Source organism: Indicator indicator, chromosome Z (assembly GCF_027791375.1).
Source record: "Indicator indicator isolate 239-I01 chromosome Z, UM_Iind_1.1, whole genome shotgun sequence".
Taxonomy (NCBI): Eukaryota; Metazoa; Chordata; class Aves; order Piciformes; family Indicatoridae; genus Indicator; species Indicator indicator.
The window spans coordinates 21,960,436-22,104,614 of record NC_072053.1 but is presented as its reverse complement, the minus strand read 5'-3'; the positions used below and the strand labels follow the sequence as shown (position 1 = coordinate 22,104,614).

Here is a 144,179-nt window from a genome sequence, read left to right as displayed (position 1 = left end):
TTCTATGATTCTATGATAAGACTATAGGAACCTGTGGTCCCAGTACCTGAACAATGAAACAACCTCCACTTTACAATTCTGGGTTCATTTATCTTTCCACATTGTTTGTTTCTCCCTCTAAGTCTGACAGGCAGGTATTTTCACAAGATAAATTCCTGTCACTACACGACAAACATGTTTCCCGCTAGCTGGACCGGCTCGGCGCTCCGCCCGCCTGCCGCCCTCCCCTCACGGCGCACACGAGCAGCGATACGAGACAGGGCAGGGCGAGAGTTTTCCGCCAGCGCAGGGTTAGGGCCTGCAGCCGCAGGCAAGCACGCGGACCGGGCCATCTCTTCCCGGGGAAGCGCTCCCCGAGGCCCCGCAGCCGGGGCTAGGCAGCCTTCGGTGAACGTGGTTGCCCTGCGCTGGTGAGAGCATGCTGACAGCTTCTTTGCGAAAGGGATGGTTTCAGTAAGTGTTAAGTAAGTGTTTACCACTGCAAACAGGGTGTGATCGTGTACTCCTCTGCCCCCCGACGGGCAGTCTGTAGGAGCAGCGGTTTCCAGCAGAGGACGTAAGAGCTTTCACAGAATCACAGAAATATTCAGGTTGGAAAAGGCCCTCAGAATCTCCAAGTCCAACTAATAACCCTACTCTACAAAGGTCACCCCTAAACTATATCCACAAGCACCACATCCAAACGACCTTTAAACACATCCAGGTTTGGTGACTAAACTACTTCCCTGGGCAGCCAACTCCAATGCCTGATCACTCACTCTTTCTGTGAAAAACTTCTTCTCAATGTCCAGTCTAAACCTACCCAGTCACAGCTTGAGGCCATTCCCTCTTGTTCTATCACTAATCACCTGTGAGAAGAGACCAACACCAGCCTTGTTAAAACATCCTTTCAGGTAATTGTAGAGAGCAATGAGGTCTCCCCTCAGCCTCCTCTTTTTCAAACTAAACAGCCCCAGCTCCTTCAGTCACTCTTCATAAGATTTATTCTCCACGCCCTTCACCAGCTTTGTTGCCCTCCTCTGCACTCACTCCAGCACCTCCACATCTCTCCTGAATTGAGGTGCCCCAAACTGGACGCAATACTTGAGGTGTGGCCTCACCAGAGCTGAGTACAGGGCACCTCTCTACTCCTGCTGGACACAGCATTTCTGATACAAGCCAAGATGCCATTGGATTTCTTGCCCACCTGGGCACACTGCTTGCTCATTTGGTCCCAAGTGGAAAACTCTTCTCTTTGATTGTCATACTAGGTTTTAAATCTTGAATATTTCTAATTAACATAGTATCTGCTGCAGCACATTGCAAAGCATTATTTGGCACACAAAATTGCATGTATGTGCAAAAACGTTAGCTCTACTTTTAGAAGCTCCTATCCACCACTGAACATTTGGGAATATTTTGATATGGTTTCAAAATTAACCTTCCTCCACAAACTTCCAGATTACACTGAAGATTTGTTGTTATGTTGTCATATGCTGTGCTTTGCAGGTGGGAAAGGAAGTCTGCCAGCAGCTCACCGTAAAGTTTGCTTTCACACTGTGTCCCTGGCTTTAGGCAATTAACTTCTTTATAGAAGGTATATTCACATAAAACTAAAATCTACAGAAAATTAAACTAATCTGATTCTACATATGGCAAATAAAACATTTGATTTTTAATTATTTGATTTATGGCAATGTAGGCACTGAGAGACAAATAATAATAAATTGAGGAGGCTGCTTTACACTGTCAGCTGTAACTTGTGACACAGACAAGTCATCAGACCAGTGAAGAAGTTATTTTCTCTTTGGTATTAATTTCTCCTCTCAAAATAGACAAAATAGCTGGGTTTTGTGCTGGGTTTTGTTTGTTTGTTTTTGTTTTTTCCCCTCCACGTTTCTCTCCTCTTCTATGTTTCGGAGCAACAGTGACTGATGAAAATGTGTAGAAAATACGATACATAGGGAACCTTTATAATATATTTTTTAATAAAACCTTTGTAATGCTTTCCCCATTTTTAATGGGAGAAAAAAACATGGGAAAATGTCGAAAAACAGATCTGAAAATGTCCTCTATGCTCAAAGGGTGAAGGTGCCTCATGCTTGAGATTGAGGCTGTCTCATGCTTGAGATTGCAGAGACAGCCACTGCACATAAATCAAGAATGAAATTTTTTTCCCGTTTCTAATTACTTCACATATTAAAAAGCAGCATGCAGTAAACATCCGGTGTACAGAGCCTATGGTCATGCCACATCCACGTGGATTACCCATCTCATCACAAGGCAAGCGCGGCTCAAAAAAGGAAAACTAAGCAGGCAAACTTCATAAAAACAAAACCAAAAGAAAAGCAGTCATTTCAGTTCACAGACCAAAGCCTTCAGATGTGGTGACGGTGCAGTTACATAGGAAACCAGTTTCCATCTGGACAAGCTCTTCAGGAAAAGGAGGCATTTCACCACGTTTCTTAGCGCAGCGGGGATGCCTCATCAGACAACCGTTCGTTCCCACCACCCTTCTTTCTCCTTAGCCTTGGCCTCTCGGGGATAAGCTGACTGAGGAAGAATCCCCGCAGCAAACCCCGGCGGCGGTCCCGGCCCTTGGCAGCACGCTACTCTAAAGACGCTGCTGCTTCTCGCTCACTCACGCTTCAGAGACATAGAGGCGGCGGGGTGGGCGTCCTTGATGCCCTAGTGCCCACCACGCTGCCCCAGAATCGCTAGAAGCGTGACCCACCGGCTAGGCTGAGGATCAGCTGCTCTCACTCGCCCTCTAGTACTTAAGCTCCCTCACCGGAGGCACCGCGTTCGACTCTGACACCGCAGAGGCCACCTTAGAGTAAAAGCCTCACTCCTCACTTCGCCTTCAGCCGCCGCGCTCTTCCTGCCGGCGGCGCAGCGACAGGGCGTAGGGAGGGGAGGGGAAGGGAAGGGAGGGGAGGGGAAGGGAAGGGAAGGGAAGGGAAGGGAAGGGAAGGGAAGGGAGGGGAGGGGAGGGGAAGGGAGGGGAGGGGAGGGGAAGGGAGGGGAAGGGAAGAAAAGGGAAAGGAGGGGAGGGGACGGGGTGCGTTGCCGGCGGCGCAGCGACAGGGCGGAGGGCAGGGAGAAGAAGGGAAGAGAGGGGAGGGGAACAGAAGAGAAGAGAGGGGAGGAGAAGAGGAGCGAGAGAAGAAGAGGGAGGGAAGGGACGGGACAGGGTGCGTTGCCGGCGGCTTCGCGGACTTCTCCTCGCGAGAACGGGCGAGGTTTCCGGTGTTGTGACTGCGGGGCCGTAAACATGGCGGTGAGTCTCCGTGCCCGCTCGTTGAGGCACCTCCGCATCCGAGGTAAGGGAGCTCGGGCAGGACGCGGCGGCAGGCTGGCCCCTCGCCGGCTCTCGCGCTACACCGATGCCCAGCCACCTGCTCTGTTCCTTACCGCCCTTTCTCTTCCTCCATCTTCTTCTTCCCCGTCAGGCTAACGCGCTTCTCTTTCCCCGTTCCTGCAGGTCGGAACGACAGCGGCGAGGAGAACGTCCCCCTCGATCTCAGCCGAGGTATGGCCCAGGTGCTGACGGGCCGGAGTCGCCGCCTGCTTCTTTCTGCGTGCCCGCGGCGGGGCGGGTGGGGGGTGGGGTGAAGCTCCCGGCGACGAGCGGCCTTGTGCTCCGGAACGGCTGCAGGGGCTCGGTGGGCGGTGAGAGGAAGGCGAAGAAGGAGCGGTGTGCCGGTGCCCGCCGGCGATGGGCTGCCCGGCGTTCCTGTAGTGAGCTCCGCTACCCGTAGGTGGAAGCCGCTCCTCAGCCCCCCGCCGACTGCGGGGTAGTACCGGGGCCGCAGGGCTGACGTCCCCAGGTCACAGTCGAGGGGAGCCACTGCGTGTAGGCAGAGACTCCTCAGGCGCTTTTGGGGTTGTCTCGGCGGAGGTCGTTGTTTGTAGATGGGACTGTTTACAGCGACGGTCCCTCAGTGGGGCTGCCCGCGCCGCGCCTTTCGGCCTCTGCCGGGGTCCCTCCCTGGCCATCGCTCCGCTGCGGAGTCGGGCCGTGTGTCTCTTGAGAGGGTTTCGGCGGTGGAGGCAGGTCCTGCCTTCCGTCTCTGTCGTACATTCATTCCTGTACTACGCCGACCGGCCGCGGTGCTTGCCGTGAGCGTCTTGCTATGAGACCAGAAGGCACTTACCTCCCGTTTTGTTGTTAAATTGCTGCAAACGTGCTCCACGGCTCTGAGGTGCACGGCTCTCGGGGTGCGTGGGGGATGGATAGAATGAAGGAAGCAACAATAACGTCTGTTACACACTAATTTTGTTTCGGACAAACACGAACTCATTACCTACCCAAATACATAGTTCATCTTGTCTTTCTGAGTACTAAGGTAAGGGAAAGCTCTCCCAAAGAGTCAAAAACTAAGTGGCACACTAGAACCACTGGGGCAGAAGATCTTAGTGTGGAGGAGGGAATAAAGTTGATGTTTGTAGTAGAATACCCTGCTTCAGGAGATCCAGGACTGCTGCTATCCTGAATAGGTGCGTATTATGAAGAAGCATGCAGGGAAGTGACAGAATCCATTAGGTGTAAGTGGACTGTGAAATGTAAGGAGGTCCCAATTCTAGCATCAGTAACTTTTTTAGTTTAGTAAGAGGTTGTATCAACAATTCCACATTTGATCATTTTTCCCCCAGTATGGTCTGTGTTTAGAGGTGGTTTTCTGTTGAGCAGTTTTACCATGGGCTGAAAGTTATCTTTGTGTATGAGCAGCATATTTGCAAGTATCTTTTAGTTCCTGGGAAAAGTGCAAAGGGTGGGGTGTTTTGTTGTTTGTTGTTTGGGTTTTGTTTGGTTTTTTTTTTCAATTTAGAGAAACAGGCTCTTATGTCTCTTCCCATGGGCATGGTTGCTCTACTGTCTTTAAAATTAAAACAAGTGCACAAAATGTAGGACAGAGGCCTTAAGAGTTCATAAACATGGTAGTTATTACTGTAAGCAATGTTAACAGCTTATGAAATTTATAGAATCAGGATTTTAGTTAATAGGTTTAGTAACTTCTGTATGTTGTGTAGCATACTGAATGACACAATTTAAATGCTGGAACTGTAATTCTTAGAAATAATCTACTTGAAATGTTGTACTTGAAATTTGATAGGCAGCTATCATTAGGATACTGTTTTTTGCTGTGAGATGTTTTCAGCCACCTAGTGATTTTATGAGACCTTTAGTAGTAGCAGTATAACTATTTCACAGTTATTGTAAAAGAAGCAGTTGGGTAAGATGCAACAAAAGTTTGGTTGTGATGAAAGAAAGGTGTTTTGCACTGTGACTGTGTAGCTATCAATTAATTGTTGTGGTGGTTGCAGTTAAATAAGCTGCTTTAAATTTAGTTGTGAACCTCTTACCAAAAAGTGGTGGCGTGGGGTTTTTTTTTGTCAGAGAAACTACAGCTGCTGATCAGTTACCATATAGCAAACCATGGTAGGTATTAACTTTTTTTTTTCTCAGCAAGACATTAAGATAGATGATAACTTGATTTACACACTCAACAGAATGAATGTGTTTTTTCCAGCTAGTACAATAGTTATATAAGCAATTAGCTTAAATGTTTTTAAATTGTTATCCTAACTCCGTACTAATAATACCCACTGTAAGCAGACAAATTTTCCACCAGGCTCTCATTTTCAGTAATAAAATAATAGTGATTTTTAATTTTCTTTTTAATAATAACTGATTTTTTGTTTGTTTACTTCTTCAGATAACTGAACTTTGTTGATTACTGTAAAATAACAGATCTGGGCAAAGCGGAGAACAGTGCCTCAGCCATATGCGTCTATTTATGGTAGCATCTATGTTACAGACACCTGAAATTAGATTGGTGTTGCCTTGTTTTAAAGGAGTTACTATTAGTGATGGCTTGATATGATTTAGCATACAAGTTAGACCTTCACTAGTCCATACACTCTTTCCATGCAAGATGCCACTGCTGTTACTAAGTATTTCAGAACTAATACTAGTGGGGGGAGGGTGCTAGTGCTGCTTTGGGTCCTGCTTATTCCTGGCTTTTCATACAGTAAGGCTCCTTGAGTGCTTTGTTTCTTGTATAACTGATCTACCCCTCTTTTTCATTTGCTGCTGTTGCCCGTGTTTGCCTGGAACACACCATACTGCTCTCTTTATATATTTTTACCATGGGTGGTTATTTTTTGGAGCTACTTGGTGCACTACCTTTTTTAAAATCACATACGATAATGTTCATGGAAAGTATTTCGTATGATGGCACATTGTATATTTGTGCATAAACTCCCTATGTCCAAGAGAATTGGAGTTACAGACCAGATTAGTGTCCTTAATAGGAATTCTTGTGGTAATTCTGGTCATGTGGCTATATAAACAACGGATACAAGTATTATATGCTTCTTAGCATGGTCCATCTTTTTTTCTAACTGTTTTGCAGGTATTCTGAGCTTTTATACATCCCAAAGTTCAGGGCACTGTAAAAGGCTTGTGTAATCCATGCTTTGTTTGCTGCTAACTTCTTTGCTTGCCTCTAACTGAGTTGCTTTACACTTTTGGATGACCACCACTTCTTCATTTGCTGCGGTTTCAACTGTTGCCTTTGGGTTTTGAAGGTCTAAGCAGCTCAGAACATGCCTAGTTGTGGGCCATGCCTCACACTGCTTTCTCTTTAGTCAAGTTCTTAAATGTCCTTCAAGGAGTCCCTGTTTTGTTGGATTCCTGTGGTTCTGAGCCTGCAGTAGCTATGAGGAACTTTTCAGAGCTTGCTGAAGCTTCAGAGATGCAAAGGTGCTAACTTCTGATAGTCAAATGCTATTCACATCTGTATGTCTTCATTTCTTCCCATTTGCAGATAACAGTCTTTGCTTTTTGATAACTGTACTGTGTAAATAAAATGTACTAACCTCCAACATCAGTACTTTCATTGGTTGTTAATAAATTTACATTATGAGGTACTTTGATTTAGCAGTTTTTCTTCTACAGCCAGTTCTATTTTGTAAATGTTGAGTCTTCTAGCTCACAACACAAGACAGATAAGAATAACATAGCTGAGAAAACTGTTTGTTTGTTTTTTTCTTCCATAAGGGCTAATTTCACAAAATTAACTAGTGTTATCAGAAGGAAAAACCCCTCCCTTTCATTTTTTGCATCCATTGTCCATCATTTTCTTCTATCACATAGGTAAAAAAAGATACAGAAGTTCCATTTGACTTTGTGTGATGTGAATTGTGTTACTTCTTATAATTCTGCATGGCTTTAAACCATGTTGTGTTTGATTCCATATGCCCACATCACAAATCTTAATGCACTGCATGCAGGACAGACATCTCAGGATACTCTTTGCAGTTTAGAGCCCACGAAAATGTTGCGTGTTTTTAATGGTTATTTGCAGGATAGTCAAAGAAGGTTGGATGACTTTTGTTTCCAAATTCAGTTTGAGATTTGAAGACCACACCATTTTCCAGCTTCCCTCATCAGTATGGAAAAAGTAGAGAGGGACAGTGCACACCTACCTGGTATTAAAAGCACAAGCAGTGAGAGGGGAAAAACACCTGTTAAATAGTGATAGCAGCAAGGCAGTAGGGAACCAGTGCAGGGCCAGCGTGTACATTTTTTGCTACTTAGAAGCAGTTCTTCCACTCTAATGGGAAGACTGTTGCAGAAAGCCCTTAAGGTTGTCTTGGCGTAATTTTGCAATACCACTTCTGTCTTGAAAACACAGAGCAGTTGGGCTCCACCACAGTATAGAAACATTATTTTAAAACTATGCAAATAAAATGCGTGGGCACCTTTCAGCCTTGCTTTGCAGTGCGTGATCAGTGTGATGGGTAACTACAGAAGGACATTTGTGTTAGAAGAGATCACCCAAAGCAATAGCTGTTTTTTTTGCTCCTGTGTTTGTGAATCTGTAACAGAATTTGTAAAAGGAGCAAGAAGGAAATTAGTAATATTTTTCAGGTCTTCCGATACATAAAAGGGTAAGTTGAAAAACAGCTGGAGAGAGATCTTGTCTTGAGAAGTTTTTTACCTGAGTTGTTACTGTATGTTGGGGTTTTATATAAGGAGAAGAAAGGGGAAGCGTTCAGTGATGGTAATGTGTTAACATTTAAAAAAAGTTAGGGGTGGTGAGTCCAAAATTAAATACTTAGCTTTCCTTTCTACACTTGAGCTTTAGTTGACTGTTTTGAAATTGCTTAAGTGCACTAGTCTGGCTAACTTGATAACACTTGTGTACCTTTGGCTTAGGTTTTTTAAGGTATTAGTGCTTTTACAACATAAAGACTTCTCAGAAATACTAAAATGGTGTGTGCTTTACTGTGTTTTCACTTTTCGTTTCTTGAAAACAGGAACAACCATTTTAATGGAAGGGAAATACTAAGGCAAGTTTAAAACTTTGACTTGCTTACATAGTCTTAGAGTATCTGTAGGAGTACCTGTAGACACTGTGTCTTTCAAGATCTGAGTTCCTATCTGCCTTCAAAGTTGTGTGTGCAGCATCTCTAAATTTGTTTTTGTGGGTGAGTTCCGTTATGTTTGTGCTGCTGTAGTTCAGATTGGTAAACAAATACCTGCACTTTTCTGTAGTGCAGAGAGTAAGATGACTGCTCTAACATCTGGTTGTTTCTGTTTTTATTTGGCAAAGGAGAGTGTTCTACAATTTAGATCAGTATAAATAACTTAGGTGTTTAAGTAGTGCTACGCTTCCACATTATAGTATTTTGACTTTCCCCCTTCCCCACCCTGAGCATTTGTTGAAGTACCAAAATCTCTACTTCCTGCCACCTTCTTCATATGAATGTTTTAGTCTTTGTCATAAATGTTCTTCAGTCTTTTTCCTTTCCCCTAGATCCATCTTACCTCCCTTTGAGATTAATGCAGCTCTTAGTTTTGGGATTTTTTTTTAACATTTTTTTTTTAACTTTTTTTTTTTTCAGAGCATATCCAGTGTAGATACTATGTAAAGAAACACACCCCTCATCATAATTACAGTAATAAGGAAGCTATGTCAACAGTAACCTTCCCAGAAAGAAATGCATCATTTATTTGTCCAATCTCATGACCTTCATGCATACTTTACCAATTACCTTGCAATCTTGAAAGTGTTCCCCTGATAATACTAGACACACTCAACATCAGGTATTATTTCCTCTCTAAAGTTGGAAGAAATTAAATAGTTACATTGCAAACCTGCTGTTTTCTAACCCTTTATATCCATACAAACCCAAAATCTATAGAAAATAACTGTGCTTAAGAGGGTTACAGGATGGCTTGAGAATTGATGTTGAAATGATGGCTTACTAGTTTGGCAAAAAAGTACTGAAAAATCAGATAAAGTTTTTATCTTTCATGCCAATTTGTACTCCTGCCTTAGAGATTTTTTGTTTTGTTTTAAATAATGACACGAGTCATCAATCTTAAAACCAGCCAGCTTCTTACAACTAAGACATAAATGTGTAACTTGAGGCTTTGATAACTACACAAGATGTAAAAAGAGATTTGTTTCTCATTGGAAGTTTCTAACCATGTGCAGGTAATCAGGTGAATTTGCATGCTGAGCAGCACTCCTCTGATGAGCTCTGATATGGGCAAGAAGGTGCCATAAGACTGCTATACAGATGCTGGCTGATACTTGACTAATTGGTTTAACTGGAGCACCCATAACTTTTAGAATACAATGTATTTTGCTTTATTCTAGTTTTAAAATATGTAGTACTTGTATATTCACATATATGATGGAAACGTTTGTGTTTTTCATTTGCCAGTCATCTGTTGTGTGATGGAATGTTTTGGTAGAATGCAACAGAAAGAAACATAGGAGGTAGCAAAACTTCAGAGCATGATTAATGAAGAGTGTATTCATCAAATCCTTGTATCTTGTGAAGAGAAGGTATGCTGGTAAAGATACATAAAGGAGAAAGTGAAAAAATGGTGTAAAAAATCCAACACGAAACTAAGGTATAAAAAAAAAAAACAGCCCCCAAAGAACAATAAACTACTTAGAGTTGTAGTTTATTAGTTACGTGACATAATTTTTTCTCTTTGCACTTAACTGAAAGCTCTGTAGGACTCTTGTTCTTGCCATCATTTCTGAATTTACTGATTTTTGGTTTTCACTATCTAGCCTTCTCTAAGCTTGTTTTAGTGCAAGTGCTACTTAGTGCTGTGGTTTTGGCGACATCTGACCATTGATTGATGTCTGCTTCTGGTACATTTCAGAAAGCTACTTCTAAGTTTATAATTTATTTATTTTGTAGAAATACGCTTAATTGCCTGAAATATAAAATGAATTCCCTTCCAGTTGGAGAAGTGGGTCATTAACAAAATTTCATGCTGTTTATCAGTGATACTTCAGATAACCTTGTAAGTCTAACACTGAAAAGATGACAAAATGGAAAAGATGTTCTAGGACAGTTAGCCATATTTGAAATTCCTGCCCTCAGCTTGTTTGCATATTTTTCATTTTAACCATCTTTCAATCCCATTTATAGAAATTTTGTTCATTGTAAAGTGAACTATGGCTGTTAAGACTATCTGTACAGGCTACTGTTAGGAGATACCTTTGCATAGAGGAAAGATATTTAAAGTTAAACAATAAGGCCCAGATTTTAGGACAAAATTATTATAATTGTGAAAGAGTAACAAAGAATCATTTATTTAATCTCTTCATGTAAATAGGTATGGTGAACAATACAGGGATTTTGGCTTTTTTCAGCTACGTAAAAGATTGGTTTCCTACTTGGTGCACACAGACTGAATAAATGTTTTTTAAAAAATAAATATAAAGGACTATCAAGAACAGCTGTTGCATGGAAATTACGCTTTTGTTTAAGAAATGATTAAATCTGTAAGTATTTGTTATTGTTACCCTCTGAGCATCAGTAAAGTCAAAAAAATCAGCTTTTATCAACCTCCTGTCTGGAGAATTTAGAACGTGTTCTTTTTTATGCAAACCATATGTGATTCTCATGGGTAGACTTACTGTGGTGGTGGTTTGTTTGTTTGTTTTTCTTTCATGAAATGCACAAAGAGGAAATGGAAAAAACTTTTTGTTTCATAAATGTGGTACCTCCAGCTCAGTTTTTTAGGTTAGCCTGATGCTTCACTGAAATGGATGATTTTTTTTTTTTCCCAAGTTGAAATTGGGTGTTTTCTGTATTTTAGGAATGATGCTTATATCTTCTTATGAAATTTATAACTGTGATGCTTCCTGTCCCTTCTCTGAAAATGACCTTTTCAGGAGAAAATGTTCTGAACGGTCACAGCTGTTGCATGAGACGTGTCCCATGAACAACTGATGTTGCCGAGCATGATCAATGTGCACAGTATTTTGAAGTCTTCTGGTTATGGCACTTTGAGGGAGGTAGTTACCACACTGCATATTTGCCACAGTCTAAAGGTTTCCTTGCTGCAGCTAGTGCCATTGGGGCTTTACTTCTAGTTTCTAGTTGTGTACCTCTATTAACATTTGAGAAACTGCTTTGCTCTTTCCATGTTTGTTAATTGTCCTTTGTTTCCATTGGTGAATACTGAGATCCTACATCTGCTAATACTACTATTTTTTTTTCTTCTTACTGTGTTACATAGGGTGTCATGTATCTGTGGGGATAGTGGCTAAACCCTGATAACTGGAATTTATCAGTAAAGGCCGTTTAACTGGACAGCTTTTATGATTTGGGGTTTTGAAATAATTAAAACTGAGAAAAAAGCAGAATGTCAGCTGGGTGGGAAAATATTCTTAAATACAGTAATTTCTCCCTTTCACAAATTTTCTTCTAATGTTAGTGGTATTATTATTATTGGTCTGACACAAGTGAGTTAATGTGTATAGAAATGATCAGGACATGTTTGAGTAGTTCTGAAAGATTTGTTTGATATGTGCACCAACTGGTAGTTGCATGATATGAAATGATCACAGTATAGCCTCATGAAAGCAACTAAAAATCATGCCTGTCTTGAATTTTCTAGTTCTGGAATTGGTGACAGAAAAGAAGAAAATGGGTCGGAGGAATGGAAGATATTTTTCTAAACCATTACAGGACACTCATTCATCATTCAAATTCAGAGCTGATATTCTGCAAAGTAGTAATTTGGTTTGTATACCAACATAACCAGTGTTGTGAATCTGGCAAAGGCTTATCCTCCAGCTTTTTACCTGCTTTTGAGCATAAGAACCAGCTCTACTGGGACACAGTGGCCTTGTGCCCTGTCTTTGACAATAGCTGATGACTGATGGTGAGGAGTAGAGCAACAGGGCAAACAAACGTGTAGTCATGTGGCTATGGAGCTTTCCCCACCCTCCAACATTTTGTGCCTCTCTGTTCTTTTGGTGTTTTCCTCCAATTTCCCCCCTCCCTTTTTTTTTTTTTCTCGTCAGCATTTTAATGCCTGAAAACTTTAGAGCAAGTTCTTCTCCAGTTTACTTGTGTATTCTGGAAGAACTCAAGTTTTTGTTTTACTATGAAGTGGTAGTGAGAGAAACTTTCATTAGGAGACTGTAATCTCATCTTGTTTTTAGTCATCATAGTGTGCACTAATTATAGTTGGGTGTCTCTTACTGTAGAATGATGACATTGTTTTTCATGAGGGAAGGGGGAATAACTATGTAATACAAAAAACTGTATATACCAGGAATTATTACTAAGATTCTTGGCATTAACATTGTATTTTCTAGAGAATTGAGGACATAACTGTAAATTTTAAGTGGAGGGCCATGTTCTCTATGAATAGGCAAGTTATTTGCAGAACAATGGTTTTTTAAACCTTCTCTGGTGCTTTTATGTAGTCCTAATTTTAATATCATTTTAATAATTAATCTTTGAGTAATGCCGTTCAGGACGGTGTGTACTGGTATAAAACATATAAGGAATAGCTAGTTTATCAAAAGCTATGTGTAATATTCAAATCAGCATTGTAGCTATCTTTTGGAATGGTCTGTCAGTTTTCTTTCTGTGTTCAGAGTTTAAAGGTGTTTTCTTTAACAATCCAGTATTTATGTAGCAAATCTTCAGCTTTGTTTTGTGCTTCTGCTTAAGTAGTAATGATGTAGCTTTAGATGGTAGCAAAGCTGTTAATATATCAACTGTAAAACCTATTTTTCAGGAGTTCTACTGCTAAAACAATTCTGTCTTTAAATTTGGTGTACAAGGTCACAGGAGGAATAATTAACATAATTCCAAGGGTGAAGACACAGGGATAGCTTTTCTACACACAATCTCAGTGTCTTGGTTAGAAATAACATGGAACAGTAATTGAGAAAGTGGTTCATTTTTTAACTGCTGTCACTTATTCAAGCTGTCTACAGCACCAGAATTTCCTATCACCCTTATCTGTACTTAGAATAATTTAAAAACTATTCCTTCAATTTACTGTATTTTATGCACATCTGCAAAAGAGAAGTCTATAAAGTCACAGTAGACATTTAAACTTTCCTGTTTACTTGCAGAAGGATTTATATGCAAGTCTAGACATACAGAGCTAAGTATGAAGGATTAGAGTCCTGAGTGTAATCCTCCTAGACAACTTTCTTTTGATCTGAGGTTCTAGTGATTCCTGGATTCTATCTTGGATATGCAGTCTCTTGCACTGCTTTCTAGTTAATTAAGGTAGTTTTTGAATGTGAAGGTTACTTTCTGATGTAGGAAGAACAGTTCTTTGCTTTATTTACTGGTGTATTTGGTTTGACCAAGCTGGAGTTAATTCTCCTCACAGAATCTTTCTAAGTGCTGTGTTTTCCAGCAGTAGTTGGTAACATAGCAGTGTTTTGGCTACTGCTGAATAAGTATCCAGGCTGTGTCTTTTCAATGTTTCCCTGCCCCAAGAGTATGCTGAGGGGTGGTCAAGATCTTGGGAGGGGACACGGCTGAGCCAGCTGACCCAGACTGGCCAGAGAGGTATTCCTTGCCATATGATGTCAGCTTGGACATAAGAATGAAGTAAAAGAAGGAAGTGGGGGGGATTTGGTCCATGGCATCTATCCTCCCAAGTAACCACCAAGCTTAGAGAGCCCTGCTTCCCGAGACCGACCGTCGTCCTGCTGATGGGAAGTAGAGACTAACATCTCTCTCTGCTTTTCGCTTCCGTGCAGTCTATTGCTTTTGCTTGTTATTGTTATTAAAATTGGTTCTATCTTATTATATGCTTTTGTTATATTTTTCCCCCCTCTCCCCCTGTCCATTTAAGAGGGGGAGTGATAGAGCAGCTTTGGGAATCTGGCCTCCAGGCCAGAGCCAAACCACCACAACTGGCTGCCATGAAATAGCGGAGGTGTGCTTTTTCCATATTACTGAGCAACTTTCATCTATTCACAACTTTCTTAAGCAACAAGAGTGAAAATGATTTGAGTTCTTAGCTTCTTTGTTCTTTCTGTTTTCATGAACACGCGTTACTGGAACTTGCATTCAAAGCACTTTATCTATGGTTCACCTATGGAAACTATAGGAATCAAACTAAACCCTAGGTATGTTCTGCAGAAGTCACTGGGTATGCTCACTTATACTTTTCAAGGTAATGCTCTCAATTGTTAAGCTTTGTTACACATTGTCAGGCTTTTAAAAACTAAATAATGAAAACTATTTGGCAAAACTTACACATCACGCTAATACCAAAATACCAAAGTATTTTGCACCTTAACCAGTTCAAGTATGACAGTTAAAATTTTATCAGAGATCAAAGAAGATTTCTGTTTGGCTTAGTATTCAGTCTGTTTTTCAACATAATACCACCTTAACTTGATACTCCAAACTATTATTTCTAAGTTTTTACTTTATAAATTAAGACACACCTTCAGTCTAATTACAGTGTTGTTGAAAATCATAGGCTGCAAATTGTGAGCCTTTTTTTTTAATCTGGCAAAGTGGAGTTGATGTGTCAAATAACTCGGGAGTGATCTGTTAGGGAGTTTGCTTTTTTATGTAGCTTTCTTTTCTTCCATTGTTTTGGTTGGTTTTCCCCCTCTGCATTTTGCACAGTTTTAATGAGTTGTAAATTAAGAATGATTCATATTATGAGAGATTACATAATTGTCCTGATTTTTCTTTTTGTCCCAGCTAGAATTAAAGGTGTTGATAGGAGGGGAAAAAAAAGTCTTTTAGCAGACTGATGACCTGTCCTTTGGGCTTAAATGGACACCTTTAATTTATTTCTAGTGTTCTGTTGCTTTTAATAACTGATAACTCATTATTTCTGTGGAAACGGAGAACTGTGCATTAATGTTTCTAGTTGGTGTGTATGTCACTCAACTTCCTTCATTTTGGCAGCATGTATTTTAACAAGCCTCTAAGAACAGCTTTGTCATAAACAGTTCCATAGCACTTAGACTTAAAAAAAAAATTACAAAATGTAGAGATATATGTATAGTAGTTCCCCAGGATCATCCATTTATATTGTGATTCCTTCATTAAAAGGAAGGTAACTCTTGTATTCTTAGTCAGTGATGAAGGGCTTAACTGCAGTGAGATACATCTTTAAGAGAAGCCTTTAGGTGTATCACTTTTGTGACACTGATTCTAGTAGGTGTGATAGCAGCTGTTAGTTCAATCTCTATCTCGAGTTTACTTACTATACAGACATTGGTTTCTTTGTACAGCTGCTTTTCCAGTATCTTCTAAGTGATGCGTATAAAATACACATTCTTCAGTTTAACTCATTCTGCCTGACTTCAGAGTTACTGAATAATTTGTGTGCTAAAGCCTGCCATTCCTTTTGTTTGCTTTTTATCCATGCATGCATAACAGACTAGTGGACTGGCATGAATGTGATCCAACAATGCTGCTAAATCTGTCAGGGGAAAGGACCTGCCACTTCTGAGCTGGTCAGTTTCATCCCTGCATTAGATAGAGCACTAGATATTTTGTGTAGCTGGAGCTCTGTGGTGTTCTTTCTCTCTGGAGAATGGGCTCTGTCAGAATGCATCAAGATTCACACTGGGGAAAAACAATGTTGCAATCGAAAGGGTGACAAAATGAGTCAAGCCCTGAAAAAGGTCATGAGGGTTTAAAAACAACACAACTTTGAAGATTCTTAATACATATGCACCTAGAAAGTAAGATATAGAGGATTAGTGAATTTGTAAGGGTAGAGAATTGAAATGCCAATTTCACTCTGTTAAAAAGATTATCATTATGTGCTGGGTATTACTCAGTGCAGCTGTGAGTGAGACACAGTGTTTGGTGTAACAGAAGTACACAGAACAAAGATAACCTGCTACTTCCAAGTGCTTGTTATCCAGAAAAGAGCCAGACATACAGAATGGTCAGCAGGTTAAGTTGTCGTAGAACACAAGTGTTCTTGTCTTGACGTTTTTGTATGCATTAACAAGTTTCTAGATGAGATTTAAGGCAAAGTCACTTCATGTGTGTTAATCAGGACAACTTGACAAGTGTAAAAGTGCAGGTAAAGAAACCCCAGAATTCTGATTTTTTTTTTTTTTTTTTTTTTTTTTCCTAATGCCTCTTTTCTGGAGAGCATCCATACTGCTTCTACCAATATACCTGTGAATGGCTCAGTGTCAAAACCACTTCTGTGAAGATTTTTGTAAGATTTTAGTATTCAATTCAACCCAGTATCCCAGCAGGAAACTAGCACAGCCAAAAATGTTAGTATTCTGCCAACTTATGTAGCAGATTATTTCAAACTGAAGTTGATGGGTGCCAGAGTAGTGTAAAGGATAGGGTATGTCATACAGTGAGACGGAGTGGAAGGAAGGAAAGTAAGAGAAGGGGTTGTTCGTCTTTGGGCAGAAAAGAAACAGTAATATGAGCTCAGCCATTTTGCACAACTCCACCTTCAGAAGCACTAGGGGACTTGAGCATCTCCCCTGTGAAGAGAGACTGAGATCCCTGGGGCTGTTTAGTCTTGAGAAGAGAAGACTGAGAGGGGATCTGATCAATGTCTATAAATATGTAAGGGGTGGGTGACAGGAGGAGGGTCCAGGCTCTTTTTGGTGGTACACAGTGATAGGACAAGGAACAACGGGTTCAAACTAGAACATAGAATATTTCACCTCAACATGAGGAGAAACTTCTTTACAATGAGGGTGACAGAGCACTGGAACAGGCTCCCCAGGGGGGGTTGTGGCGTCTCCTTCTCTAGAGACTTTCAAAACCCACCTGGATGCGTTCCTGTGCAGACTCTCCTAGGTGATCCTGCTTTGGCAGGGGGGTTGGACCTGATGTTCTCTTAAGGTCCCTTCCAACCTCTAAGATACTGTGATACTGTGAAAGCATCATGGGAAAGAATGTGGAGATACTTCTTGTTGTTACGGACTGGTTCAAGATCATAGAATCAGTCAGGGATGGAAGGGACCACAAGGATCATCTAGTTCCAACCCCCCTGCCATGGACAGGGATACCTCACACTACATCAGGCTGGCCAGAGCCTCATCCAGCCTGGCCTTAAACACCTTCAGGGTCGGGGCCTTAACCACCTCCCTGGACAACCCATTCCAGGCTCTCACCACTCTCATGGGGAAGAACTTCTTCCTCACGTCTAGCCTGAATCTCCCCACTTCCAGCTTTCTTCCATTCCCCCTAGTCCTGTCACTACCTGATAGCCTAAAAAGTCCCTCCCCAGCTTTCTTGTAGGCTCCCTTCAGATACTGGAAGGCCACAATAAGGTCACCTTAGAGCCTTCTCTTCTCCAGACTGAACAGCCTCAACTGTTTCAGTCTGTCCTCACAGGAGAGGTGCTCCAACCCTCTGATCATCCTGGTGGCCCTTCTCTGGACACGTTCCAGCATGTCCATATCCCTCTTGTAATAGGGGCTCCAGAACTGGACAGAGTACTCCCGGGGGGCAGGGGGGGAGGTCTCACCAGAGCTGAGTAGAGGGGGAGAATCGCCTCCCTTGACCTGCTGGCCACACTTCTCTTGATGCCGCTCAGGATCTGGTTGGCTTTCTGGGCTGCAAGTGCACATTGACAGCTCATGTTGAGCTTCTTGTCCACTAGCACCCCCAAGTCCCTTTTTTCAGGGCTGCTTTCTAGCCAGTCACTGCCCAGCCTGTATTTGTGCTTGGGATTGCCTCAACCCAGATTCAGGACCCTGCACTTGGTCTTGTTGAACCTCATGAGGTTGGCTTGTGCCCACCTCTCCAGCCTGTCAAGGTCACAGAATCATTTGTTGGAAAAGACCCTTACAATCAAGTTCAGTTGTAAACTTAACGGTACCAAGTCTGCCACTAAACCATTTCTATGAGCACCAAATCTGTCTTTTAAATACCTCCACAGGCCCTTAAAAAAACAACTACCTTCAAAAAAAAAAAAAGACGCAAAACCAACCAAAAAAACCCCAAACCCAACAACACAGACCACTACCCCAAACAAAAAAAAAAAAACAACACACAAAACTAATGTTAAGGCCCTGATATTTCTTCTTTGTGCCATATTTTTCCATTTCTGCATTAATCCACGTTCTTCAGTGCGGTTGCATGAGATTTTTGTACAGGAAGATAAGCAGAGCTTGTTCTGATCTTTGATTATGGGTGAGCAACATGGTTTATTTGGTAGAATCCAGAATGTATTTAATCTATTTCAAACCCATTGTAATGTAAGAAACAGATTAACCAGACTTCACGTTTGTGAAGTTACGTTACATTGTTTAAATTCTTTTACATCTGCCACATGTGAAGTTCTGTTAGGCCTATCTACTTTTCCTATTGGCTTTATTTTTAATAAAAATTGTTCATGCTTGAGTACCTAAGTGAATTTTCTGCCTCCTTCTAATATGTGATGTATTTCCAGAAGAGTAAATATAGGAGGGCCAATCTTTCCTTCAAGTTAATACATCTCTAGGTAACCTTTTTTTTTTAAGATCTTTTTTGCAAGAAGGTTTTTCTGAAGTCTAAAATGAGACTTGAACTTTTGACACAGCTTGACCAAAAAGACTTCTGTAATCTTAGTTCCTTCAGAGGTAGTATGCTATTAGAGAGTATTTATTTCTTCACTATATTTTTTTTTCTACAACATTAGTGTTGCTACTGTATTGAAGTGTAAGCCAGCTAACTTGGTGTATTCATATTATCAGTAATTTTCTCAGAGCTGCAAATCTTATACTGAAGTCTCAACTTTGATTCAAAGTATTTACCTGCTGTTGAAGCTTCTGAGAAATACCTGCCTGCTCTGCCAAGCACTAGAAAGATGGTTTTCCTCAAACTTTTCTGTTCTGTTTTTTAAGCAGAAAGAGGACAGTCTGAGGAACAGTTTCTGTAACTGCAGTTTTTTCATACATATGTAAAGTAAAATGGTTTAGTGCTCATTTTAATTATGCAGTATCATTACAAAGATCTGTCATTGATACCAAATTGTTACTATAAGAGGTAGTGATATCATGTTCTGGTTTCTTCACATCCAAATCAGTTGCCTTTCTGCATAACATACTGTGCTGGTTTGGGGCCAGACAGATCGTCTCTTGCCCCAAAAGGGACAAAAGAATGAGACTCACACAAACAGATTGGAGAGTGATGGAAAGTTTAAATGGAAAAGCGATTGGTGATGCTACAGAGAACTACAAAGCGTAGTGGCAAAGAGTATCCCAAAGCGTACAGAACCCCTCACAGAATCCCCAAAGGCTTCCCAATCCTTCCCTTCTTCCCACCTGAGGGTAAACCCAAAACCCCCAGGGCTCTTTCTTCCCCCTCCCGCTGCTAGGCAAGTCTCAGGCTGGCCAGGTCTGAGACTGCCCCCCGCCTCCATTCTCCTCCTGGCATTAGGCCTAGACAGGCCTAAGAGGCCTTGAGGATACTCCCCCGGCATTACCCGATAAGAGAGGACATCTCCCATGGGAGCAGAGAGGGAAGAAAGAGGAAGAGAATGACTCTGCAGATGGCCTTATAGGGCGCAGGATTTATGGGTAGAAATACGCCGTTTCCTGTGTCCACCCCTATTGGGTGGGCACCCAGGACACCAGAGGTGTATCTCATGCAGCAGTGGCAGGGGCACCCAGCCTAAACTGCCACACATACCTTTCTCACTTCTGAGTTTGCCTACTCTTCCCTAGCAGAATACAAATTTTCATTGCCAGTGACATACAAGAGGCTTCTTGCACTTGTCTCATGGTTTTTCCTGTCCATATAGCATGTGTAGTTATAGGATTTCCTTGAGTATGTAGCCATCTGCACTTGCAAAACTAAAGCTTAAAAGCATATTTCTAGTCATTTTGTAAAGTTATTGTTGCTGCTTGTTCCCCAGAGAATTCAGGAAGAACATTCTGGGGAGCTCTGAGGCTGCTCACCTGGGGTCTTTCTTGTGGCGTAATGGAGTATGCTACAGTTGCAAAAGTGGTGTGAGCCAGAGAGATTCTCTAAGGCAGGCCAAAGTATAGAAATCAGCTTGACTGTATTTGCAGAGAAATCAAATAATGAGAAAGTTACTTTTCTCTCCCGTTGTATTCTTGAAATTAGAGGCTATGATGTAAACTATTTGTAGTGCCATAACTCAGCCGAAGTATTTCTGTGATTCTATGAACTATCCCAACCTGCTTGTCTTCAGTGCTTCTCTTGTTTCCATCAAAGAGATGCATGCATGTGTTCCAATTTAATTTTAAAATTGTTGGATGTTTGGTTTCACTGTGCATTCTGTACTCTAATGCAGGCTAGCTCTGTATTTGTGGCTGTGTATCCAACATTTGACTTACTACTGTGACTTAAATTTGTGAAAAAGGGTATTTCACATCAAGCTGGTGATGATTAAGGTTGATGCTCATATTTAAGGATCCTGTTTCGTCTTCCGAAACTCTCGATAATCCTTTAACTGAAGAATCACAATTGTGTGGTGTGGCAGTACAATGTCTGTACATGTGCCAAAGCACATTATAAGCAGTGCAGTCAATACAATTGATTCACCTTACCCTTGAGCTGTCATCTTGCAGCTGGTCAGGTTAGTTGTTTTTTACTTCACTGGCTGATAGATGACATCTCCCTTGGCTACAGTGGATTTATGTGTTTACACACCTTAAATTTAGGTGCCTTCCTCTAGGTGTCTTAAATACTGCCTTGTATTTCTGATTGTAGTATGAATACAGAGTCTTTCCAAAATACGTTCTGGGTATATCCTGATGAGATTGCTAGTTATATCTTCTTTTTCAAATCTATTACTTTTTTTTCAACTACAGAACGTTATAAAAACCATCTTTATTTGTTAGAGGGGTGATGAAGAAGGTACTTTTTTTACCTCTCTGTTGATGTTGATTTCCTTCGTATAACGCAAAATATACCTATCCCTTCAGCATGAACAGAGAAGTAAAAGACTGTGTAAAAGCCACAAATTTATTTGGAAGTTGTTCATACTGCAACAGGAAGCAAGTTTCTTCTCCTGAAGTTAGTATGGGGTACCTTTCTCTTTGTAGCTTTCTGGATGTCTGGTGTTTTGATTTTTTTTTATCCCTTCTCCCCCCGCCCGGGGAAGATTTTCTTTCACATGATAATTTTTTTTTAATTCATTTTTTATTATGGTAATGTACCACTTTCTGAGAGTTCACATCTCCACCATAGCTTTCCTATTTAATTTCTTATAAACTAAAGTGCTGTTCATACTATCGTAGAGCCTATCACACAGATTGCAGGAGACTTCTACAGTCAAGTGTTTTCCTTTGAAAACTGTCTTGCCGCAGTACTACTATGTGCAGAGTTTATTGCAGTTTCTGTCACAGTATTCTTGTGTGCAGCTCTTTGTGCCAATCCCAGCTCTGTGCTGCTTGTCCTACTCTGCCTCAGCTCTCAACCTACTGTTCCAGAGGTGGAACAGTGTTGCCTCTTCTTGCTGTTTCATAGTCCTTTTCCATTTTCTAGCAGACTGTAGGATCATCAGTTCATGTGTGAATCCTGATTTGTGGGGTTTGGGGTTGGTTTTTTTATTGGAATGGTGGCTATTTAGGAAGAAATGAGAACACATTACTAGTCTCCCTGTTTACCTTGTAGTTCACTTCTTGTGTCACTGGAAAGTCCTAGCTCTCTAGAAAATTTACAATGGTTGTGGGCAGAGAACAATATGGAGAGTAGAAGAGTCGTGTCTTTCTCAAATCCCAACAACCCTTTGTCTGGAGGGAAAAATGTTTCATAGCGTGGTGGTAACACGTTATCTTTTTATTACTATCTTTAAATTTACTTCTAGTTTTTAACTAGCAAGGGGATTAAGGATAAAGTTGTTCATTTATGAGATGTTAGGACTCAAGTTTCAGACGCTGAATTGATTTCATTGTCAATTGCAAATCTAAGATAATAATTAATATTTGTTTTAAAAGAGGACTCTTTTTTTTTTTTTTTTTTTCCCTCTGTGGGCTAGAGAACTTGGATATGCCTGGTTCTAGGCATAAATCAAACTGATCCTTCTTGAGGTGAAAATTACCTACATCCCTAATTAAGATGGGGAAAGTACCTGTTATATTTAGGAAAATGCATGTTGAATGCACGTTTAGGTTTTTTATTTCTCTTTAACTGTATCTGTTAATAAACTTTTCTTTTGCAGAACCCTGTGATAATATGAGAGAGATCCTCCAAAATGTTGCCAAATTACAAGGTGTTTCAAATATGAGGAAACTAGGTCACTTGAATAATTTCACTAAGGTAAGAGCTTAACTGGTGTCGTGCACTCAAAATGTTTCCTATGTACTTCATCAGACAGAGGCTGATTGATTCATGAAACAGATTAATATCTTGGAACTCGAAATCTGCATTGTATGGGAGAGGAAAAGAGCTGATAAGGACAAGCAAATACATGAATACAGATTTATGTTGAAGTTTGTTTCTGTGTCCTGCTGACTGAATGTTTATAATATTTCAGTGTTTAGAATCCTGAAATACCTCCCATTTAATCACTTAAGTTGCACAAGTAGAGCTGAAGATTGGTTCCTTCTCCACAGAATTGAATCAAAAATTTGAATGTAAACTGACAAAGTATGGTGAGGGGGAGGACTGTATCAGTATGATGTGCAGTGGTTTGGAAGCTAATAGAATAGGAACCTTCAACTTTCACTGTAGTTTTCACAATGGAAACTATTAAAGAGGCGATTTCTGGAAATTATCTGTATTACTGGGGTTTTTTTGAGAGAGAATATGGCAGATACTTGCTTTAAGGTGTAATGGATACATTGGGAAGTGTCATTGTGAGCTGATAGGAGATGAAAATTAAAACTTATTGCAGGATGAGAGTGTAGGCCTAAGCAAGAGGCAATGAAAGGCCTTAGAAGGACGGCAAGTGCCTTTTATTTTTCTTTTCTTTTTGTAGATGGGGAGCAGAGAGGACTGATGAGAGGTGGACAGGGAATTAGGAAAAGGGTTTGTTTTATAGTGTACTGAGTGGTTGTGTTTGGACCACTGTTCCGTTTGTCAAAGCAAGGGAAAACTGCATTGCAGTCAGTTAGCTACAAAGCAGTGGAGCTTCAGTGTAACTATTGCTGGAGTGGATGGATGAAACTCACAAGGAGCTGGTAAGTTACCTTTGACAGAGTACCACAGATAGGGCAGCATGTCTGAGGATGAAATCCAAGTTCTGTGACAGAGGATGAATCCTGAAATCTGCAGTAACTAAGAAACAAGGTAGCAGAGAAGAATTTTGTGGGTAAACTAAGTTTTAAATTATTGTTGTCATAAATGAACTGCTAACAAATCACTGAGTAAGATAACCGGGAGACTACTTGATAGTTTTAAGATAATCTCAAGTGAAAGAAACTATGCTCAAGGGCAGGTTTTGAGGACCAATTGATATTAGAAGGATGAACATACATAATAATCTTTGAAGTAGGCATGCCTCTTGGCTGTTGAAAGCACTCCTTGTAAGACTGAACAGCACTCCAGTGGTAGTGTGTAAGATTCAGTTAGCAGGAGGGCGAGTAATGAGAACAAAAACACAATGGCAAATTTATCTTCTAGTACATTAATACCAAATCTCTAAATCATCTGTTTACTGAGTCAGTTTAGAGTATGTGTAGGTTCATAGTATTCACTGAGAAATTGAATTTAGTTATACCAAAATATTTCCTTTGAGTCATTGCTTTATTGTGTCTCTGTCCGTCAGACATCCACCATTGACAAAATGTTGCTGTTCTTACTGAGATTCCAAACTGTGTTGCAAGAAAGCCCTTTATTCTGCTTAGAAGCCGCCAAAGCTTAGCTGTGGGATGTTCTGTGTTAATCTGGAAAATTCTTAATGTGAGTGCTTCCAAATTCTGTAGTTGCCTTAAAGAGCTGGATTAGGTTTGCAATTGAATTGCAGCATTGGCAGACATAGAATTGTTTCTCATCTTGTGCTCATCATCTAATAAGTGAAGCTGCAGTTTGTGGGCAAAAACATGTGTGAAGTGCTGCCTAATCTGTATTAGACAAAAAAAATGTTGTTCCTTTCAAACCGCCTCGCATCATTATTTAAGCTGACCTGAATCTTGTTTGAGGATTTCACTCTAGTAAATAGTGACACTTTCAGTTGTCACAGCAGTTCACTGTGCCTTTGACTTTAGTAAACTGAACAGGATTACCCATCTTTCATTTATAAGGCCAGCACATAAGGCAAGCATCTTGAAGTTTCCCAGCTTCTGCTGAGTAATACCAAAGAATCATTTTTACTGTTGTGGGGTTTTCCCCACCCCCATGAGTTGTGGTAAGTGATAAATTACTGAGAACCAGAAGGACCTGTACAATTGCATTTACCTAATGGTAAATACCTTTTGAATTTGAAGTATTTATTTGGACTCCTTTATTATAGAAGGTATACTGCCCTGTTAACTTCTGAGAGATCCTTTATACCTTTTTAAATCTAAAATTGTATTTAAATAATGAACAGGAAGAAAAGCCACAAATGTTGTTATAGGGATTTCTATTTTACATTCAAAAAACAGGTGCTTCTTTAAGAACACCAGAAAACCCCTTAATTTGCTTCAGCTTAAACTTGGCAATTGAATAGCGTCAGTCATATGGGAAAATATATTTTCAGTGTTCTCAAAATTAATTCTGTCATTATGTAACGAAACTCTTCTACTGTATATATCTTACAGCTTGTCACTGTTGCTGAATTTCACTAGGATATGAATTGAGTTCGAGGCTATAGAGGCTTTCACAGATTCCATCTGTCTGATTCATAGTCAGTTGTTTTAGAGTCTCAGCTGTTATTTGCAAAACCCAAGTATGTTGTACTGTGAATGTAGCATTGACTGACTGTGACATTCATCCAAGCAGCTAAACCACTACAGACTTAACTCAAAATCTTATGATGAACTATGTAGTACATAGGAACAGAACATATTCTTAAGTACATTCACCTGTGGAAAAAACCTGGGAAGCTAATGAGTCTAAATCCCGGGTCTGCAATTTCAGTAAAGACTTCTCTTAAGACTAGGATCTATTAAATAGTCTGCTTTATAAATACTACCAGTAGTGGTTCAAACTGTATTTCCTTCATTATAATCCACATAGTAGTTGTGGATGCATAGCCTAGTATTGTACCTAGTAAGTGCTGTGAATATCTGGTAAAAATGAATTTGAATGGTCTCAATGTGCAGTCAGCTTGTGTACACTGTTGACCTGTGGGTTTGTTGTTTTGACCTACTGTTTCCAAGACATGTTGATGCGTTACTCATATTTCTATGACTCATCCAAGTAGCATGAAAAACTCATAGCTGACAGTAAACATGTAAAAAAACCTTCACTGTAAGTTTGTCACTGTCTGCCCTAGTGTAAGCACCATTTTGTCCTAATATTAAAAAACCTGTGCTATTCCCATTCATTATTATATTAAAAATTTTTAGAGTGTACTTACTGACAGTTTTAGCAAGCAGAGTATACTCTGTGTGCTTGTGTGTGTATGTATATATATCTCGATAAAATACATAAAATGTGTATATAGAAAAATACACGTCTTTATGTGTTTCATATATATGTGCATAGTGTGTGTGTGTGTGTATATATATATGCATATATTTGCATAATTTCAGGCATATTATATGATAGTCTATCATCATTTTAGTGAAATAGGGCAGCATATAGCCAAAAGCATCTTTTTGTATTTTGGTACTCCTTGTCAGCAAACTTATACTACAATGATATGCATGTTAATTGCTAAATGCTACAGTCAAACATATGACTTGGCTTTGTCTGCAATTCACTGCATTTGGGTCAGAATCATTGACCTGCTTAATGTTGTTTGAAGTTGGAATGAAAAGAAAGTGGCAAAGTTTTCCCTATGTCTTAAGACCAGATGCTTAAAATTGAGCAAATAACTAAAGCATTGAGACCAGCTGAACAGCAGCTCCCATGACTTCTTTTATCGTTTTAAAGTTACCACTCTAGTATTACTTCCACGTTTTTTTTTTCTAGACTAAAGAAACCCAGTGGCTCAGTCTTCATGGGTGTATTTTCTAGATGCCTTGTACATTTTCCTGCTGCATTTCTCAGTTTGCCTCCTCTTAAAATGTGGTGCTCAAAAGTTTTTTGAGAGCAGCCTGTGAAATGGGGTGGAGAAAATTGTCTTTTTATCACAAACACACAAACATAATGTAGTTCTATTAGTATTTCTAAAGGTGGAACTTTTTTTTTTTTCTCCATTCTTGACATCACATTAACTCACAAAGTTTTATAGTTTGAGGTAACTTAGAAATCTTGCTTTCCTTTTGAAATTTTTGTATTTGATGTTCTGAATGTTTTCTGGACGTCTTGACTCCTTTCAGGTTTTGTGTCTCTGAAGAATATGTTGCACTGTTCTTTTTAATGAATTAAATTCTGTCACCGAGTGCGGGCACTCCTTTCAGTCACAAACATTTTGAATTCTAAGCTTGCTGTCCCAGCTTTTGAATTATTTTCTAGCTGGAAATTGTGTAAGCATGCTTCCATATGTAAATAATAAAGAGAACTAGTATATAAGTAATGTAGACCTATTGGAATGAGAGTAAACCAGCAGCTGAAGTAGCTAATCTTATACTCAGGTTTTTAACCAATTTTGGTGGCACATTATTTGAGAGAAATATTTAAATGTACACCCAATCACTGTCAAACACTTCTTGATAATGGTTATAATCAAATTCAGAAATCTGTATGCACACATTGGTTAAAGCTGGTAAAGGTTTTAACTCTTGTCAAGTTACATCACTCTGTTTGAATTTCAGGATAACAAGGTTAAGTTTCTTTATATATCGATGAGGATGTGCACAGTGAGAGTACCTAGATGAAAATAGCTTGTAATAACAAGCTGATAGTTGCATTATGTGCAATTGTTAAGAATGGGTACTGACAACTAGAGTAGAGGTGGTCCAGTAAACCAGATGCTGTAACAATTTCCCAAATTAGGTGGGTTTTTGGAACACACCATCTACTTTCATTTCATCTTGGGACCACGCAAGATACAAATCAATGGTGTGATGATAGGAGACTTGCTTCAGAAGTGGACTAGTTCACTCCATAGGCAGGTTTTTTTTCCTACATCAGAGCTGTAATTCTGTGATATTTTTTAAGTAGGAAAAAGGACAGGGTAATTTGATATGTTAATTAGGGTTTCTCATTTGCATCTGGAGCAAAATGATAGGAAGAGGTTTAGAAGGATAAGTGATTAGTCAAAGCAACTATTGATGTACTTGTCTGAAACTGAAAAATAAACTGTTATTATTCACTATCTTCTCATGCTGTTTTGCTTACACTCTGCCAGCCAATTTTTACAGTTCACAAGATATCAATAGAAATGCTAAAGCAGCAGTGGTGGCCTTAGGCAGCCCAACAACATGGCATAAAAATAGACTAATGCTAGGAAGTGATGTACTGTCATAACCAGTTAATGCACCGATTGTCTTGGTTTATTATCACTAAAATTTGAAAGGTGGGGTGAAAAGAGGTTATATAATAACTTCCCTTATATTTTATGATTATCTTTGGTTATAGGCTTTGTTAAGAAAAATGCAAAATCCAAAATATTTTGGTTAACTTTAGATTATTTGAATCCAAATGTGGAGCTGATACAGACCAGTTTAGTAATCTGTCTCATTAACAACTTTTGGATTTCAGCATTATCATTATACGTTTTTCTCACAATATGAAAAATAGTTTCTTTACATGTAGTGTGGTCCTTGGGAGAATTTGTACTTGTTGAACATGAATATAAGTATTGAATTTAAACTGTCATGCTAATAAAATGGGTTTGCTTAAAAACAGAGTTTCTGTGCAATGTTATGGTTTTAGTTTAAAAATTTATTGTTAGCAGTGAATACATACAATGAACATGGCACAGGATTTGATATCTTTAAGTACTTTCAGAGCCAGGAGTCTTCACTAGTTAGCACAAACTTCCTGACTCCTTCACTAAGAAGCAGCTGTTAATAGCATGCTGGCTGTTTCAGAAAGAGAGGACAAAGTGCAAAGCTGTTGCAATCAGTATTAGTCACTTGAGTTTTTGGATGTGCTTGGAAAAATACTTTGGGATCTGGACATGATAATAAAGAATTTTATAATTTTAGCTAGGGGTAGTAAATGCGATCACTAGGAATTTCTTTGCAACTCTTGTGAAGGAGAACAGCATCAAGTCTTACAGAAGAGACTTTTCATTTCCTCAAGAGGCTAAAATACTGACATACGCTAGATTGCTGGTTTTGGATGTAAAAACTTAATTTAGTAGTCTCCAGCCTTGTGTTCAAAATTATAGGTATTGTTGAAATATTCAGAACTTGCAGCAGTTTATAGATGTCTTTTTGCATGCGTAAATTAAACCTTTGTGCTGGTTTTTCAGCAGTACACGATCTGTAGAATTGTTAACGCTGGAAAAGACCTCCGACATCAAGTCTACTGTTGACCTGACATTGCCAAGTCCAAATCGACAGCAGGCCATACCAAATGTCAGTTATGGGACACTTACCATTGCCAGCATTTTCTGATTTACTTTGTTTTTTTTCATATGCCTGTGCTGTTCAAGCATCACTGTCAGTGTGTACTTCTGAGCTCTCGCCCAAGCCCTTCTCTTGAGTGCAGATGTGGTTTGATGTCAGTCTTTTTCATATCTCCTGGTTACCAGTTGCCAAACTAGCAATCTGGAGTTGAAAAACTGAACAGTACGCATGTGGCCTCTCTAGTATGAAAGGCCACAGATTTGTCTGGTGTATTTAGGAAGAGAATACTGACAGCAGAAATTCTCGGGCAAGTTGGAAGTTGAGACACCTTCCGTTGCCATGAATTAAATTATGCAGGTTTCTTTGAAAGCATTACCAGAAGGCTACAGTTTTAATAGTAGTTTTCAAAGAGTTATCAATAATAGATGTTTTCTTTTATTTTCAGCTTCTTTGTAACACTGGCCATGCTGAAGAAAAGCTAGGTTTTACGTATGAAAGTATCATAATATGGTAAGTAGTAAGGAGCACTAGGATAATACAAGGGTACTTTAATTGTTTTAGATGCAATTAAATAAGCTTTGTTTGTAATTTTGAGCTATTTCTCAGATTTAAGAATACCTCTAAATAGTTTAGTACTTTGAGGAAGCACTTTTAGTAAAAATGTGCACCCACAGAATTTATAGAGTATACGCTTGATTTGGAATCACGATTTAAAGATAAACATTTAATATTAATTTGGTGTGCATATATATGTCTTTGTAGCATTGCTTTCCCTGCTACTGAACTTTCAAGTGGATTTTTTTTTTCTATCTTGTTGCTGTTTCTGTCAGTCGAGAACTTCTTGTTTCCAGAACTTCTGTGTTACTACACAGACTGGTGAATTTTTGCTCAGGCTCAGCACTAGTGGCAGAAGCAGCTATGATTTAGTACTTTATATATATGGTTTTGTGCTCTTTCAGTTTAATTATCTGGCTTCTTAGGAAAGCAAGCTTTAAAAACCATTTTAAGTAAATGGTTGGGAATGTGATTTCTTGTGGAAAACCTGTAAGTTGTTTTCTGAAATAGAACTTGTTGGCCTTGCTAGAACTAAAAAAAAACATTAAAAAAGGTGTATTTTTTGTGAATATGTATTGTGCTATAAGCTCTAATGAGTTACCTTCTGATTTATATAATCTATTGTAGCACTTTATGATAAGAGTATAATTTCAAAATTCTCGAAGTACAACTTCAAGGTTCTTTACCAAATATTTTAAAATACAAGTCTTAAAGTGCTACAGAAATACTAGTGTTTGTGGAAAGACTTGGTAATCCAAACTCAATCATGGATATTCATGAGGAAGAGATGAAACTGTTCTCAGCTTATGTATGAAGAAAAATAGCCCCCTCCTTAGGAAAACTCAAAAAATGGCTTCTAACAAAAGTAAAGACATACCAGTGACATGACCTTGGTTAATGTTGTTGGTTCTGTCTAATCATCCCTTTGTGAATACATGAGAAGCAAATCTTTATAATGTGTGCATATATAGGTTATTCTGCAGTAGTGGTGTTTCTCAAACCCACAGTTTAATACTCATAATCATTCTGATTGGTGGTTCTTGGAAATGTTTACAAGATATATTGTTTTAATGAAATACAGACTTCTTAAGCAAACAAAATTTGATAGTTTCTGCCACAGAAGCCCATGGAGCGTATCAAAATAAATGTCTTGATCTGATGGCTATTTAGAATTATGTTGTAGCAGTTTTTAAGTCTTTGTCTTGATACACATTAAGTCACGCTTCACAACCTTCCTCGAGTTTTCTTTTACCATCTTGTTAACTATGCATACAGCTACTTTTTAAGTTCTCTTAAAATTTCTCTTATCATAGTGATATTAACAACATTGTTCTCTGAATTTTGGTCCCCTTGCAAGTCAAGAATTGTATACTAAGTACTGCCTGTAGAAGGAGATTGTGAACCTGGCTTAAAATCGTGACAAAAAATTACCGGGTTACAAATCTTCCATTTACCTCTGCTCTTTTCAGATTTTGACTTGTGAAGCTACTTTTCCTCACTCTATGATCTCTATATACCCCTTAATACAATCATGAGTGGTAGAATATAGTTTGTATAAACACTTCTGGGTGCTTCACATGGTGGCTAATTTTATTCTAAGGTAATTTTGTTTTAAACTAATAAACAGTCCTCTGGATGCCCTTAGGAATTCTTTTTGCATAGACCTCTCTGTCACTTCTTCTGCATGTCTGCCATTACTGTTAATAATACAGTGCTAGTAATATATGCAGGTAATTCATTTTAGTGTTCTTCTCAAACACTGAGTTGTAAATCTTGGTGGGCTGCTGACAATACTTACTGATAGGTTTCCTCCAGTTCTTCTATCGCTTTCACTTCTTTGTCTAACTATTTTTTTATAATGAAGAAGACATTAAGATAGAAATCTTTGTGCAGATCTGTCTAATTTTTTTTCTTTATTTCGTCTTTTCTTTTTGGATTGTCCATCAAATCTGATTTAATTTTTTCAGATTTTGTCCTTGTACATCTGAGAAGCCAGAACATCTAGAAACAGACACAGGTTTTCCTGCGTTTTTCTTAATTTTTCCTACATTTTCTTGATTTTCTTTGTAAGGTCAGGTTTTTCTCAGGTTTTTTTAACGTAGTCGTTGACTAGTGAGGGTTTTTGTTTAAATTTTGTTTTTAATGGAGAGAGTTTTTTTGTTCAACCTTGTATATGTCATTGCTTTCACTGGACCTTTATTGATTTTTATGCCCCTTATTTTAGATCTGTATCTTTTTATTTATCTATGTAATTTCTCACTATTTAAAGATTGTGTGCATCCATTTTGATACCTTCTTCTTTTGAGCAATGAATCTCGTGATAGTGTTGTCCTTCGTAGTGGTTTCACTGGTGCCAGTTCTTGATGTCTAGTCATAAGAATATCTTCCTCTTCTGAGTTGTAGAGCAAGTTTTCAATTCATTGATTGCCTTTGAGAAACTACCTATACAAACATTACTTTGTTCTGCCATTCAAGAAACATTTTGCTCTAAAATTGAAAAGTAATGTACTTTACATGATGAAGGGAAAATTCAAATTCAGTACTTGGCTGACCTAATTAGAAATGTCATGGACAGCAGCAGCATCATTTGCATGAATGAAGGAATCTCTGCTGAAGTGTCTTAAACTGGCACATTCAAAATTATTGTAAACTATGAGGTAAAAGTCCAACTAGAACAATGCCATTGAGTAAAACTGAGTCTTATGTGCTCATCTCCCAGACTTCCATTTCTGTAAAGCTGCATGTCCTGGTTTGGGGCCAGACAGATCATCTCTTGCCCCGAAAGGGACAAAAGAATGACACACACAAACGGATTGGAGAGTGATGGAAAGTTTAAATGGAAAAGCGATTGGTGAAACTACAGAAAACTACAAAGCATAGTAGCAAAGAACATCCTAAAGCATACAGAGTCCCTTACATAATTCCCAGAGGCTTCCCAATCCTCCCTTTTCCCACCTGAGGGTATACCCAAACCCTCAGGGCTCTTTCTTCCCCCTCCCACTGCTAGGCAAGTCTCAGGCTGGCCAGATCTGAGACTGCCCCCCCCCCCCCTCCCCCCCCCTCCATTCTCCTCCTGGCATTAGGCCTAGACAGGCCCAAGAGGCCTGAGATACTCCCCCATCATTACCCGATAAGAGAGAGCATCTCCCATGGGGGCAGAAAGGGAAGAAAAAGAAAGATAATGGCTTTGCAGATGGATTTATAGGGTGCAGGATTTATGGGTAGAAATACGCCGTTTCCTGTGTCCACCCCTATTAGGTGGGCACCCAGGACACCAGAGGTGTATCTCATGTGGCAGTGGCAGGGGGCACCCAGCCCCACGTTGGGAGCCAAAAATAAAAATGTGTGTCAGTGTGAGCTGAAATTCCCCCCCCACTGACAATAACCAGGCTAGCTCAGTCTGGAAGCAAATGAAAGCTGTATTTACAAAGCAGAATCTACAATCTACGATGAAATGCAATGAATATGTACAAATATACAAAATTCACAACATTTACAAATAATCAACAGAAAGCACAACCACTTTCCCTTTGCTTCCCCCCAAGGGGGACCCTCCCCAAAGGGGCCTCCCTCTCCCAGGAGCTTCCCCCCCAGATCCCCCTTGGACAGAAAGCAGAGTTAGTTAAGCAGAAAGTTGTTAACTTAGCTGCCAAGGTCAGTGTGTGTTATCTTCAGCCAGAAGAGAAGAAGAAGAAAACAGCAGCCAGACAGCCCAGCAACTGCCCCGACTGCAGAACGCAGAATGTGCAGAGTGCCTACTTTGTTTTGGGTAATAGTTCTTAAACATTTCTATCTATCCAGTGGAAGTGTTTAGAACAATCAGTATTTTGCTTTCTTACACCCAGTAGTGACTTATTTACACTCACTTTCTCTGTTCTGAACTTTGCAAGGAAAAATTGAAAAGACAGTTTCAAACCATCACACTGCAAAACTATAAACAAGCATGACTCACAACCTGAAGGATGCTTGTTTTCTGCTCAACACAGTTGCAGACTTACTTGTCTGCTTCTCTTGAATTCCTTTGGAAATAAACCTGTTTTTTATGGAATCATAGAATAGTTTGAGTTGGAAGGGACGTTGCCATGGACTGGGACTCCTACTAGACCAGGTTGCTCAAACGCTCATCCAGCCTGGTCTTAAAAACTTCCAGGCATGAGGCATTGACAACTTTGGGCGCAACCTATTCCAGTGTCACACCACCCTTATAGTAAAGAACTTCTCTCTTCTCTTCTATTACAACTTTTTTAATGGAGTCATAGAATTCTTTTGGTTGGAAAATACCTCTTTAAGATCATTGAACCCAGCTGTCAACCTAACACCACTATAGCCATTAAACTGTCCTGAAGTTCCATGTCAACACTTTTTAATATCATTAGGGATGATGACTCCATCTCCTTGGGCAGCCTGTTCCAATGCCTGACCATGTTTTCAGCAAAGAAATTTTTCCTGATATCCAAGCTAAATCTCCCCTGGCACAACTTGAACCTATTTCCTATTTCCATAACCTATCAGTTGACACCAGGGAGAAGAGGCCAACACCAACCTTACTACAACCTCCTTTTGGGTAGTAGAGAGAACTAAGGACTCCTCTCAGCCTCTTTTTCTCCAGACTAAACAATCCCAGTTTCTGCAGCTGTTCCTCATAAGACTTCTTCTGCAGACTCTTCACAAGCTTCAGGGTCCTTCTCTGGAGATGCTCCAGGAACTCAATGTCCTTCTTATAGTGAAGGGCCCAAAACTGAACAGAATACTTGAGGTGTAGCTTCACCAGTGCTGAGTACAGGGGCAGGATCACTCTCCTATTCCTGCTGGTCACATTATTCCTGATACAGGCTAGGATGACATTGGCTCCTGGCCACCTGAGCACACTGCTGGCTCATGTTCAGCCAGCTGTCAACCAGCACTGCCAGGTCCTTTCCTGGGCAGCTTTCCAGTCCCTCTGGCCCAAGCATGGCTGGGGTTGTTGTGACCCAAGTGCAGGACCTGGCATATGGCATTGTTAAACCTCCTACAGTTGACTTTAGCCCATCAATCCAGCCTGCCTGGATTGCTCTGCAGAGCCTGCCTTTGAGCAGATGAACACTCACCCAGTTTGTTGTGGTCTGCAAAGTCAGTGTGCACTTAATCCCCTTGACCAGATCATTGATAAAGATATTAATGAGAACTGGCCCCGAAACTCAGCCTTGGGGAACACCACTTGTGACTGACTGCCAATTTGATTTAACTTCATTCACCACCACCACTCTTTGGGCCCAGCCATGCAAACAGCTTTTTACGAAGTGAAATATCCACTCATCCAAGCCATGTGTAGCCAGTTTCTCCAGGAGCATGCTCTGGGAGACAATATTAAAGGCCTTACTAAAGTCCAAGTAAACTACATCCACAGCCTTTCCTGTATCCAGTAAGTGGGTCTCTTTGTTGTAGAAGCAAATCGGGTCCATCATGTGGGACTTGCCCTTTGTGAACCCATGCTGACTAGGCCTGATGACCTGGCTGCCCTACACATGCTGCATTATGACACTCAAGGTGATCTGATCCATGACTTTCCCTGGCATCAAGGTCAGACTGACAGGTCTGCAAGTTCCCTGGGTCATATTTGCCAATCTCCAGTCAGCTGTGACATCCTCAGCTAGCCAGGGCTGCTGGTAAATGATGGAAAGTAGGTGGGTGAGCACTTCTGCCAGCTGCCTCAGTACCCCGGGGTGTATGCCATCCGGCTCCACAGACTTATGTATGTTGTAAGTCATGCAGGAGGTCACTAACCATTTCCTATTGGATTATAGGGGCTTTATTCTGCTCCCCATCTCTTATCTTCCCACTCAGAGAAGGAACTGGTCTTTTTACTAAAGACTGAGGCAGGGACAGTATTGACCACCTCAGCCTTTTTCTCATCCCTCATCACTGTGTTTCTCCATGCATCCAAGACAGAGATTCTCCTTAGTCATCCTTCTGTTGCTAATGTATCCATAGAAGCATTTCTTGTTCTCTTTGACAGCTGAAGGTAAATTAATTTCCATTTGGGCTTTCAGCCCTTCTAATTTTCTCCCTTCATAGTCTCGTGACAACTTTGTAGTCGTTTTTGAGTGGCCTGCTTCTTCTTTTGAAGACCATAAACTCTCCTTTTCTCCCTAAGCTGCAACCAGAACTCTACAACTCTTCTTTCAGCATATAGAGACAGCCTGTTTCTGTGCCTCTAAGACTTTCCTCTTGAACTCCTTGGCCCTTCAGGACTGCCTCCCAGGGCACTCTGTTGACTAGTCTCTGAAACAGGCCAAAGTCTGCCCTCTGGAAGACCAAGGTGGCAGTGCTGCTGATCCCCTTCTTTACTTCAACAACTGACAGCTCATATTACTTCATGATTGCTGTGCTCAAGATGGCCTCCAACCATTACATTCCCCACAAGTCTTTCTCTGCTCACAAAGAGCAGGTCCAGCAGGACGCCTTTTGTTGTTGGCTTCATCACCAGCTGTGTCAAGAAGTCATCCTTCACACAATCTAGGAACCTCTGGGACTGTTCCCTCTCTGCTGTATTGTATTTCCAGCATACATGAGAGAAGTGAAAGTCCCCACTGAGAAAAAGGGCTAACAATCATAAGATTTCTCCCAGATGGCTAAAGAATATTGTACCTTTTTCTTCATCCTGGTTGGGTGTTCTATAACAGAATCCTGCCATAACATCTGCCTTGCTGGCCTTCCTTCTGATTCTTACCTGTAAATGCTCAACCCTATTGTCATCATCATTTACCTCAATACAATCAAAACACTCCCTGACACACAGGGCCACCTCAAGACCTCTCGTGCCTTGCCTATCCATTCTGAAGAGTTTGTAGCTATTGATTGTCCAGTCATGTGAGACATCCCACCCTGTTTCTGTGATGACCACGATATCACAGTTTTCCTGATAACACAAAAGCTTCCAGCACCTGCTGTTTGTTTGCCATGCTGTATGCATCTAGTATAGATGCACTTCAGTTGGTCTAAAGCGCTTGTCACCTTTATGTAGGGAGAAATCCCCATTCCTACATGGCAGTTCTTAGGCGTTCATTTAGTTGCTAATTCATCAGTAACCATAGCATTACTTCATTTTGGAGAGAGAATTTTTCTTAACCTTGCAGTACTGAGAATCTGTTTCTTACTTGCTTCTAGCTTATCTTAAAGTAAATAAATAAATTCAGTCAGTGACACTCTTTTTACAGGAACAATCATGTTTGATATTACAGCAAAGATGTCCTTTCTGAAGTAATTCCCTACTTGGTACAGAAAGTAGTAACTGGTTCATCTTTATTTGCATGTAATATGGGAGTTTTTCTACTTTGTTTCAATATCACCTGGAAGCAGATTCCTGTTACAGGGACTTTCACATAAGCTAATTAATCTCTGGAATGATTCAAAAGATTTTATCCTTGGAATAGCTGACTACCATGCATGAATATCCTAGAATAAGAAACGATCTGTCTGAAAAGAAACATATTTTGATGCTCATAGGATGTTAGGGGTTGGAAGGGTCCTCTGGCGATGAAGTCCAAACCCCCTGCTAGAGCAGGACCATATAATCTAGTGCAGGTCACTCAAGAACGCATCCAAATGGGTCTTGAAAGGAAGAGACTCCGCAACCTCTCTGGGGAGCCTGTTCCAATGTTCCATGACCCTTAGAGTAAAGAAGTTTTTCCTCATGGTCAGATGGAATTTCCTGGGCTGTAGTTTACATCAATTGCCCCTTGTCCTATCACAGGGTGCAAGTGAGAAGAGGCCATCCCTTCCTTCCTGGCACCCAGCCCTCATATATTCATAAACATTTATTAAATCCCCTCTCAGTCTTCTCTGGACTAAAAGAATCAAGAATCACGAATCAAGAAGGTTGGAAGAGACCTCAAGGATCATCGAGTCCAACCTGTCACCCTACACCTCATGCCTATCTAAACCATGGCACCAAGTGCCACGTCCAATCCCCTCCTGAACACCTCCAGGGATGGTGACTCCACCACCTCCCTGGGCAGCACATTCCAATGGCCAACCACTCTCTCTGTGAAGAACTTTCTCCTCACCTCCAGCCTAAACCTCCCCTGGCGCAGCTTGAGACTGTGTCCTCTTGTTCTGGTGCTGGTTGCCTGGGAGAAGAGACCAAACCCCTCCTGGCTACAACCTCCCTTCAGGTAGTTGTGGACAGCAATGAGGTCTCCCCTGAGCCTTCTCTTCTCCAGGCTAAACAGTCCCAGCTTCCTCAGCCTCTCCTCATAGGGCTTGTGCTCAAGGCCTCTCCCCAGCCTCGTTGCCCTTCTCTGGACATGCTCCAGCAATTCAACATCTTTCCTAAACTGAGGGGCCCAGAACTGGACACAGTACTCAAGGTGTGGCCTAACCAGTGCTGTGTACAGGGGTACAATGACCTCCCTGCTCCTGCTGGCCAAACTATGCCTGATGCAGGCCAGGATGCCATTGGTCCTCTTGGCCACCTGGGCACACTGCTGGCTCATGTACAGGCACCTGTCAACCAGTACCCCCAGGTCCCTTTCCACCTGGCTGCTCTCCAGCCACTCTGACCCCAGCCTGTAGCTCTGCATGGGGTTGTTGTGGCCGAAGTGCAGCACCCGGCACCTGGATTTGTTGAATGCCATCCTGTTGGACTCTGCCCATCTGTCCAGCCTGTCAAGGTCCCTCTGCAAAGCCCTTCTACCTTCTAACAGATCAACACCTGCTCCCAGCTTGGTGTCATCTGCAAATTTACTGATGATGGACTCAATCCCCTCATCCAGATCATCAATAAAGATATTGAACAGGATGGGGCCCAGCACTGATCCCTGGGGGACACCACTAGTGACAGGCTGCCAGCTGGCAGTGGCACCATTCACCACCACTCTCTGGGCTCGGCCCTCCAGCCGGTTCCTAACCCAGCGCAGAGTGCTGCTGTCCAAGCCACAGGCTGCCAGCTTGGCCAGGAGTTTGCTGTGGGGGACAGTGTCAAAGGCCTTGCTGAAGTCCAGGTAGACTACATCCACAGCCTTTCCCACGTCCACCAGGCTGGTCACCTGATCATAGAAGGAGATCAGGTTGGTGAGGCAGGACCTGCCCTTCCTAAATCCATGTTGGCTGGGCCTGATTCCTTGGCTATCCTTCAGGTATGCAGTGATTGCCCCCAAGACAATCTGCTCCATGATTTTCCCTGGCACTGAGGTCAGGCTGACAGGCCTGTAGTTCCCAGGTTCTTCTGTGCATCCCTTCTTGTGGATGGGTGTCACATTGGCCAGTCTCCAGTCTTCTGGGACCTCTCCAGTGAGCCAGGACTGGTGGAAAATGATGGAGAGAGGCTTGGCCAGCTCATCTGCCAGCTCTTTCAGCACCCTAGGGTGAATCCCATCAGGTCCCATGGACTTGTGAATATCCAAGTGACTCAACAAGTCTCGAACTAATTCCACATGGATTTCAGGAGTACAACACTGCTCCTTGACCCCATCGACCAGCTCAGGAGGCCAGTTATCCTGAAGTCCTCCTGCCTTACTGTTGAAAATGGAGGCAAAGAAGGTATTTAGAATCTCAACCTTCTCCTCGTCCTTAGTTACAATGTTACCCTCCACGTCCAGTAAAGAGTGGAGGTTCCTCTTGCCCCTCTTTTTAGCATTAATATATTTACAAAAATGCTTTTTGTTGTCTTTCACAGAAGCGGCCAGTTTAATTTCTAACTGTGCTTTTGCCTCTCTAATTTTTCTTCTACATGATCTAACAACATCATTAAACATATCACTAGTTGCCTCCCCCCCTTTCCAAAGGCGATAAACCCTCTTTTTTTCCCTTAAATCCTTCAGGAGCTCCTTGCTCATCCAGGCTGGTCGTCTTTCCCGCCGGCTCGTCTTACGGCATGTGGGAACTGCCAGTTCCTGTGCCTTTAAGAGCTCCTGTTTGAAGTAGGTCCAACCATCCTGGACCCCTTTGTTCTTAAGGGCTGTTACCCAGGGAACTTTCTGAATAAGTTGCCTGAACAACCTGAAGTTTGCCCTCCGAAAGTCCAAAGTGAGGGTTCTGTTACTGCTCCTCCCTATTTCCCTGCATATTGAAAACTCCACTATCTCATGGTCGCTGCACCCTAGACAGCCTCCAACCATCACATCTCCCACCAGCCCTTCTCTATTTGAGAACAGCAGATCAAGCAGAGCCTTGCCCCTGGTAGGTTCACCTAAGAGCTGCATCAGGAAGTTGTCATCCATGCACTCTAGGAACCTTCTGGACTGTCTCCTCTCTGCTGAATTAAGTTCCCAGCAAATGTCTGGTAGGTTAAAGTCCCCCACAAGGACAAGGTCTGATGATCTTGAGACAGCTTCCATCTGCTTATAGAATATCTCATCGGCCTCCTCATCCTGGTTGGGTGGTCTATAACAGACTCCAACCAGGATGTCAGTTTTGTGTGGCCTCCCTCTGATTTTAACCTATAAGCATTCAATCCTTTCATCTGCAACCTCGAGTTCTGAGGCATCAAAAGATTCCCTAATATACAGGGCCACCTCTCCTCCTCTTCTCCCTTGCCTGTCTCTCCTAAAGAGCTTATAACCCCCCAGTGTGGTACTCCAATTGTGAGAATCGTCCCACCATGTTTCTGTAATGGCAACTAAATCATAGTCTTCCTGGTGAACCAAGAGTTCCAGTTCCTCTTGTTTGTTGCCCGTACTGCGTGCATTGGTGTACATGCACTTCAGCTGGGCTGCTGATTTCACCAGTTTGTGTGGTCCTCCCTCCTTTCCAGGGAGACTGGTTTCCACACCCACCCCCTTCAAGGCCCCAGGTCTCTCAGCCTTTCCTCATACAGCAGTGCTCCAGGCCCTTGATCATTCTTGTAGCCCTTCATTGGACTTGCTGTCCCTCTTGAACTGGGTGGCGTAGAACTGGATGCAATATTCTAGGTGCGGTTTTACCAGGGCAGAGAATCTCCTTCCATCTGCTGGACACACTCTTCTTAATGCACCCCAGGATCCCATTGGTGTTCTTGGCCACAAGGACACGTTGCTGTCCCATGGATATCTTGTTGTCCACCAGGACTCCCAGGTCCTTCTACATGAGGCTGCTCTCCAGCAGATCACCTCCCAGCCTGTACTGGTGCAATTTATTATTCCTTCACAGATGCAGGACTGCACTTATCCTTGTTGAGCTTCATTAGATTCCTCTCTGCTCAGCTCTCCAGTGTGTCTGTCCAAGTTTCTCTGAATGGCTTCACAGCCTTCAGGTCTATCAGCCAAGCCTCCCAGTTTCGTTTTGAAATCTATAGAAATGTGTGAAGCTACGTAAGTTGTGATTCATATTCCATGTAAACGTGGCATGGTGCCATAACATCATTGGTGAGTGGAGCATATAATTCCTTAAGATGCAGATTTGTCTCTGAGGTATCAAGACATTGTTTTGAGGACTCATGCTTACGGGTTACCAGTCTAACTAGTAGAGAGAATTTTCTTCTCTGCTAATTTTCTTTGGCTAATATTGTGTTCAGCTCTTCTGTCAAATACCAAGTAATATTCACATCTTTGTTGGATATTTCATGGATGTGCAAACTGTTCTTTGGGGAAAGTAATTTTTTGGTTATTTTAGATTAACTTGGTATTTCAGATTAACGTTGTCAACATCTACTGTGAGGGTGAGAATTTGCCTTCTGTGTTATACAGGTGAATATCTCAAAGACAGTACATAAATGCAGATCATTTTTTCTTATAAAATCAGACTTTTATTTTAAGAGAGTAAGTAGCAGCTGAATTCTTTCTTGATGCTAAATAATTGTTTGTCCCTCTTATTTTCTTCATTTTAGTCTGAGGTTAGCTTTGCTAAATGAAGCAAAAGAGGTGCGTGCAGCAGGATTGCGAGCCCTCCGTTATCTCATTCGAGATTCCAGTATTCTCCAGAAGGTGCTGAAGTTGAAAGTGGATTACTTGATAGCCAGGTATTTTTTCTCTTCCTCCTTCTTGTTGTACAGTCATATATCACTTTCTTTTTCATGGGTAAGAAAAGATGTTTTCGTATGCTCTTACATTCTTATATATGTTTTTATAAGAGGCACGTTTCTTCAATATGAGTAACATCCTTTAAAAACGTAATCTATAGTGTTACTAGAAAGTTGGAACCTGAGTAATTTTTATGTCTTCAGTTGTTTTATGGGAATTGTGATTCTTTCTATTACAGTGCTTTGGAGCCTCTAGTATAAAGTCAGGACTATAAAGTAGGTCATGCCCAAGAATTTGTAATCTAAGTATAACATGACAACAGAAGAATACCAAAGAACAAACTAACAATGAGATAATATCTGTATCATGAGTAGATGTATATATTAGCATTTCTAGTGCTTCCTTTGCTAAAACCTTATTGGATTTAACACACTGATGTAGATGTATGTATTTCTGTTTATAAATACATATGTGCAGTCATTTTTAGTGTTCTATTTAATTTTGTTGGAGCAAACGGATTCTTCTGATCAAAGAACTCAAACCATATTGATTTGAAACATTACAAATACTTTATTTAGCCTCATTTAAAATGACAGATGCTATTAAAGTATTTTTTGAAGCTGTTATACCTTGAGTTTACACATTTGAAAACATTTTAGTGATTTTAATGAAGATAACTGGAAGTGTGGAAACAAACCTGAACCAAAGCTCATTGACCAATAAGTCTTTCAGCAATAGGTTGCAAGGCTGAATTTTTAGTCAGTCATGAAACTGTTTTTCATTTCTTTATTCAACTGCATAAATACTAGTATGAGTTGTTAAGGTGCAAGTTAGTGTTGTTATAAACAAAATGTGTTTTATACCTTCATTTAGGTGCATTGACATACAACAGAGTAATGAAGTAGAGAGAACACAAGCACTTCGATTAGTCAGAAAGGTAAAGTTTAACTCCATATGGTCTTATAAGCTATACAAGTCCATTGTGCTGACTCTTTTTTTCTCCCAACAGCAGATTTTTTCATGTAGTCTCTAATTATTTACCTTAATTTATCATGTTGGAAGAAATTACAGCTGATAATTCAAGAGAGGTGGAACAGTAGTGCTGAGGTTTGTTTTGATTTTAATCTTTTATCACTGAGAATCTTGAGTGGGCTAGAAAACCTGCTAATTTTCCTTTGATAGAGGTCATAGAATCATGGAATTGTTAGGGTTGGAAGGGACCTCAGGAATCATCCAGTTCCAACCCCCCTGCTGTGTGCAGGGATACCTCACACTAGATGAGGTTGCTCAGAGCTGCATCCAGCCTGGCCTTAAAAACATCCAGGGACGGGGCTTCCTCTGCCTCCCTGGGCATCCTCTTCCAGTGTCTCACCACCCTCATGGTGAAGAATTTCTTCCTAACATCCAATGCGAAACTACCCATTTCTGGTTTTGGTCCATTCTCCCTAGTCCTATTGCTATGTGACATCCTAAAAAGTCCCTCAGCTGTTTTATTTTCAAAGTAGAAGTTAGGGTTAGATGCAGTATGAACCATGTTATTTCTTCCTGTTGAAAAACAATCTTTAAAGACCAAAATTATAGTCTCTGTTACTTATTGCATTATAGCTGCTTGTAAGTAGCTTTGCATCACCTGTCTTTAGAATTGCATTTCAATGACTAGAACAGAATAAAAACAAATGCAAAAGTTTGTATTTATTCTGCTAATGGAATGGAGGTATTCTACTGTTTGGAATGGAATATTAAGAGAAATATTTTCTTCTCCTGTCTTAAAAGAAAACAGCGAGGCAGAACAGACATAAAAGGCTGCTTGTGTCCTCACACTAACTACATGTAATTATCACTAGGAAAAAAGTTAGAATTTTGTAGGCCAGATGGTTGCACCTATTCTATTGGTAATTTTTGTTACTTCGTGCCATTTTAAAAGTGAAAGACCAATGTGGGTGGGGAAATGTTTTGTTTTTTTCTTTACAGTGCTATTTTAAACCTTCCTGTTTTATGGGTGACAATATGTATGATAAGTTTCTCAAAACCGTGTCTTAAAAATAAACTTGTTAAAATCTAGTTCCAGTGTATTTGCCATAATGGTTGATCTTTCTTCATTTTAATATCCACTGCAGAGGTGAAACAATCAGGTACCATGCAAGAGGATATGTGGGTGTTACTGATAGTTGCCTTCTGAATACTGTAGCAGCTGCTTCTGTTGATTGTCCTTTTGTGCTCTGCGGCAACTTAAGGATCTTTCTACTAAGCAGAAGATTTTAGTCCTAGCTAATGAAACCATTGAATAGGTATTCAAGAATCTGCTGCAGTATGAATGAATCTTCTAGAAGAGTTTGTAATCTACTCTGTGTCATTAGATAGCATTCTATGTTGATAAAGAAATTCTTGGGGAAAAAATATGAAGAAGGTAACCATAGCTGTCTCTGCAATAGTCATCTTTTTTTAACCTTTCCTATTACAACAAGATAATAGAAAAATACACTGAAGCAGGAAAGGAATATTAAACTGACAAATGAAAAATTTAACAAAGGATACTTTTGAGGATTTGCCAGAAACAACCAAATAATAGAGCATTTTATCTGATTTTATGAAGGAAACAGAATACTGGTGGATGTTTGAGTATATGTAGAGAAATATCAAGAAAACAGGTTTGTTTTCTTTCTTTTTCATCAGATGATCACTGTGAATGCTTCATTGTTCCCCAGTTCTATAACTAATTCTTTGATAGCAGTTGGAAATGATGGCCTGCAAGAAAGAGACAGGATGGTTCGAGCCTGTATAGCCATTATCTGTGAACTAGGTAAGTTAACTGTAATCTAACTAAGAAAAGTTTTGACGTGATGGTCATTACTTTTCTAAGAGATTCTCTTCTGTGGGTTTATATTAAATAGATTATATTCAAATAATTAAGGGTATTTGTTAATAATGAGTTAGATGCTAAATGTTGTTAATGTTGGTTTCATGGATTTTAGTCATAAGTTTGATGTAAAGCAAAATCACTTCAACATAAAATCAGTCTCTCATGTGCAGTACCTGAAGATTCAGGTGCTATTCTTTCAAGACTTGTCAATTTCTGATTTACCTTAAATTTCCCTGCTGCAGTTGGTGTTTCTAAAACTGATGGATTGGAAGTAGGGAGATGCTGACAAATGTATAAGAGTTCCAGGGCCTACAGAACATCTTTTTGGTTTTTTTTTACAGTTGCTAATGTGGTTATCTAGCCTATGGAAGTCAGTATTTGTGTCCATGTAAAGGCTATCTGGACAGTGGTTTATACTAACTTTCTGTACTTGTATGTAGGTGCTGATTTTGAAGCTTTTCCAAAATCAATGATAAAAAAAATTTTGCAATGTTGTTGTTTTAAAAGAAATAAATGATCTGTTGCTGTTTTGTATTCTAGCATACATCCTTTATCCATGTCAGTCCAGTAAAGCACAAAACTTCACACAAGAAATCCAGAAACTACTGAGTAGAAAGTTAACCAGAAATAAATTGGGAAAATGCTGCACAATGATGGACTGACTAGTATTTTTGTTAATGACAAACTATTTCAAAATATCAATTAATTAAAGTTACATTAAAAGCTTCACATATGCCTCAGCATTGCTCAGGAATAAAAAGATCCAAGTATTAAAGGCATGACAAGTTTGTCATACAGACAGCTGTGAAATGTTTATTTCCTGTCACTGACCAGAGTGGTTTGTTTTTCTCTATTTAGCACTTCAGAATCCTGAAGTGGTGGCTCTTCGAGGTGGCTTAAGTACCATCTTGAAAAATGTGATTGATTGTCAGCTAAGCCGAATAAATGAGGCTCTGATAACTACAGTTTTGCACCTCATTAATCATCCAAAGACCCGACAATATGTGCGAGCAGATGTAGAATTAGAGGTGGGTTCAAATTTTACTTGTTTAGTGTCAGAAATTAAACATTGAATTACTAATAAAAATGTTCAATTTTCATACCAGATTTCATCCTCTTATGTTTGTGCAAAATGTTTAAATTGCAACATTTTATGCTATGGGCATGATTATTTATAAAGCAAAAATAACTGACAGATTGGAATGGGACTGAGGAATGGGAAAGACCCATTTAACCATATTCTCATGTGAAAATAATGCATGTCTTTCTTTTGTTCAGCGAATTTTAGCTCCTTACACAGATTTTCACTACAGGCATAATCCAGACACAGCAGAAGGACAACTCAAGTAAGTGGTAGTGCTTCTATTTGTGCAGCACTGTATGTGTTCATGTATACAGCATACCCAAAATAGCAGCCTTTCTAATGCCCATGAAGATGTTACCAAGGAAGCAGAGTCAGGGCCCTTCATGGTAGTGAAGGGTGGGAGGACAAGAAGCTGCAGAGAAATTGAGACAAGAGAGGTTGCAACTTATATTGGGGTTGAGGGTGTTTTCTGTGAGGCCAGTAAGTGTTAGAACGGGCTGTCCAGAGAGGTCCTGCAGCCTTGATTGCTTCTAAGACCCAATTAAATAAAAACTTCTTTGTCACTGACACTGGTCTCAGAGTGAACAGCTTCCTTGTGTGGAAGTTTGGATTAGAGACCTCCTGTTGTTGCTGCCAACTTGAATTATTCTTTTTTATTATCAAATGACATTTAGATGCTGAGGTCTGGGTAATTGAATAAGGTCTGGACAATTGAATAAGGTCTAAACCTTTAGGTCCCTGCTGTAAACCCCACTGTCAGTGGAGGCAGAAGGTGATTCATCTGACCACTTAGGTGTTTACTTTGTGATGTTATCCTCCTTCCCTGGAAACTCCCCTGAAAAAGCAGAAGTAACAAAGCTTAAAAATTCTAATCTGTCTGTATTACACATTGTATATGCACACAAATGCATATGTAAAAAGTTTCTCTTGCTCTGGATTTTGTCTCCTTGTTTAAAACCTCAGTTAACTATTTTTTACTTCATTGTGACACTTGTTATTTTCATGACAGGGAAGACAGAGAAGCACGGTTCCTAGCTAGTAAAATGGGAATAGTGGCAGCATTTCGATCATGGGCAGGTAAGATTTGTTTGTTTGAAGTTGGATGATTGGAAGGGGAATTTGTAGTATAAAATCGTGGTTTGTTTGAACACAAACTGTCTCATTTTATGTGTCTAATTTCTATCAGTACCTTCCTACAATGCTTTGACTAACTCTACTGATAAGATGCAGCTTCTCTCCTTACCTCCCCATATGGAATGTCTTACAAGTTGTACCTTGGGATATGTTACTTGCCTTGGCAGTTTTACATGTTCATCCTATTTTATATTCCTTATTGTCTTGGAGATTAACATCCTAGATATTTCTAGTACTCCAAGGTCCTTAACGCTTAAAAAAGGACATGTTGCTGAACCAGACTTTGGGGTATTCTTAAGTTTTCTTTTGCCTTTTTGGATTTATTGGCTGGTCATACTATTGGCTGTGTTCTTCGACTGTCCTGATTTCCTTAATTTCCAGAGTGGGTTATTCTTCAAAGTTGGTGGTTACTGTGTCATTTATTCTCATGTGATCATGTCCTTATAGATGAAAACAGGGCATGCAGGGATGACTGCATATATCCAAGCAATTCCTGCATTGCTATTTGTATGTGGCCACTATATGCTCTTGGAAAATGCCTCTGAGGTGCACTGTGGAGCATATTTGAATGCTCTTAGTGTGTTCTGTAGCCAGATGTGCATGTCTTGTTTTTGTGACATGGCAGTTTTGAAACGGAGGGCTTAATCTTTAAGTTCATATAAAGCACATGTCATTAAAGTTAAATCTGTATTAGTGAAATTAAATAAATTAGTAGATGATACTTTTCACACTGTAGGAATTTTTAAAGAATAATGGTTTGATTTTACTTATGATATGTAAGGCAGAAAGGTATGCAGCCCTGGATGTTTTTTGTTTATTCACAGTTGCATTTTGGAGAAACTTGTTTGTTTTCTGCATAGCATATTTCTGTTAAATTTCAGTTGATTCTGTGAATTATGAAGAAAAGTAGTCAGGGAAATGAGCAGGGTTCTGTCTTTTCAGTCATAATTTTAGTGAAGAGGCTGCATATAAATTTAGGGTGAAAATCTGGGTAGCTCAGGTGGTAGTCTGTAATACTTAGCTTTCCCTATGAAGATTGAAGTATTAAACTTATTGAGTAATAATGTAGTGTAAAAGGACCAAATTATAAGAGGCTCTGAGATTTTTAAGCAAAGCTAAATTTACTGTGTAGAAGCTTCTGTAGATGAGCACTTGTCGTTTGCGAAAAGATGGTTTAACACCATGCATAGAGAATGTTATTCCAGGTATGTTTGAACTAGCTACTTGGAATACCCTGAGATTCAAACAAACTGAATAACTTGTGAAGATATAGCTTTTGATAGAGAAATTCCTCACAGTTCTGCCAAGCTGATGTAGATTTTTTGGGTTTTAAGTTTCAATTCTTTATTGACAAATTTGTCTTCTCTTTGCCATTTCTTCCATGTAAATGTTGATTTTGTAGACAATTTGAAAATACTGCTCACAGCAGAAAGGGTAAAAGTAGCTATGGATTTTAAAGAGAAAACAAGTTTTGTGGTTAGAAACTTCTAATAAATATCATTGATTGGAAAGTAGATGACATAAAGGAGAAAATGTTTGATTCATAATTTCTGTCATCTGTCCTTGTACTCCAACTGGAAATCAAAATTGTCGATGTGTCTAGTACTTTTTTTTTTTATTCAGTGAGGGAGTATTATTATATTTGTAATGTTTTGTAGGTATTATCAGCCTGTGCAAACCTGGAAATTCTGGGATTCAGTCTCTTATTGGGGTACTCTGTATACCAAATATGGAAATTCGGGTACGTGCTAAATATTTACTACTGATGTAGGAATAATACTGCCTGTTTTAATTAATATATTCTTAACATTAAAATGTTAAAATAATTAAACACAGCCTCCAGTTATGAGATCACTACCCTCGAGTTTATTTGACCACCAAGTTCAAGTCTGTAATACCTTTGTAAAATTCTTGAAAATGTAAGCACCTGTGTCTGAGAGAAGGAAATAAAGAAAAGTACATAAATTAACTTTTACTCTGACAAGGCAAAGCAAGTACACAATAGCTGCAATTATGAGTTTAAAGCATAGCAATCAGTATTGAATCAAAGATAAAAATGTGGGTTTTTTTCCCAATTACCTATTAAACTAAGAAGTTGATGGTGGCAGCATGAACTATTCTAAAAATCTGTAAAGCAATTAACCTGAGCTTCTGTAGAATACATAGTGACAATAAGGCACTATTCTAAAGTAAACAAGCCCCTGCCTTTTTTCTTCTCCAGATAATTTCGGTTTATGAAAATAAGCATATTATTAAATAAACAGTGAAACAAATAAACCTTAACGTTAGCAGTCTGTAAATCTCATTTTCAGTATTAATAATGAACAAAAGGACAATTTTTGTAAATCTATAAAATTCCTGTTGTGTGTTTTGTTTGTTTTGGTTTTTTGTTGGTAGCGAGGTCTGCTTGAAGTTCTCTATGATATATTTCGCCTTCCTCTCCCTGTTACTGCAGAAGAATTTATTGAGGCACTTCTCAGTGTAGGTAAGTATTCTAAGCCAGTTCACAGAAAAATTGTCAGTTAAACTCTTACACTTCACTGTCTCCTCTGTATTGTAAATTACATCAGTATTAACTGTTTTATCGATAAATTAATTTGATTGTTTGAAGTCCTACCTAAAATTCTTTATCAACTGTTAAGCGTTTTAAGGTTGATAAACAATTGACAGAGGAGCATAAGCAGCATTTACAAAAAAGACTGTAAGCATTACTATAAGTTAGACTTCTTTGAAGTCTTAGAAGCATTAGTAATATAGAAATATTGGTTAGTGTTACACAGAATTTACTAAACTGAGTCTTTTCTACTTACCTGCTAGCTGTGCACACTGTACTTCAGCAGACTTGCTTTTGCTAGGGCAAGTATATGCATCATCATATCTCAAGCAGATAGTCTTTCATCTTTAAAATTACTTCTCTGTAAACACAGGAACATCTTCTGCTTTGTCTTGCAGTGCAAGGGTATGAACCCAAAAGGTGCAAGTTTCAGCCTTTAATATTCCAGCAGTTCTCTTCCTCAAAGTCTGGTTATAAATGTTTATTATACAATCTTAATCCATGTTTCTTATTTATAAGCAAATTTAATTTTATTGCTATTTTGTGGCATACGAACGTATATTTTCAAATTTTACGTGTTAGGATATTGTCTGTTTAATGTCTTTATGACATGGAAATGCCATTTTTTTTGTTGATACTTGGATACAGTGTTTATCTTGGCTTTGAACTTAGCTGTGCTTTGTTCAGGAGTGTGGATTAGACTGGCTGTTGGAGATCCCTTCTGGCAAAATTTTCTATTACTTGAAACCTGAAATAAAATCTGTTGGGAAGAATTGTTTGCTTACTGACAATCATAACATAACAGTATGGAATGTAATGTCATAATTGCTGCTGTCTGTATTTTTTTCTAGATCCAAGCAGGTTTCAGGACTGCTGGAGACTTTCTGATGGCTTTGTAGCTGCTGAAGCTAAAACTGTGTTACCCCATCGAGCCAGGTCAAGGTGAGCTTTCAATGAGCTTAGGCTAAACCCTTGTTCTTGTGTTGTTGACAAAACGCTTGTTGTTTTCTTGCAGGCACAGTAAGAAACGAACTTTCTAAACTGTTTCTGTACTTTTCCTCCATAGGCCTGATCTCATGGATAATTACTTGGCTTTAGTGCTTTCAGCTTTTATTACCAATGGACTTCTAGAGGTAAATAATGATTTTGAATAGATGTTGGCTACATTTCTTCTATAAACACTAAACTGTTACACATTAAATGTAATATTCATTTCACTTTTTGAAGGGTCTGGTTGAAGTTATCACAAGCAGTGATGACCATGTGTCTGTCAGAGCAACAATTCTTTTAGGAGAACTTCTGCACATGGTAAGTAACGCTTTCTGCTGAGAGCAGGTAGTAGTATTTCTTTTTGCAGAAAGTTTTCAGTAGAAATTACCACTTTCAATCACATTTCAAATTTTAGATATAATTTCTGCGTTTTTATGCATGACATAAGGCTATCTGATGCTTTGCATATTTTTACATGTTACCACTTTAAAAAAATTCACCAATGGAAACAATGCAGATTAGAAGTCTGAGACTGTCTTAAGTTACTTCCAATTGCATTTCAGATTGATTAGTTAGATCTCCCATTCAAAATGGTATGTGTAATTATTGCTCTGACCATTATGCAAAATACTTTTGTTCTCATGCATTTGAAAGTTATGAAAAATGGTAAATCCTTCAAATCTTGATTGTAAAGAGATGGCTGAAAGTATTGTAATCCTGTTCTAACTAGTCTTGTATTTTTTTAGGCAAATACAATTCTTCCTCATTCTCACAGCCATCACTTGCACTGCTTACCAACGCTAATGAATATGGCAGCATCTTTCGACATCATGAAAGAGAAAAGACTGTAAGAATTCTAAGTTACACTTAAAAGCAAGCATTTGCATTATGTTTTGCTTTTTTATATTTGTGGGTGTGCCTAATAACATAATAAGAATTCCAACTTTTGTTGTAAGAAAGTGATTTTGTAGTAGTATGTTTTATTTGGGACCTTGGTTTTGGTCATCACTCAATCATTTCATACTCTGAAAAAAATAAGCTCTATTATGGCTTAAATCGATACCATTTAGAGAAGTGGCCAAATTTAAAGGTATTTGAAGATAAGTTGAAATAAAAACACTCTCCTACCCTACTAGAATTATTTTTTGTGATAAAGAAAGATAGACTTACTTGGACTTCCTTGTTTTATTTGTTCATCAGATCTTTTTTTCTGCTGCTTTCTAATTAGCTGTTTCTGCCATTGTTAGCTGTCATTTCTGTTACTTCCTGTCTTTTCCTGGAAGACTTATTGCATGCTCTTGCTGAACTCTTCAGATTTAAAGAGCAGGAAACATAGTACTGACATTCCTGCTGCCCTCTTGTAGGGAGGGGGAAAGAAATGACAATACTTACCTAGTTAGAGCTGAAACTTGTAGCTCTCAGCTTTGCTGCAGAAAGTTGGTCTCTTGTGGCACCTCTCAGTACTTATTGAAAAGTTTAAAGTTGATAATCTTGTTTGAAGTGTCATAGATGCCGCTAATTGCACACTAGCAGAAAAAGTATCAGTAAGATTCATTCTTAATTTCTACTACTGAAAAGAGAATTTCTGCTTAATTTTGGTACAGATCAGGCCTATGGATGTATGAAAACCTAAGACCATTGTTTTGGAATTGTTGGTCAGCTCTTTCTTGAGCTATGTTTGTTTACTCAAGATACAGCAGTGTTACTTTCCATTTGGATAACAGTTACTAAATACTGTTTAAAGGTGTATTTTTTTTTTCTACTAGACGAGCAAGTGCTGCACTCAACTGCTTAAAACGTTTTCATGAGATGAAGAAAAGAGGACCTAAACCTTACAGCCTCCATTTAGATCATATTATTCAGAAAGCTATCTCAACACACCAAAAAAGGGATCAATACCGTGTGCAGAAAGACATATTTATTTTAAAGGTATTAACATGTTTTATTTTTCAAAATTGAATGTCATTTTGTGTTATGGAAATTTAGATTCTGCTCCCCAAGCTTAGCTCTGAATTAGATGAGAAAGTAATGTATCTGATTACTTTCTAATATTTTTTTAATGTAGTATATCTTCTGGGTACTTGTGGATACTCTATTGCATTACTACAAATTGAGAAGTAAAATTTAAATTTTTAAAATGCTTTTTATGACTAACTGTGATCTCTTAGATTCTTAATGCTTTATAACAATGCAATTTATTTTCAAATGGAGATTAGTATGGAGGATAGCCTTTTTGATGATTATATAAATGATAACTATATCATGTAAGAAGACTGAAAAAAAAGATGCAAGGAAACCTATTGTAATTTCTCATGTCTGTATTCCAGGATACAGAAGAAGCACTTGGAATGAATCTTCGAGACAGCCAAGTTCTGAATCATAAGGAGAACCTGGACTGGAATTGGAATCTAATAGGGACCATACTGAAGGTAAGCTTAAAAAGGTCAAACAATTTTCTTTGTTTTAATCATTTGGAAAAAAAGTTTCCTTTTTACATGTGAGCTCTGATTTTGTAGTGTTAATTCCATAGTGCATCCCATAATCTGTTTTACCTCAGAAAATCAGAATCTTTTGGGTTTAATCAGTGCTGGTAGTCACTGTATACAAGCCATAAACTATATGTAAAAATACACTACAGTTAAATTCACGAATTTCTTAATAAGCATGTATTAAATGGTATATAACTTTCTTCGTATAGAAATGGACTTCTAGGGAATTAGTTGTAATGAGTTTAAAGCTGCTAGTACTTCAGACTTCACTTCAAACTGCACAGGGATAATGCGTTGTTCAGTTTCATAGCAAATTTTTTTTTAAATATCATATCAGCTGATATTTTAACCTTTTGATTCAATATTCAAAATATTATCAAGAAGCTACTTTTCAAAATGTCACTGTTAATGATTTTGTGAAGTACTAAGGTGTTGGGTCTCTACCTGGAATTCAATTCAAGTTGCTTCCCTTACTTTTTTTAGCATCCTGTCAAACGTGCTGTCTACTTCAGGGATTTATGTCTTTCTGAAAGAGGTTAAATGTTTTCTGGTTTAATTCTAACCACTTCTGTTCCTGCTAAACTGCACACCACCAGCAGAGATGGTGTTACAACAGTGGTCCGTTTTCAGTCCTTGAATGAGCAATAAGCAAGATCCAGATTCCAGTGTTTGGACTTCTCTATCTCATACAGCTACTCACCTGTAGTAAGCTGTCTAAGCTGTGAAAAGAGCAGCAAAAGTAGTCAGGATGGAAGAATTGTGACTTTGTGTTGACAATATAGCTTCATACTTTATTTGGCTCTGTTGCTCATACAGTCAGTTTTACAAATCATGTACATTATAATAGTATACCTATTGGTAATGAAGAATTCTGTTGCTTAGGTAGAAGAATGTTTCATGTACCTGTTTTCATCCCTTTCAAGATACTTAGTAGTAACAATAAAAATAAATCTAAAACCATAGAAATAACAGATGGCTCTAAAAACAGAGGAAAATAAAATAAGAAAAAAGAATAGGTCCAGAAGAGAACATTAGGTCTTCATATGATCATTCTTAGAACATCATCTGAAGTATCAACAGTATTTAACTGATCTCTAACAAAACCATAATTGTTAAAACAAATTTGATTAACAGTGAAAGCAACAACAAAATTACTTCCCTGTTATACATATCAATTTTTTTATTTGCAGAGACAAATTGAGCAAAATTGGGTTTTGTAATTAGCTGTACATAGATTGCTGTTTTCATTATAATTGTTGCCTTGTACACAGAGCCTGTTCTCTAGAAGAAAAATCAAACAGTTCTTGGACCAAGAAGTGTGGGCTTTTCAACAAAAGGGTATTTTATAGGTAACATTAGATGGAAGAAAGCTTACATTTCTTCTTATTAGGTAACTATAACAGAAATGAATCAATATTGGTGACTAATCGAGGACTGATGTACAAGCTTCATATAATGCCATATTTGCTGTTTTTTCCAGTGGCCAAATGTAAATCTAAGGAACTACAAAGATGAACAATTGCACAGGTATGTAAAAAATTATATAGACTTACTTTGAAGAAAAATCTGGAAAAAGTGGGTTTTCATATTGCAATATAAACTACTTCTTGGGTATGTCACATTTCTAAAACTTTAACCTATTTCTGCTTCTGAAAAGCAGAAAAGTGAAAGTTTAGATAATTAAGATGCAATGTTTGCATTAAGCAGGTCTTTAAGCTTTAGCAGTTTCTTTTCCATGCACAGATACTTTATAATTGGTCCTGTGTTTGGAGTTGGGGATAGTGGCTTACTCTTACTTTCTTAACTAATGGTGCAGTGTTTCAACTAAGTTTTCTTAATGCTTGACATACCTACCCTCAAATTTTCTGTGTTATTTTAAGGCACAAAGGCATGTTTATTTTTTAATGTAAGAACTTAAGAAGGGGGCAAGCTCTTTGCTGACAGTTTATTCATGCAATGCAAAACTCAAGCTATAATGATTATGATTTCAAAAAGTGAGAGGGCATTTGCAATCACTGTATTCTGCTGCAACAATGCTTAAGTAAGGTGAATGAAAATACTGTTGCTGAATAAACACAACCTTTTCCTGGCAGAACACGAAAATGTTTTGTTTTTTATAGTAGAGTCAACTTACAGCTGAAGAAAACTCTTGTCACAGAACCTTTTTTAGCAATTTGTAAGTCTAGATAATATAATCTTTGAAACTCACCGCAGGGTATATTACATCAGTGTAAATTATAAGCATGACAATGAGAAGAAAGCTATGGCTTCCAAGAGCATAGAGATTTTAATTTCCTTTGCTTATTTTAAGTCATGACATATGAAACCCTTTATAACTCACAGTACAGCTGCATCCCTCAAATTGTGTCTGGATAGACTCTTTACTGCTGTCTTCTACTCTTTGAATAAGTTTTGAAAATTCATTCCCAACAAGCTAAAGTAGTGACAACATACCTTTTCTACCACCATCATTTTGTATGGTGAGACTGTCATTGCCATACTGAAAAACAGCAAAATCTTTTTTTACTTTGCATAGGTTTGTAAGGAGGTTGCTGTATTTTTACAAGCCTAGCAGTAAACTGTATGCCAACCTGGATCTGGACTATGCCAAGGCTAAGCAGCTGACTGTGGTGGGTTGTCAGTTTACTGAATTTCTTCTTGAATCAGAAGAGGTAAGTAATTTTTGGCTACAAGACTGGAGGGAGAATGAGTTGTAGTCCTGTTTGCCACTTACCAAACAACCTTTTAGTAAAGACTTTAGGAGATGGGGGAGTAGATCTGGGGAGTTAAACCTGAAATGATCAGTTTAATTAAGAAATACAACTTGAAATCTTGAGCTGTAAATGAGACATTGAAGAACATGACTGTTCAAGTAGAAGTTTTATTAGAAGTTTTATTAATTGCACCTTAGGGCTTGAGGATTTTTTTAATTTTTGCTATGTATATCCTTCCTTTCTCTGCCTTCTTTATTCTGGTATGCTAACTACTTTCATGCCTAAGGCCAGAAGAAAATGTGATTGAACAATCCTTTTCTTGGAAAGAATAGAACTGGTCTTGAGATGTCTCCAAGCTAAACTCCTTTTATTTGCTTTGAACCTTTTTTCTTTAGTCCAAGTTGCTAGCCAGGCAGTATTTCAGTATTTTGTCTGTATTGTGCATGTATATTTTAAGAAATGTAAAATGATGGATTTCAGTAGAGAATCTCAATTCTGTTACTAGTAAATGCTATTACCCTTTGTTTTGTTAGGATGGGCAAGGTTACCTGGAGGAATTGGTTAAAGATATTGTACATTGGCTCAATTCTTCATCAGGAATGAAACCTGAACGTAGTCTTCAAAATAATGGATTACTAAATACCCTTAGCCAGCACTACTTCCTGTTTTTTGGTACTCTCTCTTGTCACCCTCACGGAGTGAAAATGCTTGAAAAATGTAACGTGTTTCAGTGGTGAGTGTTCTTATTCTGAGTTGTGTTCACAGGTGTAATAGCTATGAAAACAGTAAGTTGCAGGAGGACCACTGTAAAGCTGAAACCTTTGAAGTTCTTTTGTTTTCCTTATGAGTCAAGACCCCCAGTTCTGAGGGTTTTACAGGTTGCTTTTTAAGAAGGGATGGTTTAGTCTGTCATTACTGAGTGGACAGGGGTGCTTATGTCACGTGATAGCAGCTATCTGACAGAAATCAGTATCAGGAAGCACGATACTTCCTGAAAAGATTCAAATAAATACTACCTAAACAAAAACCAAACAAAAAAAACCACACAAGCCATCAAAAACTGGCAGATAATATACTGTGGAAATGTAGTGATGCATCTGTACCTAAAACTCACTCCAGCATATTTGAGTGAAGCTGTGAGGTTCAACATTTTGCTCAGGTACGAATGAACTTACTTCCTTTGGGAGAAAATTGGCTAGTGGCTATTCCCAGTTTCTTTTAAATGCAGTAAAATACAAGCAAAAATTCAGATGTTTCAATATATGTCTTTAAATAAGGTTGTCTTGATTATCAGAGTACAGGTTGTTTACTGGCTTCAGAAAACTTGTTTTACAAGAAAATTTAGAAGGTTTAATAGGACTAACTAATGGTAAGCTTTGTATACAGAATGTTACACAGTGAAGAGTTGTCCACAGAGCTTTACAAACAACAGTTTTTGTCATAATCACTTCATGGATACTTGAAAAATTACTACAAAGCAATTACAAAAAAACGGGGTAGGATTTTTCACTTTGCAGCTTAGTGCATTTTGTCCTCTTTTGACTGTAACAGTTGTACCAGTTTAAAGTAGATTTGTTTCATATGAGAACTGACTTTGTATTCTGCATTTGTAGAAATGAAAGTCTAAATTCAGAGTATGTAAGTTTAAATTATTAATTGAACAAATATATGAATTGGAGTTGGGTTCAAACACTAATTTTTTTTTTCTTCCCTCACCTTCCTTGCCAGTCTTCTTAATCTTTGTTCTTTGAAGAACCAGGATCACTTGCTAAAACTGACTGTTTCTAGTTTGGATTACAGCAGAGATGGGTTAGCAAGAGTTATCCTTTCTAAAATCCTGACAGCAGCCACTGATGTGAGTTTAATTTAACTGAACTTTACATTGTTATTTGTCACTGGACGTTTGTTTTGTTATTCAAGGTGTATGAGTATTTTTAAGCTATTATATATCCAGAAAGGTTTCTGGTTTTGTATTCAGAGAAATGAAGCTCCTAGTTATGTCTCTTTTAAACTTGCTGAGAACTTCACACCATGTATTGTACTGATATTCTTGAAATTAAGTCACTCAGATAGAGGTTTCTGTCTTGTATGAAGGGGGCTAAAGTGTTTAAATGCATAAACCAAGTGTGCTGTTATTGTCTAGGTCAGTGGATATCCCAAATAAATCATGAAGGCATCTAACCCTCCCACCCCCCAAAGAAAACAATATTTCTCACAGTAACAGATTAATCCTCCAGTGCTATCACAGTGAGACTGGTTTTATAATGAGTGAGGTTACTGTAGTAGAACTGAGTAGAACATCTGTAGCTCCTGGAACAAGGTGATGGTGGTTCAGAAACAGGCATTGCAGTTTGTACTTTTGAATCAAAGAAAGTGAGTGCAAATAAAACATAGACTTACATAGACTTGGGAGAGGAAGCTCAGACTTCTAAGAAAAGTCAGTCAGGTGTAACAGTAGACAACTGTCAGGAAAATGACAGTAAGCTGAAATCCAGCTAGGAAAAAACTTCAGGGAGAGAATTCCTTTGTGGCCCAGACAAGGCAGAATATATTGTAGAGTGGATACAAGATAAGATAAGGTAGATGATAGCTTTGAATGTCTCTTTGTATTTTTGGAAAAGGAGAGGGGAATAAAGAAATTGAGTCTATTCTTCTGAGACTGTCAAAGATACGATAATTCTTATGGGTACAGAGTGTAGTCTGAAAGTAATGAACGTAGTTGGGTTTGAAGGAATGACTCCTTGAAAGATGAGGATAAGTGATAACTTTGATTTCTTTTCTCCCAAAGTTCTTTCTGTGCCTAATCTGAGCAAAACCCAAATTAATAAGTTATGAGGGCACTTGCTGTTTTCACTAGATTCAATTGTTATTAGACTGCTATGGTCCTGTTAGATAACTGTAGTTAACAGTAATTTAGACTTGTGGAACTTTATTGTGATGTTTTTATTGAAATTTTGTGTCAATGGATACTACTCCCTGCCCATTTCACCTCCTCTTCGTAGTTTATATTTCATAAAAAGAGACACACGTGAGGAAAAAGCACTCTAGTGTATAATTTCTTCTAAATGCATCTAATTTACAATTAGAAGAAAAGTCTAGGCATACTGTCATAATCTCCTAAACAAAGTATATAGTGACACTAACAATTTTGCTATGAATTAGTGTTTGTGATTTAGATTTTGAGAAAGATTTCTTGACTTTTCTAAGATATGAAAATACCTATCTAATGATAGATGTTCCATTAAGACCTACTTTTCTACCTTTTTATGTATTTGGTTGGGTTTTTTAGAGGCAGTGGGGAGAGGAACCAGCAAAACAATGCATTAAGTACCACTGTTTGTAGGCAGATAGCTTGAAGCAGGGTGCAGATACTGTCTGAACATACTGTCATAAACATAAACAAATCCAGATAGCAGCTGGAGAGCTACTGCTGCTTTTAGTGATGGTGATAAAACAATACAATTCCCACCTACTTGTAGGTGGAAATTGAGCATAATGAACAATGAGTGGTAAACACTTCCTGTACTTCAGCTGTGAATAGGATAAATATCACTTTACAGCACCTTAGCAATTGTAGAGCCCCAGGGTAGTCCATTTCAGTTTTGTTGGAGGATGTGAAAAGGATTAGAGATCATGATCTGATTGCCAGCATTGCATTGGCTATTTAATGCCATACCTTGACAGATACTGAAGTAGAACTCTTTCAAGAAAGCTAAGAGGCATTCATACAGGCTCAAAAACTTAAGAAGGCAAACCTAAATAATTTTAAAGTTGTATACCTTTATTGGTAGGTACATTGATAGCTTCTGCCATCTCTGATGTCTTACAGTCACAACCAATATTAGTAGCCTATGACTACTGAGTTCTAATACTTCTGTTTCCCAGTCTCACATTAATGAAGCAACACTATCTAGAGAAACTATGGCAATATCTGGAAATGTTAAGAGGACAGAAATTAAGATAAGTCTTCTCAATTGCCAAGCACTTGACTTATACTACAAATGTGATCTTCTCATAAGTGCATGGTAGCATCAATAGTCCTTAATACCAGTTAGGTGTGCATTGAGGTATAGCAGGTCTCTAACCATAGTGATCTCAATTTCATGCCTGAAGTGTGTTGTGACAAATTCTGATACATAGAGTTCAGCATTGCACTGCTGCAATGTCCCCTGATTTATTTTTTTTAAATATGCTGCAATGCCATGCCAATCCCTTCAATATTTCCTTTAAAAAAGAAAAAATGAGGAATTAACGGTAACAAATGCAAGAATTATAAAAAATTAAATATTGTTTGCAAATGTAAATTAATCTTTTACAGTTAGTATATTGAAAAACAAAACCTACTCCTCAGACCTCCTAAGGAGAACCTGACTTCCTTTGTGAAACGTGGTGAACCCTGAGAGATTGATAAAACCACTTCAGGGTGTTTTGCTTCTTTAAATAGTTGACCTGCATGGCATTCTTGGAATTTACAGGGAGATATTTTGTATATTTTATCTTGTATGTAAAAGAGTAGAATCACAAGTAGAATGAACTGTCTTAGCCTGAAAAAATGGCTGTTTGCTTCATGAAACTGCAGATGATTCTGTACTTTGATAAAATTTTTATTTCCTTAAATTCTTCTGTTTTACTATGTACCTGACCCCATTTATTCATATGATGCAAACTGAACCGATGGGATATTTGAAGACAAGAATTTGCTGAGGACTTCTTGACAAAAAGGCTACATGTTGGCCTACCAAAGAACCCTTTTGCAGTGCTTGTTGTACACAGCGTTGCCAGTTTCATCACTTGAAGAGCATCCTTGTCTTCACCATTTCTGGTGTTTATGTTCCCAATAGAAGATCAAAGTTTTAAAAAGCTAAACCTAAGGATTTTGATTATTCTGTTCATATCCTTAGGGGTATTTTTTTTTTTCAACAACTGCAATTGACAAAGCTGTCTTCCAGAATTTAAAATTGAAATTGTCAAGTGGAAATAGTGTCAAGGGGATAAGATACTTTAAAGTATGGAATTACTGAACTCATAGTATTTACATGGGAAATTCCACTGACTGAGAAATAATTTGGAAGTACCTCTGTTCAGATGCTGGGGAAAGATAGCTTTTTTGTGTGTTTTACCATCCTGGAACAGCAACACTGTCAAAAGCAAAAGAACTTTCATTCATATTTAGCAGTCACTTGAGGAAAAAATTGATACTTGGCACAGTTTATACCACTCACTGCTCTGTCCCATAAGGAGAATGTAGTTTTAAGTACTACCAGAACTGATGTTGCCTTGAACAACTGAATGCCAATATTAAAAATTAATATGCAGTTCTGTTTAAATACAACACAAGTGCTTCTACCTTCCCTTTTCAAGGACTTCTACCTCATAGTATGAGTGGAGTCAGTATAGTAAGCCTCTGGAAGGGTTTGTGTGTATTCATAGTTGTCCTGGCTTCAGTTAGAATAGGCTTAATTTCACACAACAATTTGGGAGGGGCCATACAGGATAGCCAGATGAACCAGCCAATGGGTTATTTGCCAGGATAGTGATGTTATGCCTATTGTATTAAAAGCAGGGCTGGTACAGGCAGGCACAGTTTTTGGCATTCAGCATTTGTGTCAAGTGAGCAGGTTGTGTTTTATATCACTTGCATTATATATTACTTAATGAGTTTTATTCATATTGTTCATTCCCTGTACTGTTGTGTTACACTCTCCTTATCTCAACCTTTGGGGTTTTACATTTTCCTCCCAGGTGTGAGTAGCTGTGTGGGACTCAGCTGCTGGATGGGCTTAAGCCAAAATGATAGTCCAGAAAAAAAATTGTGATTTTGTTTCTATATATTGCCTCTGGGTTCTGTGTTCTGTTTAAAAACAATAAAAATTATATGACTGGATAAAATCACTGAAAAGTTGTTTTGTACAGGAGAAAAACCATCTCTGCCAAGGCTTCTTCCCTTCAGAATTTTTAATTCCCTGAGATGTTTGTTAATGAAATACCATACTTGTTACAAAAGCTGAAGGTTCTCTTTTCACTGGTTTGACTGAGGTTATAGCCTCATACACCTTCTAAAGCTACCCAGAGCTGTAAAGCAGGTTTGTTAGCTGTTTGCAAGTGTCTCTGAAAAAAGTCATGTCTACTGTAGCTGACTTAAGAGAGGAATGTGTTGGGTTGACTGTATACAGTGAGAACATTTACAGAGCAGTATCATTGCAGATCAGTGAAACAGAAGCATGTCTTAACCTACTTCCAGATGTGCTTTGGCCATTCATGCTAAAGCAAATTAATACTGCCTCAGCTGCCTTTCTGCCAGTTTATGGTAGAAATAGCAGAGCAGCCAGCGTGCCCACAAGTGCTGCCATTCATGACCTAAAATTTCATCTTCATAGGTGGCTAAGCAGTGAACTTACCCTACATCTACTGCCATGTGTGCTAAGCTGTATGTATCAGCTCTGTGCTAAAGCTCTGTGTGCTATGTGCTAAACCTGAGCGTAGTGACGTCTGACTCATTTCTTCACTTTTAAAGATCTCAAAGCCATTTAATAGTAAAAGTAAGAATTTTCTGACAGTTTCAGTACGTGGGTTTGTCTGTTATTCATGTATTCATGCATGAAGACTAGAGGGGAATGTCTGCTTCCTCAGATATCCTCTGCACTGTTTTTCATGTCAGTTCGCATGTAAAGTAAAAACCTTCCAGGATTTTGCTTTATCAGCCCAATACTGGGCTTCACCTCTCTCCTCTGAGAAACTCATATAGATGATCTTGCTGCATAAAGGTTGTGACACTCCATGAAGACACTAGGACAGCTGAAAATACATGCAGTGGTTTTGCAGCCCCAGGTCTGAAGTTTGAACATCTTAGTTTGAGTAATTTCTTGTTGTAGAGATCCTTTTCCATACCTTCAATTACTTAAAACTTAAAATTCTGCTGTTCCGTATATCTTTCGAATTGTTCTTTCTGATGATGGTAGGAAAACCAGAACTCTACACAGTGTCCAAGATGTCAGCATGCAGTGGATTTACCTAGTGATAAAGCTGGTGCATTTTGTTCTGTTCACTTAGAATCACAGAACTATGTAAACTGGATAAGACCTTTCAGAGTCCAACATCATCTAACTCTACCCAAGTCTGTTGCTAAGCCATGTCCCTTAGCACCACATACCTATCTTTTAAACACCTCCAAGGATGGTGGTCCAACCACCTACCTGGCAAGCCTATTCTGTTGTTTAATAACCCTTTCACTGAAGGTTCTTCTTATATGCAATCTGAGCCTCCTCTGGTGCAGCTAGTCCTCTAGTCCTGACACTTGTTATTAAGTAGAGACTGAGAGCCACCTTGCTACAACCTCCTTTCAGGTAGTTGTCGAGAGCAATTAGGTTTCTCCTCAGCCTTTTCTACAAACTAAAAACCCCAGTTCCCTCATTGTTTCTCATTTATCTGCAATGAAGTTTATTTGCCATTTTATTGTCTCATGAGAGTCATGAGTTGCTTCTTATCTTTTCCTTCTCCAAACAGAAAACAAAAAATTGTCCTTATTCTGTACTAGCTATCTGGATAGATAATTCACGTTCAGGAAGTACTTCAGGAAGTGAACATTGTTTTTTCTTGTTTTCTGTATCAGTGTAATTGTAGCAGTAACAACAATTTTTTTATAGACAATTTTTAACATTTGAACTAAATGACACTGAATTCTGGTTTCCTATTATTTTGTAATTCTTTAGGCTTAGCATATAGTTAAAGATCAAGGTATCATTTTGATATAATTGCTCTTGTGCTCATGTTTAAATATGATGGAAGTTGTCCGTGCCATGTACAAAGCATACCACTAAAAGGATACAGGGCATCTAAAATAGGTCAGAGCTACAAATCACTGTTCTACGTGCTTTCCTGTTACGTGTGTTATATCATCTCTGCCTCCCCTCCAAAGAAAAGCCCATGGATGTATAGTGAATCAGTAAAATATGCGTGTGATTGTTGAAGGTAAAATAATGAGGCACAGTTTTTTGAAACATTCACATTTCATACTCCTTTCAAGTCCTGCTTGACAAGTACTTCTGGAGGAAAAACAGCAATCTGAAAGATTTTGCTAGCGTTGATGCTATCCAGTTGACCTCTCTCTTGGAAGTACATGTATTTCGCATTCATCTCTACATGGGTCATTTATATTTTAATGTATAGAAAGCTCACTTGGTTATAGATATCACAGCCTTAAAGATGTAGGGACTAAATACCTGAAGAAATATTTGGGCACCTAATTAATTTTTTTCCAGCTATGCTTAGACATGTATAGGTAACACCTTTCCTAGTAAACCTACATTGTCCAGATTCTTCTGTGCTTACATCAGAACCACTGCAAATTCTTGTAGATTGGGACTGTTTATGTCTATTTCGTGTGTATTTCTTTTTTTCTAATAGAATATTACATTAATCGGTTTATGCCATTTACTCAGAAGGCTTTGAACAGCAGTTCAGGAAATGACAGGGTATTTATTTCATTATGCTGTCACTTGATGACATTCATAACAGCAAACTAAGTGTTGGGAAACTGTCTTATTTCGAAAAATAACATTTTTCTATTTAGAAGGCTTTCAGAGGAGTTTTGAAGACCAGATACTTTTGGGGAACAATTTAAAATTTATTAAAATAAATTCCCCAGAGGTTCTAACATTTACTTGTTACAATTTTTTTGCAAAGCACTGCATACATTAAAGTGTGTGCAATTACACTGGCCAGTTACCATGTGTTTTTCTTTATGACTGTGTGTGATGCTGTCACAGTGAATGACTGGTTGATAGGGGTTTTTCAAGAAGACTTGCAGTGACCATATCACTTCTAATCTCAAACTCAGATTTCCCATTTGATAATATAGAAAATAGCTTTCTAAGAGACTGTAGTTTTAATATGTAGGGTGCGCATCACAGCTACATGCTGCAAAATATGGTAGTTGTAATGTATTTTTAAAAATTATAAATCACTCACTACTCTAGTTATTTTTCTTCTATTCAAAAATGTCCTTTCCTGACTTTTTGCAGAGCTGCAGGTTATATGCAACAAAACACTTACGAGTATTACTGAGAGCAAATGTAGAGTTCTTCAGCAACTGGGGGATTGAGTTACTGGTGACCCAGTTACATGACAAAAATAAAACCATTTCTTCCGAGGCACTTGATATTCTAGATGAAGCATGTGAAGACAAGGTGAGCATCGTTTTTGCTTTTCAACCTCTTTTTGGTATGCTGCTCTGTAAGCCATTTCCCACCACTTCCTCCAGTAATGTAGTAAAGGTATGCAGGAAGCTACTGGTGATTTCCTTTCTTGATTGTCATTGATGGACTTCGTAATAGTTTATAGACACCCCCCCACACACGCACCCTCCTTGCTGAAAATACCACGGTATTAATGACATGAAAATGTAGGCTTCTGGATTATGCCTACTTTTAAATGTGAATTCAGACTAGTTCAGCTATTTTGACCATTGTATTTTCATGACGTAATACTTAATGACAGAAAATACCTGAAGTAGATAATGTTAGGATGAGGTTAGTGCTGTTTGATAGTTCCTGTTATGAAAAACTTGCTGCTTCATTGCTAGCAGGTTGTTGTAATTGTCAGGATTATGTAATGCTCATTATACTCCTTATGCATTTTTAATCATTTTAGGCCAATCTTCATGCTCTTATCCAAATGAAACCAGCTCTTTCTCATCTTGGAGACAAGGGTTTACTTCTACTCCTAAGGTAAATGTTGAAGATGCTGTTTGACTTTATACTGAAAAAAATACTTGTTTTCATTCAAACTATGTGATTTAAGTGGAGTACTAATGATCTGATGTTACTTTACAGATTTCTGTCCATCCCAAAGGGGTTTTCGTATCTAAATGAAAGAGGTTATGTAACAAAACAAATGGAAAAGTGGCAAAAGGTAATGCCAAAAGTAGCGTACTTGATATTAGGTGGAATAAGGGTGTGAATATGTAGGTTTAGAAGATTAAAGATATTTGCATATTTATATACATTTATTGCTAAAACAAATACATTTATTGCCTCAGTGACTTAATGATTTTGTTGAAAAAGATTGACAGGGGCTTAGAGTTCCACAGGTCCTGTATACACGAATGCTTTTGATTACACATGCCTTTTGCATACTCTTGATATTTCAGCATCCATTTCAGAATCGTAACGACTTTAAGTAGGTTGTTTTGTAAGATCTTACCTAGAGAAGTGTGTAAAGGCATACTGTTTTTCAAGATAACCTGTTACCTCTGGTTGTTGCTAATTAAAGTTAAATCCATAGCTCATGAAGCTAGAATTAGTTTATGTGTTGCGAGTAGGAACACAAGATCATTAAGAAAAATGCATAATTGTTACAAATAGAATAAAACTCTTTATGCATTTTGTTTTCATAATTGATTACAAGTGCTTAGTCTCATTCCTGTTGGCAATATTTTTATGAACTTACGAACTGTCACTCCTCTAGGAATAGTGAAATATGTGGTGGTCTTTTGAGATTTTTTTCAGGTTAAATCAGATGTGCACTATTTTCCACTTTACTTCTTTAACAAATTCAGTGAAATAATTACGGAAGCTATAGCTGACTCTGCAGACTTACTGTACGTATGAAGTGTAGTAATTTCGGTGAGCCTCACCTTCAGATCATAAAGAAATTCAGACTTCCTCAAGGGGAACTGTATTCCTTCCTTATGAAGTACCGTACTGTGAAAACATGAAACACTAAACATAGTGTCAATCTTTACCTTGTCTTCTTTTAGGAATATAACTTGAAGTATGTTGAACTGATTGAAGAACAACTCAATGAAGCACTTACAACATACCGCAAACCTATTGATGGGGATAACTACGTTCGTCGGAGCAACCAAAGGTAAGATGTGGGCAGTAGTGTCTGGGTATAAACTGGTGGGACTGATTGAGAGAGCCTGGTATGGCATTGCCTGAGGCTTACAGTGCCAGTGGGAATATTGACTCTGCTCCTAGGAGCATCAAGGGTGTATCTGAATTGTTTGTACACCAGTGCATGCAATGAGAGAAAAGAACAGGATGAACTGGAAGTGTTGATCAATTCCCAGAGCTATGATATTATTTGTATTATCAAGACTTGGTGGGATGAGTCGCACAATTGGAGCTCTGGCATAGTGGACTACAAGCTTTTAAAGAAGAGTAGGGAGGTGTTGCATTACCTGTAAGTTAATGGTGGTGTCGTCGAGAGCCTGTGGGTGAAGATTAGGGGGATGGGAGATAAGAGAGGTAATGTAATGGGTGTCAATTACTGATCACTCGGCCAGGATATTAACACTGTTGATTTATTTATTCAGACAATTAAGAGAAATTTCTGGATTTCCCTTGCTCTTATGGAAAATTTCAATTTCCCGCATACCAGCTTGGAATATCATACTAACAAGAAGGTTCTGGAAAGTCTTGAAGTTTGTAGGTGGTAACTTGTTGTGATGAGTAGTCAGCCAATCAGGAAAGATACCCTTTTAGAGTTGCTATTTGTGAACAGAGAAGGGCTTGTGGAAGATGTGATGGTAGGTGGTCAGCCTGGCCACAATGATCTTGAAATGGTTGAGGTTAAAATATTCAATATAAAGCAAAAAAATAGACGTGGAGCTGTTTAGTGATTACCCTGGGAATCTGGGTTTCAAGGCTTAGAAGTCCAGGAATGGTGGTCAGTTTAAGAATCACCTTCTAAGAGCACAGGAACAGGCAATCCCATTATGTTGTAAGTCAAACAAGGAGAGGACCAGCTTGGCTTGACCTTATGGAGGTCAAGAGGAAAAAAAAATTTGTGATCTCTGGAAGCAAGGCATGCTTTGCAGTAAGATTATAGAGGTGTGGTTTGTATATGCAGGGGGAAGACAATGAGGGCCAAAGCTAAGAGTTGAAAACGGCTAGTGTTGTGTAAGATAACAAGGAGGGCTTTAAGTGTGGTAATAGTAAGAGGAGGTCTAAATAAAACATCAAACTGATGCTTGTGGAAGATGGTCACCTACTAGAGAGGAAGAAAAAGCAGAGCCTTTCAATGTTTTTTTTGCCTCAGTCTTTAATAATATTGATAGACATTGGGCTGCCTGGTCCTCTGAGTTGCTGGACAAGAGTGGGAACAGTGACTTTTCAGTTTGTGGATATTGAAATTCTAAGAAACCAGCTGTATCAGCTGTATGCTCACAAGTTCAAGGGGTCTGATGGGATCCATTCCAGAGCAGTGGAAGAGCTGGCAGATGTTATGACAGGACCTCTCTCAGTCATCTACTAGAGGTCTTGGGAGCCTGGGGAGGTCTGGAAGCTAGCCAGTGTTATTGTAGTTTACAAGAAGTGTGTGAGGAAATACCCAGGAAACTACAGACCTGTTAGTTTAACTTCAGTTCCTGGAAAAACTATGGAGAAGGTCATACTGGATAATTTTGAAAGGCATTTAAAGCCATGCAGTCATCAGGCACAGTCAATATGGGTTCACAAAGGGAAAGTCCTGTTTAAATAACTTGATATCCCTTTATGATAATGTTTCTGGGCTGTAGTAAGGCTTTTGATGCTGTCCCCCACAGCATCCTTCAGTGCAAGTTGTCCAGCTGTGGACAGGTTTGCGGTGCACTGGGCAAAGAACTGGTTGAAGGGCAGAGCTCAAAAGCTGGCAGTGAATGAGGCTACTGATGACTAGTCACCAGCAGTTCTCCTCAGGGCTCAATTCCAGGGCTTGTTTTGCTCAATAAATTTGAGTGGTTTAGATGCAGGAGTTCACAGAATCACAGAATCAGTAAGGTTGGAAAAGACCTCAAGGATCATCAAAGTCCAACCTGTCACCCAAGACCTCATGACTACTAAACCATGTCACCAAGTGCCACCTCCAGTCCCCTCTTGAACACCTCCAGGGATGGTGGCTCCACCACCTCCCTGGGCAGCACATTCCAACATATACAACTCTCTCCATGAAGAACTTTCTCCTCACCTCAAGCCTAAACTTCCCCTGGCACAGCTTGAGACTGTGTCCTCTTGTTCTGGTGGAACAAGAATGGTAGTGGTTGGAAGTGACCTCCAGAGATTGAGTCCAACCCCCCCCCTGCAAAGCAGGACCACTTAGGACAGGTCACACAGGAACTCATCCAGTTGGGTTTCAAAGGTCTTCTGAGAAGGAGATTCTACAGCCTCTCTGGGCAGCCTGTTCCAGTGCTCTGTGACCCTCACAGAACAAAAGGTTTTTTTCTCATGTTGACATGGAATTTCCTGTAATTGAGTTCTTGTCCGCTGCCCTTCGTCCTCTCACTGATTATCACTGAAAATGAGACTGGCTCCCTCCTCCAAAAAGCCACCCTTCAGGTATTTGTAGATACGGATAAGGTACCCTCTGAGCCTTCTCCTCTCCGGGCTAAACAGCCCCAGGACTCTGTCTTTCCTCATAAGAAAGGTGCTCCATGCCCTTAATCATCCTTGTAGCCCTCCGCTGAACTCTCTCCAGTAGTTTCCTATCTGTCTTGAACTGCGGAGTCCAGAACTCTACACCATATTCCAGATGTGGTCTGCCTAGGGCTAAGCCTTATGATGATACGAAACTGCTTTGTACTGTTGACTCTTTGGAGAGACAAGAAGCCTTGCAGAGGGATCTGGATAGATTGGAGCACAGGGCAGTGATAAATGGAATATAATTTAACAAGTCCAAATGTGGGATTCTGTACCTAGGGTGGAGTAATACCATGAACAAGTATAGACTGGGAGAGGAGTGGCTGGAGAGCAGCTCTGCAGAAAGGGATCTGGTGGTGCTCCTCAGCAGCAGACTCAGTGTGAATTAACAGTGTGTTCTGTCAGCCAAGGGGGGCAAATAGCATCCTGGGTTGCATAACCAGCCAGTCATATGAGGGGATTACCCACTGTATTCAGCGTTGGTGCAGCCTCACCTTGAATACTGTGTACAGTTGTGGACCCTACAACTTTAAAAGTGTGTGAAGGTCCTTGAATGTGTCCAGAGGAGGGCAGCAAAGTTGACAGAAGGGCTGTAAGGAGTGTTCTGTGAGGAGTGTCGGAGGACTTAGAATGTGTTTGGATAGAAGGAGGCTGTACCTGTGACCTCTTCTCTACAGCTTCCTGAAGAGAGGAAATGGAAAAAGATGGTGATCTCTTCTCCCTGGCATCCAGTGGTAGAGTGTGTGGGGCTGGTTCAAAGCTGGTCCAGGGAAGGTTCAAACTGAGCATTAGGAAGCATTTCTTTTCCTGAGGGAGTAGTCAAAACACTGGAACAGGCTTCCTAGAAAAGTAGTCTAGGCCTGTCAGTGTTAAGAGGCATTTGGACAATGCCCTTGGTAACATCCTTTAACTTTTGATCAGCCCTGAATTGGTCAAGCAGCTGCGTGCTATAGCTGATTGTTGTAGGTCCCTCCCAACCGAAATAGTCTATTTTACTCTTTCCTAAATTCTCTAGAAGAATCCTTCTTTATCTTAAACTCAAGAGTAACTCATTGCATTGCACTGCAGTGTAATTTCAAAAGTAAATGACAGAGTGTCTGAAAGCATCATTTCTCTTTCTGCCAGATTACAGCGACCTCACGTCTACCTGCCAGTTCACCTCTATGGCCAACTGGTGCACCATAAAACAGGCTGTCATTTATTGGAGTCTCAGGTGAGGATAATAAGTACTAATAACTTGAAAAGTTTTAAAGATTACTGCAATCTTTTTAAAGTTATGTTTTAAAAGAGAGAGAATTTGAACAGTCATTTTGAAATAAGTTGCTTATGAAAGTTTGAAATTATATGGAATCAGAAAGTTGTGAAGACAGTCTTTGCCATCTAATCTCATGCAAAATTCCTTCCTCATACTGAAACATCGAAGAAATACCTTGCAACATTTTTCTTAAAATGGCCAGCAAAATCTTTAGAATGGAAAGCAGTTCACTAATAGAAGTAACTTACTGCTTTGTGTGGCTAAACTGTATATTGACAAGACAAAAATGTGAATATGAGGGAATAAAATCTGTTTACTAATACCCTGAAGAGCTAAAAATGCATATCCTAAGCCAGTTCATAGCTGCTTAAATGAATTCACTTTTAATGTGATGATGATGTAATGTGATGATGAAGTATATTTAATTCAGAAGAGAGCTTATATATTGCAGTGTGCTGGTCTGAGTAGGCTGGTTTTTTTATAAAATCTGAATTAACATGATGCTGTCAGTGATAACATTAAGATTTCGTACTTGCGTTAGCATCGCTGTTCATTTATATTTATTATTCTAGAACTACCACTGTTTGTTTTAGGGCGCATACTTCAAATTTATGCTTTACCTTTTGTTAGAGATGCAAGACAATTTGTTTGAGGGCTGCTTTTAATTTTTAATAAAGTCTATTTGTTTTTTTCTTCTGTTTTTCTCCTTTAGAGTATTGTTACAGATCTAAGCTACACTGTTCGTTCACCAGTGCTGGATAAGTGGGAAGGAATTAAGCAGCTGAAAGCAGCCCTCTGGGCCTTGGTTAGTAATAGATTTACAAACTTTTTGCAGATGTTTCAGTTCTGCTGTGATTCTTAATTCTGAAATAGCTCAGCAAAATTTTTTTCAAGTTGGCATTCTGTAACCTAAACAGACTTACAGTTTCACTGAATGTTTTTTGTTCTGAGGTTTTTTTAATAGTCAGTCTTTCAGGTTTTTATTCCTTTTTTACAAATTAGAAAAAGAAATAGCCATCTGTAGTAGCAATGTTAGTATGGAAACAGTAGTTACAAGTTCTTGTTAACTCATTTTTAATGTATTTACTGCAGTGGCCTAAAATTCAGTGTTTCTGAAAGAAGGCTGGCTGCCGCTGTTGATGCTTATGAATATATACATGACACCCTGGTACTTGGAATAGACAAAAACCTAGTATCTGTGCTTATCCAACCTACATTGCTAAATTTACTTTGCCACCTCAATTGTTTGTCTGCTTCTTTCTTGTCTTCGCCAAAGGTTATTTTAGAAAATTTGTCCAAAGTGACTATTACTGGCACTGTTGTAGGTGTGTGATAAAATGCCTGTGTAACAGGAATCTGAAATGAGTAAACCAATATCATACTGCTGACTGTAGTAGACTTGGTAAGACAAGGAGCATACAATAGTTAACTGTGTGCAGTTTTAGGTATTATACATAGTGTGATGAGTAATTTTTTGGTTTTGCCTGACTAGGAATGCCAAGAAGGGTGGTTGAATCTAATTGCTTTGAGAAGATATGCCTTGAAACTGTACTAAAAACAAACAAAATGTTGAAAGCCTTATGCTGATAGTGCTGCAGATCACATACAAATCAAAACTTAACTTGACAAACTTTTATTCCAGGGCAATATTGGATCCTCGAATTGGGGTCTTAACTTACTTCAAGAGGAGAATGTAATTCCTGATATAATGACACTTGCCCAACATTGTGAAGTTCTCTCTGTTAGAGGGTATGTATATTTCATTTATATGTAAAATTTACACATGATAGTTGCCACAGGTTTTCAGGTAGCCTTACCTAATTGACCTGAGTACAATTTTGCTCTGACTTGGAAATCAGTTATTAAAGATCACTTATGATTAAAGTATCAATCTCAGTCCTTTACAGTGGTGGAATTGTATAGGAAGTCTGGAAGAACATGCAGTAAGCAAGTGAAACCTATGAAAAGAGATAGATACTACTTTTCTGCTTTTTTAAAAGATGAAATATTTGGTACTTCTATTTTCTTTGGAATCTCATAGAGCATAAATAAATGATCTTTTGCCTAATAATGCTAAATATTGTTAATGTTTTGGGGTTTCCTTCTGTTTGTGTGGTTGGGGTTTTTTTAATGGCACTTTCCTGCTTTATGTAAAAGTAAAAAGCCACTTGGTAGTTTTGTGCAGTTTATGTTGAATTTATTTGAAACTTCGTTTTCTCAAAAGAAATTAGATGCTCTGGTTTTTGCTCTTTTTCTGTGTATACATCAAATACAGAACCTGTGTCTACGTGCTTGGTCTAATAGCCAAAACTAAACAAGGATGTGACATTTTGAAGCATTACAACTGGGACGCAGTGAGACACAGTCGTAGGCAACCTTGGCCTGTGGTCCCTGATGACATGGAGCAGCTTTGCAATGAACTTTCTTCTATACCCAGCACTCTCAGCTTGAACTCTGAGTCGACCAGTTCTAGGCATAACAGTGAAAGTGAATCTGCTCCTTCAAGTAAGTGACAACAACCACAAAACAAAAAAGAGCAAAACTCCTCCAAACCACCACAAAACTGCATTTTGTTCTTAGCAACCTGTTGTCAGGATGAGGTTCAGGCAAATTATGTGAAGGGGTTTTTGCAAGAAAGAATAGTGCAAGCAAGGAGAGAGTTCTGTACATTCAGAGAGATGCAGACAATTGAGAGGGAAAAGAACAATGTCTTAGGTTTGCATTCAGTGTAGAAGTAAGAAATGTACTAGTTTTTATGGCACAGCAGCTTGCTGGAATACTCAACAGAAGTCTGCATGCTTGAATATAACAATATGTTTACTTGGTTGTCATTCAGAGGAATATTCCAGAATATAAATACATATATTCTGTGTGTACATACACACAGAGAGTATTGCTGTATTTCAGTTCCTGTATATTTTGAGTATCTAATGTGTTTTAATTTTGCTATAGACAATTTAGCATTTAACTCCAGGAATATACTGTATTTATATATTGTTGAGGGAAGGCATTGGTCGTAACCGCAGCAGCTGTGTATTTACACTGCAATAAGATAGTGTGACTTGTGTTTCGAAGCAATGAGACCTTCAGCTCAAGTACTCGAGAAACTTAATTTACACTACTGAGTTCTGTGGAAAAAACGTTAAATTAAAATTGTGGTAAATCAGCAATAGTATCTCACTTTTCCATAGAATTGCTCACTTTCTTAGCACAGTTTATGTGTTTTGAAGAAACATCCATTGTCAGTGACAGAGTTTCATATAATTCCAGGTATGTTCATCATGGAGGATGACCGTTTTGGTAGTGCTTCCACTAGTATGTTTTTCCTAGATATTAATGAAGATGCAGAACAAGTACTCTATGACAGACCTGGACCTTCAAAGGACAAAGACCGTAGTCCCTTTCCTTTCTTTTCTTCTAGCAGACTTGTGAAAAATCGCATTCTAAACTCTCTTACTCTACCTAATAAAAAACACAGAAGCAGCAGTGATCCAAAGGGAGGAAAGCTGACATCATCTGACAGTAAATCAGGCCCTAGGCGAAATCGTACAGTAACAGAACCTTCAGGTAGCATAGATTTTCCTGCTGGGGAAGAGTTCAACCCTGTTTTCAAAGTTCCTAAAATTCAGACTTTAAGATTAGAAACTTCCTTTGTTGGAAGTAAGCACATGGAAGATACTGATAGTACGCCAAGTATTGGAGAGAATGATCTAAAGCTGCCAAAAGGTCTTGGAAATGAAATTCACCGGGAAAACACAAGCAGAGAAAGGCTGATAGGGGATGGTACAACACAAACACATTTCAAAAGTCGTAGCTTAAGTTTTAATACAGACACAACAACAAGTGGCATAAGCTCAATGAGCTCTAGCCCTTCCAGGGAGACTGTAGGTGTGGACACTACAAATGTAGATACTGACTGTGGAAGTTTGAGTACTGTGGTAAGCACAAAGACTGTTAAACCAAGTCACTGTTCAACACCACAGTCTAACCACCTGCCTCTCTCAAAATCCAACTCTGTATCCCTGGTACCACCAGGGTCTTCTCATACACTTCCCCGAAGAGCCCAGTCTCTTAAAGCTCCTTCTCTTGCTACGATAAAAAGTCTCGCTGACTATAACTTCAGCTACACGAGTTCTCGGGATGCCTTTGGCTATGCTACACTAAAACGCTTACAACAGCAGAGGATGCATCCTTCACTGTCACACTCAGAAGCCCTGGCATCTCCAGCAAAGGATGTGCTGTTTACTGACACTATTACCATGAAGTCTGGCAGCCTGGATTCTCGTCTAACTCCAAGCCGGTAAGAGATTATGTGCTCATTTCCTACTTGAAAACTCCAAGAGAAAAGATATATTTGTTATTAAATTGCTATTCTATTTTTTCCAATCTCACCTAAAAGTGACAGTTGTTGCAGGATGATTCATAACTTCACTAAAAGCTGTATCAATATTAGGAGAATAATATATTAAAATGAGAATTCTCAGCTTTCACAGTGCTGTCAGCTTTCAGAGCCATGCTCAGCCCAGCCCCCTTAATACTGTTAGTGACGAAAGAAAATATTTCCTTTGACCACACTTGGCTTCCATTTAAGTTTTTTAATATTTAAATGCGATTACATTCCTAACATTACTGAAGTTGCAGTTGCATAAAATTGCCCATGTCAGAGCTATACATGAGAAGAGAATTTTCTCAATGTCACTGGTGAGTTTTTTAGGATGGAGACTCCTGCCAGTATGCTATATTTATGTTCAAGGTGACATTGAGGCCAGTGATGAGATGCTGGTACCACTGATAGGAGTATCAGTTTGGCTTCTTAGCTACAACAGAACAAAGATTTTACTCATGCATTTATTTTTAGATGGCAGTGTCACCTCTTTATTTTTGAGAAATATTAGATGTTCTGAAGACTAATTGGGTGGTTACATAACATATCTAGTTCATGACATTGACACTGTTCCTGGCAGCAGCTCTCAGTGCTTAACAACTTCCTCTTAAAACATCTACCAATTTTTTCCTTTCAAATCATCTTTTGGCAAGTGCATTGGATTTTCACATTGTTATTGAAGGAGAAAAGACACTTCCTATCTGTCTTATCTAAACATCTTCCCTCAGATGAGAAGAAGGGGAGAAGCTACAGATGACAAGATGAGTCATCTGCTTGCTGCACAGAACAGCAAGCCCCTGAACTGCACACTGCATACCAAGTCGAGTGTATATAGTGCCTCCTTATTACTATACATTTTTGTCCTGGTTACGACCAGCATTAATTTGTTGATACTTTCTCTGGGTTCTACAAAGGTGCCGTAAAAGATCAGTTTTGTTCCTTCTGTTCAATTAAGTTAGAACTCGACTTGAGTGTGTTGATGAGGGAGGATTCAGTAGTTAAGCTGCACTTTCCAGGAAATTAGAAATGCCATTCCCTGCTCTGTCACTGGGTTTTTTTGTGCTAATGCATGAAAAAAGTCAGTATCATTTTACTGGCAGTAGTAATGTATCATTCCTTGTAGCCTTGCTGCAGTGGACATTCATCTTGAGACTGCATGCAATGTAATGCTGACTGTATTCTGGTACTTAGCTGTTCATTGTCTCTTATGTCAGTGGTTAGGCTCAAGGATTTGAGATGAGCTGTTTAATGTTGTGCTGAAATGGCTGGAGTGCTTTTATGTATAGGAAGATTGTTAAAACATTGCCAGTGTAAATCTTGGAGATTGACGGATTTTTTTTTGTTCCAAATATAATCTTAATAGTGATCACAGCTGAGCATTTGCACAATGAACATATGAACAATATGGTCATTTTCTTTCTGAGTATACTACTACTTCCAGCTAAATATTGCTCTTAACTGCTGTTTAAGTACTGAATCAAACAGTCCTTTTTGTCTGCCAAGGCAACATTTCAGTCTTCAGAAAGTGTCTTTGATTCATGCTCCATTCACATGTTCATAGCAGCAACTAGCATCTGTGATTTGATTTTTGTGGTATTTCTAGTTGTTCCTTTCATTCAAAAAGTTTGAAAAGCTTATTTCTTTGCATAAATTATGTTGTGAAACTAGATTTTCCACCTTTCTTTCTAAACTGAAAATGTTAATGTGCATGTCTGAAATACTTACCATGGCGCTTGCCCTATCAGCTCTAGACATATTTCGTTGGAAACATCTTAGTGTTAATGTTAATGATATATCTGTTAGCATTTCCAGGAAGTGGAGGGGCAGATATCTAGGATTAATACTTCTATCTTTAATTTAATGTTGACAGTAGTTCTAGAATGCTTTCTTATGAAGTAACTAATGCAGTTTGTAACTTTTGGGGTTTAGAATCACAGACTCATTTAGATTGGAAAAGACCTTTAAGATCCTAAGTTAAGCTGACACTGCCAGAGCTACCACTAAACCATGTCCTTATGTTCACATCTATACATCTTGTAAATACCTCCGAGGATGAATAACTACACCACTTCCCTGGGCAGCCTGATCCAGTGCTTGACAGCCCTCTTGGTGAAGCAGTGTTCAATCTAAATCTCCCTTGGTGCAACTTGAGCCCATTTTCTCTTACTTGAAGTGTGACTTGATTTTTAAGTCCTCCAGCCTCCTGTCTCATTTTCCCAACCTAATTTTTTCATTGTTCCTTGGGCTTAAGCTTTGTGTTTGCAGGGATGTGCCCGATTAGCTTGGAGTTTGTGACTATCCAGGGAAGGAATGTTCAGTGTATAGGTACATTTCAAAATAAGGCAGTCGGCAGTTTAAAGTCTTGAATCTTTAGTGACCGTGCCTGGGCTGTAAATCTTCAAAGCCATGCAAACTGGAGAAACTACTTGATTTTGCAGCTGGCATCCCCTCACGCAGAAGTTCTATCCTGCGATCTTTCAAATCCCTGTCTCTGGGCTTTTGAAGAAAATATTTTTATGCAAGGGACTGCCAAACTGCAATACTGTGTGAGAAGACTATGAGACAGAAATAAAGCAATGAATGTATAGCTGTAATTGTGACAGAGTAACAAGCTCTGGGTTCTAAAGCAGGAAGATGAGGGTAATCTTTGTGTCAACAGTCATTCTTACTTTTAATGTTTCATAATGAGAGATTTACCAAGATTGTGAGTAGTTACTATTTCAATTACAGGTTCATGAAAGCTTTAAGTTATGCTTCATTAGATAAAGAAGATTTATTGAGTCCTATAAACCAAAACACACTTCAGCGTTCCTCTTCTGTTCGCTCCATGGTTTCTAATGCTACATATGGTAGCTCTGATGATTACATTGGACTTGCTCTACCAGTGGACATCAATGAAATATTTCAGGTATGTATGTGGTAACTTGTGGGGTCATTTCCATCTCATACTGAAAGCTATGCATTTTCATCAGAATGTGGTAGATCTAGAGAAATTAGGAAAACCAGATCTACTTGCAAGGAATGCATTTTGGAGAAGGAAGAGTTTCACTTCTAACTGTGTTTACAGAAAATGTCTGTTTTGAATTATGATGCAAATAATGACACAGGCTGGGTTAGAAGAGCTTTAATCAATTATAGCATAAATATGCTGTCATAATTTTTTTTTATTCAAATCTAGCTTTTATGCTAAAATTAGCATAGTCTGTGAACATTCATTAATATCTCTTTAGCCAGCTAATTGGTGTGGTGATCTATGTGCTCTGTTGGGGGTTGGACTAGATGACTTCAAGGTGCCTTCCAACTCCTATCATTCTGTGAGTCTGTCATTCTCTGATCATATAATTCTGTGATTCTGTGGTCTTCCACAAAGGGTGTGTTTAGCTGCACATACAACTTCATGCTACCATCATTTAAAGGTGAAATATTAGTTTATATATACCATTATATTGTCCTGACCTTATTGATAGATCTATTTAAACCAGATTATTTTTCATGTCTAACTAATTGCCTTCCTCTTTCTACAATCAACTACATCAGGGACTTTAATGTTCTGTTACTGAATTATTCAGAGAACTTGGTCTATGTGAAAGGTAAATCAGTGGGCTTCCTTTTGTTTACTTATTCTTTGCTTTTGAAATCTATATTACTTCCTTGCTAATTTTAAAAAATAAAAGCAAAGGCAAGATTTTCCATCATACCCATTTCTGTTCCCTGTTTATGAAGTGGCTATTTTTTCTTCCTCCTTCACAGTCTTTGTAGCATATTTGTTACCTCATTTCTTCTTTTCTCAACCCTTTTTATAGAGTTAAGATATGTTGACTCTACAGCATCTTACAGGGAACATTTTAGATGGCCCAAGTGTTCTTGCACTCCTCTCCTTCAGTGGTGCAATCATGGACAGGTCACTAACAGCCACTTCTGGATCCCTGATTCCCCTGCAGCTTGTTACCATTACCATTACATTTACTGACTCTTCGTAAGCCTTGTGTAATAAATGCTCATTCACAAATGTACAGGTTTTCTTTAGTACTTGGGAGCCTGTCTTAATTTCTTCCTTTAATTAGATCTTTTATCTGAAGCAAAAAATAGACAACATTTTATTTCCTCATGAAATCTGCTTTCCCTTTGTATATGAGTGTTACCTTGCTGAGTTTAGTTTTTTGTTGAATATTCCAGGTGAAGGAAACTCCTTATTTCCAGAAGAAAACCACACCTCCATTTGATGACCGTGGAGCTAGAGTCTTCGCACCCGATGCAGGAGGTACCTGTTTTGTTCCTCTCTAGAACGTCTCTGTTGTTTATTTGTACATTTCTTTTTCTTTACGGAACGCTTTTAGCTGTTAAGTTTCCAGAGACGTGTTAGAGATACAGGATAACTGGCCATCCATTCATTGTTTCATTTAGCTCAGGATATGTTGGTGTGTTTCAAAGCTTTATCGTGGAAGGTTCTTGACTTGTGAACATCTTGCAGTGTGTGGGGACAAGACCTCTCAGTGCCTCTAGAGTCTGCATTTCAATTCTGTCTCTAAACCGTGGTCCTGCGCTCCCAGTCATCCTGACACCAAATGTTTTTGCAGGCTTTGGCTTACCTGCAAGGAATCCTGGGGGTGTGAAAGATGAGGGCACAGTTCAGGCTCTTAGTGTGGCCAGAACATGCATATTCTGAGAGCTGGGCTCTGGGAGGGGTGGGATGGGGATGTCCTTGCCTTGTAGCATAACCTTGATTGTCTGCATCTTCTGTAAACGTAGGAGAGAAAATTTGTAACTTAAGGTTTGGACACCTTTAGGGTCTTAGTGGCCTTTTTGTGGATTTGCATGTTAAGAAATATTGAGACAATTCCCTGATCTCTTACTCATGCAAGAAGTGAAACCTGATTTTGCCCTTGGTGTGGTTTAAAATGGCTGATGTTGTACTCTGAATAAAACTCTGCCCGGTTTTACTGTGCTACATCTCTGGATTGCCTAGTGGAGGGCACATGATTCCTGTCTACTTCTGTGGTAAAGCACTTCAGTTGGTGTGGAAAGACTAAACAGACACTCTGCCAGAGAAAGAGTAAAGATAAGGAGGGAGGAAGCTCTCTGAAGTGTTACTTGGCTCCAAATATGCAGAATCTTTAGGTACCTGATTCCTATGGGCTTTGAAGGGAACAGTGCACTGTAAAGTGAGTTTACTACAAAGAATTTTTTTTTTGTAGTGGACCCATGTTAGCCTTCCCTCCGAGGACTGGATTTTCCTTCCTTTGTCCTATTCAAATGTAAGCAGTCATAGGCACCATAGTCTGACCCTGAAACATTTCTTTAAACTGCTTGACATCAGGGAGGAGGTGCTTTTTGTTTTCCAAAATGCTTTCATTGCCTTCTATAGTGCCTTTTTGTGACTTGAATTGAACAGTTAAACATGTGACTACCAAAGGCTGGGTCTCTAGGCTCCTAAAGTAGAGCGTGAAGGTTTTCTTCTTGCTGAAAATGCAGTGTTACACTTTGATAGAGGATAACAAAATGTGACTGCCTGAGATGAGCAGTTGCTTCATCATGCATGACAGAACAAATCAATTTTCCTCCCATTGCTTTTCCTCTTGGGAGATTATATACCAAAATTGTGAGTACACTGTACTATGAAGGTTCAGGATTAGATAAATTGTGCACTGAGGTTAGTGGAGTGGGTTGTTTTTTACTCCCCCCTTTCACTAATGACTTGAATAATTTTGTTTTTGAAAGTCTTAGCATACTGAAAATATGTTGTGAGCTTAATTGCTTCACTAAAAGATTTCTTATGTGGTTTCGTTTGTTTGTTTTTTCTCAAGTCATCCATGCACATTTTTTTTTTTTTTTTTTAGTTAGTTAGGCAAGCAAATAAGAAGTGTGGCTGTCTTAATATCTTAATAGGTTTCAGGTGCTTGTTGAGAAGGTTTCACTAAGATACATTTGTTTTGTTCATGGAGAATCTCTTCTGGAAAGCACAAGTCTTGTTTTCTGACATTAAGAGTAAAGGATTATACTGTTAGATTAATTATTAAAATGGTTGGTGTTAACTGGCAAACATCATCCCTCAAGGAGAGGGAAATGACACGTAAGTCATTGGATGTAACGTACTGTATCCAGGTCTGGAGCCCTGAGTATAGGAAGAACATGGACCTGATGGAGTGGGTCCAGAGGAGTGCCACAAAAATAATTGGGGTTGGAGCACCTCTGCTATGATGACAGGATGAGGGAGCTGGGGTGGTTCAGCCTGGAAAAGAGGAGGTTCCAGGGAGACCTAATAGCCACCTTCCAGTACCTGAAAGGGGCCTACAAGAAGGATGGAGAGAGACTGTTTACAAAGGCATGTAGGGACAGGACGAGGGGCAATGGCTTCAAACTAGAGAAGAGCAGATTTAGATTGGATGTTAGGAACAAGTTGTTTACTATCAGGGTAGTGGAACACTGGATCAGGTTGCCCAGGAAGGTGTTTGGGGTCCCATCCCTGGAGATATTCAAAGTGGAGCTTGACAGGGCTCTGGGCAGCCTGATCTAGTTGAGGATGCCCCTGCTTACTGCAGAGGGGGTTGGACTAGATGACCTTTGGAGGTACCTTCCAACCCTGACCCTTCTTTGATTCTATGATTCTATGATCCTGCTCTAATAAACAAAGGAGGGAAGTCTACTGTGGTGGTTTGGCCCTGGCCTGGAGGCCAGATGCCCACCAAAGCCGCTCTATCACTCCCCCTCTTAAATGGACAGGGGGAGAGGGGAGGAAGAAGAAAAAGAAATTGACCAAAGCTAATAATAAGATAGAAGTGAATTTAATAACAGTAATACGCAAAAGCAATAGACCGCGCGGAAGCAAGAGAGAGATGTTAGTCTCTACTTCCCATCAGCAGGACGATGGTCGGTCTCGGGAAGTAGGGCTCTCTAAGCTTGATAGTTGCTTGGGAGGATAGACGCCATGGACCAATCCCCCCACTTCCTTCTTTTACTTCATTCTTATATCTGAGCTGACGTCATATGGCATGGAATACCTCTTTGGCCAGTCCAGGTATGCCAGCTCAGCCATGTCCCCTCCCAAGATCCTGCCCATCCCTCAATGTACTCTTGGGGCAGGGAAACATTGAAAAGACATAGCCTGGGTACTTATTCAACAGTAGCCAAATCATTGCTATTTTGTCAACTGCTGCTGCAAAACACAGCACTGGAGAATTAACTCCAGCTTGGCCAAACCCAATACAATCTCCACCCCTTATTCCATACCATTTGCATCACGCTCAGGTTCTACACAATTCAGTACCTTTCATCATCTCATTTGATTCTCATGCTTAAATCCTTTCTTACTCGTACTCGTGATTCAATCTACATACTTAAACCATCTCAATATTTCACACAAAGAGACCCATATAAAAATATAAAAAAAAAGTTCTTCTGCTCCTCCAGATGTTACTTAGGAGTGTTCAGGATAGGAGAAGCAGGATATTCCACTCTTGGACACCAACACCAGCTTGGTCTCAGCCATTGGGTCGCTCTTGTTCTTTGCAGGCCTTCATCAGTTTGAATCCTTCTCACTTTCTGACTTTCTGCAACATACAACTCACATTACTCACATCTCAAATTACCTTTCCCCCAATGTCATATCTCCTTGAGGCACACACTGGGTTTCCCCATCCTTTCTCATTACCCACCAAGTACATCCAGGCCCCTGAGCAAAGACAATCCCACGAATGGGTTTGCCTTTCCCCATAGGAGGAGCAACCCACACTGCCTTTCCCAGCCACTTTCCCATGTGCACTACAGGGACTTTATCTCCCCCCACAGTGTGCAAGGGTTCTGTTTGGGCAGAGCCAGGACGGTTAACAGATCCTCGGGAATTAACCAGCCAAGTAGCTTCTGCTAAATTTGCCTCCCAGTGCCTCCATGCCCCATTACCCAATGCCTTCAACATAGTCTTTAACAGTCCGTTATATCTTTCAATCTTCCCAGAGGCTTGTGGGTGGTAGGGAATGTGATACACCCATTCAATGCCATGTTTTCTGGCCCAGGAACTGATGGCATTATTCCTGAAATGAGTCCCATTGTCAGATTCAATTCTCTCAGGTGTACCATGTCACCACAGGATTTGCCTTTCAAGGCCTAAGATGGTGTTCCGGGCAGTGGCATGGTTTACAGGATATGTTTCCAGCCAGCCTGTAGTTGCTTCTACCATGGTGAGGATGTAGCGCTTGCCCTGGCGTGTTCGTGGCAGTGGTCCGATATAGTCAATCTGCCAGGCCTCACCGTAGCGAAAACCCAGCCACCGCCCTCTGTTCCAGGGAGACTTAGCTCTGGTGGCTCTCTTGATGGCAGCACAGGTTTCACAGTCATGTGTGACCTGCGTGATGGCTTCCATGGTCAAGTCCACCCCTCGGTCTCGAGCCCATCTGTACGTAGCATCTCTTCCTAGATGTCCCGATGTTTCATGGGCCCATCGAGCTACAAACAGTTCACCTTTACGTTCCCAGGCCAGATCCACTTGGGCTACATTGATTCTGGCAGCCTTGTCTACATGCTCATTGTTTTGATGTTCTTCATTAGCACGGCTCCTAGGTACATGAGCATCAACATGGCGTACCTTCAGAGTCATGTTCTCTATTCGAGTAGCAATATCCTGCCACAATGAGGCACCCCAATTAGGCTTGCCCCTGCGTTGCCAGTTGGTCTTCTTCCACTGTTATAACCATCCCCACAAGGCATTAGCCACCATCCAAGAATCTGTGTAAAGATAAAGTATTGGCCATTTCTCTCTCTCAGCAATCTCTAGAGCCAGTTGGATGGCTTTCACTTCTGCATACTGACTCGATTCACCTTCTCCTTCAGCAGCTTCAACAACTTGTCGTGTAGGACTCCATACAGCAGCCTTCCACTTTCGATGGTTTCCTACCACACGACAGGATCCATCAGTAAACAGAGCGTAAGGCCTTTCATCTTCGGGTAACTCGTTGTATGGTGGTGCCTCCTGGGCACGAGCCACCTCCTCAGGTGATGCTCTGAAGTGTCTGCCTTCTGGCCAGTCCATAATCTCTTCCAGAATTCCTGGGTGGTTGGGTTTCCCTAGTCGAGCTCGCTGCGTAATCAGTGCTACCCACTTACTCCATGTAGCACTAGTCACATGATGCGTAGAAGGGACGTTCCCTCTGAACATCCAGTGCAGCACAGGTAACCTGGGTGCTAAGAGGAGAGGTGCTTCTGCACCCACTACTTCTGAAGCAGCTCGAACTCCTTCATAGGCTGCTAGAATCTCCTTCTCAGTTGGTGTATAGTGGGCTTCTGATCCTCGATATCCTCTACTCCAAAATCCCAATGGCCGACCTCGGGTTTCACCTGCTGTCTTCTGCCAGAGGCTCCAAGTAAGACCATGTTCCCCGGCCGCGGTGTAAAGGATATTTTGCACCGATGGTCCTGTGCGGATGGGCCCAAGTGCCACTGCACGAGCTATCTCTTGCTTGATTTGTTCAAAGGCTTGTTGTTGCTCACTGCCCCATTCAAATTGATTTTTCTTCCGAGTTACTCAATAGAAAGGGCTCACAAGCTGACTATATCCTGGGACATGCATTTTCCAGAACCCCACAAGGCCTAGGAAAGACTGTGTCTCTTTCTTGTTGGATGGTGGAGACATGGTTGCTATCTTGTTGACCACGTCCATAGGTACATGACGGCATCCATCCTGCCATTTTATTCCCAAGAACTGAATTTCTTGTGCAGGTCCTTTGACCTTGCTCTTCTTTATAGCAAATCCAGCCTTCAGAAGTATCTGAATAATTTTTTCTCCCTTTTCAAACACTTCTTTTGCCTTGTCACACCATACAATGATGTCATCAATATATTGTAGATGTTCAGGGGCATCACCCTTTTCCAGTTCAGTGTGGATCAGTCCATGACAAATGGTGGAGCTATGTTTCCACCCCTGGGGCAATCGATTCCAGGTGTATTGTACACCCCTCCGGGTGAAGGCAAATTGGGGCCTGCACTCTGCTGCCAATGGAATTGAGAAGAAGGCATTGGCGATATCGATGGTAGCGTACCATTTGGCTGCCTTCGACTCCAGCTCATACTGGAGCTCTAGCATGTCTGGTACAGCAGCACTCAGTGGTGGCGTCACTTCATTCAGGCCACGATAGTCAACCGTTAATCTCCACCCTCCATCAGACTTCCGCACTGGCCAAATGGGACTGTTGAAAGGTGAATGTGTTTTACTGATCACTCCCTGGATCTCCAGCTGGTGGATCAGTTCATGAATGGGAGCCAGGGAATCTCGGTTTGTGCGATACTGCCTCCGGTGCACTGTTCTGGTAGCAATTGGCACCTGTTGTTCTTCAATCCGAAGCAATCCTACAACAAAAGGATTTTCTGAAAGGCCAGGCAGGGTAGAGAGCTGTCTGATTTTCTCTGTGTTCACTGTGGCCACACCAAAAGCCCATCGATAACCCTTTGGGTCCTTGAAGTACCCCCTCTTGAGGTAATCTATACCAAGAATACAAGGGGCCTCTGGGCCAGTCACAATGGGATGTTTCTCCCACTTGCTCCCTGTTAGACTCACATCAGCTTCTAATACAGACAGCTCCTGGCAGCCTCCCGTCACTCCAGAAATCCAAATGGATTCAGCACCTTTGTGCCTAGATGGCATCAGCGTGCATTGTGCCCCCATGTCTACCAATGCCTTATATTTCTGTGGCTTTGATGTGCCAGGCCATCGAATCCACACAGTCCAATATACTCTGTCATCCCTTTCCTTCTCCTGGCCAAAGGCAGGGACCCTCTACTCTTGGTCTTCATCAGAATATTCAATGTCTGATCCAGGTGGTACGTGGCCAGAGGTCCCCTCATCAGGGTCAAGGGGTGTAACCTCAGTTCTTTTCCTCCTGGAAGATCGTTGATTGCTCTCCTGGCTTTCTACAGCAGATACCTTTGCTGCCTTCTTAGATGATCCCTTTTTAACCACCGTCTTCCCTCTTAGTTCACGAACACGAGTTTCCAGTTTATAAGTGGGTTCACCATCCCACTTCCTCATGTCCTCTCCCTGGTCACGCAGGAAGAACCAGAGTACTCCACGTGGCGTGCGCCTGGGTCTCCCCTTCCCTCCAACTGGGGCAGAAGGGGACTGGTTTCTTGGGGTACACCTAATAGGTGAGGCACTGGCTCGTGGGAATGAGTTGGTGCAGAGGTTATCTTCAAAATTCTGGAGCCAGGCTGACACTACCTCCACAGGCCGTGTGTCCTCATCTAGATAGTACATCAATGCTAGGCTGCTTGAGTACAATGCTGGAGCACCTTGGATCACTTTCCTCCACATGGCCCGCGTGCATGGGACATCCTCTGGGTCTGTGGAGACACTTTGATCATCTAAGTCACCATAGATAACTTCCAGCACCGCTAATTCTCTTAGGTACTGGATGCCTTCATCTGCAGTGTTCCATTTCCCTGGAGAGCTCATAAGGTCCTCCTTGCATGGGTACCTTGCCCTCACACTTAACAAGAGTCGTCTCCAGAGGCTGCATATGCCTGTCTCCTTTGCAATCCCTTTTTCAATACCTCTCTTTCTGGCAATGGGACCCAGTTGTTGGGCCTCTTTCCCTTCTAGCAGTTGACTATCAGCCCCATTGTCCCAGCACCGGAGCAGCCAAGCAGCAATCCGCTCTCCTGGCTGGCGGCTGTAATCCTTGCGCAAGTCTCTCAGCTCTGCCGAGGTTAAGGACCAAGTAGTTTCTGCTTCTTGCTTGATCTCGCTCACTGCCTCTGATCTCCCAGTTGATGGACCAGCCTCTTGAGCATAATCTTCCTCATCCCTTATCAATCGATGAGAGGGACCTGTTGACCTCCTTGTCCACTGTTTCTTTTTCACTACTGGGGCAACCTCTTTGGCTGTCATTTGGGTCCCCATCTCAACCATGATATCCTCAGGTAATGTTTGAGTACCAGCCTCAGCCACAAGTTTTCTTAGAGCACTGAACTGTGGCTCGGTAAGCCCAGGCCAGGCCCCAGTAGAGTGCAAGAAGTTGTTGGTTCTCATTGGGATAGGCAAGGCACCCTTGTATCAGATGGTGAGTCAGCTTAGTGGGATTGCTCAGCTCTTCTGGGGTAAAGTCCCAGGCTATGGGAGGTGATAACCGTCCTAGGAATCTGCCCAAATCCTTCCACACTCCCTGCCACCCAGGGACCGACCACCTCAGGGCACGTTTCAATATATCCCCACCCAAGGGCTGTTTCCTGTCATACCATGATGGAACCAAACTCCACAAAACCTATAACATGCCAGTGGTGTTGATTAGCAGTAGTAGAGAGCTCACATAAGGATGGATCAAAATCTCGGGGGTATACATAATAAAATTCTCTGTATACATTTCAGGTAGGGAGAAAGAAATGATAACCTCTCTAGCATAGCTCCCACAGAACAGTAGCCCTACGAGTAGGAGAAACAAACACATAGCCATTATCTGCCTCGGCATGTTCCCAAACAACCGAAATGTTTCCAAAACAAAGCAAATATTATCAAGAAGCCACGTGACCAGCACAGAAGCTTGTATCTTCAGCAGGCTTATAGAAAAACTGCAGAGTTTACAGCTATATTATATATATATGTATTTTCTTTTTCTTCCTCCCGGGTTTCGGCACCAAAATAGACTGTGGTGGTTTGGCCCTGGCCTGGAGGCCAGATGCCCACCAAAGCCACTCTATCACTCCCCCTCTTAAATGGACAGGGGGAGAGGGGAGGAAGAAAAAAAATTGGCCAAAGCTAATAATAAGATAGAAGCGAATTTAATAACAATGATAGTCAAAAGCAATAGACCGCGCGGAAGCAAGAGAGAGATGTTAGTCTCTACTTCCCATCAGCAGGACGATGGTCGGTCTCGGGAAGCAGGGCTCTCTAAGCTTGATAGTTGCTTGGGAGGATAGATGCCATGGACCAATCCCCCCACTTCCTTCTTTTACTTCATTCTTATATCTGAGCTGACGTCATATGGCATGGAATACTTCTTTGGCCAGTCCAGGTATGCCAGCTCAGCCATGTCCCCTCCCAAGATCCTGCCCATCCCTCAATGTACTCTTGGGGCAGGGAAACATTGAAAAGACATAGCCTGGGTACTTATTCAACAGTAGCCAAAACATTGCTATGTTGTCAACTGCTGCTGCAAAACACAGCACTGGAGAATTAACTCCAGCTTGGCCAAACCCAATACATCTACATATCTTTAATTAGTGAGCCAATGCTTACCAAAGTCTGATAGTGATACTGCATTATCAAACATAAGAAAATTCAAACTAAGATTGAATATGTATGTCACATATTGAACTGTTACATTTTTAATTCCCTTTGGTTACATGTGAATAAAGGTGTTAGTTGTGTATTTCATAAAGTAAGTTTTCATTCTTTATGATGTTGGAGCAAAACTAGAAGTGGGTAGATTCAGTTTAGATGTCAGGAAGAAGTTCTTCACCATGACGGTGGTGAGACACAGGAGCAGGTTGTTCAGGGAGGTGGTAGAAGCCCTGTCCCTCAAGGTATTTAAGGCCAGGCTGGATGTGGCTCTGGGCAACCTGATCTAGTGGAAGGTGTCCCTGCCCATAGCAGGGAGGTGGGGACTAGGTGATCCCTGGGGTCCCTTCCAACCCTGACAATTCTGTGATTCTACGTTTGCCTGATGGTTGATAAGCAGAGGTGATGGGACATGGTTCAGGATAATTGCATGTACTGCCTGGATTATTCTAGCATGCACTTCCTTTTTACTCCAGAGTACTCAGAAGTCTGCAGGGCGTCAATATGTGTCTTTTCAGGAGGACAACTGAAAAAGAGCCATGGAAACTGGTCCTAAAGTATATCTGTTGTCTTGCCTCGTAGTTAACTGCAACTTTATTACAAGCACTTTGGACATCCAAATAAACACACTTTACTGATATCTTTATTTTCTCTTGTGCTGTTAATGTAATTTATAAAGCTAATTTTCCAGAAAATGTTTCTGCAGTTTGATAAGTTTCTGTGTAAACTAACAAACCCTTGTGTTTGTTGGTATTTCCCATCCAGGAAGAGCCTGTCACCTAAAGTGTCTTTGGCTTATTTCTGTGTTGCTTAATCTAGTTTCCTTCTGTTGTTACAGGTACTAAGTTAGGTAGTGTCTTTTTAATTGTGTTTCTGTGTTTAATTGCTGCATGTGTCATTTAAGCATCTGGCATATTGTTGAACAAATCTTGTTATGAAAACCGGTAAGGTGTTAGTGTTACTTGGGTATTAGTAATGTTGATATAGTATTAGGATTTACCACATCATCTTACAGTGTATGTGTACTGTATGTTTGTTTAGAGGTTGAATTCTGTCCTTTGCAGTGTTTTGTTCTGTGGTAAGCTAGGACTGAAACATGTCTGTTTCCCAAATGCTAGTAATTTTGGGAGTTTAGCAACTCATAACTTCCAGTTTCATCACTCTTCCTTGTTTTTTTCATGTCCAATTGCTTATCTACAGGTCTTCCATCAGGTACAGGTGATGTTGTCAAAAGCCCTTTTCAGATGCTCCGACAGCAGATCAGTCTCACAGAAATAATGAATACCAGCCGCTCAGATGCCTCCCAGTTTTTAGAGAATACAGAGGATACCGGGCTACAGGAGCACACAGATGAGAACTGCCTTTACTGTGTCTGCATTCAAATACTGGGTTATCAGCCTAACAACAAAGTGAACTCTTCATATAGTCGTACAGGTTGGTATTATTGGTGGAGAACTATGATGAAACTGAATGCAAATACTACATTTTTGATTGTTTAAAATTGATTCATCTGTAAGGGTTTTTTCTTACTGACTACTGACCTCGAAATCAGTTGTCTCTAAGGTGTGTCTATGGTCATTTCCAGCTTTTTTTTTTATTTCTGTTGGTGTTAGTATGACTACATGTCTGCATATTTTTTTTACATACTTCTGAAGAGCATACTACAATACAAAATTCGAAACCTTGTTTAATACTTAAAATCCATGTCCTGAAAACTAGAACTTGCTCGCAAACTAATGCAAAGTCTGACTTAAAATAAGCAAGTCTGTACCATAAAACAAAATCAAGGAAATCTGAAGAATTTGAATTCTAGATGTAATTTCTTGGTTTAATTAATTTTCCTTCGTATTTTGAGATGTGGGTCAAATTCAGAACTTTTATCCTAAACTTCTCTGCAAGGTTTGCAGTTACTTCCCATTTTGTAATGTCTGTAATCAAAAGATAATCCAGTAATAGCTGTTTAGTAGGATCCTCTCCACAGCAGTTACATGTTCACTAGTATCGCATAACGAGTACTGTTAGCAAGGAGGATGATGTACAAGATGCGATGAGTGGCCTAGAGAGCTGAAGGAATGGCAAATAAATTCCCAACTCGAGTAGCCTTCAAGTAGCTTAAGTGGATTACAAGTGCATCAGAGACTCTTGTCAGGCACACAGCCAAGGGAGGGGAGGCCATGAATACGTGCTACAGGAACAGAAAGTCCAGTTGAACATAGGAGGAATCTTTTTGCAGTGTAATCTGATCTCATTTTTGAGGTGAACCCTTCTTGAAGCAAGGGGTTAAAGTTGAACTAGATAATCTCCAGGAGTCTCTTCAAACATATGTCACTGTGTTTGTGTTAATTGCACTATGAATTAAAAGTCTGTAAATTTTTCATTAATCTCTTCAAATGCTAAAAGCTGTGGATAATGAAAACTCTCAGAAGAATCTTACTTGTCACATCTTTCTCTTGATGTTAGAGCTCTTTCTGCAACATCTGCATGTAAAATAGAGCATAGATACATCAACAAGAGGTCTGCGTGTGATGACAAAGTTTAAGCTTCTGTAAATATCTAAAAGTTTATTTGAACTCTAGTATCTGAAGATCCAAAAAAAAAAAAAGTTATTTGTAGACATTTTGTCCAAAATCCAACATTTAGTTTGTGTGCACAGTACAGTACAAGCACATCAGTGTTTTGCATGTTTGCCATTGTTGAAAAAATAAGAAAAAAATTTGAAGTGAGGAAAACTACAAATAACAAAGATACAAATCTTGTTTATGTCAGATTTTTCAGACATTCCATATACTGACTGGTGTGGACAGACCATACACAATCACTTAGATGCGCATTCCTCCAAATTTTCTGGAATTTCAGGCTGTAGTGATGCTGTATCCCATGGTTCAGCTAGCAGCACCAAGAGCACAGAGCTTGTACTAGGTAAGCTTGAAAGGGTTGTCATTATTAGACTGTAACTCTTAAAGTAGTGTTTAGGTATCGTGGGAAAATACTTCATTTATATATACTGCAATCAATCGATGCTTATTATTTTTAAGAAATAGGAAAATTACTGCATTTCTGTCATGATAAAGACATTTGTGTTTTAGGCTTTACATTTTGAATTACCGCGATTTATTATGAAGTTGCTGGTTGCTATCTTGTCCAGCATCTAACAAAAACAGAGCAGTTAATCACTTGCCTAGTTTGCAGCATGATTTGTTGATAGAGCCAGCACTGCAGTTGAATCTTATATGTTTTACCTTTTATGAAGTTGTGGTTTACCTTTTAAAAATATTTCTAGGTTAAAATTTATGAAAGTAGTGGGTGTTTAAGGTTTAATTTCAGTGGAAATATTTTTCAGTATTTCAGAAGACATACATAAGTGTGTGTGTGTGTATGTGTGTTCATGAAATGTTAAAGCACACTTAAACAGCATGAGATTAGCACAACCAAAGACCATTGTGTTTAAGATCCACACTGTTCGATTTGGTTTTCCAGGAGTAAAATCAATCCCAGATGATACACCAGTGTGCAGAATACTTCTGCGGAAAGAAGTCTTACGTTTAGTAATTAATTTGAGCAGCTCAGTAGGAACTAAGGGTCATGAAACTGGACTCCTAACGTAAGTTCAATACATTTCAGATGTTTTAGCAACATACCACTTTGATATGTTTTTTCAAAAAATTGAAAAGCAGATACAATTGAGTGGCTGAACACAGCATAAAATATAAAACAAGAATTGTTATTTTAATATTTCTCCTCTGTCTTACCTTCTTATTCTTCCCCAAACTTTTTAAAATGAGTAATTCTGTTGCAGTGATGCTCCGTTAAGTACCCAGTATATTATTGCCCTGGGTTGGGCTAGAATGGAAAGTCAGTTTTCTTCACAAGAGGGGCTGCAGGACAGATAGCCAGCTGAAGCAGCCAGTGGGGTATTCCATACCATGCAGCTTCATGCCTGCTATAGAAGTGGTCCCTCAGTGGGCTTTTGGTGCTCGGCAGGAGAAGGTGTTGCATTCTATATTACTCATCTTTAATACATTACTTTCTTTACTATTGCTGTTGTTCACCTGTTCTTTTGTATCAGAGTTCTGCATTTTAATCCAAGTTTCTCCTTCCCATACTGAGAGCAGAGGGTGGAGCAAGCAGTTGTGTGAGCAGCTGTGTGTCTTGGCTGCAGTTGGACTTAAAACCACAACAATCGTGCATTTTCAGAGAAGAAACTACAATTCTCTTTTATTTGTGCCAAGTAATATATCAGATAAGCAGAATAACAAACAAAGTAACTTCTTGAGGAATATAGATCTCCTTTGAGCAAGAATACAACTACTGGAATTAGTTTGTAGGGAAAACAACCAATAATTAAAATAGAAGAATATAAATCCAGGGACTAAATATTGTAATAAAACCTTTTGGTGTCTGAACTGGTATCACCAGAAGCTGAACAACTGAAACAAAATGCAAAAATGCTGAGAAATTCTGAATTGTTTTGTTTTCAGTTTGCTTTTCCATCATTTTTATTACTGTTGTAGCTTGTTAACGATGACAAAACCCAGTTGAAAAATTTCTTACATTGTGATGGCAATCTGTTCCACAGTTAAAACATTTTTGTTTTTTTCTGGTTTTCAGAATTAAGGAGAAGTATCCCCAAGCATTTGATGACATATGCCTTTACTCTGAGGTGTCCTACTTGCTAGCACATTGTACATTTCGACTTCCATCTCGAAGGTTCATTCAGGAGCTCTTTCAAGATGTGCAGTTCTTACAAGTAAGTGGAGAGTTCAGATGCGCTGAATGCACCAAAATGTGCCAGCTGAGTGCAGGTTTCATGTTCTGAATATAAGATGCTTTCAGATGTGTTTTAAAGGAAACTTATTTATGATGTCTCTGTAGTAAAATCTAAAAACATTAACTGTCTCTTTTTTCTTTTAGATGCATGAAGAAGCAGAGGCTATCTTAGCAATGCCAACAAAACAGCCAGTAATTGATGCATCAGCTGAATCCTGACCTCTGTCTTGTGTAGTGCATTACATACAGACTTTATGACATCCTCAGACAACCTCTGACTGACTGGGTAAAAAAGCTTGGAGCATCATCTTTTAGACCGTTCCAGAAATTACTGGTACCTGAAGACTGAACTGAAAACTTTTTTTCTGTCCCAATCTTTTGGGCCATTTGGGGATTAACTAAACATTACCATAGTTTTAATAATTGTAATTACCAGTATATGCAAGAGCCAAGCACTGAACATCTCCACGATTTTCCATTTCATTTTCTACCATAAAGTACAAAAAGACAGGACAACATGCACAGACATCTTTTTTTGATTGACTTCCAATTCTGTTCCAGAGAAGCAGAACAATGCCTTGCTCTTTCAACTCTGGATACTAGGAATCGGAGAGATGAGGATGCATTTCATTGCCAGCAATGGGGAGTCGTGCTGTAATGGCAGATATATGGGGATTAATGTTAGCCTTTCTCTGTTGTTTTTTTTTGTACTGTTTATAACACTACTTGGGGGTTTGTAACTTCAGATAGAAAGAAAAGACTTTGTGAGTCTGAAGTTTCCTTTAAGTTATTTTGATATTGCTATAGTTGTAAGTCATTTATTAGCAGTCTCTTCATTACATTTACATACATGTGTTGTGTCAGAACCAGGTAAGGATTTTCACTACAGTTTGATTTTTAAAATAACCAATCATTTAAACTTAAATTTTGAAATTTGATTGTGTTCCCTGAATGATATGCATGTGTATGCAGTTTCTACACTCATATAGTGCTGTTATAGTACAAATCAACATTTGTACTATACCAACATTTGTTGGTCTTACTCTTAACTGAAATCCTTTAAAAAGCATGATTCATATCAGATAAATGAATAATGTGTGAACTAAACTTGAAGACATTTAATCATTGCTGCTTTTGCGAGAAAACATAATGTGTGTTTTCCTAGTTCCATGGAAACAGCCTTTTATAAATAAATAAATAAACCTTTAAACAAAGGTTTATTTGAACTTTCAATGAATGAGTGATCAAGCATCAGATAGTACTAATAATTGTAGTGAAAAGCCTTAAGTAAAATTTTGGAGCAGCAGTGCTTATAATTAAATGATAAAATGACTGTTAATGACTGAAATAGTTGCCTCTATCATGTTACTAGTGAGGTTTCTAGGTTAATGAGTGCAAGCTTAGAGTAAGAATCCACATCACTTTTATCATGGAGATAAAAATCAGAAACCTTTATACGAAGGTAATATAAATATATGCAAATGTGTATATACAGTAGCATGGCCACCTTTGCTAGAATGCCTGTAACAGAAGGGATTACCCTTTGATTTTGATATAGGTGAATAATTCAGCTGGACTGTACTAAGTAGAACATATTTTTATCCATTCACTTTTACCATTTTTTATAACTGTCAGATTAATACTTAAGTGAAGATAAGTGGAATATATCCTGATGCTCAAAACCCTGTTCATACTAGCTATGCTACTGGAGACTTCAATAAGTAGTCCTGTGAACAGTAAAACACAATTGCTAGTGAAATGTAGTATTTCTTTGTTCTTGTCAGAAATTTATTCTTGCCACATAAGCACAGCTTTGCAGCTATCACTTCACTGAGTTTTTATGTGCACCGGATACCGTCAGATTCTGGTAAAGCAGATTGTAAGTTGCTGCTCGTATGCAAATTCAGTTCCTAAAGTCATCTTTTCATGAGTTCCCACTGAAAGAAGGAGCAAAAAAGAAACCGATTCCACACTTCCATGACACAAATAATGTCTGTGGTGTCAAGGCATGTTTGAAATGCTCTGAAAACATACCACACCAGTAACTATTGGACTTCTCTGGTCATAAGAAACAAATACTTCTGTAAAACCAAAATGTCAATCACAGTAGACCAAATAGTGGTATAAACTCCAAAGGAAATAATGTAGTTTTCCCCAGAATGGGGCTTAGCATATCTTATACCGTAGTTTCAAACACTACCTCAGTTAGGCTAGAATATAAGATTTGTTCTAATAGCTAGATGGGGTTACACCAAACAGCTCCATGTTATTTTTCTGCAGTTAAAGCAAAATAAACAAGTTTTGTCACCTGTATTTAAAATAGCTTTGTTCATTTGTTACCAGTTTAACCCGTAGCACTTAATGCATAAAGCACCATAGGGAGGCCTCTGGTTGTAAAGAGGTAAGCAAAAGCAGTGTCAATTTATGTGTTAAAGAATCTCCCTCCTGAAATGCTTTTATGTTCTGCAGTACTTGCTTCTGTGGGGATCCGTAACAACAGAAACTTGACATGCAAATTACAGCTGCAAATTGTTCCAAAAGACGATGGATTTTATTTTCATTTTTGTTCTGAAAGTGTGTGAGTGTCAGTAGATTTCAGGAGGCAAAGTCTGTACTGTACATAACACAACATTTCTGGAATTAATTTACATACTTACATTAAGCTTACATTACTGTTTCATTTTAATTGGCAAATGAAGGGATACTTTTAGTGAAGGAGTTTCATACTGACGTAGTTATAAACTGTGAATTTCTAATTCTATAGATTTCTTTCTTAAAAATACATCCTTTTCACAGTTCTTATTTGGGGGGTTTACTCCCAGGCAACCAGCACCAGAACAAGAGGACACAGTCTCAAGCTGCGCCAGGGGAGGTTAGGCTGGAGGTGAGGAGAAAGTTCTTCACAGAGAGAGTGGTTGGCCATTGGAATGTGCTGCCCAGGGAGGTGGTGGAGTCACCATCCCTGGAGGTGTTCAGGAGGGGATTGGACGTGGCACTTGGTGACATGGTTTAGATAGTCATGAGGTTTAGGGTGACAGGTTGGACTCGATGATCTTTGAGGTCTCTTCCAGCCTTCTTGATTCTATGATTCTATGTGTCATGATAAAAACAAAACAGTAGTAAATAAAAATAATGCTTCTATTAACCCTAATAAAGAATACTTCTACTAGAAAGGCTTGCAAAGGAAGCTGACAGACCACCCACTTTGTATTTCTTCGATCTGAATGGTAAATGGTAAAGCACAGAGTGTTCGCTTATGCTATATACAAACACGTTTTGGTTGCTGCAGCAAAGCAAACTCTGCGGTGATTCAGTACACCAACACAAAAAAAACAGCTCTGAGGCAAAAGCCTTTAGGGGAAGGAGTGGCTAGCTGTGAAACCAATCCCATTTAGTCTTCTACATTAGCTGACTAATTTTCTTGGTCAGCTTTTGCAGACAGTGAAAAGGAGAGCACTAATTAAAAGGCTTCCTGTTACTTCCCTGAGGGCCTACTTCACTGATCCACTGGAAGAGAATAAAGCTGGGTACTGTGAGTGTCTGTGGTGACAGACACCTTTTCAGCTGTCAAATTCAAAGATGCAGAATGGTCTTGGACATCACTTGGAGCTGGAGATATTCAGCCTTTGAGATCCTTACATTGTATGTTGGGCCCCTGTAATGTTGTGCTTGAAACAGGAGTTTTTCCCTCATCCGACAGCTCTTACTTGACCCTGACATATGTACCCTAAGCATGCTCTCATTGGGTTTTGTTGTGTTGGTTTTTCCCAAGACAGTAGGAAATCGTGAAGTATTTGGTAGTTTAGGGTGCAATGGCTTGTCCCACTGAGGTAAGATGACACTATTAAACATTTTAAAAGACAGCAGTTGAAATGATAAAAAGACGAACAGGATTCTGTTTGGAAATGGACGTAGTGGTCTTGAATGACAGTTGCAGTTTGCAGTGAAAGACTGGTAAAACCTATAGCAGCTTTACTAGGCACCTGAAGAGAAAGGCAGCTATTTGAGAAATACCTATTAATCAAAACTTTGTGATAGATAAAAGACTTGCTGCTGCTTGATTTATGTCCTGGTCTTCATATTTGGCTCTTTGGACTACAGGAAATTGGTGTTACCATGTAAGTGAACATGAGCAGTCACAGTAGAAGGATTCTTTCCAGGCTTCCAAGTGTCTCCAAGGTTTCTGCTTGCTTCCTAGCAGGGCAGCACAGAAGTCCTGTTGCTCAGAGCTTCGCTGGAGCCAGCTGAATGCAGGTCCTGTAGCTTTTAATTTATACTTCTATTATGTGCTTATTAAAGGTATACTAGAGAAGAGTAAAATCTGAAAACTGTAAAAGATCATTGGGAACATGCTACAATTATGTTTGTATTTTGCTAGAAGCCACCCATCTCCCTATTACTGTGTTTAACCCCTGATTCCAGTTGACTGGATAGTTTTGTTTTCAGCAGATGTGTATGTTCAGTAAAGAATGTGGATTTTCCATGGACTATTTTTGTAACATAGATGGACAGCAAATGCCACAGCATGCAGAAATTGCACATTTTGCTTGAGTTGCTTTGTAAAATACACTATTTTATTTGAGAAATAAAATTTATGCCAAAAAGTGTAACATGCCATTTGCCACTCCATAGAGTGTTTTAGCACAAAATGCAGTATCTGGGGGGCAGGGTGGGCAAGGCAGGCATCTTGTAGGTTTAATTGAAAAATTGCTCAAATACTGGGCTGTCAGCATCCCTAAAACTGCATTACGAGATACTATCTAAATCATACGGAGGAGGGAAGAGATAAGGAAAATCTCAAGACTTCTTCCTGTCCCATGCAGTCTTTTTTTCTTTTTTATTTAATAATACGCTGCTACGTATTTGGAGGTTTTAGTGTTTGTAGGTCACCAATCAGACATTGAAATCTTGATTTAGTATACCTGTAACATAGAAAGAAAAAGTATTTATATTTTCCGTAAGAATATTGCATTGAGCTGTGTATAATTTAAACAGAGGCTTGTCCCCAAATGGTATTGCCCACCTTGGGGGTTTTTCTTTTTTTTTTTTTTTCTTTTTTTTTTTTCTTGGTGTGTGTTTTGGGGTGGTTTTTTTTTATTTTGGGTTTTTTTGGTATAATGTGTACAGTTCATGTCAATGGGCATTAAAAGCCTCCTGAACCATAATCTTATCAAAGGGATGCATTGTTAATAAAATGTACTTAAACTTCTTATACTTGTTCTGGTCTTGTATGTACTTCTCAGCACTAGAAAAGGGTTGGAATTTTATTTATATGTGTAAGTTACTAAACTAAGGAGAACAACCTGTAGCTTTCCAAATAAACATTTGCAAAACTATTTTACATTGCTGCTTTATAAAATGGCTTATAAAAATAGAAGGGGACTCCTTAAGAGGTGGTACACAGTATTTTTATTTTTCAACTTTAGCAAACTAATACTGAGAATTAATAATTTTCCATTATGAAATAGTTTTAGAATTTCAGCAGCAGCTGTTAAAAGTTGAATTCCAAACAAAAATACAACAGTTTACAGTCTTGAACTCATTCGTTACTATTAATGCAAGACATAATACAAAATTACACATGCCTCTCCACCCATGCAAATATATTTTTGTAATCTTTAGTTCTAGTTGTAGTGCCTGGACTTTATCCTTTGACAGTCACAAAGGCATTATCCCCCTTTGAATCCCCTGTCTGTGCCATTTTAAGCACAGGTGATTTCATGAAAGGCAATACATGAGGGCTAGCAAGCAGGAAGGTTTATAGATGGAAGTGAACTTATTACTACCTTGCCAAGCAAGCCGATATAGTGTTTACTTGCTTCCAGATAATGAAATTTCATCAGTGCAGGGCCTCTCCAGGAAAGACCAAGAGAGCTGAGGTGGTAACAGGTATACACAACTGGCTCTCTCACCCCCACCCACATCCCTCCCTGGGCTGAATTAGCAGACCCAGCCTCCACTGATAGCAGCTTTTTCAAAAGTAGGAATTTATTTTAGTTACAGCTCTCTGGCACAAGGAAGTGCTGAATTTTAAAATTTAAGATGTTTTGGGAGTTAGCCTGATTTCTGTAGCAGAAATTCCTTAGATGTCTGACTCTTGATTTAGGACACCTTCCAAAAACAGTTTTAAATAAACAGGCCTGTTTTTCAAAATGCACAGATAGAAAGTTTTATTTTCATAGTGGCAAAGCGGCTCCTTTATCTTTCTTGAATTTTTTTCCTAGCAATGGAGTTTTTTAAACTACATAAGTACATACAATGTGAGGAAATGTGTTGGAGAAGGAAATATTCTAAGTTGTAATGGTACTGTGGTAAAACTTTACTAATGATTGTAACTCTGAATGAGTAAGGAAGTAAAAAAAAAAAATTTAGTGTGTATCCATTGAATAGCAATACTCCTCTCTGTTCTCTATACTTTGTCAAACTGCAGTTGATGGCCATGTTTCCTTACTAAAATGAAGGCTCATACTGAAATTTTTTGCTCTTTCCCAAATAAATCTGTATGACCTACACATGGCCACAGCAGAGAGTGCTACTACTGCAGATCTCTAACAGGTAGCCATACAGTCTGTGTTGCCTCGCTTATGCCAGCCTTAAGCCTTCTCCCTCTGCAGTCAATGCTTGTCTTGGCCGAAGTCTGCATAAAGTGGTGTTGGTTTTCCTCTTGCAACACAGCTTATGGACATTTTAGCAATACCTATAAGCAATACTATAAAACCCTGCTGTGGTTCAGTATCAAAACTAATTCCTGCCTGTAGCTGCTTAGTTTTGAGGAAGCTGTGTTTTTAGTTAAACACAAGGCAGATGAGTAACAATATTAACAAATTAGCTGGCGATCAAATTGTGAAAAACAATTCTTATTCCCTTTTGAGGACTGCTTATCTTTTGCTCTTAAGTCGTATTCTTTTATTTGTGAAAGATTTCATAAAGCATTATAACTGCACTAAACCAAATGGTTCCTTGTCCACTAAGGAGGTTAATCTGGTGAGACTTTCTGCTTCATTGTTACAATTTTTTCTGTTCATTGTACAATTTTTTAAATTCAAATGGAAGACCAAATTCACCACTGCTAACTGTAAGGATTCTGAGTGTTACAGAAAAAATGAATTAATAGTAACAAAAGTAAAGTTGGGATCTCTTGCTGACATGCAGCCTGAGTATGACATTCCTCACCAATGGGACACTTACTCCTCTGCATCTGACGCTATTGTGTCTGCTTATCTGGTTGTGTGGAGCTGGCTACACACATTGCAGCAGTTAATGCCAAAATAAGCTAAGTTTGTGTGCCCAAGCAGTGGGACAAGACCACTGTAAATAGCTGTCCTGATGGAAAAACAGTTTGTTTCTACTGGACTGCCCACATTTCCTTAAGAGGGCTTTGGATAGTATTTTAAAAGGCCATTTTTCTAGGCAGAGAAAGCAGAAGGGTGAGGAGCCCCGTTAGAAATAGGAGTGGCTGCCCACAACAGTTATCTGTATTGTAAAAATCTGGTTTCTGTAGTCTCTCCCCTGCCAAGTGTAGTTAGAAGGCAGGTGAAGATTTTGGTACTCAAATCAAATTCACTCCTTGAGGACCACAACTGCTTGCTTAACTTATTCCTCTACTTTCTAAGTTTTTAATCTCTGCAAAATGTGGTAGTTCTTTGCAATCAGGCTCTGAGGAACCGCTGTGACCTAATCTTATCCATAATACAGGCCACAAAACAGCTTGTAAATCTTATATAATGCCCGTAAGTTGTGATGAAACCATATGATGCATCATTGCTGTGCACAAGTCAGTATTTTGAAACTGTCCCTGAAGCAAGAGCTTTGCACTTCTAGAAGAAGTAAGGCAGCTAGGTTTGTGAAAGCCTTCATCAAAAGAAATTGTGGTTTTAGAAATTCTTATTTATATTGTGTAACCAAGCATTGGTTGGATGTGGTGAAGGAAAGCACATCAAAGCCTCCTCCCTAGGCAGTGCACATCTGTGTGTGAAATATATCTTGGACTGGTCTTTCTGCCAGCTGTTTCTCTGGGTGTTGAGACAGCATCTTCGTTTAAAATACCTAAGTAGTGGTGTGGCTGGTACAAAACTTCTGACAGTCCCAACACGCTTTCTTCTAGTGTCTCCAGTATTTGATAGGGACCAGAGTCACCTGCAAGATGAGAAGAATAAGCAAAATTTTCAAACCAGGTACGGGTCTGAGGTGTAGATGTGGATGTAAAATCTCTTTCTTCATTTTCTTTAGGGTAAAGCCAGGAAGAATTGTGGCTATTAATCTTATCTTCTGTTGGTGTTGAAGGCAGCTGGTTCCATAGATTTAATTTCTGGGCTTCAGCCTTATTGTCCATTGTTAGCATGTCAGGAATGCAGTCACTTATTTTCAGTACTTTCTCAGAACCAATCTACAGGAGAATGATTTGAAAAAAAAAAAAAAGAGTAAAGGAAAGGGAGTGATTACTGCAAGTACTTCTGATACCATCTTACAAATGTTTCTGTTTAGGTTTTTCAAATAAAGGAACAGTTTGAAGGAAAACATATACAGAATATTCAGTGGAAACTGTATTTTATGTGGAATTTATCAGAGAATTTATTTCAAGATTGACTTTTAAAATAAGTTCAACAAGACTACACTTGAAGAAGGAACCTTATCCCTCTGCTGTAAAGACTTTGCTAGGTTTTTCACATGGGCAGTTTCTAGCCCCAGCTTTCACTAAAAGCAGAAGGCAGCAGAATGGGCTGTTAGATTGTACTGACTCCTCCCTCTAGTGCTAGTGTTCAGTGAACACCAGCAACAAAAACCTGCAGCAGCCCCACACGTGCCAAAGACATGCACCTATTTTTGCGACCCACTTGAACACAGCGTGGACGCAGCAGTTCCTGGTTTGAAGGGCTTGCAGAAGATGTTGAAGGCCTTCTACCAATCCTTTTCTCCCAGGCAGACCTGGCAGTGCTTAGCAGAACCCTCCACATCTTCCCAAGGACCAGCAAATGCTTCTCTCTGCTGCGCCCTGCTGCAGAGGGATGTGGGGGCTGGAGGATTGGGCAGATACAGGTCAGAGGCTGCAGAGAAGTGCAGTACTGTCTGCTGTAGTGTGTTCAAACAGTGCTGAGTTTTGAATAGTAATACTGGAACAGTGCCTACTGTACCAAAGGGTTTTGTTTGCTCTCCAGTTACACTTTCACTTTTTGCAGTAACAGACTGCAGAATATAAACTGATTGCTGCAGGAGTCACATGAATAGCGAAAAGAGAATTTTGCACTAACTGATGACACTAAGTTATGCTAATTTGTGTATAATGAATGTCATTAATTTTTAAGCGTAGTCAATATGAGAAAAGATATTTTTCTGTAATTTTACTAATGAAAGAATGGAAAAAAATTAAACTACTTGATTATCAGTGATCTTACCTTAAACTCTTTGAATGACAGCACTTTGCTCTTGTTAGGACTAGGTATTATAGGACAGCAGCACTCCTTCATCCTGGAAATAAGACAGCAAAACAAATGACAGGTTTGTTCTCTCATCAGAGCATACTCTATCAGCAGAAGCCATAGGTAGATGTGTACAGAAACAGCAGCAGATGATGAGCATCTCAGAAATGTCACAAGCCAAATACTTAACACATTTGCACAGTTGGACAGCTAAAGGGGAGGAAAATGAATGAGGCCTTATGCCAGTCTGGAAGCAAAAAGCTGCAGCTGTGGTTTGTCAATTATGCTGATTACATTGCTTGTCTACAACATAAGCATGCATTGTAACTTACCACTTCATCTTCCAGCAGCACAAAGCTGCTACTAGTGATGGAACTATCACTAGCAGGGCTAGAAGGTACAGCATGTTTGCTGTGAAAGAAAAGTACTTTAAAAAATTGTTTTCAGCTTTTCACCTGTTAAAGTCAATACAGCCTGAGTTTGTGGACCCAAAATCTCAAGCCCGTGTGGGATACCTGCCAAAAACTCAGCAGTAAAACTGTGTGGTCTGCAGTTGCAAGATAGTTTGCCAGAAAGTACTGGGAATACAGTTACAAGTTTTTGGACCTTGATTATCTTTACCAAAGCTGAATTATTACTGAATTACTTTTCATTTACCGTCATGTTCACACCTTAAGGATAAATTTCCAAAAGTTAAGACAATGATAACCTCACTTTTAACTGGTTTGGTCTTCTCTCAGATCCCCAGAGAAAACAGATTTTTACCACGAGTCATTGACAGAACACCTGTAGTTCCAGTATGGATGGACAGTAGCAAGACAGACACTACGCAAGTGTTCATGCTGTCCAAAGATTTATTCCGACACAAGAATCTCAGTGTTTCCTTCCAATTGGAAGACACAGCCTTGAGCTACATTTTTCATAAACCTTCACCTCTAGGCCCAACACATTTTTCAAAATCAGGCCACTCTGATTTGCATTGTAAGTTTCACAACAAGTGCTGAGTAGTGTTTTCAAGGGAAAAGAACTACAGGCAAGTGATTTCCTGTTCTGCTTTGATGATCAAATCTGCCAAGTGAGCAAACTCCAGTGCTCAAACACATAACCCTTTCTTATTGCCTTATGAAGGAGTAACGTTGCAATGGACTTAAAGAGTAATGAGAATAAAAATCACCATTACAAGTGTAAGACTCCACATAGAAATACTTGTTGGCACACAGATCTGTAGATTTCCCCTAAGCAAAAAACCCCAGTTGAATCCAGATGCAATTCTTCAGTGCATTCCAGTAAACAGGACTCACTAGTCATGCAAATGTGCATATGTTAAGCTATTTCCCAGAAACATATAAAGCTTAAATAAGAGCATAAAGTTATTTCCATTTTAAAATAAAAACAAACTACGAACAAAAAATACTTAGAAGTATCAAAATGCTGTGCTGCTATGGACATTTCTCAGATGGATCCTTTCCCAAGTGCATGTTGCATTGAATTAAATATTTGTTTTCCCTTGAGAAAAGAAGATTATTGTAACCTTTTAAATCACAGCATCCTTCTGACAGATGACCTCTTTTCACAGCCAGTACTCACAGTTTAACGGTGTATCTATGTATATAAAGTTAACAATGGGGGTTTCTCCTCCACCAGTATATGCTTTAACCACTAGCTTGTATTTTGTGTTTGACAATAGGTGTTTCACGGTGTATCTCTTCTCTTCTGGGTTTTCAATTGTGTATTTACATAGCACTGAATCATCTAAAATAAACAGATAAAATCACAGAATGGTTTGGGTTGGAAGGAACCTTTAAAAATCATCTAGTCCAACAACCCTGCCATGGTCAGGAACACTTACTAGATCAGGTTACTCAGCTCCACCCAACCCCACACTGAACACTTCCCAGGACGAGGTAACCACAACTTCTCTGGGCAACTGGTTTCAGCGCCTCCCAACCCTCTGTGTGAAAACATTTCTTCCTTATATATAATCTAAATGTACCCTCTTTTGGTTTAAATTTGTTACCCCTTGTTCTATAAGAACAGGCCCTGATGAAAAAAAAAACAAACCAAAACTCTCTGTTTTATAAGCTTCCTTTAAGTATTGGAAGGTTGCAGCAAGGTCTTCCCAGAATGTTACAAATAACTGAGACCTCCAGACCACTGAAATACTAGAGTATTTGCAACCCACTTTCTTTGTAATCTGCATTTTCTTCTTAGAAGGATGATTCATCCTGACTCATAGCTACTGGGCTGAAAACTCACATCCGTTCTACTGTCCACAGTATTGCCCATCCTCTGGAGACTACCTAATAACTTGCTGTCAAAAGCTGCAACTCTTTAATTTGAATTTCCTTTTGCTAGAGCTTTTTATCAAAATGATCTGGCTTTTAACTTTTTCACCAGGATCTTGTACCCCTTAATCTTAGGTCAAGTTCTTCGAAGACAAATCAAAAGCAAGAAATCTCTCCCTGACAAACTCTTTTGCCTGTTGTGCAACTCCTAGATCCCAGGGAGAAAGGGCCATCTTATTCCTCCTGCTCCCAGTCACAACCCTTGTCTGCTAGCTAGCTCAGACAAACTGGGAAACATCAAATCTTTGATTTAAACATTTTGTAGGCCAACTGGGATTACTTGCAGAATTGTGATAGTTCAATTATTGGTTCAGACACAAGTCTCCTTCGTTTCAAACTAAGGTTTTCATCCTGGCATCAGTCTAATAAGAAGAAAGATCTGATTTAAGACAAGACCAAAGTGACAGAAGAAGCAAGAAAAAAAATACATATAGCCTTAAACATGTTGGAAATTTATAAATTAGTAAAGTCACCTGGAGCAGTTTCACAGAACTGTCAGGGTTGGAAGGGACCTGAAGGATCATCTAGTTCCAACCCCCCCCTGCCATGGGCAAGGACACCCTCCACTAGATCAGTTTGTCCAGAGCCACACCTAGCCTGGCCTTAAAAGCATCCAGGGATGGGGCTTCCACCACCTTCCTGGGCAACCTGTTCCAATGTCTCACCACCCTCATGGTGAAGAACTTCTTCCTAATGTCTAATCTAAATCTTCCCCCATCTAGCTTGGATCCATTCCCCCTAATCCTATCACTACCTGGCACCCTAAAAGGTCCCTCACCAGCTGTCTTGTTCAAATACTGGAAGGCCACAAGAAGGTCTCCTCAGAGCCTTCTCTTCTCCAACCTGAACAACCCCAACTGTGTCAGCCTGTCCTGGTAGGAGAGGAGCTCCAGCCCTCTGATCATCCTCACGGCCCTTCTCTGGACACGTTCCAGCACATCCATATATTTCCTGTAACAGGGGCTTCCAGAACTGGACGTAGTGCTGCAGATGAGGTCTCACCAGAGCTGACTAGAGGGGCCACACTTCTCTTGATGCACCCCAGCATATGATAGGCTTTCTGGGCTACAAGTGTGCACTTTTGGCTCATGTCCAGTTTTTCATCCACCAGGACCCCCAAGAACTTTTCATCAGGGCTGCTCTCAAGCAAGTCACTGCCAAGCCTATATTTCTGCCCAGGATTGCCCCAACCCAGATGCAGGACCCTGCACTTGGTCTTGTTGAACCACATTAGGTTGGCTTGTGCCCACCTCTCCAGCCTGTCAAGGTCCCTCTGGATGCCATCCCTTCCCTCCATCCTGTCTGCTGTACCACACAGCTTGGTGTCATCAGCAAACTTGCTGAGGGTGCACTCAATGCCACTATCCATGGCACCAACAAAGATGTTAAACAAGTCTGATCCCAGCACTGATCCCTTAGGGACTCCACTTGTCACTGGCCTCCACTTGGACATGGAGCCATTGACAGCCACTCTTTGGGTGCAGCCATCAAGCCAGTTCTTTATATACCGAGTGGTCCACCCATCAAACCCCTATTTTACCAGCTTGGAGATCAGGATGTTGTGTGGGACAGTGTCAAAGGCTTTGCTCATGTCCAGATAAATGATGTTGGCTGTTTTCCCCTTGTCTATTGCTGTTGTGACCTTGTCATAGAAGACCACCAGGTTTGTCAGGCAGAATTTGCCCTTGGTGAAGCCTTATTGATCACACCCAATCACCTCTTTGTTATTCTTCTGCTTCAGCAGTGCCTCCAGGAGATCTGCTCCACGATCTTGCCAGGCACAAAGGTGAGACTGACTGGTCTATAGTTCTCTGTGTCATCCTTCTTTCCCTTTTTGAAAATGGGAGTTATGTTTCCCCTTTTCCAGTCAGTGGGGACTTCACCAGACTGCCATGACTTTTGGAATATAATAGCAGTTTATTGACCTCGTCTGCCAATTCCCTCAGCATCCGTGGGTGTATCCTGTACGGTCCCATGGATTTGTATACTCTTAAGTTCAGTTTTGAGTATAAAATTTAAACATGGCTCTGTGCTACCCCACAGTTCTGCTGAAGGAACTCTACTGTACAGCACAGCCACAAACACTTTCACTGTAAAAGAATTTAAATGGGGAATGCAGACAATGCTCCAGTCCTAAAGGAAATAAATTGTATCCCAAGTCCTAATAAAACTAACATGCTTCCTATGACTCTCATCCAAGCAGACCACAAACAGATGTTTTCAAAATTCATCCAGAACTCAGACCACAAGAGACAGAAACTTGACTCCTCCTACAGTACTGTCAGAATCTTTTTCTGGACCTCACACTGGAATTAAAAGGAGCTATGGAGAGCAGGACAGGGTCTATAAATCTGTACAAATCCAGGACCCACTTTTGCTCATTAGCACCTCAGGCATTAGTGAGGAATCGAAACCAGAAAGTGTTGAAATCTTTTTATTGCCTAATGAGCTAATTTGCCTCCCTGATGTGAACTTTCTAAGAAGGAAGCTGCCATATGAGGAACAGCCACAAAGTTTCACCTGTATCGATGAGATAACTTTCTAAATCCCAGAGCTCAGTTACCTTGAAGAACATGTTTTTTTGATCCTTCCAAACTGCAGTCCTCTTGTGTAGGTGATAAATAAACATGGTAGCCTCTTACAAAACCAGACTGTGACTCATTTGTGGGGTAAGAATCCCAAGACAGTGTTACTGCATTGAAAGTCAGTTCAATCTTTTCCACAACAGGGTCAGAGACAGGAGCTGGAAGAAAGGAAATTCAAGTTAAACTTGCTATTATTTTTCACAAACTTCATCTTTTCACTCGAATAAGTATGACTTTCCACACGATGTTTCTGTTTATATCTTACTTGTATTTAAAAGCTGAACAAAGCCAAAAAAAATCCACAAAAGCTGTCAACTTCACAGAGCCTTCACACAGTCCACATTATACACACAGCAGTCATTGTTAATCAGAGTTATTACCATGGGCTTTACCCGGTCACTACACTAGCCTGCACTTCTAAATGCTTCACTGATGATACAGAAACAACATAGGAAATACATTTTTATCCAGCTGCAGGAGGAAGGCTGTGGAATTCTGTTCATGACAGATTAGTTCAGCAAACACACAAACCCTAATTATGCTGCCAACTTACGTAACTCCCTGAAATAACCAGTCTTCTTCTCCAGTAAGGAGGCTCTATTAGCAACAGATCCATAGACGCGGAAGCTGTATCTCACCCCAGGAACAAAAGCAGCTAGAAAACAGTGGAATTGATTACCAAATGAGGTTATGGTTTGTCCTTTGTTTTTGATTTTACTGAACTGCTTTCTACAGAGATCTATACTCTGTTAGAAATCTTGTGCGCTATTGTGGTCATAAAGCAACTGAGGCAGTCAGAGTAAACCAATTCTTAAAGTGCACAATGTGAATGGAAAACTTTTATTCTGTCTGAAAGAGAGAAGTGGGAGGGTGGGGTGTAATATGTTTGTTGCACTAGAGTATTTAAGGTGAATGCATTGAAAAGAAAAATAATTTCATTTCCATTTCTGGCATAGGCAACGATCATTTTAGTATGGACATGTACACACACAACAACATTTCATGTTATCTTCCCTGACATTCACTCCTATTTGCACTTCTAAGTGCAACCCAGCTGAAGAACTGGACAACCTTTTTTCCATCTGATATCACACTTTCTTTCACTAAGGACACAGGTTCATATGTATGTTTGTATGAATTGAAATGCAGTTCCTTTATAGCATATTGAAATGTGTTCAGTCAAATTTTGTTTGAACATATTTCATTCCCAAGTGCACTCGGCTCAGGAGACTCCAGGAAGGCTACATTCTTGCAGCATAGGAAGGATATCAACTTCCACACAGCCAGAAATTATTTAGGCCACTATCGGGATAAAAACCACACAACTGGTCCTAAGCAAAGTCTGGTGCTGAGACACATTGTTTATGGCACATTGATAGCACTAATCCTCTCACTACACAGTAGGTGTTAAATTGCCAATGCTTTGATTTCTGACCCATGTTAAGATAAGGCAGAGCTTCTCTTTGCTTCTCTCCTGCTAAAAGATTTTTAACTTCTTCATTAACCTGACCATCCTCCTTCAAGATGCTACTAGAAGCTACTCAGAAGAGGTTTTTTTCTAAAAACATACTATGCTGACTTCCATGACTTAGTGGTGCTGGCACATTTGTGGTGTCTCATTCATTTACTAGGCAAAACATGATGCTATCTGCCTTGGAAGAATCAAACTTGCACTTCACAGACTTCAAAATCCCATAGGATTTGTTTCCTAAATTCAGTTAATGCCGACATGATGCAAGATTGCTGCACAGACCATCAGAAAGAAAAACTGTTTGTCTCTCACCTGAGTTGATCAGAGCACTGGAAACATTGGGCCCAAATCTCTTCCACTGCAAATCACAAGGCTGCAGTCTTGGAAAGTTACACCAATCAATAATGTAACTGTCATACATGTGTCTGGGCTCCCAGGAAATAAAAATGCCATCATCCGTACCATTGACCTGTTCTTCCTTAGGCTCTTCAGGGCCTAGGAATGAACAAAGCAGTGCCTCTATTACTTCCTGCATGAGACTTCAGAATCACACATGGAGATCAGTATGATTTCTATGCTAAGCTGTCAAAACAATAATAAAATAATTGCATTCCTTCACTATCAGACATATGGGATCTTTCACATTCTGAAAGCTGATCATTTGTATGCCATAAGCTGGCAGCTCAAAAAACATTTAGCAAATATTTCTATATAGTCATAAAAAGAACTCAACTGCATACACCTGGACTTACTAACAGAGAGTCACAAGAGGTTAATCACACATAACAGTTTCCTACGATGCACTGGCTGCCCATTCACAGCACCTGCCAAACCTCTGAGGCCCTGATTTAAGGCTAATTGTGTATTGCGCTGTGGAGACTCTATGTGCAAAACAGACATTGTGTTGTAAGGGATGGATCAAGTCACATAAGCTTAGTACACATATAGTTACTACCCTGTAGGTAAAAATACAGTATAGTTTCCAGACAGCAGTGATGAGAGTTAACAGGACAGGTTAATTTGTTCCCTCAAGATCATAAATTATCACTTCATTTAAAATAAGTAAAACCAAAACTCATAATGGAAATGTAACTGAAAAAATGCCCCTGCTGTTACCTGTAGCTCTAGGAATGATCAATACTGAAGGAAGTGAATAATTGACATTGTTCTTTGCCTTGACAGTGATTCTGTAGGAATGGTTATCAATGAAAATCCCTGTCCTATTGTAGACTGATGAAAAGGAGATGATTTCAGACTTAGAGCCATCTTCTAGTTTTTCCCAGGTTACTTCATATGAAATACTTCTTCCATTTGCTCGAAAACTGTCTGCTTGCTGGGGGGAAGTAGACACCAATTACTCAGGAAACCCTCAAAAAGTAATGAGAGGTACACTTAGAGCTTCAAATAACTAATTGGATTTATTAGTTTTGTAAGAATATAAGCACTTGTATACATATGCATGCATATGTATACTGGTTGAGAGGGATTTGCAGAAATCTGAGAAACTGAACATGTCTTATTGTAATAATTAGAAAAAACAGAAGAATATATCTGAAATGCCAGGACAGCACACCACCATACAGCTACATATGTTATGAAATATATGTAATATTTTGTACCAGTTTGAGGCTAGTGCCTTTAAAAAAACCCCACAGAGCTACAGACCTCCAGAAGCTAGAAAGGTCCAGGAGTTGTACCAGAAAGTGTAATCTTTGTATTTCATACCCCTAATTTTTTTTTTTTTTGGGGGGGTGTATTTCATACCCCTAAGTTCTGCCTCCCTATAAAACTGGATGCAAAATCAATTTTCTTCCCTTTTCCCTCCCTTTCTCCTCCTGGAAAGGACAAGCAGGTTCTTACCTCCCTAGTGGGGAAATAATGGCCTGGTTGGCCTTGGCAATGTTGCCAATTAGGCCTGGAGTGGCTTAATTGGACCTGGAGTTGCCAAGCTGAATTTTGTGCTGCATCACAATGGTGGTATGGAGGGTAGAGAGGCCTGGCAGGGAGGGGGCATGGAAGCCTGTTTTTTATTGACTCAGTTTAAAGGGAGATTTGTGGGGAGGTTTGGCTTAACGAGCTTCTGTGTTAAGACCAGACTACGGATTTCTTTGTATTTTGTATGCTTTGCTATGCTTTGTACTGTACCACTGCAGCATTGTAGTTTGTAAAAAGCCTTTCCATGTAAACATTTCAACACTATCCAATCCTCTGTGTGAGTGGTTTTCTTTTCCCCTTTTGGAAGGGGTAAAAGAGCAATCTGTCACACTCTAAACTACGACATATTTGTCTTAAGAATCTTAAAAGACACTTTCATAATGAATTGCTATTAATGCACACAACTCGTCAGCACTCATGAGATAAGTTTCTAACCCCTTTATGAAGGGTTTTGTTTCTGTCTCTGTACCATTGTCTCACCTTCCAGAACAAGGTGACATTCCGCCCCCCCATAACTGGTGTAATTTCTCTCCAGATGTCCAGTTCCCCTGATGGAGCTGCAACAGATACAGCAACACAAAGGTAATCTCGGTGCAGAAACGGTAAGTCACCCCCAAACCCTCTTTTTCCCCATCCATTGTGAACCACCTAGCTTGAGTGGTATAGGAAGGCAAGATGAGTTACCACACTTAAGACCAAGGCTGCTCATAATCAGCAGGTATTAAGATCTGAAAAGCTGGCCTGCAAAAGTGTTCTGAGACACAAGAGTCTTGCCAAAATATTATTCTTTAATTTCTTCCTCCCTTCACTAGTTTTTCTAATATCTGGTGCACTTCCCTAGGAAATCTTTTCTTGCTTGTAGTTCCTAGGTCCTTCTTCCCATCCCTGCACCATTTTTCCAGCCCACATAGAGCACTGCTAACTCAGTCTGGCCATTTTTCCAGTCATCTGAATTTTCCACTGCCTGCACTGGATGAAATAGCAGAGACTGGTAAGTAGGACAGGAGTTGTTTTAGAAGCTTAGTGTGCTTCTATGCATGCAACAGGCCTCTGCTTTAGCTACACAGTGGAAGAGTAGCAACAAATAGAAAACAAAGGTGGCAAGTGAAAAACATCCTTCAAGCTTTCCTTCTCAGTAGGCTGGACATACTTGATTCTTTTGTTCTGATGGTTTGGGCTTCACTCCATTCACTCCACCTCCAGAAATGCTTAGCTGCCCCACAGTGTACTCTAACTGTGTATTCAGTGTATGGCTGCAGCCCACCCAGAGTCATGCTGGCACTATGGAGATGTGTGTCTGAACTGTTGTGCTGCAAGACAGAAAAACAGAATGTTCAGAGCTCAGCTCAGCCTTGTCAGCAAGAGTTTTCTGTCTGGGAAAAAAAAGGCTACAGAACAATAGTCCAAAGAACAAAACAAAACCAAAAAACCACTCTACAACCCAAAAGATGTGCATAAGAGCAAAAAGACAATGTGATAATAAAACCATGAAAAATAAAGATTAGCAATCACTGACAGCAGTTATAAGACCCATAAATATTTTTATTTACTTCAGCAAATCTCAGAACATGTCCATCTAAGGACAGAGCCACATATGCAGACCAGTTATACTATACACTTCATCCAGAAGTGTAGGAAGTGTTTGGAGTATGAATTAGTGCTAGCGAAGTCTGGCCACATGGACCACATCATTAGTGCAGAGACTGGTGACAAACAAATCTAGAGAACAGGCAGAGGAACACATACAATTTAGTGTGTGTTCATATTGGGGAATTATTTTTAATCTCATATAAAAAAGATTCTTGCTATGGTTTTGTGGATGAAACTCAGGCTTCTTACCAATTCTACTTTCCCATCAGGCTGGACGACTTCAGTCTGACAAAAGAGTTCAATTCCTTTGTTTCGATGGTTCCAATATAAAGTGATTTCTGTGTCTGTGCATTTTCCCCAGAGCTGAAAAGGTGCAGTGGGATAAACTGGCAATGCAAAAATCTGAGTTAGCTCTTGTAATTCAAATACAAGTGAAAGTATTTCAAAGTATTTTAGATGAGTAGTAAAAGCAAGTAAGAAATATGGATTTTTGCGGTGGTCTAGGAGAAGCAGGTAAAAAATAGTAAGCCTTCATTTCAGAATGCAAATATAAGTGTTACATGAGATTAAAAAAAACCCTGGTGTTCACTTGGAAATATTTTACAACATAAGGAAAAAACCAAAAGGTTAGAGACTTCTACTGCAAATGCAGTAAAACTCTCTAATCCAGGGCCTGGCAGAAGCCCCTGACGTATCACAATGAGTAAAATCCATCACATTGCTACACCTCAGAATCCAGACTCTTCACCAGAAATTTTGGTCATGACTCTTACATTGGCTCAGGCTAATAGTCACCCTCTGGTAAAAAGTACCAGTGCTACTTCTTCCAGAAAACTTCTGAACTCCCTTACTACTATGTAAGCAATATGCAGTGAGAGCAGCAGATCACAAACTCAGTTCAATTATAAAGAATAAGATATGGCAATGCAAGTGAGTGGTATGTTTACAGCTTTGACCATTGTCTTAGAACTTCATGGACCATTATCTATCATTTCATTCACTTGTAAAAATCACTAGAATTGAAAAAAGCAAATTGTAGTAAAACTTGAGTTAGCACAACGAATGTAACTTATTTTAGCCTGATTTCCCATGAAAAAGTAATTTATAATAGTGTTGCCTCACAACAACCTGTCAGTTTATTCCTCCACTTTCTTCCTGCTCTATTTCTCCCACCCCAAAAGAATGCAATAATCAACTTTCAGAAGTCCTTGAGACATATTTAACAGGGACAGCCATTTGACACATGCTACTACAAGTCATATGAAAAAGTATGTCAGTGTCTTCTAAGGAAGAAAAGGCTGCCAGAAAGCTGCAGTTATACCAGTACCCTCCCAATCCACCAGCCTGTCAGCTTCAGAACTAACAAAACACATCGTCTCCTTCAAACAGGTAAGGCTGCCACAGGACCTTAGGAACACTGAGGCAGATACGATGAAGGAGAACTGATGGAGAACACAAGAAATACTCAGGTGTTTTGAGGCAGGAGTAGGCACACTGTGAGGAAGGACACAACTAATAGGGAAAAAGGGATCACAACTATTAGTTACTACTCGCAGAATAATTTACTTTATTTCACTGGTGATGAACTACCTTTCCTCCCTTAGAGTAGCACATTGGACATCACTGACACATTAGCACTCCCTCTTTCCTGGGAATAGCTGCATACATCTGCATTGCACCTTGTTTGGATTGTTAGCAATTTTATTTACTCACTTTTCAAAATGTGCACCTCCACTCCATTTTATTTTGGAGGGTCAGTAACATCAGCAATGGTATTTTGAAAAAAAGACAGACTTCCCAAGTAACCTACACAGATGTTTTTCTTGAATTCCCCTTTTATATCCTTCAGTAATGTTGCTTCCTGGACTGTGAACCAGCTTCAATAGAGGAGCAGATTTTGGAACATTAAGTCAGCATTTAGATACCCACACTTGACCTTTGGAGGGAAGCTGTTTTCTGCCATTAACACAACTTTGCAAACCTGAACCAGAAGCAACAACAGATAACCACAGCACAGGACAGAATGCAAAAAACCCTGTGAAGGCAAAAATCAAAGACTTCCATTAAACTGGGGCACTCAAGTACTAAGACCAAAAGGAGGACAAAGCCTGCAACAAGAAACTCAACAAAGATACAGAAAAGACCTTACTTCTGTGAGTTACATTAAACACATCCGAGGCAGTTTTCTTTCCCAGTGGGTTTTCCACAGTCACTGTGATGTTACAGAATCTCTGCTGGCCTATGTCCCAAGAACACGAGCACTGCTCAGAACAACTCACAGTGCATGGAAGCATTTTCTTTGAAAGCCTATTCAAGAAGGAGCAGGGAGGAAGGGAGGGAAAAGAGATAAAGACATTTTTCCATTAAGTATAGTTGATACAATGTTGAAATTTTTGAAGCCAAGCTAGAACACAGCATCATAAAATGGAGGAGGACTGTTAAGAAGCTGCCTGTGTCCCCTAGCCTGAAGTACGGTAAGTTTTCTTAAAAGAAAGATTTCTTCAAAGTTTAAGTTTACTTTATCCTTTTTTAGATACACATAAACTGCTTTTAGTGATTTCCTCATGCACACTCTAAACTAGGGACTTATTTGCTAAGAATCGAGCCATTCACATGTCTACTATTATGTTTTTCAGTTAAGCAGTAATTTCAAGTTATCTTCTAACCTTCCTTTTTTAAATCACAATCCTGATAGGTTAGTGAGACTGAGAGACCATGAAGGTGTACACAGTGATGTCCCGCTTTCTGCTGAGATATTTTGATGAAAGTTTGTTGTGATAGTAAGGCATCTGTCCCTTTCTCTGCAGGACCTGCTCTAAAGCCCCTCTCCTCTCTACTGAGATGCCTCTGTAGCAAGAAGGGAAGCTTCAAGACTAATATGCCACAGCTGTGTAACTGATTCAGACCGTTGTGAGGAAAGTGTGGGAAAGGCTGCAGAGACATATCACACACAAACCAACCCAACAAACTAAGCAAAAATTATATATAAAAAAAAAGCTGAAATTATAGACAGAATAGGATTTGAGATAAGATTGTCAGTAATTCAAGAACTCCTAGTAAGAAAACACTAGCATACATAGTTGTAAAACACAGAATCACAGAATGTTAAGGGTTGGAAGGGACCTTGAAAGATCTTCCAGTCCAACTCCCCTGCCAGAGCAGGATCACCTAGAGCAGATTACACAGGAATGTATCCAAGTGGGTTTTGAGTATCTCCAGAGAGGTAGACTCCACAACTCCCCTGGGCAGCCTGTTCTAGTGTTCCATCACCCTCACAGTGAAAAAAATTTTCCTCATGTTTACATAGAACTTCCTATGCCTCAACTTCCACCCACTGCCCCTTGTCCTGTTATTGAGCATCACTGAGAAGAGCCTGACTCCATCCTCTTGGCACTCATCCTTTACATATTTATAAACATTAATGAGGTCATCCCTTAGTCTCCTCCAAGCTAAAGAGCCCCAACTCCCTCAGTCTCTCCTCATAAGGAAGGTGTTCCACTCCCTTAATCATTTTTGTGACTCTGCACTGGACTCCTGAACTGAGGTCCCAGAAAGGGACATGATATTCCAGATGCAGCCTCACCAGGCACGAGTAGAAGGGGAGAAAAAGCCTAAATTAAAAAACAAAACAAAAGCCAGGGAGCTAATCAGGCTAACTGGGAGTTAGCTGGTAATCATCAGTTTGAGTCAGTATTAATAATCAGCCTATCAGCTGATTAAAACCTAGTTATCTGTTGAGTGTGTTACCCATTAATTACATTATACTTTTAAGTTATCTGTATCCCAACTGCAGGGTATCTTCATACCAATTGAAAGATACACAAACAAATTAACCCAACAGAATGGTTAGAACTACCTTTATCAAGGAGAATCTACTCTGATGGACTTTGTTACTGGTACTCTAACTCAGAGCAGTCTGGTGGCACTCAAATTTTATTAACCTGATTAGTGACCTGGAAAGAGGTAGGGAGCTGAGTGCAACAAGGATTAAAAAAAAAAAAAAAAGAAAGAAACACTGTTTCCACAGATTTTAAAGTAAAGAATGTCAATATAACAAAATCAATATAACAATGAGGAGTCTTACTCTTCAAACAAGGTGTATTTTGGTAAATTATGTCCATAAAGGTAGGTATCTTCTCCTTTGCTCCAAGTACATGTGACTGTTCTCATGTCTTGAGTTTGGCAGGAAAAATCATTAGGTGTATCAGGTGGCTCTTGTCAGAGGGAATAACCAAAGAAACACCAACAGCACATCAGTCAGCACAGAAGTCATCAATCTTTTTACTACATTAACAAACTAGAAATAATGAGTATGTACAAAGTCTGATTTACTACAGATGTTTTTACTTCAATAATATTTACTCACTGACCACTCTACAGAGAAAATCAGGACAATACTATAAATTGATTTCAATACAAAGACTTCTATATGTTGTTATTTTTGTTATAGTCATAAACTCATTAATTTAGCCTGTTGTGTTTTTTACCTGTGAAAGTAGCTGACCAGCGTTCCAAAGCAGAACTGCGCTGAGTTTTTACCACATGCACAGAGACAATGAAGCTACTTTCCTAAATGGGTAGGTGTATTTAAAAATCAGTCACCTGTCCTAGGATCATTTAATGAGATTAATATGAAGAGCTTTAATGCTGTTCTTTTAATGCTTTCTATGTGCAGTCATGCAGATCTGAAGTCAGACTTTAAACAGAGTTCAGCTGGACTTGACAGGACAAACGTAACTCACAGCAAGCTTTTTTTGCCCCCATTCCTCACAGCGATTCTTGATTTAACAACCTGAAAATAGGACCGTAATAAACCATTCACTTACTACCCACTAAGAAAACTGCGGACTCCAAGCACTCATCTTCACTGCAAGACTCTTGACAGTAGACAGTCATGTGATGCCTCTGTTGATACACCCCACTTTTCACAGTGAGAAGTCCAACTTGACTGTTTATGTGACTGAAATTATGAGCAACAGGCTCTAGAAATAATTCCTTAATGATCCGGCCTTTCCGTGCAATGCAGCAAAAAGTGATGTCAGAGCCTTCTTCTACAATTTTTTCGTTTGGAAAGATTTGTGGTCCACTGTTATTTGAAGTGTCCAGACCTGCAAATTAATATATAAGAAACAATTTCAAAACCTGCTTGTGGTTAGCAGACTTCAACCAGAGCATGCAACTGAGCACTTACAAAAGAAGCTGCTAATTTTATATTATCCATTCATTAATATTTCCCCATACAGAGATCAAATTCACATGTGTCAGTGTTATGATAACAGTTGCCAGGGCACAGCTGCAGCTGAATTGGGCAAAAAAATAACAAGAAGGGCTTCTATAGCAATGTCAGCCTGTTACAGTGTGAGAGCTAAAATCCCCCCTCCCTGACACTGACAATAACCAGGCTAGCTCAGTCCAGAAGCAAATGAAGCTGTATTTACAGGCAAAACTACAATCTATGATGAAATGCAATGAATATGTACAGATATACACTATTCACAACATTTACAAATGCATACAATCAACAGAAAAACACAACAAAGCCCCCTGCTCCCCCCAAAAGGGGCCATGCTTCCTTCCCCACCCCCCCACCCCCAGGCAGAAGGCCTCCCCCTAGTTCCCCCTGGCAGAAGGCAGAGAGCCGAGAAGCAGAGAGGCTGTTAGACTTAGCTTGTCAAGGTCAGTATGCAGGGGTGAGCGTTACCTTCTGAAGGCAGAAGGAGAAGAGAGAAGCACAGCAAGCTGAGACTGACTGACTTTGTTTTGAGTACTGACTCTTGAGTATTTCTCTCTCTCCAATGGAAGTGTTTAGACTAATAATTATTTTGCTTTCTTACACCCAATAGTGATTTATTTACATTCTTTCACTTTTCTGCTCGAACTTTGTGAAGAAAAATTAAAGACAATTTTAAAACCATCACACAACCACAGAAAAAAGTTAAAAACAGGGTACCTCCTATGATCAGCAAGAGTGGTGAGTTAGTAACAACAGATTAGAAGACTGAGGCTCTCTACAACTTTTTTGCCTCAGTCTTCACTGGTTGCCTCTCTCCTCACACCTCCCCAGTTGAAGGACCATAAGATGGTGACCAGGGGGACAAAGTCCACCCCACTATAAGGGAAGACAAGGTTCATGACCAGCTGAGGAACCTGAACATAAGTTGATGACTCCTGATGGGATGCATCTCAGAATACTGAGGGAACTGGCTGATGTAGTTGCCAAGCCACTCTCCATGATATTTGAAAAGTCCTGGCAGTTAGGTGAAGTCCCTGGGGACTGGAAAAAGGGAGACATTGTGCCCATTTTTACAAAAGGAAGAAAGGTGAACCCCAGGAACTACCAACCTGTCAGCCTCACCTCTGTTCCCGAGAAGATCATGGAACAGATCCTTCTAGAAGCTCTGATAAGGCACATGGATGACAAGGAGGTGATTCAGGTTTGCCAGTACGGCTTTAACAAGGGCAAGTCCTGCCTGACTAGTCCAGTGGCTTTCTACAATGGAATGACTACATCAGTACAAAGGAAGGGCAATGAATGTCATCTATCTGGACTTCTGCAAGGCCTCTGACATGGTTCTGACAGGTGGACTGTTCAGTGGAAAAATAATTGGTGGGATAGTCACATCCAAAGGATGAGGCAGATGAAAAGCTGGACATGAACCAACAATATGCACTTGCAGCCCAGAAGGTCAAGCATCAACAGAAGCATGGCCAGCAGATCCTGAGAGGCAATTCTACCACCCTGCCCTGCTATTGTGAGTATTGTATACAGCTCTGGGGCCCTCAACAAGGAGGACATAGACCTGATGGACAGGATCCCAAGGAGGACCAAAAAAATTATCTAAGATCTGGACCACCTCTCCTACAAAGACAGGCTCAGGTAGTTGGGGTTGTTCAGCCTGGAGAAGGCCCTAGGGAGACCATAGAATCATAGAATCAACCATGTTGGAAGAGACTTCAAGATCATCCAGTCCAACCTATCACCCAGCCCTATCCAATCAACTAGACCATGGCACCAAGTGCCTCATCCAGTCTTCTCTTGAACATCTCCAGGAACAGAGACTCCACCACCTCCCTGGGCAGCACATTCCAATGGGCAGTCACTCTCTCTGTGAAGAACCTCCTCCAAATATCCAGCCTATACCTGCCCTGGCACAACTTGAGACTGTGTCCTCTTGTTCTGCTGCTGCTTGCCTGGGAGAAGAGGCCAACCTCCACCTGGCTACAACCTCCCTTCAGGTAGTTGTAGACAGCAATGAGGTCACCCCTGAGCCTCCTCTTCTCCAGGCTAAACAACCCCAGATCCCTCAGCCTCTCCTCATAGGGTTTGTGTTCCAGACCCCTCACCAGCTTTGTCACCCTTCTCTGGACATGTTCCAGTACCTCAACATCTCTCTTGAATTGAGGAGCCCAGAACTGGACACAGTACTCAAGGTGGGGCCTGACCAGTGCTGAGTACAGGGAAAGAATAACCTCCCTTGTCCTGCTGGCTGCACTATTCCTGATGCAGGCCAGGATGCCATTGGCTCTCTTGGCCACCTGGGCACACTGCTGGCTCACGTTCAGCCTACTGTCAACCAGCACCCCCAGGTCCCTTTCTGCCTGGCTGCTCTCCAGACACTCTGTCCCCAGCCTGTAGCACTGCTTGGGGTTGTTGTGGCCAAAGTGTAGATCCCAGCACTTAGATGTGTTAAATCTCATACTGTTGGACTCTGCCCATCTGTCCAGCCTGTCAAGGTCCCTCTGCAGGGCCCTCCTACCCTCCAACAGATCAACTCCTGCTCCTAACTTGGTGTCATCTGCAGACTTACTGATGATGGGCTCAATCCCCACATCCAGATCATCAATAAAGATATTGAACAGGATGGGGCCCAGCACTGATCCCTGGGGGACACCACTAGTGACTGGCTGCCAGCTGGATATGGCACCATTCACCACCACTCTCTGGGTCCGGCTCTCCAGCCAGTTCTTGACCCATGTCAGAGTGAATCTGTCCAAGCCAAGAGCTGCCAGCTTTGCCAGGAGCTTCTTGTGGCAGACAGTGTCAAAGACTTTGCTGAAGTCCAGGTCGACTACATCCACAGCCTTCCCTCCATTCACCAGGCAGTAACCTGATCGTAAAAGCAGATCAGGTTGGTGAGTCAAGACCTGCCCCTCCTGAATCCATGCTGGCTGAGCCTGATCCCTTGACCATCCTGTAGGTGCTGTGTGATTGCACCTAAGATGACCTGTTCCATAACCTTGCCTGGCACTGAGGTCAGGCTGACAGGTCTGTAATTTCCTGGTTTCTCTTTCTGTCCCTTCTTGTGGATGGACATCACCTTGGCCAGCTTCCAGTCATCTGGGACCTCACCAGTGGGCCAGGACTGCTGATAAATTATGGAGAGTGGCTTGGCCAGCTGATCTGCCAGCTCTCCCAGCACCCTAGGATGGATCCCATCTGGTCCCATGGACTTGTGAGGATCCAAGTGGCTCAGCAGGTCCCTTACTGCTTCCTCCTGGATTCCAGGGGGACTATACTGGTCTCTGGCTCCATCTGCCAGTTCAGGAGGCCAGTTGTCCTGAAGACAACCTGTCCCACTATTGAAGACTGAGGCAAAGAAGGTGTTAAGTACCTCTGCCTTATCCTCATCTTTTGTTACTATATTCCCCTCCACATCCAATAAGGAGTGGAGGTTGTCCTTGCCTCTTCTTTTGCCATTAATATATTCATAGAAATATTTTTTATTCTCCTTTTCAGCAGTGGCCAGTCTAAGTTCTAAATGGGCCTTTGCCTCTCTAATTTTTTTCCTACAAGACTTAGCAACGTCCTTAAACTCTTCCTGGGATACCTCCCCTTTTTTCCATATAGCAGTCTTCCACTAACTGCAGAGGGCCTACAAGAAAGCTGGGAAGGGGCTGTTTACATAGGCCTGTAGCACTAGGACAAGGGGAAATGTTTTTAAACTGGGGAATGGCAGATTTAGGTTGGACATTAGCATGACATTCTTTAATACTGAGGGTCATAGAACACTGGAACTAGTTGCCCACAGAGGTGGTGGAAGCCCCATTCCTGGAGACATTCAAGGTCAGGCTTGATGTGGCTCTGAATAGCCTGATCTAGCTGGGGGTGTCCTTGCTTACTGCAGGGATGTTGGATTAGATCACCTTTGAAGGTCCCTTACAACCCAAAGCATTCTATGATTCTGTGATCTTGGTGTTCTTTTCCAACCTTATGAATTCTATGATTCTATGGAATCATACCTATACTTTTCTTAAACCCAGAAACATATAACAGAGTCCAACTAACTCCCTAAGAGACTAAATCTTCTTCACTGTCTTTCACTTAGGGTAAGCACTGCATTCATGAACGCTACTCCCTGCACCTAGGAGCAACCTGATGCTTACAGCCAAAATGCCTGCACTTGAAGATTATAAGCAAGGACCTAGAAAGCCATCACATTCTGAAGCTTGTATGGTGCTCAGCTAGGTGAAGTCAACACTGAATCAACAAATCAGAAAGGGCATGCTCAACTTGGGATGAGACTCCTACAGTATTCAATGTTGGACTATTTGCTGGATGCAAAAATTAGTGGCATTTAAGGCTTTTGCACATGTTGTAGATGAAAGATACTCTCAAGAATCTGATCCAAACACCTGATGAAGTCTAGAGCCACTACCTCTCGGAGAGCTCTAAATTAGGATCAAATTGTGACAAGGAAATAGTATCTTTGATTCAATTTCAATTCAAGACTCAGGTAAGAAGAAAGAAAGGGAGTCCTGCACGCTATTTCCTATTATACAACGTAATGGAGATGGGCAGTTTAATGTGCCACAATCCAAGTACACAAACCTATGATGCTTTTACTACCCATGATGGCTCCCATAACTAAAAGCCTTTTCTGCTCCAAACAAGAATAAAATCATGTAGCAATTATTTCTAAAACAGTTACATTTTTTGTTTAAACCAAATTCTCTGGAAATCAAACTGCACCAGTCAAGCACTGAAATCTGGTTAAAAAAAGAACCAAATGAAAAGAAAAACCACCTAATAAAATACCTGTGATTTTGATTATCTTATTGGTTCAATCTCTGTTTACTCTCATATAGTTCACTGAAGTTCATTCCAAGTGATGTTCTGAGCTGATTTCTTCTCTCTCTGCTTCTTTAATACTAATTCAAGTTACGGACTCCAGACAAAAGCAACACATGCATCACATGTTGTAGCCATAGACATCTGCTTCCTCTTCTCTGCCCCAGCAAGGGGAGAAAGAACAGTTGTAAAATACTTGATCTGTTAGTTTAGGAAGATAGTCTGCAAATCAATAAAATGGCTGAAGCACTGCTATTACTGCCAGCAAAAGCAGAAAAGGTAGGCAGGGGGGGAGGGGGGAAGTTGGTTGCTGCTTAGAGGTGAAAGAGTTCAAGATGGATTCTTGATTTGATGTCATCTGTCCTGTATGCATTTCACCATTACATTTGCTCACAGATTACATTCTAGTTTTGTACTGGAAGAAAATAAAACCAATACTGCAAAGTCTTGTTTTGCTTACCCAGGACATTCTCCCACAGACTCCACTGACTCCAAATTTTTGATGCCTCTGCTTTGCTCCTGATTCTCACTGAGTGTGACATACACTCCAAAGGTAAGTCTGAATCCCATATCCAATGAAGAGGCTTTCCTGATTTATCAAGTGTGATGTTATGAAACTCCTACAAAGGCGATCAAGGGAAAGTATTGAAAACACAGCAATATGCAGACACTTTGGAAGTACAATAAAAAAGCAAACAAAACCAAAAACACCTGAAAGAGAGAGAAAGCTCAAAGGAAAATGCTTTTGAAAAATTAGTCTCTGAAATACCACTTGCTACACTAAGTTTCTAGTAATCTAACTGCTTACAAATCTGTACCAGCAGCAGTGCAGTGACTGATGTGCCAGCAAGACTACTTGATTCTGACAATGCAGCCATGATTCAGGCTCTGCTTGTCATGAAATGGAGTCCCTCTCAGAGACTTTCAGTGGATTATTTGTGCTTGCCGTTATATGAGTAACAGCATGCACAGACACAGCCTGCACGTGTGTCTTGTTTAACGCTCTGGGTTACACGTTCCTTCTCTTAATTCAGAATGAGGTATCTGCACTGGCCAGTAAGGATTTAAGCACATGCTATCTCATAGTTCTGAAGGCACAGTGTCTGAGGACAGTACTACCATCAGTGACAGGGAGAGTATGAAAGTATCACTTGAGTTCCCCAAAATGTTTGGCTGCTCTAATATGCACATGCAAAAAAAAAAAAAAAAAAAAAAGGAAAAAAATGTATCTAAAACTGTTAGAGCTCCTTGAAGGTGAATATTTGACAAATACTTTTATATTAAATTATTTAAATGCAAACAAACAGCAAAAAATATAAAATGTTATTCTGCTTTCTAAGAGAAGATAATTCTACAAAGTCCTCTCGGCGTGCACCTCCTAGGGCCACATAATCACTAAATGAGCTGCACCAATACGCAGCACACCAGCTCAAACTAACCAGACCACCATGTAGTCACACAGACAGAAGAAAATGTACCCCAAGTGTGAATCTTTCCTGACATGAGAATCCGCAAAAGCCAAGAAAAATGGCTAAAAAAAAAAAAAATCCCCTGTAATTTTTTCCATACTTTTTTAGAACAGCATATATATTTCAATACTGCATAAAGTAACTGTCCTGGATTCTCAGCATACAAATTTATGCTGCTCATATGAGCTCCAGCTTGCAATAACAACTAGAGAAATCCTCTCCATTACTGCCTTCCACCATTGAAAGCTGCACTTTCCCTGTATGACCTGAGGAAAACTCTGCAATCGGTTTACAATTTAATTTCCCAGTTATAGCATTGAAGAATGTAGTCATTGCTTTGGAAGTTATACAGGCTGTTTGTGCTTTGGTATGGGCAGACTCACAGAGTTTCTTTATTGGTGCATGTTTCTCAGAAAAACACAGAAGCAAATACTCTGATTAATCTCCTTGTCATGTTTATTATGAATAACAGAACAGAATACATCCCTGAATTAAAAATACCTCTTTCTTTCAGAACAGAATACATCCCTGAATTAAAAATACCTCTTTCTTTCCTTCCACAAATGATTTGGAGCATGTTGGAATGATACTCCAAAAAAAGCCAGCTCTATATGGTCTCAGTTTCTAACCTTAGAGTCCTTAGAGTTAGACCATGGGTGTTAAAAATCCTATCCTATTCTGAACTGCACAGAGATCATCTGCAGTGAACATGTGATTCTTCAGACTTAGAAACCAAACACTACCAACTTGGCTGATCAGAGCAAGCTGGGATTCTTAACAGTGCCCATCTTATTTTATTGACTTCTAGTCTGACAAAAATGAGCTTTATGTGCTTTCTCACAAGCAGCAACTTCAAATGTGCTAGAGCAGTTTTTCGTTTGTACTGTTTTAACAGGTGCATTTCATATTTTCCACCATTCAATCAGCAGATGTTTCATAATAAGTTTTAATATCCCTAAAACATGCATTTAGTCCACAAAGGATTTTGTCAGATTCCAAGGAGAAGAAATTTTCTTTGGAGACAGAAATCCTCACACTGAGGTCGTGAACAGCAGAAAACATGAGGAGCAGGCCTAAGTCATGATTTGGATGATCTCCACCATTTCAGAAAATGTGGATAGTTTAGGTGTTAGGGACAACTAGCAGAATAGGCAGCTTGCAAAAGAGACATCACTACTTTTTCCTTAACTGGAAGAGGTTTGTATAAGGTAACTGCAAACAGGGCCAAGCAAAGGCATAGACTCATAGAATTGTTAGGATTGGAAGGGACCTCAAGGATCATCTAGTTCCAATGCCCCTGCCATGGGCAGGGACACCTCACACCAGATCAGGTTGCTCAGAACCACATCCAGCCTGGCCTTAAAAACCTCCAGGGATGGGGCTTCTACCACCTCCCTGGGCAGCCTCTTCCAGTGTCTCACCACCCTCATGGTGAAGAACTTCTTCCTAACATCCAATCTGAATCTATCCACTTTTAGTTTTGCTCCATTCCCCTAGTCCTATTGTTACCTGACATCCTAAAAAGTCCCTCCCCAGCTGTCTTGTAGGCTCCCTTCAGATACTGGAAGGCCACAATAAGTTCTCCTCAGAGCCTTCTCTTCAGACTTAAAAACCCCAACTCAGTCTGTCCTCATAGGAGAGGTGTTCCAGCCCTGTGATCATCGTCATGGCCCTTTCTGGACACATTCCAGCACCTGCAGATCCTTCTTGTAATAGGGGATCCAGAACTGGACACAGTATTCCAGGTGGGGTCTCACCAGAGCAGAGGGGAAGAATCACCTCCCTCAACTTGCTGGCTATGCTTCTCTTGATGCAGCCCAGGATGTGATTGGCTTTCTGGGCTGCAAGTGCACACTGGTGGCTCATCTTGAGCTTCTCATACAGCAGCACCCCAAAGTCCCTCTCCTCAGGGCTGCTCTCCAGCCAGTCACTGCCCAGCCTGGATTTGTGCTTGGGATTGCCTTGACCCAGATGCAGGACTCTGCACTTGGTCTTGTTGAACCTCATGAGGTTGGCTTGTGCCCACCTCTCCAGCCTGTCAAGGTCCCTCTGGATGCCATCCCTTCCCTCCAGCGTGTCTGCTGCACCACACAGCTTGGTGTCATCAGCAAACTTGCTGAGGGTGCACTCAATGCCACTGTCCATGGCACCAACAAAGATGCTGAACAAGACTGGTCCCAGCACTGATCCCTGAGGGACTCCACTTGTCACTGGCCTCCACCTGCATGGAGCCATTGACAGCCACTCTTTGGGTGCAGCCACCCAGCCAGTTCTTTCTCCACTGAATGGTCCATCCATCAAACCCAGACTGCACCAGCTTGGAGACCAGGATGTGGTACGGGACAGTGTTGAAGGCTTTGTTCAGGTCCAGGTAAATGATGTCAGTTGCTCAGCCTTCACCTATTAATGTTGTGACCTTGTCATAGAAGGCCACTAGGTTTGTCAGGCAGGATTTGCCCTTGGTGAACCCATGCTGATTGTACCCAGTCACCTCTTCATCATTCTTCTGTCTCGTCAGTGCCTCCAGGAGGATCTGCTCCATGATCTTACCAGGCACAGAGGTGAGACTGACTGGTCTATAGCTCCCTGGGTCATCCTTCTTTCCTTTTTGAAAATGGGAGTTACATTTCCCCTTTTCCACTCAGTGGGGACCTCCCTGGACTGCCATGACTTTTGGAATATAATAGAGAGTGGTTTAGCAACCTCATCCACAAGTTCCCTCAGCACCTGTGGGTGTATCCCATTGGGTCCCATGGACTTGAACACTTTCAGGTTCTTCAGATGGTCACCAGCCTCATCTTCACTCACAATGGGCAGTTCCTTCTTCCAGTCCTTGCCATTATCTTCTGTGACTCGAGGAGTGTGGCTGGAGCCCTTGCCAGTGAAGACTGAGGTAAAGAAGTCATTGAGGACCTCAACCTTCTCCATGTCACTTGTCATCAGCTCCCCTGTTTCCTTTCTGAGGGGGCCCACACCTTCCCTAGTCTTTTTTTTTTTACCATTACTGTATCTATAGAAATGTTTACAGTTCCCCTTGATCTCCCTGGCTAGGTTTAATTCTAACTGAGCTTAAGCTTTTCTAATGAGGTTTCTTGCTGCTTGGGCAACTTCCTCATATGTCCTCCATTCTAGCTGTCCTTTCTTCCACTCCTTGTAGAGTTTCTTTTTGTGGCTTTGCTCACACGGCATCTGTCATTTAGTTCATGAGGTAAGCAGAGCTGCAGCAATGTGACTTGCTCAGCTAGTTCCAAATGTAATCATGCTACAAAAAAGACTGCCTTCAGCAGCAACTGAAGGGGCATTTCTGGGAGGTCACTCCCTGCACCTTGAAAGGGAAACACAGGCCTTCAAAATCACATCTTCTAAGCCTGCCTATCACAACCTCTCAATAAGAATACGTAAATCTGCATTCTGCACAGGTAGAAATTACTTCCTCTGAGCCACTATTCATTCTGCACCTACAACTGGGCATTAGACTAAGTTGTCACTTAGTGAAACAGATAAGTATTTCTAGCACAGTTTCGTAAACGCTCTGTTGTACATCATAAACTGTTAACAGTGTGAGAGCTGAAATCCCCCTCCCACACTGACAATAACCAGGCTAGCTCAGTCTGGAAGCAAATGAAGCTGTATTTACAGGCAAAACTACAATCTATGACGAAATGCAATGAATATGTACAGATATACACTATTCACAACATTTACAAATATGTACTATCAACACAAAAACACAACAAAGCCCCTTAGGCTCCCCAAAAGAGAGGGGGCCATGCTTCTTTTTCCTCCCCTGCCCAGAGCAGGCAAAAGGGAAGAAAGCCAAGAAGCAGACAGAGGTTCATTAGACTTAGCTTGTCACAGTCAGTATGCATGTGTATTATCTTCAGCCAGAAAAGAAGCAGGCAGACTGAGAGAAGACTGCAAGACTGCCTGACCTTGTTTTAAGTGGTGATTCTAAAACATTTCTACCTCTCCAGTGGTAGTGTTTAGAATAATCATTATTTCGCTTTCTTACACCCAATAGTGATTTATTTACACTCTTTCATTTTGTCTGCTCAAACTTTGTGAAGAAAAATTGAAGACAGTCTTAAAACCATCACATAAACCTAAACAGCAAAGCTATCTGCACATGCATCCTAACATTTGGTTTTCGTTTAGCTTTCGTCATGTTGCAAATAACTAATATACCTGGTTTTAAAATACACTTACTGTCCACACAATAGTATTTTCATCATCTCGTCGGACTTGTATTTCAAAAGACATTGCAAGTTCAGCATCATGAGCTGAATTACCAACATCCCATTCCACAAGCAGTTGCTGAAGTGTCGAATCCTTGGAAATGTTAAGGTATGTTATTGGAAACACAAGGGAGTCTAGGAGCACAAAAAGGGCACAACTATTATTATTATTATTATTACTATTATTAAGAAGGCAGAAGAAGACAGAAGAGTGAAGAAAGAAGTTACAAAACAGATCTGAAACAATAGTAGCTAGAGGTAAGATAAGTTCCATATTGGACAGTTCTGAAGGCAAAAAAGAGAAAAGTGGTCAAGACGCATGCTGCTAATATGAAATGCAAAGACAAACCTTCATCTTAAGGCATCAGCAGGCTAGAATCAGGTTCCTGAATCTACTCAATAGACCATCACCATCACACTGAGCATGACATTAAATTTCTTTATGCCCTTAATTTACTACTTTATGGAAATACTGATCCAAAGTGTTATGATGAACAACACAATATATTAACATGGATTGAATTTCAAGAAATCCCAACCCTCAGGAAGCTTTCTTATCACCTGAGAGAAAATCTAGGCTTACTTTAGCTCTGTGACCTAATTTGAACTGGATAGGTTAACAGTTCCTCTCACTAGTTAGCTCAGATAATAGTCTAGTATTAGGTACATCCCTAGTTGCTCTACACAGAACTTGGGTACTTTTGACAGGATTGTGGATTCTTCTGTTAGAATTAGACTAGTTAAAATAGCACCTCCATCCTTTTGTAAGTTCGGAGTTAATTTCCATAATAAAATAAAGTTTAAAGGTCAGACTGAAGTCCCTTTTGGTGTCAGGAAAGGAAAGGCCTCTTAAAACAACTGCTGAAAACTACAGATCACATTATGAGTGGCCTCTCTTTTTAGATGTTTGCTCCTGGAAAAGATAAAATACAGTGCTCACAGATATGTATCTTCCCTTCTTCTTGAAAATTTGAAAAAACAAAACTCCAAACAAACAAACCAAACCAACAAAAACAAACCAACAAAACAACAAGCAAACAAAAAAACTAAACTTGATCAGGTTGCAAAACCAAGAAACTGAAAAGTCCATGTAAATAGGCTTTTTTTTTTTTTTTTTTTTTGCCACAGTTGCTTTCCAAGGTGCTTCTGCTTATTAGAATCAACAGGGTCACAATGCTTACACTAACTAGGACACAGAAATCACAAAAGTAACTATATGTTTTAGTAAAACAGAACTTATTCTGAGCATGTCTGCTCCACTACAGCCACAGCTGTCAGGCACACACTGAATCAAGAGACCTCAGCAGCTGCTTCTCACAAAATGCCAGCTTCAGTCATTTCTCCAAGATATGCATCATCCATTGACCCAATAATTATCTGAGACTTTCACAGAATATTTCTAGCAGAAATACGAGCATTCAGGAAATTTATTCTGAGAATCTGCATTTCAATAGATGCTTCTGGCAGTTACCAGACATCCAACCTGTTTTGCAGTTTATCCTGTGGTGCCTAGTCTGCACTAACTTTTGAGCAGCAGGTTCACTACACATTAACTATAGGAAATCACAGAATGAAAGGCTCAAGACATGCAGCAGTTTTAAGTCTCTGATCAAAATAAACAATACTTTACAAACTTATCCATTAATTATGAGAATATCTAAACATGAGACTATACAAATATTTATTATTATAATAATAATTATGATGATTACATATGAGAATTATATATGCTTCTATAATATATGAGCACTGACACAGGCTAGTTGTTAATGCAAGTCCAGTGTATCATTCCAGAATAAAGGCAGGAAGGTATAACTTGTACCATTAGTAACAGCCTATAAAAAATGCTGAAAGAAATGATTGTTTCTTTTTCCACAAGTCATCTACAAACTCTGTTGATATATCTTTTAATCCATTCCATTTTGAAAGGTAACAGAAGTCAAATCAAAATGAAAACTACGTGCTTTCAACCCAGAAAGAACTAGTAGCTTAACTTCTTCAGATATGCTTGGAAGGAGAAATCAAAGTTTCATTGTTCAAACACTTGGTCTTAGAAAAAGGGTTGTGATATCACAAAAACATTAAGAAGTATACACACAAGTATAAGCACACATACCTTCCAATGATTCTCACTGCAGCCTTAATAGATATAGATAATAACTGCTAGAAGAAGCTAAAGCTGAACACGTGCAAGTTAAATGAAATCAGAATTTGACAGTATTAATGTCTACTGTGAGCTAAATGTAAAAATGTTTTAAGTGAAATTTTGGTTTTGGCTATGGTTATGACACGGTCGTTACAAAAGCATACCTGCTGACTGACAGTTGCTTTTGAAAAATAATGGCAATCAGTTTTATACTACTATTAGAAAACTCAGCACCTAAAACAACTAGTACATGTCTGGAACTGAATAAAAAAGTGGAAAGCCTGTGGATAAATTTTACTTGCTTAAATGACAAGAGAGCAGTGACTTCAGATTCTTTTGGAAAACAGAAATGTTGTTAGCTTTACTGCCAAGGACTGACCAGACAAGGAGCCAAACCAACCAAAGTAACAAAATGAGCCATAACATTAAGTGTGAAAGTTGAGTTTCTTATGTTATTTTGGGAAAGTAAGACAGGACACACTTTATCTCTTCACATTCTACAGACTTTCACCACCACCAACAACAAAAAAAGGCGGCAGCTGTTAAAACCACACTTATGATAGGGAATTGACTCCTCTCCAGAATGTATTCTTAGCTGCTTATTTTCTGGTCAACCTTACCTAAAAGCATAGAATCATAGAATCAGTCAGGGTTGGAAGGGACCACAAGGATCATCTAGTTCCAATACCCCTGCCATGGGCAGGGACACCTCACACTACATCAGGCTGGCCAGAGCCTCATCCAGCCCTGGCCTTAAACATCTCCAGGGCTGGGACCTTAACCACCTCCCTGGACAACCCATTCCAGGCTCTCACCACTCTCATGGGGAAGAACTTCTTCCTTATGTTCAGCCTGAATCTCCCCACTTCCAGCTTTCTTCCATTCCTCCTAGTCCTGTCACTACCTGATATCCCTCTCCAGCTTTCTGGCCCCCTTCAGATACTGGGAGGCCACAGTAAGGTCACCTCGGAGCCTTCTCTTCTCCAGACTGAACAGCCCCAACTCTTTCAGTCTCTCCTCACAGGAGAGGTGCTCCATCCCTCTGATCATCATCATGGCCCTGTACATTCATGTTTTTAGGTGAAGCACCATGCACCAATCCTCTGAGGGGATCTCATTTCACATATGGTGGCTGATCTAAAGCTCTACCCCTTGTCATTATTGTGTTGTTTTCCTTCTGCAAGGAAAAGCAAGTGGGGAGGCAGATGGGCCAAGAACAAATAAGCAAACCTAAAATAAGGGACCTGGGTAGTCTTTCAGTGAAACTCACAGAACAAAGCAAGACTCCCAGGGAAAAGAAACAAATATGCCTGAAAGAAAAGCCAGCACTTCAGCAGAAACAGGATACACCATTGAAAGAAACTCTTGCACAGGAAACCCTACTTATCTTCTTTATTTCCCTATCTTCTTTATTTCCCTATCTTCTTTTCTCACCCTTCTCCAGCCATTTCTAATTGCAAGTGTCACTACTACACCTACTGCATTGATTGTAAGTTTGCCTCTGTTCTCTACTTCTGTCTCTTTTTGTCCAGGCTAAAATCTCATCCCATTGTTCATCATAGAAAATATTTTCTGCTGACACATTTAATTAACTGACAAAAAATTCCCATTAGCTTTTGGTTTTGTGGAATTTAAAGATTTTTTTTAGTATAATTTGCACATGTAGAAATATTTGTAGTATTTCGAGTTACAGTCTTCCCCTCCAAGCAATTGAGGGGAATAATTGAGACATCTTAAGGCTTATTTTAACTTGAAAGCTAATTCAAGACTATATGAATAGCTTTATGATTAACAACAGAGACTAATTTTTTTCCTGAAAAATTACATGTGAAAACAAGTTATCAAGTTACTGTACCACATTTGGACTTTCCTGTATTACAAGGTTTTGCCACTCTAGGGGCATTGGAAAGACAATCTCAAAACTGAGGAACTGGCACCCTGGGTGAATGGAGTACGAATACTGAATTTTGGGATTGAAGAGATGCAAAATGAAGCACTTGAGCTGGAAATGTGTGCTGCCAGGCCAAAGAGCCAGCCATATCCTGGGCTGCATCAAAAGATACTTGGCCAGCAGATTAAGGGAGGTGATTCTGCCTCTCTGCTCTTTTGAGACCCCACCTGCATATTGCATCCAGTTCTGGAGACCTCAGCACAAGAAGGATGTGGATGTGTTAGAGAGGATCCAGAGGAGGGCTGCAAAGATGATCAAAGGGCTGGAGCACCTCTGCTACAAGGACAGGCTGAGAGAGCTGGGTCTCTTCAGCCTGGAGAAGAGAAGGCTCCGAGGAGACCTTGTAACAGCCTTCCAGTAGCTGAAAGGGGTCTACAGGAAAGCTGGAGAGGGACTTCTTATAAGGGCTTGTAGTGATAGGACAAGAGGCAATAGTTTATAACTTGAGAAGGGTAGATTTATATTAGACATTAGAAAGAAGTTGTTTCCTATGAGGGTGGTGAGACACTGGAATGGGTTGCCCAGAGAAGTTGTGGACACCTCATCCGTAGAAGTGTTTAAGACCAGGCTGGAGGAGGCTTTGAGTAACCTGAGGTAATTGGATGTGTCCCTGCCTATGGCAGGGGCGTTGGAACTAGGTGATCTTTAAGGTGCCTTCCAACTCAAGACATTCTATGATTCTGTGAAACAGAAGTCTGAAACAGATAATGAGTACATCTATACAAAAAAACCACCCCGCTCCTTCACCAACTTAGGTAGGGCAATACAACTAATATAATATCCCCCACTGTCTGGAAAGTTCTGCCTTATTAATGCTGGTCACAAAACAAAAAAAAAAAAAATTTTTTCCCCTTTCTTTTAATGGAGTCAGCCCGAGCACTACTGCCAGCAGAAAGCATGATAGCAGTACTTTCATTTTAAAATGTATAGCCTTTTGGAAGATTACCCTTATATTCAACTTGTTCCCTCTGAATACACATATTTTCTTTTTCCTTTGTCTTGGTTACATATGTGAAGTATAGAAAATAAAAATTCTGGGTTTGGAACCTTGGGCACAATCAGAAAAAATCTAATAGAAGTGCTGAAGTTTTCACAGAGAAAGTGAAAGGAAAAGGTAGAAAAGCATAGAAATTTTCAAAGAGGAAATAAATTATTGTGAGATGACAGAGAACAGCATGAAAACATATGAGACAGAGGGAGGAGAGATAATAAATACACACTGGCTTCACATTATTGCAAATTCTTGATTCAACAAGCAATTTTGCACCATTGAGTTATAAAAGGTAATTATGCAAGTTGCTTCATCGCTACAAATGAGACAAGTCCAAAGTTTCAGTTGTTGTAGATTATTAAAAAAAAAAAGAAAAAAAAAAGAAAAGAATGTTCAGACATTTACCTTCATTTGAGTATGTAGCGTAGCAAGTCCTCAGGGGAAGAAGTACTGCCAGAATCATGAAGTAATTCATCATTCATCTGTCTTTTCCTGCACAAGCCTTATTAAGAAAGAAGACATTTCTATATATTTGTTTCCTTCATGAGAAATGCATGCCAGAAAACAACCCAGACAATATTCCTTATTTCTAAGGAATATTAAAACAAAAGTTTGTCCTGATATATTTTGTCTTTCCTCTTGCACAAATAACATATTATTCATCCTAACAAGGAAATAGAGAACAAAACAGAACATTAAGGTTACAGAAGTACCAAGAGCCTCACTGGTGAATCCAGTAGACTTTAGCAAGCATGGGTCTTGCATGATGCCAGCACCCAGGACACAATACGGAAGATTTCAGTTAGACTGGAGTTGAAATACATACAATAAAGTGTTACCACATTCCCTTCCTGGAAGAGCCTTTATCTCAGGAACAACACAGCTCTGTCCAGTGATCCCTTTACAGCTTTTACACTCACGTTGTGGAAGGGTGAAATTCCATTTGACTTGCACAGCCCAGTATTGATGCACTGATCTTATGTCAGATCTCGTAAGACATGATAACCTGCAAACTCCTCCACGTAAAAATGGGAGAGGTAAGGACTCAGCAGCAGTGTGCTTAAAAGAATTCAGGGAAGAGGAGCCCAAGTAACAGGAAGAGGACTATAGATACAGCTATCTTTAATTTCCACTTCTTACATTTGTGCAGCTGTGTAGAATACTGATAAAAGAGAGTCTTCTACCATTGCTTTCATAGTAGAAGTCAAAGCTGGAGTGCTAAACAGGATGACCTTCTGTCATTACAAAAGCCAAGGACAGAACATTTTCTGATTTCTGAAAGGTTAGGAATTCAGTCAAGAATTTCTTCCTAGTAAAAAACCTCCAATACTTTAGAGCTACAGATACTTACTTTTAATAATCTGGTTAAGATTCACTGGTTTTGAGAAGCTCTAAATTTCTCCAGAGTATCAAAAGAGACTATTTCAACTTTTTTTGTTGTGGTTTTGGGTTGGTTGGTTTGGTTTTTTTGGGCTTTGGTTGTTTTGTTGTGTTGTGTTTTGTTTTGTTTTGGTTGGTTCTTGTTTTTAAGTACAAAAAGGTAAAGGACTCCTGCATGTAGAACTGCAATCTGTGACTCAACGCTCACAAGCATCCTTGCTGCAGTGTTCCCCAACTTCTTCCATGTGAGCATGAATGCTTCACATGGAGGCCCCCATATTTAAAAGGCCTTGCCTGATGCATATGCTTATGAAGTCTTTCTTGCCATTATATTAATATCCTCAGAAGTATTTGAGCAACAATAAAATCAGCATGAATAATGGAACTAAATATTTTGAGAAACTTGCCCTAATTCACATGCAACTAATATATTATTCCAAGAACTGACCTAAGGAAATCTGCTTCTATATAGATTTTCGAAGTTTAGACTTTTTTAAGACTTTATCAAATAAAGGGAATATGTAAATTCTCCAAATAAAGGGAAAATAATCTGGTATGTTTTGTCAGATATAAACATGACACAAAAGCTCTTTGTTATAGAGTAGGGAGTGTCAAGTAAGCAACACAAAAATAAGTCTGTCCAAGGCAGATTATGTTAAAACTTCTGGTAACTTCAGTAGATTGTTGTTCTTTGGGATTATATAAAATTAGTACTGAGACACAAAGCCAAATCTTGTATGTACTTTTTCAGGAGAAAAAAAAAAAATAAACCTGCCTTTAGAGTCAAGAAGTTGACTTTCTGCTCTAAGACCGATTTAATATAAGGGTAGTCAGTTAGGTTCAGTGACACAACTCCATGACAATCAGCATGATGAAAACCTGTCCCTGTTGGAATTCTGATTTTTTTAAACATCTTTGGATTTGGACACAAAGTTATTTGCTTTATTTGTCATGTATCACTTAAATTCAACATAAAATACAGTAAAAAAGTATTGTGGAAGTCATGAGATACTAAACAATTTGTTTAAATTGCCTCCTATTCGGAAAAAAATCCAAACTCTTTCCTGCTCTTAAGGGGCATTCTCAACTACTGCACTGAAACAAATGTCTAACAGTCATTTATGCTGTCAGCTTGCTAATGGCACAGCCTAATTCACTTTTATTGATGCATAGTACAAACAGCATAATGCTGCTAAAGGACAGCGTTGTGTAACATATTTTGGACAGCTACAATGCTTTTTACTATTCAGTATGTTAATGTTTATGATCTAATTGAATACTGTATATACGTAGCACAATTGCATCAAAACAGATTTCACACAAGAAGTTCTGTAACTCTCTAACAAAAGAGAATATGAAGTAAATTTAAGTAAACTAAACACTATTAAAGAAAAAAGAAATATAGCCGTTGATATATGTGGCTAGCCAGTTAATCACATACACTACTTATGACCATATATTGTCAAGCATTTGGTTTGTATTATTAATAAGTACTTCCATAAAATTATAATTTAAAAATCTGCCTGTTATAAAGATTAAGAGAGTAGAGCCATGAGGATGATTAAGGGACTTGAACATCTCCCCTATGAAGACAGACTGAGGCTATTTAGTTTTGAGAAGAGAAGACTGAGAAGGGATCTGATCGATGTCTATAAATATGTGAGGGGTGGGTGTCAAGTGGAGAGGGCCAGGCTCTTTTCAGTGGTTCACAGTGATAAGACAAGGAACAATGGGTTCAAACTCGGACATAGATTTCACTTCAACATGAGGAGAACCTTCTTTACAGTGAGGGTGATGGAGCACTGGAACAGGCTTCCCAGGGAGGTTGTGGAGTCTCCTTCTCTGGAGACTTTCAAAACCCACCTGGATGCATTCCTGTGTAGACTGCCCTAAGTGATCCTGCTCTGGCAGGGGAGTTGGACCTGATGATCTCTTGAGGTCCCTTCCAACTTCTGATATACTGTGATACTATGATCAAAAATGTTGTACAAAAATACATTATCAATTTCATTTAAACCCCCACCATGATGATAATAGGTTAACTACAGCCTTGCCAGAATTGAAAATAACTGAACAGGAAGGCATCCTGAAAGAGGTAAAGTACTGGCTCTGAGAAATAGTAAGCAACTATGGGATGCCATGAGAAATTGCACAATTTCACAATTCAATTGCACAATTCACAACCATTGCTCTGGTGAATAGCTTGATTCAGATTTACTAGTCCAAAAAGATAAGAACACCACACTAGTATGCTATTCTTCATCTGAGAGAGAATCACTGTCATTTTTTTTTTTAAGCATAAAAGAAGTCATGTTTGGTCACCATATTCCAACATGAAACGCCTGTGTACTGTTAACCATGAATGGCAGGTAAGTACAAGAAACTTATGGCAGTGATTTTGAACATAGACTGTTGACACGTAATCTGAATCCTTCTTCATTGCTAGTTATTTTTGTCATTCAGATAATTTTGCAATGACATTTCTCTAGTTTACCACAGAATCACAGACCAGCCTGTCCAACTAAGTTTTATAGAACTTCAAGGATGGAGATTCCACAACTTTTCTGGGCAACTCGTTGCAGTGCTTAACTACCCTCACTGTGAAGGCTTTTTTCTCCTTATAATCTCCTTACATTTATATAGTCATTTTTCTCCTTGTATTTTTATTCCTTACATTTGCCTTACTACAATTTGCATCTGTTTCCTCTTGCCCTTTTGCTGTACATGTCTGCAAAAAGCTTAGCTCTATCAGTAACTTTCTATTAGTTTGGCAAGGACTGCAGTTAGAGCTGCCTTTACTTTCCCTTCCTCAGCCTAACCAAACTCAGCTCCCCAGTGACTCCTGTATGTGATCTGGCCTCCAATGTCCTGGTGTCTCTCTGCTAGACTCAGTCCAGTCTGTCAATCTTTATACTGTGAGAACAAAACTGGTCACAGAAATTTAGATATGGCCTCAAAAGTGCCCATCAGAAAGAAAAAAATCAGTGCCCTAAGCTTTAATTCCTTGCCATCATTAAGAGTAGTACTTACAGTTCTCATTTCTGCGCTGAATCTGGTTATTGGGACACACTGTGAAGTTAACTATAAAACAGGGAATAATATTAAATGGTAAACTGAAGATGATTTGGTACAAAATGATCTGTAGGTGGTTTCCAAATAGTCTAAATATCTCTAGGTAAATTATTTCTTTAAGTGAACTCTTTCTCCTTCAGAACAGAAGACTAGCTTAGATGATTCACAAAGTCCTGTCCAGGCCCACACTTCTGTGATAAGATGGGAAAAAAAACAAAAGACATTCCCATTATTCATCCAGTAAGCATGTCCAAGATAAACATTTCATCAAATCTCTCTTCAAAGAAACGAACACACCAAAATTTATCTGAAATCTCTTTTGAGATCAAGCTCATAGCATTCAGGAGATACTGCCTTGAAGTTAGACATACACAGTGTGCATATTGTTGCAATATGTGAAATACCCATGTATGTAAGAAAAGGAAGTGTAAGTGCAGGGCCAGAAAGTTTATTGATGATACAAAACTGGGTGGAGTGGCTGACACACCAGAAGGCTGTGCTGCCATTCAGCAAGACCTGAACAGGTTGGAGACTTAGGCAGAGAACCTCACAAAGTTCAGCAAGGCCAAGCGTAGGATTCTGCACCTGAGGAGGAATAACCCCATGTACCAGTACAGATTAGAGGTTGTGCTGCTGGAAAGCAGCTCTGCAGAGAGGGACCTGGGAGTGCTGGTGGACGACAAGTGCGCCATGAGCCAGCAATGTGCCCTTGTGGACAGGAAGGACAGTGGTATTCTGCGGTGCACTAAGAGCAGCATGGCCACAAGTTCAAGGCAGGTTCTTTCCCCCTTCTTCTTTGCCATGGTGAGGCCACACATGGAGTATTGTGTCCAGCTTTGGGCTCCCTAGTTCAAGAGAGATGGGGAACTACTGGATAGAGTCCAACAAAGATTGTTAGAGGACTGGGAGGTCTTACAAGGAGAGGCTGGAAGATCTTGGGCTATTTAGCCTGGAGAAGAGAAGGCTGAGAGGGGAGTTTATAAATACATACATTTATCTAAAGGATTGGTGGGTTAATGACCAATCCCTGCCATTCTGTGATTCTGTAAAGCCCTTAGTATGAACAGTTATTTGTAACTGACCATAGTCATACTGATTTGCATCAGTCTTCCTAAAACCACATAGTTTCAATCATAGTTCATACAGGTTTCCTTTCCCAGTGCCCTTTGCTTTGCTTATTTAAAACAGCTGCTACTCATAACCCTTACCCTCATATGAGCCAGGGCCTGCACAGAGGCCGGAAAAATAAATGTTTTCAGTTGCTAGGATCCAAAAAAATTTAAAGAAGAGACAAGAACAAGTCATAAACACTACTGATCAAGCAAATGTTCCTAAACCAGACATGGAAGATGACTGTCAGTGAGGCAAGTGCAGTAATAATACTACTTTAGATTTATATTGCATTTTTCATCCTATCTTCCAGTTCTCTCTACCTCACAGATAGACAGACTGAGAATAGGAATCACAATTCCAGTTCATACCATGCACTACACGGTCACTGACACATCTGATGTGTTTAGTACCAAAACCGAATAAACTTCCATTGCCAACTGAAAGAGGCATTTAAAAAAATACCTCAGACCATAGGTGACTCATCCTCTAAAGGCATTTTTTTGTGTGTCTTAAATAAAGAGATAACTACGTAACTGCCAAAATGAGCTAGAATGCTCTAAGTCAATGACTTTTACAAAGATTGCACTGAAGTGTCCCTCCATTCTCTTAATTTCTGCAGTTCCCAGAATATGCCTTGCAAAATTAACAGTCCTGAGCTTACATTCAGCTGAGCCAGCTTTACTTGAAACAGGGAGCAGCACCAATTCATAAGCATCTGTCAAAGCATCCTACAACAGAATAGATACCTCTTCAAAATAAACATCACAAAATTTATAGAAAACGTAATTTTCAACAGTTCTGAATTCTGACTAAAAATGAGATACCAAATGTATAGTAGTTGTACCTTTCCTTTAGTCCTTGTACTCAGGCTTTCTTCCCTCAAGCAATTTGAAAACAGTTTCAGCTCTAGCTAGCACAAAATACACATCTGGGTACAAGACATTGAAAGCAGATAGTAGGACTTTCGAATCTAAAGGGTGAGCTACAAGTTTAAAAAGCTGTATATGGAAGAAAGGAATTTCTACAATTAAGGTCTGATAGGCATGCAATCATTTGCTCACTTAGAGGTAGCTTTATCTCCTGGGGTTTTGATGAATAGAACACTCTTCGATGTATGCTGTTGATTTTTCTAAACAGCTTTGCCAAAACAGGAAAACATTATGTACTTCCGTGGAGGCTGGAATCCAAGCAAAAAACCCCAAACAAACAAACAAACCAAAACAACACAACAACAAACAAACAGAAAAACAAGGCATTTAAATAGTGAAAAAAAATTGACTCTAAAAACGTAAAGTGCTCAACAAGCTGTACAAACTACTCCTCCTGCCCAATCAGAAAGCAAACAGTTGTGGGAACGAATCACACAACGTGGTGTTACAACTCGTATCAACAGGAAGAATAATTTTACTATATTCTTTTACCATCTACTTACAACAGCATTAGGATCTGGCTTACTCTGCTTCAGTAGGGACTGGTCCCTGAGAGATTAAAAGGTAAAGCCAAAAAAATAATCACACTCCAAAGAATGCAGGAACCTCACTGGAATTGATGTATTGCCCTTTAATGGTTTTAAGATTCAACAACTGATTTCAGATCCTTCAAAGAAAGCAGGAGTAACACTTTCTCTGTAAGATACTGGATTTAAACGTCCAGGCTTGCATCTCTGAGCTAGTTAACACTTTCTCTAAGTAGTAGAAAGAGATGACAAACCCAAAGCTGGCAGGAGCACTATCCTCCTTCTGCGATGTATCTCATCTCAGTCATTTTTGCTTAGGTCAAACCAGCAGCTTTTACGCTTTAGTTAAGCAATTACATCTTGAAAGCCGACGAGGTTTTTGGGGGGAGGGGAGGGAGGTAATAAAACGCATTAAATTTAGTGTTATTTGATGGTGCTGCCGGGGCAGCCTCTCTGGGGAGTGAAGGAGCAACACCGGGACGGCAGTGCCGAGCAGCCGGCTCCGCTGCCTCCCGCAACCGTCTCGTACTCACCGTGTCGAGGGATACTTGGACGGCAAATGGTGAAGAGAGTTTAACGGATACCAGAAGGACTCAACTTCAAAGTAAAGGCGTTTTTAAAAAGGAGCAGAGATGGGGGGGGAGGGACGGGGGCTGGATTTTCCTCGGCGGAGCAGGCTGAGCTCCTCTTCAGCGAGGGAGCTGGGGGTCCCCACAGGAAGAGAGGGCAAGAGGGGGTGGATTGATGGGGGAACGAGGGGCTCTCGCCGCGAAGGGGCGAGACAGACATTAACTCACCTGCAATAGCCAAGAAGCTTCTTCGGGAACGAGAGGCAGAAAGGCCCCCGCTGGCCAGCGGGAAGAGCCGGCCTCTCCCCGGTCTGTTCCGCGAAGAGCCACGCCACAGCTGTGCTCGTCTTTCCCTCCCCCGGGCAGGGCGGTGCTGCCTTCCACCTCGGGAAGGCAGGATCAGCTACGTCTTGGGAATGTCTCAGCCCCGTCCGGGAAACGCGGCCGGTTCACTTGGCTGCCCTCCCACTGCGCCAGGCGTCAGCCGCCCCCACCCGAGAGGGAGCCGAGCCTCAGCAGGGCTGGGGGTTAGCGGTCCAGGGCCAGGCAGGGAGAGGAGTACCGGGCAGGGTTTGTCTGAGAGGACTGTGAGGAGCAGAGAACGGACACTTGGCACAGATGCTTCAGTGATCCTCCCAGTCTCGATCTGGTCAGAAACCACAGGTAGGAGTGCACTTCTCAAGACGTGATGCCTGTCTTGAAGGGCCAGAAGGAGGATCCCGGGAACTACACGCCTGTGAGCCTGATCTTGGTGTCAGGGAAGATTATGGAGTGGTTCATCTTCAGCGCTCTGACATGGCATGTGTGCAGCTATACTGGGTGACCAGGCCCAGCCGGCATGGTTTCCTGAGGGGCAAATCCTGCTTGACCAATCTCATCACCTTCTATGACCAGTGACCCACCTAGTAGATGAATGCAAGACTCTGGATGTTGTCCACAGTAAAGCCCTTGACACGGGTTTCCAACAGCATTCTACTAGAGAATCCGGCAGCTCATGTCTTAGACAGGTGTAGTCCTCACTGGGTGACACTGGCTTGGATAGCCAGGCCTAGAGAGTGGTGGTGAATGTAAACCCAGCTGGCAGCCAGTCACAAGCAGTGCTCCTCAGGGCTCAGTTTAGAGTCAGTCATGTTTGATAATTTTATCCATCATCTGGATGAGAGGATTGACTTTACCCTCAGTAAGTTTTCAAATGACACCGAACTGGACAAAAGCATTGATCTGTTCAAAGTTAGGAAGGCTCTGCAGAAGGATATGGACAGCCTGGATTGATGGTACCAGACCAATGGTACGAGGTCTAACAAGGCTAAGTGCCAGGTCCTGTACTTGGGTCACAAGAATCCCATGCAATGCTACATGCTTGGTCAGAGTGACTGGAAAATTGCCTGGCAGAAAAGGACCTTGTGGTGCTGGTTAACAGCTGTCTGAACATGAGCCAGCTGTGTGCTCTGGTGACCAAGACAGCAAGGAGCATCCTGGCCTGTATGAAAAACCAGCGCGTCCAGCAGTAAGTAGGGAAGTGGTTGTGCCTCTGTACTCGGCATTGGCGAGGCCACAGCTTGAGTGTTCGGTTTGGGGCGCTGCAGTATTAGAGAGACACTGGCATAACAGAAGGTCAACAAAGCTGGTGAGGGGTCTGGAGATCAAATCTTTTGAGGAGTAGCTGAGGGTGGTGGGATTGTTTAGTCTGTAGAAGAGGAAGCTGAAGGACTTTCTAGCTCTCCTATCAACTATCTGAAAGGAGGTTGTAGTGAGGCGGATGTCAGTCTCTTCTTCCTGGAAACAAGTGATAGGACGAGAGGAAATGGCCCCAAATTGCACCGGGGAGCTTTAGTTTGGATCTTAGGAAAATTTCTTTACAGAAAGAATGGTCAGGCATTGAAATAGGCTGCCAAGGGAAGTAGTGGAGTCACCATCCCTGGAGGTGCTTTAAAAACATTAAGACATAGCACTTCAGGATATGGTTTAGTGGTCATGTAGTGTTGGATTGGCGGTTGGACTGGCAGTTGGAATGATGATCTTAGAGATCTTCTCCAGCCTTGATAATGCTACAATTTTGTGTCTGTGCCTCTGGAGTCATGGCTGCAGAGTTCCTGTATCAAACTGGTCTGACTCTGGGAGGCAGACACTTTGGCCACCAAGGTAGATAAAGTAAGGAGGTAGCCTGGTGCTTGCAGCAGGGCTCAGGGTTAAGGCTGTAACTGGTCTGGTGCATCTCCCATGCAGCTGTCTGATGAGATCCCAGTGAAAAGCCATGTTGAGGAATGTCATGGTTCACGAAGTCAAACTTTCCACTCCTAAAATTGTAGGCCTGTAAAGATGAAAAGATCAGGAGTTCATGGCATCTATTGCCCTGTGCTTTGGTTGTGGGCTGCCATCTGACAGGTCTTGGTAAGACGTCCGAAGAGATGCAGTGTGTCACAGGCTACGTGGGTCACTGCTTCCATCTGAAAAGGTAGCTATGAAAAAGTTTTGTTTAAACTTATCCTTTTCAGGGTATTCATAGTGCAGTTTTCTCCACCTTTTTTTGCATAAAAAAGGTCTACCATATCTTCTTTCCCCTAAGCTACATTTGTTGGTTAAATATAACACACATAATTTCCATGCTCTCCTTTGCATGTGTCAAATTCTCAAAGCTTGATTGCTTTTTCTTGGAAGGAACTGGACCGGGAAGTATTCTGCCTTACAGAAGATGTTACTCTTTGTATCTCCTGATAGCTGTTTTGCCTCTTTGTAACAGCATAGTGTCATCAATTTATACATTCTTTGTTAGCTGCTTCAATGCCTTGATCCTTTTCTGGCATCTAGCCTTTCTCTTTGTGTTGACTACGGTGATATCTTGTGCTTCACTCTGTTAACACCCTGCTTCTTTAGTCACGTTTTCCATTTTCTCATAATGCTGATGCTTTCCGGTCAAGCAAATAATTTCTAGTCAAAGGATAGTTTTATTCTTCAGAATCTTAATCTGGAGAATTACATCTAATTCTTCTGCAGAGTTCCTGTGCATGTTGTGAGTCATGTAAACTGAACTTTTCACAGGGGGTCATTAGTTACTCATTTTTCATTGCGTGCGTGCCAATCTGGAGACACTAGAACCAGACATGCACTGTTGTGTCAGATCTCAGAGGAGGTCACAGATCTACATGATAGGTCATAGAATCATAGAACCATTGAAATTGGAAAAGAGTCATCTAACTGCTTAGTTTCACTCAAAATGCAAATCACAGAAGTCTAAAGTTGGATGCCAAAATTCTGATATTTTCATTCTGTTTTCTTTTCCCTTGTGTTTATTGTCAAGTCCCTATAATACACTAGTAATTTTATTCCTCTAATATTTTAGTGTAGTTTGAAAAGCTTACTGGAAATGTATCAATTCTACATTTGAAAGTAGGGTTTGAATAATATGTAACAAATAAAACATGAGGGGTTTTTAGGTTTTAAGGTTTTTGATAAATAAAAATGGCATATCATTATGTAGAGAAAACTAAAATAAATAAATGGAGACAGGTTAGTTATAGCACTTTGTAAAAAATTTGAATATGTGTTATTTTTTCTTTTAATGTAAGGGTGGGAAATTGTTGCGCTTACAGTTTAAAGATAATACATTCAGTCATTTTTCTGCCTTCAGCCCCCTCATCTGTGTTTGAAAATGTTTCTTTTAGGTCTCTGTTGGATATATCTGTTAAAAAATGTTAAAATTTGTCAATATATTTAACATTTTCAGAATCATTTCAACTGTGATGTAGATTATAGGTGTTCAGCCTTCTCTTTCCTCTCCATTTAGTTAACAGCAATTATCTCTGATGCTGCTTTTGTGCACTAATACACATAATCCTTAAGTTCCACAATGCACCCTGTAGTGTCTTTTCCTTTGAGCACTCCACTCTTATGCACATATGAACTCAGTATTGTCTAGAAATAATGTTCAAGGTATCGATTAACACCCCAAAACCTAACAAGTTATTAAATAATGTCTATAAGGAGTTTTCATTGCTGATCAGAAAGTGTTTCAAAAAGCAAGTTATCAGAATTCTTATATTTGATGCAGGAAAAGTTAAACAAAAAGAAAAGAAAACAACAAAAGAGCTTGACACTGCAGGGTGTCGAGTGTCATGATGTCTACAGAATTTAAAGTCCCAAGTTAGGTGCTGAACTACATCGCAAATCATAGCGATGTAGTTTGGAAAGGCCTTGAAGAAGACATTCAATTGAACCAAAAGATCTCTTTCTCTGTAACCACAAAATTTCACCCCACATCTCTTAGTTGCTTATGTATATACATCCA

The 144,179-nt window shown here is 40.0% G+C and overlaps 2 protein-coding genes across 2 annotated transcripts; one reads left to right on the top strand and one right to left on the bottom strand.

The window, feature by feature from the left end:
• The first annotated feature begins 45,012 nt into the window (after positions 1-45,012).
• RICTOR (RPTOR independent companion of MTOR complex 2) lies at positions 45,013-92,787 on the top strand. Its single transcript, XM_054398102.1, has 31 exons — positions 45,013-45,103; positions 45,354-45,421; positions 46,169-46,236; positions 47,952-48,034; positions 48,691-48,778; positions 49,699-49,789; positions 49,914-49,980; positions 50,075-50,155; positions 50,584-50,684; positions 51,604-51,766; positions 52,165-52,266; positions 53,807-53,853; positions 54,863-54,998; positions 55,574-55,773; positions 56,769-56,895; positions 64,061-64,225; positions 64,689-64,765; positions 64,871-64,949; positions 65,797-65,906; positions 69,563-69,650; positions 70,405-70,497; positions 71,335-71,441; positions 71,968-72,197; positions 72,963-73,992; positions 76,807-76,984; positions 78,253-78,337; positions 88,535-88,768; positions 90,101-90,253; positions 90,812-90,935; positions 91,943-92,081; positions 92,246-92,787. The coding sequence occupies exons 3-31, from the start codon at positions 46,203-46,205 to the stop codon at positions 92,318-92,320; spliced, it is 4,287 nt and encodes a 1,428-aa protein (XP_054254077.1). The 5' UTR covers positions 45,013-45,103; positions 45,354-45,421; positions 46,169-46,202; the 3' UTR covers positions 92,321-92,787.
• A 7,250-nt stretch (positions 92,788-100,037) lies between these two features.
• On the bottom strand, positions 100,038-132,782 carry LOC128979631 (oncostatin-M-specific receptor subunit beta-like). Its single transcript, XM_054397956.1, has 17 exons — positions 132,710-132,782; positions 127,188-127,351; positions 121,973-122,132; positions 116,270-116,551; positions 115,528-115,657; positions 113,593-113,750; positions 111,693-111,829; positions 111,004-111,163; positions 110,334-110,410; positions 109,035-109,251; positions 108,231-108,413; positions 107,001-107,102; positions 106,426-106,605; positions 103,105-103,269; positions 101,850-101,928; positions 101,494-101,566; positions 100,038-100,487 (listed from the first exon to the last, which is right to left on the bottom strand). Exons 1-17 carry the CDS (start codon positions 132,780-132,782, stop codon positions 100,038-100,040), a joined length of 2,790 nt encoding a protein of 929 aa, XP_054253931.1.
• Between the last annotated feature and the right edge of the window lie 11,397 nt (positions 132,783-144,179).

What these genes read in the sequence shown, in the direction of transcription:
- RICTOR (XM_054398102.1), top strand. Translation starts at nt 46,203, where the DNA reads ATGGGAATAGTGGCAGCATTTCGATCATGGGCAG. An exon ending in TAGGAGAACTTCTGCACATG is followed by an intron (nt 50,156 to 50,583) that starts GTAAGTAACGCT and finishes GTATTTTTTTAG; the next exon opens with GCAAATACAATTCTTCCTCA. An exon ending in ATCATGAAAGAGAAAAGACT is followed by an intron (nt 50,685 to 51,603) that starts GTAAGAATTCTA and finishes TTTTTCTACTAG; the next exon opens with ACGAGCAAGTGCTGCACTCA.
- LOC128979631 (XM_054397956.1), bottom strand. Translation starts at nt 132,782, where the DNA reads ATGATGAATTACTTCATGATTCTGGCAGTACTTCTTCCCCTGAGGACT. An exon ending in TCTGTGGGAGAATGTCCTGG is followed by an intron (nt 116,552 to 121,972) that starts GTAAGCAAAACA and finishes ATTAATTTGCAG; the next exon opens with GTCTGGACACTTCAAATAAC. An exon ending in CGCAGTTTTCTTAGTGGGTA is followed by an intron (nt 115,658 to 116,269) that starts GTAAGTGAATGG and finishes CCCTCTGACAAG; the next exon opens with AGCCACCTGATACACCTAAT.